Source organism: Python bivittatus, unplaced genomic scaffold, assembly GCF_059951505.1.
Source record: "Python bivittatus isolate LINGU-HERP-01145 unplaced genomic scaffold, Pbiv_v1 ctg000700_np1212, whole genome shotgun sequence".
Classification (NCBI taxonomy): domain Eukaryota; kingdom Metazoa; phylum Chordata; class Lepidosauria; order Squamata; family Pythonidae; genus Python; species Python bivittatus.
Genome location: NW_028277098.1, coordinates 85,891,335 through 86,018,429, shown reverse-complemented (window position 1 = coordinate 86,018,429; position 127,095 = coordinate 85,891,335). Strand labels below are relative to the sequence as shown.

The 127,095-nt window shown below is 38.7% G+C and overlaps 1 protein-coding gene across 1 annotated transcript; it reads left to right on the top strand.

The window, feature by feature from the left end:
* Positions 1-17,228: 17,228 nt before the first annotated feature.
* B4GALT5 (beta-1,4-galactosyltransferase 5) lies at positions 17,229-69,502 on the top strand. Its single transcript, XM_088153675.1, has 9 exons — positions 17,229-17,670; positions 52,476-52,610; positions 56,865-56,978; positions 58,693-58,817; positions 60,263-60,379; positions 61,666-61,853; positions 62,021-62,143; positions 62,842-62,943; positions 66,465-69,502. Exons 1-9 carry the CDS (start codon positions 17,547-17,549, stop codon positions 66,610-66,612), a joined length of 1,176 nt encoding a protein of 391 aa, XP_088009801.1. The 5' UTR covers positions 17,229-17,546; the 3' UTR covers positions 66,613-69,502.
* The last annotated feature ends 57,593 nt before the right edge of the window (positions 69,503-127,095 follow it).

Genomic DNA, 127,095 nt, shown 5'->3' with positions numbered 1-127,095 from the left:
CACTTGAAGGGATGATTTGACTGCATATCCTTCATCAAATCATCCCTTGGAAGCAAAGCCCTGATACTCACCAGCCGAAATAATTTACAATAAGAATATTCTCACATTAGATGTATTGTTATGGCTAGTAAAAGGTAGATGCAGCTGTTTGTACTAGGGTGGTACGGTGCTTCAGATTCAAAGGCAAACCAAAAAAAAGGGAGGGGCTAGTGGCATGGATGTAGGACTGGTCTGCAGCTCCTTAAAGCATAGTATCTTTATCTTATCTTGGGATTGTACATCTGCTCTCCAAAGCTGCAGCACAATCTCAGGAAAATATGTTTGGTGTAAGGAGTTGCCAAAAGGTGCTATATGTGTGCAGGTGTATGATCTAAAGCACATTTTCTCTTCAGATCCAGGGGATTTCACATCCTTATTTTAATTGGGATAAAGAAAGAATATACATGGAGAGGAAGAAACACACAGGTATTTTGCACTCTGTGCTTGTACATTTATGGACAAGAGTCTGGATCAATTCCAGGGAGATAATTAGAAATTTAACCTATATTGACCAAATTGTGAGGGTGGGGAGAAAAGAGAACAGCTCTGCTGTTGGAAAAAGAAAAAAAAAAAACTACTTTGCAGAGTGGTAGTTGAATACACATTTAAAAGGGTAATAAAACTACACACAATAATTCTGTCTTGGTAACATAATGATAGGTAGACTGAATAGTCTTTTGTTTCAGCAACAGTGTTGCTTCTGAAACTAGTAGTGGTTATAAAGTAATGTCTATTTGTAAATGCAAAGGAAGCAGTGTGTAGGAAAGAACAAGCCAGTTTCCTGATGTCTGTTTCACTCTTTCAGCCCTCGTTTGTTCATTTTATATCCTCCTCAAAGGTCCCGTCACTGCTTTCTGCAGGTGCTGCTTATCTTTTTGAAGTTCTGCTTCCTCAGTTCACTTTTCAATCTACTATCAACCCAATGATTTTGCCAATAGAAGCAGCATTCATTCAATGCATAAAACACACATCACAGCCTATGTACTTCATACAGGGCCAATATCTTAAACGTCTTCCTCAAATGTTTTGGTTTTTCTCATCCTGCAAGAAAAAAAAAGTGAAAACTCACTTTTAGAGTCGAGAGAGAGAGGGGAAGTAGTAGATTTAAGGGATGTCCAGAGAAATACTATGTAATCAGCTCTAGAGTTGCCTTCCTGTCAGAGAAAGACATTTCAGGAAATAAACTATGGCTGTATGCAATTCCTCTTTCAGTTAAGAGTGTTGCAAAACTTTAACAGGCGGGTGTCATTAGCCATTGTGAACCCTGCTTCTGGTTCTCATCTGACTTGCTTGAAATAGCCCAGTACCCTCCATATACAGTGACTCCCAGGATATCTAGTGTGCCAGAGTTTCCTGAGTAGGAATTCTGGGAATGTTCATCTTGACACCTCTGGAAAGTATAAATTTGAGAAACACCAAGATTAATCCAAGTATAGCTCAGGCCAGTCTTGAGTCAATCTCAGTAAAACTGGACTCTTGTCACATACTTGTAGAGTTGCAGTACCCATCTAACCCTCTCTCCTGGTAAGCCCCAAACTCCTACTCTTTGTGATCTTGCCCACTGTTTATTCTCACTGACTTTCTTCCTTCACACCTAACGGTGCAGCTACTATTGGGAAGAAAAGAAGGCTGGGTGGTCGAGCATCTAGGGACTGCTAAAAGTGCTAAAAACTACTTTCCCAACAATTCTGCCATAGCATGATTAGAAAAAGAAGAAAGAGTGGTGCTTTCTCCAGTCACCATTGTAGCACCGGTGGCACCAGCTTCTGTGAGCAAGATGCTGGGGAGGAAGGATCTAGCAGGTTAGAAATCTGACTCAAGAGGCACTTACTGATCACAAGAGGCTATGGGCTGTAGATAGATACTCTATGTCCCCTCTGTGCCTGTCATTCTGCGGCCCCCTTTTTTTTCTTTTTTCTTTTTTTAGATTCGTTTTATCCTGCCTTCCTTATTCTTATAAATAACTCAAGGTGATGAACATACAGTACTTAATACTCCTTCCTCCTCCTATTTTCCTCACAACAACAATGCTGTGAGGTGAGTTGGGCTGAGACACAGTGGCTGGTCCAAAGTCATCCAGCCAGTTTTCATGCCTAAGGTGGGACTAGAACTCAGAGTCTCCTGCTTTCTAGCCTGGTGCCTTCACCACCAGACCAAACTGGCTCTTCTAACTCCTCTTTGTTATGAGATTGCCATCTCAGGCCATTTCTGTCTTTGTTTCCAGACACACATGCCCACTTATTTGTCCTTTGGCTCTCCTTCTGCTAGGATCCAGTTAGCTAGGTGTTAGGCTTTGCTATCCTTATCAGGAATTTACTTAAGTACATTTCCTCTCTTTTCTACTAATAAAACCTGCTTCACTAAAAATTGCTTGGGTTAGATTCCCCCTCTCTGAAATGCTCATACATCCATACGATAATGCTTTTCCTGCAGCAAACAGAAAGCTTGACAACTTTATGGGGTATTGGCTTCTGATCTGAATTGCGGGTGATGGGCAACCTATGACTGTTGAGCAGAGTACAGCAATGCTCCCAGAAAAACTTTTGCCCAAGGAAAAAATACACACCATCATGAGAGGTTTGCAAGCTGCAATGTCCATATCTTGTTCTCCAAAGAAACTCAGCCAGAAAATATATACTATCTGATTGTTTATTGATAAAAATGCAAAACTTCATAAAATACAAGATGTATACAAAATATAAGAAAAAACACTTCTTATAATTTCAGCATCCAAGACTTATCTACAAACATAAAGTCTCTAGCCAAAAACTCTCAGAGAAGAGGTACACTACTTGGTTATTAGTACAACTACATAACCCATAACACTACATACCTACATGGTGGCTAGCACTAAAAACAACTGCAACTGCAGGGCTGGGCATACAATGCTCCAGTTATATTATCACTCCATACCCCCCCACTGGGTAACTAGCATACACACGCCAATAGGTGGCAGTATATAGCAGTATACGTGCTAACACGCAAGTCATACGATCTCTCTCTAGTCATAACATTTTCAGTGAAGATAACGAGCTGCATCCTTTCCCATGAGAAAATCCTAACAATGACTGCCAAACAATTTTTTTCTTATGGATCCAGACTGGAGTCATGATTAGCAAAAGTTGGCAGCATCATTCCCAGCCATTTTGAGGCAGGAAACATTTAAACTGGATTCATACATAAGATAGTTTGTTTGTATTTGGACTGATGCATTGTGTTAATACGGACATTATATTTTGGAAATCATAGTTTATGGCTTACCGCAGGGGTAGGCTGGCTGAGGCACCCCAGATATTTCCTGTATTACAACTCCTAGGATTCCCAGGAAGCAATGGTTGTAGTTCAACAGTATGTGGAGCTGGAGTGCCAAAGGTTGCTTAATCTAGACTTAGCATGTTGGGTGATCCCAGCTTGTCATGGATTATGTAACAAATCATGGTTAACAAATCATGGCTTAACATCATGTGAATCATTGAAACAATAGTTCTAAACTTGATGCAGCTTAATTATTTTTAAACTATCAAATCCTGCCCCCCCCAAAAATGCCTCTCATCTTTAATGCCTTATTTCTTTCACTCTAAATGCAAATATGATTCGTTTTTGAAAATGCAGATGTAGGATACTTCTGATGAAATTGTTTGTGCATATTTGAACAGTACTTTATATTAGCCTATAGTATAGTACTTTAATTCTGCATCATGTTTAGCCTGAAACTTGGTCATCCACTTTCAAAAACTTGAGATCGGTACCATCTGCCCAGGTCAATGCATTTTTAATAGAGCACAAGATAAACTTTTGTAGGTTACATCCTGTTTCTCCAGGTATAAAAGTGCAGTACCTGCAGGAAGTGGCAAGAAACAGTTTTTAAAAAATGTTCATTCTGAAACAGGTCTTTAACTGTGTTCCTGAACTAATCACGCTGGTAATATTTGCATAACAAACGGAATCACAAACTGTATAACCACATCTTAGCTTAGTAAATTGTGAAACCCAGCCACCATTTAATATCCATACTTCATTGTGATCTACAGGCTAAGTTTACATGTTAGGCTACGGTATGGTAGGCTTAGCAACTAGACAACTGCATTTTAGCCTAGTGTGTTGTATGACTCTAATCAATGTATTTAGTTCTGGGCTCACTGCATTATGTGAACACAGGTAATGGGGTTAACTAAGTAAACTATGGTTTACTCTTGAGTGGGCATTTCATGAGAACACAAATCTGTGGCAGAGTTGGCTATCTGTACCAAGATAATGGGATTCTACTGAACCACTCAGACATTTAAAACAAAAAAAAAACTGCAAAGAAATTATTGTCATGCACTCCCCAAACACAAACAAACAAATTAAAATATTACAAATAAAAGGAAGACTTTATTAAATGCACAACTGGAAAGTAAACATGTTAATTATATATTTAATTTTAATTAAATGTAAGTACAAAATTAAGTTACATTTAAATTTTTGGAGTGCAACCCTGAACTATCAATTAAAGGCCAAATATAGCTATCCTGGAAAAGATTACATACCCTTAAATTAGCACACATTGTGGACAGCAATAATTTTACTTTTGATTACACAAAGATGGCCATGCTATTTTGAACTACCATTTGAAACAATTTTATTTTAAATTGTCTGGTTTCTTTCCTAGTTCTCCTAAAATTTTTGTCTAATACTATCCAACCAAGGGTAGATTTCCTAGGTGACATATGTGGCCCAAGGTCTGTTTTGATTGTTTCTGTTGAGCGACTAAAGCTATTGCATCCATTCTCCTTCTCCACAAATCTTATCTACAATCAAAAACCTCTCCTTCTCTACCATAATTACAAACTTGGATTTTAAAAATCCTATTCCTACTGTACATAGTCACATAAAGAAGGCAAATTTAAGCCTATATTATATGGGGAATAAATCAGTGTGTTCAATGGTATATATAAGTTGCAGAGTATAACATTTTTATAAATGTCCATTAGAATGAAAACTCTTGTATCCTGGACATTCTAAATACTGACACTTTCATTCTCTTGCATTCATGAGAAAAGCAGAAACAGAAATAATTAAGAGCTTCAGGTACAATTCTATTTTATTACTCTCTTATTTTTTATATAGTCGTTGGTAGTTCAGTAACTTGGGTTTATACATTGCACAAAACCATAATATTACTTAGTATTTTGTGAACTTAGCCAATTGTGGCTTATTCAGTAAATAATTATGAAATAAACTATGGCTTAGTGTGATGTACAATCCAACCAATACTTTTTCCAGGAAAAGCTGACACATATGTTTGCAGAATACACTTACTCATAATTAAATGAATCATGCTAATTTAGCAGAGTTTTGGGGGTTCATGTGGGGTTCACATTGAACTGTAAACCAGTGCACTAAGCTAAAATAGAATGGCCTATTTATGATTAAATATATTATACAAGCATAGTCAAAGTCTGAGATCATGTGTGTTTTAATGCCATTCTCATTCCTCACTGGCATTGCATATAAATTGCCATTTTTTTTACTGCAGAGCTGAAAAGATGCAGGCCAAAGTACAGTTGGTTGCAATATCCTTGAGAAATCGACAGTTACTTCCGAAACACCTTGCCTTGAAAACTGCAAAGGACTCGTCCAAAAGCAGTCACTGCAGAGTCAGTAACGACTGAGTGCAGATAAAAAAAAAATGAATCGTAGGTCATCTGCAGTTCATCCCCATGACTATTTCATAGAAAGCAAAACTGTTTTAAGGCAATATACTTGATGGCCCCCAACCTTCAAAAGCATTTATAGCTAAATGCAGATTGTTATGAAAGAATAAAGTCCTACAGTGCTGCAAACTAGAATTTAATGGGAGGAGGCTCTTGCTATCCTCAAGTCAGGAACAATGCCCTTGATGTGAAAATAAGGACAAGTCATCTTTGAGATTCTTTATGCTTATAATATATTTTACAAGCTAGAGCACTGAACTCAGTATCACTGGCAAATTCCAGTTTCAGTGACTACATCTGTCTGTGAAAAAAGCAATCATGTAAGTCCATGAAAAGAATTCCCAAAGCAAAATAAAGTGTCATAATAACAAGAGAGACAGTAGTCACCAGAAGGAACATATACAGAGCAGGAAGCTGGGCATCCCATGTGTTGGCCATTTATGGACTGGGCAAGATCTAAACCCTCAGGATGATCATTGTGGTGCTGACCGATTTTTTCAACCGTTGCTAAGTTGTGATATTCATCTCATATTTGTTTCATATTTGTCATGTGGGGTTTCCTGGACTTGACTAGTCTTAAATGCAATATTCTTAAGAATTCTGAACTTTCCTCAGAATTTCAGAATTTCACTTAAAATGGTATAGATGTAACTGGATACATTTCTTCTCTCATGAACATGTAAACTGAACATGTAGAAAAGGGGCAGAGCTTACCCTATTCTAGATCAAAATATATTTCAGTTTCTGTACTATATGAAATATTGCCTATACAGAACATGGATTACAGACACTGAAATATATTTTGAGGGGTTGGTAATCTAGTACAGGGTAAGTGTATTCTTCAAGTGTACAGGATCTTTAGCCATGCTACTCTCACAGCTTTCAGATTAGTGGGGGACAGGCTTTCTGGGGCAGTGTAAGCTAATACAAAAAACCACAGGGCAGCAGTATGTAGTGGTTGAGAGGTACAGGCCCATCCAGTGCCGTCCATATGGGGAGTCAGAGGTGATGCAAGATGTGTTGTGACACAAGCTCTGCCCCTTTTCTACATGTATCATGGCATTACCCACATGCCACCAAAGGCTTGTATGTTCCAGCACAATGACTTGAAACTACTCTTGACATTCTGATAAAAGAACCAAGACTTTGCGGATCCTTTCCTTCCAGATGTATTACAATTTAATGCCTGGTGTGACTTTCTATGAGAATTCTGGGAGTTGAAATCTGGCAAACCTGAAGGATACCTTGCTGAGGAGACCTGGTTAATAATTCTTGGCAGGACACAAGGGTATCCACTGGCTCTGGTCAAAAAATTCAAGATGACTTTTTTGTCTCAGTGATGTGATCAAAGCTCCATTTGTTTTTTATGTACAACATGAAAAACAGGTGGAACTTCGATCACACCACTGTAGCTGCCATCTTGACTTTTTTGACCATAGCCTGAGGCCACCCCTGGATAAGTGGCTCATGTATGACCATTTTCTGCTGAGGAATGTTAGAGACTATGTAGTTTGGTCAAAGGTCAAGATGATGCCCCTTCATCATTTCACATGCAAAAACCGGTCATAGTGAGCAGATTAATGTTTTTTCAGTGTAGGCATCTATTCAGCCTAAGAGAAGCAAGTACCTTAGGAGGCACAGAGTAGGTCCTATTCCACATGTCTCAGCATCTGCTGGCTGAAGAGTTATTTCATTGCTCTATCCAATGGTAGGGCCAACTGAAATGTCGTGGAGAAAGGGGAAAATGTTGATTTGCTGCTGAAGTGCAAGAGAACAAAAATGTGTCAGTTGAGTTTGATAGAATTTGGATCAAATTTAGGCTGAAATGGGTTAGGCTGACTAAAGATTTTTTAAAAATATATTTTTCTTATTACATAACATTAAGTATGTATGGAAGTATCAAGTATTACTTAACACTGGAAAAATCAGGTCCAGGAAACTATTATGAATCAAAATATACATGGCTTTAAGGTATGCTGATTTTCTACCAGTTTCTTGACTTGAAGGCAAGGAGTTGATAAAGCTGAACTTAGCATTTTCAGAGAATTTGGCTTTTCTAATTTAATCCATCTCATAAAAGGAATCATCAGATTAAAATGTTTTTAAAGTGAAGGGATTAGTTTGGGACTGAAAAAGGTAAATTAAATGAGGAAGGGCTTCTGTACTTCTAAAAGAACTGTTTGCATTTCTCCTGGGTCAGAGTATAGATCCCTCGGACAGGTTGAGGGATCCCTGAGGAGAAGCATATTATCTCTGTTACAGAAAACACCAGATGGCAGCTGCTATGCTTTCCTGAAATTTCTCAGGGGAGAAAGCTTCTAGAAACTCCTAAGTAAATGATAAATGATAAAAGGCAAATGGCACATCACTATTGATTAACCATTGATTAAGTCTTTCCCAAAGTCTTTTAAGGAAGACCATTTTCTTTTTTCTTGCCTTAGCGTTTCGTCCATGCTCCTTTTGAGGAAGCAATTAAGGAAATGGAATAGAAATAAGGTTAGGAGCACCCTCATAAACTGGGTATTGGGGTTATACTTAAGAAACACAGGAGGCAGGCTAGAAGGCACACTGGGCTAAGTCATGGTTTGCTTAAGTGTTTAAATAAATTGCAGTTGGCTGGGTCCATGAGTATAGATAGAGCTCTCTGGGCCCCAAGGCAGGTGGGACCACCCATCCCTATATTAGTAAAAGGCTTAGTGGCTACATGCAAGGGATCTAACCTGGTGCCTATACATACAAGCTGTACTCAGGAAGGGTTGGAAACAGAAGCTTCCGTTTTTTTCTCAAGCAGAACACCACAGCACATTGCAGTAGTACTGTGGCTACCAGAACTGAGTTGAAAAAGTCCATCCGACCACTAGATGTAGCAAAGAGAACTTTTCTGCATTCCTTTGCAATCTATCATGCTCGCCCAAGGCACCAGGCTAGGAAAACTGTCTTGAGTCTTTTCAATTTGGTGGTCATATAAGATAAATAAATAACTGATTCAGACCAAATCCTTATCTAATTCAGCAATATTGTTATTTTAAAAAGTAATCATTACAGTATGATATAATTATTTGTAAAAGATTAGGTATTACATCAACTGTATTAGTTTTAACACTGTCTTGATTAAAATAAACAATTGGCAATATCCATTACACATTGTTCACATTGTTTACATTGTTCACTAGACCACTACTCAGTGTTTGTGAGTTCAGTGCAATTACACGAGTGCCTGCCTTTTCATTCCACTGGCCCAAGAGCCTGGTGGTCATCTTCTCCCATTATATGTATGCTCTCCCACATTTCAAGGTTGTTTGGCTGCTTGGAACCGTGTAGGGAGAAATAATGATGACAAGAAATATACTCATATTTCTCAAGGTGAGCTGTTTGTAGCCGCTGACCTGGTTTACACATGGTGCTTCAACTGTGTTTTGTTTAATCATGATGTATTGAATGAACGGTTTGGGAATGTACAGTACACTAAGCTATAAATGATTATTTATAAATTCAGTGACTAGGTCCATACAACATGTTGAAAAATGAGCGTGTGTTAACTGTAACAACAACTAGTAAAAAAAATGTGTGAAAGCCTCAATTGACCAAAGCAATGATGGGTGGTAGAGGTTAATATCTGTGGGCTCATCTGGTGGCAATTATGGCACAGAGAAGGTTGCAATTTTGAATGTAAGAGGAGTAAATGTTAATTAACAAAGGAAAGAAAGGAAAGAAAAATAGATTTCTTGCATGCCTGTAAAACCAAGGGACAGGAAGGATGTATTTGATCTGAATGAAAGTTGTGTGATCTTGTGGAGTTGAGTTGATGAATATACGCAGGGAAGTGAGGGTGTCGGATTAAATATGAATGAAAGGGGTGAACTATATGCTCGAAAGTATGAATTGGTGTTATCTTAATTATTGTGGATGCTTTTAACAGACTACACAATAGAGGGGGAGGAACTGCAGAACAATTTTGATGGAAATAAAAAATGGTTTTGGAGTGGGTGAATGGGATGGATCTGAAAATTAATGGTAAGAAAGACCAAGACCAAAGTAGTTGCATTTGTTAGGGAAAGAGCAGTGAATGATTGCAAATTATACATGAACGGTAAAAAATTAGAGCAAGTAGATGAATGTGTGTACTTTGGTAGAATACTTACTAAAGATGGGGAAACTGAGAAATGCTAAGAAGAGTGAATGTTGATAAAAAGGTAGTGGGTAGTATATGGTCTGTTGTGAGGAACGTTTATCAAAAGGAAATAAAAATAGCTATGTATAACATCTGTTATCTGGAAGTGAGAGCTGAATATGTCAGGAAAATCATAACAGTAAGTTGAATGTAATGGAAATGGGTACTTGAGAAACATGTGGGATAAAACACAAAAAGATAAAGTCAGGAATGTATGGGGGCTGAATGAATGTTCAAACAAGTATGCTTTGTAAGGATAGAAAGGAATAAACTAAATTTAGCTATATTTCCTTCTCTTTTCCTTATTTCATGCCCTTGTTCCTTTGGCTTACTACTTCTTACTCCTTTTCTGTGCTTTGAATGATGTTGCTAACTCCAAAATGAAATAGTATGATGTGGGTGTGGGTGTGATATATAATTAAAACACACACACACAATGAATTAACACTGTGTGTGAACCCATATTCTGTTCTATGTTGCAAGAAAAATAAAGTACTGACAATTTGGTCAGTAGTATTGGTACTAATTTTATTCATGTTATTGTTTAATAATAAACACAATTAGTTGCTGTAAGACTTATGCCTTAATAGCAAATGTAAAGTACTTTTATTAGAGGTGTCTGAGCCAAGGATTGGATGGAGCAAATTCCCCTTCAAAGTTTTCTGCAGACTTTGGTATCATTATTGTGGGGCCCAAAGTGTGGAGTAGAGAACCACTTTCTATGATGCCCCTTCTTCCGCATGGACTTTTTTGAGGATTGGGGTATTGCAGTTGTTTCTAATTTTATCCAGCTGATGTCTATCACGTCAGGCTTACTAAGCAGAGGCTGTCTTGAATAAGTTGCAAGACTATTATTTTATTGATTTAAAATATTTATATGTAAATATTTATATTACATTCTTTATTAGAACAGTTTACACAACCAGAATCATGGAAAAATAGAACAGAAACAGTTAACCGTATGACTGAGGAATGTTAATTACAGTACATCAGCGGTACCCTTAATAGAAAGAAAAGGCTGTGTTTTGCTCTTTTGTGTACAGAAAAAGTTGATAAAGTAAAACTCCCAGTTGAGTGAATAGTTATCTTGTCATGTTTTACTTGTGTAATATTGTGGTTGAGTTCACCTGTCTCAAAAAGCCATACTGTAATTTATTTGGCTACAGTTTAGCATCTTATATAAGTTCAGTAACTGAGGTTTCTTAATCATAGTTTAGTATGACAGATAAATCCAGATATTTGTAATTTATTGAACAAACCATGGCTTAGCAAGTATGTGGAACAGATAATGTATGTCTAAGGGTCAAATCATCTGCCTGATTTTGTCTGATATAATTGATGGCTTCACCAATAATGACAAATATCCCATGCTGGGAGGAGAGAAGAAATTTCAAAGTGACAGTAGCATTTTGAAATGGCTGTTTGTAGTAAAGTCACCTGCAAGCGTAATTCTGCCCAATTTTGGCCATCTTGCACCGTCCCATTTCAGAAAAGGCGTAGGGGAGTTCAAGACATAATCATTTTTGCAGGTACTCCTGCTAGGGTGCCTACAAATGTGAAGGAGGATCTGGAGACAGGCAGAATTTTCCAATAGGAGTAATTTATTAAATTAATTTAAATTGTATACCTTCTCATATGAGAGTGAGACTAAGACTACTGATTATCGGATTTTTTCTGAAGCTACACTGCAAGGCTTGCGTAGAACAAAACATGGCACTAGTCCAAATAAGTAAAAGAAAGCAAAATGTCCCCCTCCCCTAGCTGCCTTCCCAGCAACTTGAGAAACAATAAACCTCAGCTCAGCCATAAAACCTTTAGAAGGCCAAGGAATGTTGATATAAGTGGAAGAAGATACTAGGAAACAACAAAGGCTCTGGGGAGCAAGGATAGTAGAAGATAAACCTACAGAAATCTCTAGAAAGAAATGTTAATGAAATACTGCCTCTTTGTTCTCTCTAAATAAACCATTGTCTTTGTAGTAGTGCTGTCATTACCTCATAGTTCTGCCCTAATTACCTGACCTCAATAAACACATGAAGTGCTGCTATATTCAATCAAATACTTTGCTGATTATCCAATCAGATGTATATTCCAATTTGCATAACTCTGTAAAGAAGGACTATATCCCACCCCATTTAGATTAGCCTTGCTGATGCTGGTTCTCAACAAAGTTGAGCCCTCTGAAATTTTCTTCAGGGGCCACTCTGAAGAGCTTTGGGAAGATTGTGTCCTCTTGTTGGACACCCCAATCTATTGGGATGTTGATTGGGCAGTAAAAATATTGATTGAGCAACCTTCACTTATTGATTCTATCAGTTGGGTGTAGTTCTGGTCAGATCTTAAGGTGTTCATTACTGCATTCATTTGTATGTTGTCAAATGCTTTTTTATAGTCAACAAACACAAGGGAGAGGCATGTGGATTGCTTGTGCTCATTCCATTCGCTGGTTGATTTTTATGGAGGTGGTCAGGGGTTGAGTATCGTTTATGAAAGCTGGCCTGCTGTCATCTGGTCAAATTTTTGGTACCACTGGGTATTTACCTGAGTAATGGTATTTGGGGATGGCTACTTTTTTTTATAAGAATTTTATTAAATTATAAAAAGCATAAAGATAAAAGCAAACAAGAACTAATAATCAAGGAGAAAGAGAACAAGAGTTAGAAATAAAGAATACAAAAGTGATGGAAAGTAAAGAAAAGGGAAGAAAAAATTACAAAAATAACTTCTGACTTCTTATTCAGCAGATATAGATAAATTATATAATAACCTCTTACTCTAAAACTACATTTTAACATACATATTTTGTATACCTATCAGTTTAACTAATCATCAAATCCATATATCATTTAATTTTTTTCTGTCTCCCGCAAGAAGCCCAAAAGGGGCTTCCAATTGGCATTAATGTTGTTGTTGTTGTTCAGTCGTTAAGTCATGTCCGACTCTTCGTGACCCCATGAACCATATTGCGCCAGTGTTTTTTCTCTAAGCAAAGCTGTCAATTTTGCCATCTCAGCTAACAGCATCATCTTCACCGTCCATTCTTCCATTGTAGGTAATGTCGAGTCTTTCCATCTCTGAGCATATAAAAGTCTAGCTGCAGTTATCATATATAAAAACAAAGGTCCATGAGCTTTTTCCAGTTGTTTGTCCATCAGTCCCAAAAGGAAAATCTCTGGTTTTGACTGTATATTAACCTTCAAAATCTTCTGAATTAATATATTCGGAGGGAATTGAAGACTTGGCTCTGACAACTTGCATGGGGTAAGGAAAGATACAATCGACCCTGGGAATGGCTGGTGCCTTGATGATGCTCCCTGAGTTTATTAACATCTAATTAACATCAGCCACTTGGAAGTATCATAAAGGAAAATAAAGGAAGTTTGTTTTTAGTACATTTTAATTAATTAATTAATTAATATTTATTTTAATTAATGTTTATTCTGTTTTTACTGTAAACCACCCAGAGTCACCCCACAGTGAGATGGGCAGTGACAAATTTGAAATATAAATAAATAAATATGAATTTGGGTCCAAAATTTTTTAGTCTTATTACATGTCCACCAAAGATGATAAAAATTCCCTTCTTGTTGTTCACATTTCCAACATATGTTTGAAACCTCTTTGTACATTTTTGATAATCTTTCTGGTGACAAATACCATCTATACATCATTTTATAGAAATTCTCCTTCAAATTATAACACAGTGTAAATTTTAACCCCTTCATCCACATATTTTCCCATTGTTCCATTTGTATATTATATCCAAAAATTTTAGCCTATTTTATCATACAGTCTTTAACTTGTTCATCTTCTGTTCCAAATCTCAACAAAAGCTTATACATTTTAGCAATAAAATGTTCATCATTAGTACACAATTCAGTTTCAAAAACAGCTTTGTTTTGTTCATAACCATATATCTTTTTATAAACTTTAAATCTTTCTCCAAGTTGTACATATGAAAACCAGTGGCATGAACGTCCTTGAGATGTCAAATCCTCTCTTGATTTTATTTTAATTTCTCCTTGGTGGATATCAAGAATATTGCCATAAGTTAACTATTTCTGCATAGTTACCATTTCTTTTCTATAAAATGCTTCTTGTGGAGATAACCATAGAGTATCTTCTGACACAATCTAGGTTTATATCTATTCCAAATTCTCAAAATGGGATGTCTAATAAAGTGATTTTTAAAACCTACATTAACGTTAACTTTATCATACCATGAATAGCCATGCCACCCAAATCTCAATTCGTGTCCTTCCAAATTCAATAATCTGCTATTTCTCAGCAACACCCATTCTTTCAACCAAACTAAACAACAAGTGGCAAAGTACAATTTGAAATCAGGCAAGGCTAGCCCTCCTCTTTAGCATCTTGCAACACCTTATATTTAATTTGCGGCTTTTTACCTTGCTAGATAAATTTAGTTATATTCTTCTGTCACTGCTTAAATGGTAAATCAGTCATGATTGGTATTGTCTGAAACAAAAATAGCATCCTAGATTGTCATTCATTTTTAGCACAGAGATTCTTTCCAGCAATGATAGTTGTAATTTCTCCCATTTTAATATATCTTTCTTAATTTCATTCCATGTCTTAACATAATTATTCTGGAACAACATACAATTCATATTTGTCAAATTAACACCCAAATATTTTACCTTCTATTCAGTCTTAAAACTTGTCTTATTCATCAATTCTATTTGGTCTTCTATCTTCATATTTTTTTAACATTTTTGTCTTTTATTAACTTTAAATCTAGCCAGCGCACCAAATTCTTTTAATTTTCTCTTTAGTATTTCTATCCCTTCTAGCACCAACACCAGATCATCTGTAAAGCTCTCAATTTATATGGCTCTAGATTTTTACTCCCATTATCCCCTCAGCATGTCTTGTATCTCTATTTAAAACTTCCAAGACCAAGATAAACAAAAGTGGGGATAGTGCACATTCTCATCTTGTACCTTTTTGTATCTCACGTGGTTTTGTTAACTTTCTATTGATGATAATTTGTGCTTTCTGTGGGGGGATGGCTACTTTTAAGGTAAAGAGAGTGTAAAAATGCTGGCATTCTTCTTCGATTTCTTGTCATTTATGGGTGTGTTGTTCTTTTTGAGGGGATTTAAAGTCCTACTTTTGCATTTCTTCTGGGACATTATGATTCTGCTTCTTGCCTCTGCTGCTTTCCTGAGTTGTTGGTTCAGTAATTTTCAGTTATCTTTTAAGTGTTGCCTTACCTTGTGGCTTAGCTCACAGAACACAATTCAGATCAAATCAAATCTTTATTAGAAGCGATAGACCAGCTTCTTTTCTTTACTAAGAACTCTCTAGTTTTATGTCTAACAGGTGCCTCTTCCAGTTATTTTATGAACTCTTGCTGCTGCAACACACTTTTGTTTTTTTTAATATGAAGTTCATGTTGTTGGGGGAGCGATGCATTTGCAATATACTTCCAATTTTATTTTTTAATTTATTTTTCAAGTAGAGTTGCAGCTACTGTCATAATATTTCTTGAGAATCATGAAGAGTGTTGAGGGAAAGCATTGTTTAGATTGGCCTATGGTCATTCCCAATGTTGAGTCAATGCAGTACTACATCATTTGTGATCATGTCATTGATCTCTGCTTTAGTTTCCCAGCTGGAAATGGAATTTGAATGCCAAATTCAGTGCTTCCCTGCTAGTTTCTCAAAACGGATGTTCATCACATGCCTTTTGTGATTCAAGAATGGTTGCCAATTGTTCAGTATTTTTATTTCACTCATCCTCTGAGAATTTGCCCACAACATTTTAACACACTCATGTTGAGCGTACTTGAGCATTTGGGTCTTTTATTATGATATTTTTGTAGGTCAGCTGAGCTATTTGTTATTCAAGTTCTTTGTAAAAGCATTCAGTTTCATTATTGTCATAACTGTTGTGTGAAACATAGCATTGGAAGGTGAGTTTAGGTTTGTTTCTGCCCTTTGAGGTTTGCAAAATGAGAGAAGTTATCTGTGGTGACTACATTTAGCAAGTGTTAGCTGGCAACTATGAAGCTGGTTCCACAAATGTGTGGGCTTTCCCCTGTGCATATGTGTATTTCATCACCATTATTTTTCCATTTCTGTGTGTTTCAGTTGATGCTCTTGTTTCACTAAGGCTGATGATGTGCTAGTTGATTCGAGTTCTTCCTTGAGATGGTTTTGGCATTTAGCTCTAAATTCCCTCCAAAGGTTCTAGGAGAGAATTTGGAATTTGGTCTGGGCAGCCCATTGAACTTTTGTTTTTGTTTTACAAATCCAGTACAGTGCTTCTCCAAAGATGTGTCTCCTTTGGCTCACCTTTCCAACTACATAGGTAGGTGGTTTCCTTCTTGAGGCTTGCTAGTACTAGAGGAAGTGCAACTCTGAATTTTCCAGCCTTCAGCCTTTTCCCTCTTGACCTTTTCCCTGCCCCTTGCTCAGCCTATTGCAGTGGTCGATTGGCTTTCCTTGCATCTAGACCTTGCCATAGGGTGTTTACCATGGCCACCAGTTGGAGGAATTGACATAGTCATTATAGATTATGCTGATTAGGAAAATGATGGAAATGCATAGGGAGGGTACATAATTAAAAAAAGGCTGCCCTAATAGGATTTTTCACACAACAAATTGGTTTGCCTACCACTGATTGTATAAACCCAAATTGGTATGCAAACTAGTGTCTAAATTCACAAGATGAGGCACAAACATGGCTTGGCATGTTCTATTAACTGCAATCATTTTGTTATTCAGTAAATAATTATTTTAAAATGGTGATTTAACTAAAATGCGTGGACACAATCTATATTTAAAGATTCTCGCTAGGGCTGCTCTCCTTATGCATAGTTCAGACAATTAGGTGAAGTTATTGTAGGAGGAGAGCTGGCAGCTCTATGGCAGTCAAAAATCAGGAGGAGTTTGGAGGCTATTCGATTGCATGTGGTGAAATGAGCCGCATCTCACAGATGCTTATGTTGTTTAAATACACTTTGTTAGTCTGGAAAGCTGCTACCAAACTCCTCCTGATGCTGGGGTTAAGTCAGTAAATCTTGGGCCACTGAAGCCATGCGTTGAAACAGAATGTCGTGTGAAAACAACCTCCGAAATTCGCCAAGCACAGCCTGACCGGTGACCTCACTCGCCAAGGCCACCCCCTCCCAGGCGGCCCGCCAGACCAGGAAGGGCGAAAAGGGGAGTTTGCGGACGGTCCCTGAGAGATGGCCGGCGAGGCCGAAGGAGCGCCTAAAGAGCAGCTCCGCGTTTGGCGCTCCGGAGAGGCGAGTTTGCAGAGAGCCCCTGAAGGCCCCCGATTTCCCCGCCCTCGCCGGCTCCTCCCCCTCCGTTTGCCGGTGCTTCCAGCCTCGGGAGCGGCCAGAAGGAGGGTAGAAGGGAGGCCGGAGAGGCTCGTCGAGCGGCGCTGCTGCCGACTCCTCACTCATGCAGCGCCGTCGCCGTAGTGGAGGAGCCGCGCGGAAGAACCGAGGGGGCAAGTGAGGGGAGGAGGAGCGACCACCGCCGCTACCTCGCCGCCGCCGCCGCCTCAATCAGCAGCTGCGCCGCCGCCGCCGCCTGCCTGCCTCTTCTTTCTCCTCCTGCCCTCTGTTGGATCGCCTGGACGCGAGGCGAGGAGGGGGCGGACCATGCGGTGGAAGCGGAGCCCTCGGAGGGCCTGGCGGCTTCCCCGGCGCTCGCTGCTGGCCGCTCTCTTCCTTTTCTCGCTCTCCTCCTCCTTCCTCTACTTCGTCTATGTGGCGCCCGGCATTGGTAAGGGATCGCGCGGGGGAAGACTCGGCCAGGCGCGGCGGCTCAGTCGTCCCCGGGCTGGCGAGGTGGGGCGACGCGCCTGGCCGGCCTGCTCGCGAAGGAACCGCGGGAGCGGGAGAGAACCTCGGACCGCCGAGGGAGGGGGGGGGTCTTTTGAGGAGAGGGGGCGCGATTTCTGCGCGCCTGCGCGCTCCGTGGGCGGCGGAGAGGAGCCTAACGGTCGCGGAGGAAGGGGGAGGGTATGAGCGCTGCCTGAGGTGGTGAGGGGTATCCCGCCAGGCTGAGGCCGCCGCCGCTGCTGCTACTGCTGCGGCGCGCGGGGGAAAGCGGCCGTGTTACCCACCCCTTCCCTTCCCGCATCTCGCCCGCCCCAGTTGCCGCAGCCAGGGGTGGGGGCTCGGCGCCTTTGCTCTCCTACCGCTCTCCTCCAAAATTTCGCCAAGGGGTGTGTGGGGTGGTGGTCGTAGCGCGCTCTTTCTCTCCCTCCCACACAAAACACATTTTTCTATCCGCCAAATACCGTGGACAACACGGACCCTTGGAGGCTGCCCTCCGGGTCGTGTTTCCTTTTTCCCGCCCACGAGTCCCCACTCCAGTTTCTAAGGCTCAAACGTACTTTGCTCGTTCGCCTCTTAAGCGCTTTTCCTCAGTCCGGTGGTGATTATTTGGGGCATACATGTTTGTAGTCCATCTGTAATACAGTAGTGCTGATTGTTTTAAAAAATAACACGTAGGTAGATGAATTGAAGTTATGTCAGGTTTCTTTTTTAAAAAAAATATATTCTGGTATGTGCTGGATATTTTGTCATTTAGGATATTATTATTGTTGGTTACACAGTCAACCAGATATTTAGACTGGATTTGGCATTTTTATCCACCTATCGAGTCCTTTCCAAGAACCTGGGATAGGCAGATGTTGTTTGATGGTGTTAAAGGTATTGTTGCAGGATATAAGCTGTTGCAGGATATAAGCTGTTCCAAGTAAAGCTGCCTTTTGCAATTGGTGATTTTGTCAATTAGTATTGTTATTGTTATTTTATCCCACCTACTTTTATATGTAACTCAAGGTGGTGAACATACCTAATTCTCCTATTTTCCCCACAACAACCCTGAGAGGGGGTGACTGGCCCAAGTCACCCAGCCAGATCTGTATCAGATACATTTCCCTGACATCAGAACCGTTTTTTCCCCTCTCTCCATAGTACTCTCCTTTCTACATTACTACCCTCTGGTTTATTTCTTTTTGCTCCTGCTCTTTTATCTTTGACCTTGACTAATTCAGCTCTTTATGCTCTTAAATTTTACATACAGAATGGAAGGAAGTGGGGGGCGGGATTCAGGTATTGAGTTTGGGAAAGTGAGTTAAAAAAATAGTATGTGTGTATTCCCCCCCTTTTTTTTAAAAAAAGAAAGAAACCCTTTATGGAAGTAATTGCTTGATATGTTTCTAGCTCATTTTAGTGGGTAGACAGCATGAAAACACAAGAGGTGCAGAAGGCTTTAGATTAACCTGCAGATTGTGATCAGAGTTGGGTCAAGTGATGATAGTTAAAGTGATAAACAAAAAAATCAGTAATGCTGACTGTTGTTTTCTCCCATCCTTCCCCCTCTATTTCATACTATCAAGTGCCAGTATTCTGTCTGTCATTAGCTTTGGTTTAATAGAGATGTTCTGCTGATCTTCGGATATCTTTTGCGAATAAGTTCTGTTCACATAAGCTAAAATGCCTTATATTTTCTTTTAATGAATCATGCTTATAATATTTTCATCTGTGAGACAAATTTTGAGAAGCTTCTCTCTCATTATTGCTCTCTGATGTTCATAAATATTTTTATGTGGCTTGAAATTACAGAATACAGAATATTGGTCATATTTGACTCTAAAAGACAACTTTATTCAGAATTAAATTTGGTCTTGATCTAATTACTGATAGCCCTTTATCTACATGTCCCTATGTTGCATTGTACTCTGTTACTGTAAGGTGGCTTTCCTAGTCTGGGTGCCCTGTAGATGTGGTAGACTAGGTCATACTGACTGGACGAATGAGTAAGTGAACACTTCAACATTAGGGAATCAGAAATTTGGTATAAGGAATACCTGATATGATAACATTGCTTTTACTTCAGGACAATTTTTTTTTAAATGTTTCGTTTTATATTATTGCAGTGCTTTCCCAGGAATATCTAGTTGTCACTTACTCTTTAAAAAGAACTGGATGCAAAATTCCCTTTTATAGAGTTACTAGTTAAAAATAGGAAATACTAGTTTACTAGTAGCATTTTAATTATGCTTTATTAAACAGTGTTTTGTACACATACATACATTACAAATGCTATGATATAAAATAAAGTGTGTGAAGCAGTTTTTAAGGTGTTAGACTGGGACCTAGGGGACTCAGGTTCAAGTCTACACTCAGCCATGAAAATTCATTGGATCACTTTGGGCCAATCATTATCTCTCAACTTAATCTACTACACCAAGTTGTTGGAAAAATTGGAGAAGGGATTGCGATATACATGTGTTGAGCTCCAAAGTGGAATATCAATCTAATAAGTAAAATAAATAACAATTTTCCTGGCATTATGAAGCTTATTTATAACATGCAACATTTTAAATGTAATTTAGTTTTTATTAGTATTTTAGAATAGGGCATCAAATCTAATAAACCTAGCCATTTAAACCTCAAGTCTCTGATATAGTGGACCTTTTCAATGTCACATAAGGTAGCCTGAACATTGATTCATAATATTTGCTTTGTTAATTGATTGCTGTTGATAAACATGTACAGTAGTGTTACACAAAATCAACTGTTGTTCAAGACAGTGGTGTATAACCCATCTACTTTGTATTCTGTGGGACAGAATGTCCAACAAAAGTTTGAAGACAGTGTAGCTTAATAAGCTTGCATGTTATTTTTTCTTTGATCTTTTTTCAGGCTGCATTGACTACATACTAAACTAATGTGTGAGATTAGGTATCTGTGTTAACTATGAATAATTTAGAATTCTTATTTGTTAGATTTATATTTCATCTTTGTGGTAAAAAAGAAAATAATTCTAAAATACAGTTAAAAACAGAACGAAGTAATAACGAGTTCGTAAACAAGTGGAATAAGTGCCATAGAATAACCACACTTAACAAATACACACCTCCTACATCCTTGTTAATCCTCATTAATAAGTTTGTTTCTTCCTGGAGGAAAGGCATAGTCTTGTATTTGAACTACAGTAGCCTCCGAGCCCAATTTTTTATGACTTCGGTGTATGAGAGCTGCTCTAGAGATAAAAGAACAAGTCCTTGATTTGGGCTTACAAAGCAAAGCTTGTTGTTACTATAATGGTAGCATTCCCAACAGAACCTTTACACAATTACTTCTTAAACTTCCTTTTTGTCCTGTATAGGAGATCTTTTAGATGTTTTGCTGCCTATGATTTTAGAGGGGAGGTTTAATAACATGCTATTATGAGATCTTGTGTCCCTGTTTAGACAGAGTGATGAAGGTAGTATTACATGTTCTGATGTGCTGCCTTTTGTATCAGTCCTTTAAATCTGAACTGATAGAGCCTTTATTAATTAACTATTTGGGTCAGCCTGCACAGGAGAACACTTTATTAGATTGGTATATAGAAACATCTCTGTCAAAATTTGACAATTTTGTTTAATTGTGATCGTCATAAGAAGGCTATAAGCTTAATACTGGCAATATCTGTTGGTTAATTTATTGCTGTCTGGAGAGTTTGCAATTCATTCAGTTAATCCCTTGGTTTAGTTTTTAAAATTCTTTTGTTAGTCTCCCATTTTTTTTACTTGACTATATTATATTTAACAGATCATCATTTAATTTATTTATACATACACGCATACATCTTCCCTAAAAGCTTTAACAGCACTGCTAAAATGATCCAGAAGACCAGTGTAAAGGAATATATTCCAAAGGCAATTAACTATGAAAAGGCAGGACTATCAACAAGATCTGTTGCTGGTTGAAACTCATGTCCTTAATATGTTGTTATTTTAATACAAAGTGTGAGAAGGCAGGGAGAAGTGAGGGCCTCAAACGAACCATGTTTGCTAGGGGAGAGCGCTGTGCACCATGGGGCAGCCTTGGGGGGGACGGCAGGAGGGAGGAAATACTGTAGGCAGGAGGCACGTTCGCACCAGAGTGAAGAGGGACGGCAGGGGGCGGCTGTTGGGTCAAGTGGGTATTGCAGTGTGTATTGCGCTGATTGGATTAGGAAAGTGGAATGTCTGCGGTTTTGCGGTTAATTAGCGGCGCTCCGGGGCGGTAAAAAAGGTGAGATTGTGAGCCAAGCCCTCTTAGGAGGGGGAGGACAGATAGGGGGTATAAAAAAACCTGTCAGACCTTGTTTCGGGGTTCCTCCATTGCTGCGGGAGGGACCCACCTTTGCAAACGTGCCCAATAAAAAACTTCTGTCTACTGGACAACTGAACCCATGTCTGTCGTTTTCTGACAAAAGGAACATTAGGGAATAATTAGGGAATGTTCCCTAGAAATATGTTTATAGTTCCTTTTATCTGAGTCTGTGGTAATCTGATAGTTGTCTGGAATATGGGATGTTGTAGAACTGTTGTTCGTCCATTATCATTGATGAAGACCTCAACACTATTAGTCATATTAAAACTAAATGTGGTATGTCTGAAGATGACTCGTCAGGCCAATTCGGGCACAGAATGTCCTGGGATGTGTTGGGCAAACACGTAGTCACCGCAGTTATTGTACTGATGGCTCTAAACTTGTGCAGTTCACGCTTATGTTGTGCTTCTGCATTGCGCTATAATTCGTAAGTTTGACAGCCCTTATGGATGAGGCCACGCCAGGTAGAGCAATTTTGTGCCAGTGTTTCCCAGGTGGTCTTGTCTATATCAAGTGATTTCAGGGAGGCCTTTAATGTATCATGGTAATCTGATAGTTATCTGAAATACAGGATGTCGATGTAGAACTAAACCTGGTCTGATTACCCAGGTGGATGACATAGGATTGTTGGTTCTCTCTGGCCTCTTAATGGCTTCTGTTATCACTGATTGTGATGCTGTTCTGCGAAGTTTTTGCAGGGGGTTTTGGGGCCACTATATCCTAAGTAATATTTCTACATTGTGTCCGGATGGTGGCATTAGAAGACTATTCTTTGGCACCTGTTGTATATGGCAAAATCCCTCAATTTGGAAGACTCAAGATGCACTTTCCATTTGTATCCAGGATTATCACTGGTTGTGCGCATTTGGAATTATGCAAGTTATAGTTTAACACAGTTGGAGGGCTTCATGTTGGAGAAACCTAAGCCATGATGTATTGTAGGTTTTCACCTATGTTACTAAATAACATGCCATCTCTTGAAAAGCTCATCCAAAACTTTGAAATGATACGCCAACACCACCCTGAAGGCATTCTTTATCACCTAACTTCAGGAGAGCCGTGGAAGCTTGGCAGTGTTTTCTGGATTGTTTGCTTGGATATTAGGATTCAATCTGTTTAGGAAGGATATCACATTTTTGCTTACATCTTGGGAACATTGCTTGTTCTTAAGTTGTTCCTGGATGTACAGATAGTGATATTGGCAAGGAGTATATTTGCATAGCTAGGCTTAGTGTTATTAGTTGTGTCCATGCCTGAGCTGGTTGATCTGGCAACAGTTAGTCATGCTTTGGTTACATAACTTTCTAAATTTGCATTCTTTATGATGGTTACTTTTGAAAAATATCTAGAAACTGCAGTTGATTCAAAATTCAGTAGGTAAGGACTATTGTCTATAAGCGAAAGGCCTGCTTATAAGTAGCATTGGTTGCTAGTGTGTTTTTAGATTTAGTTTAAGGTGTTAATTGTGACATTTATAAAAAACATGTGATTCTTTGGAATCCAAAGGCCATTAGCCTAAGCTTGGACAATGGTTGGAAGATCTTTCTGAACTCACTCAGTGCTTCAGAGTCTTGGATATCTTATTACTTTCAGCACTCCATAAAAGAGTATCCATTTCCCAGTCAGCTTATAGACTAGCCTACAACTGCATTGGCTCTTGAAAGCACTCTAGTTAGGTTTCCTGTATTAGAGGAGCAGAGTCAGTGACTATCTAGGATAGCCTAAATTAATGGTCCCTTGGATATTTTATGAAAATAAAAATAAAGTAACTTTTTTTTAGTACTAATACACTGCACATACCAAAACATTCACATTGAATTTGGAGGAATAAACAGTTGTTACATTTTAGTACTGTATCATTATTAACACTTGTGGATCTCCTTTGCCTTGTTATTTCTCTTTTGCACTGAGTGTTGCTTCTTAATCTTCAATATAGCATGAATAAATTTATAGAAAGCACTAGTAAGTGTGATATACTCACTAACCTCTTTATGTAGAGAGAGAGAAATATATTTAAACTTTTGTAATTTTTTAAAAATTTCACTCCATTTTTCTTGAAGTTAATCTTTGGATATTTTAAAAAGATTTTATGTAGTCTGCATTACCTTTTTCATTTAAAAGTGTAAAATCTCATTTTAAGACTGTTTTATGATATTTGCTTCATAACAGTGATTCTTGGTTTATTTGTTTCAGTGCATTAGATCAAACTTGGACCTATTACTATATAAAAGGTACTTTGCAATCAACAAGATAATAAGATATATTTTTATGCACTTGACCTACTATTGTCTGATTACATCTAGACTTATATAAGCACTTCCCTCTATAAATGTGACCCCAGGACACTGCAACCATAGTAAATGTGTGATGGTTGCCAAGCTCTTGAATCACGATCACGTGACCATGGGGATGCTGCAACAGCCATAAGTGCAAGGACCAGTTGCAAGTAACTTTTTTTCAGCGGCATCGTGACTTTGAGTGGTCGCTAAATGAATGGTCGTAAGTCAAGGACTACCAGTAATGTAGGTAAAGTAGTAAGAACAAAGAAACAAAAGTGCAGTGAAGATATGTATGGAATGTATGATTGGTTTGGGTAGAACAGTATATACTTGTTGCGCTTTACCAAGATAAACATATGAATAGGGAACTGTGGAGTTCTTGCGGTTCTCTGAGCTTGGTTCTTTTCTTGCAAATGTTTCATTGCCCGGCTAGGTAACATCTTCAGTGCTAAAATGGGATGGGGTTTGCTCACTATTTATGTACTGTGGCCTGCTTTGCCAGTGCTGGTGGGAGTGGGAGTTTTGTTTTGCTCCTCTGATAGTTCCTTGATTAGCATATGTTTACTGCTTGATTGTGTGCCTGGTGGTAACCTTTGCTTATCTGGGTGATAATTGCTGGTGAGGCGATCTTCTGGTCTTTTGTCTCTTTTGAATAGTATGTAGATGCTGTTTATGTGTCTGTTAACTGCTGCCTTGTCTGAATACCAGGCTTCCAAGAATTCTCTTGCATTTTTGGATTTGGCTTGGTCTAAAATGCTGACAGTTTCCCAGTTAAAACTATGGTTAAGTCTGCCCATGTGTTGTGAGATTAAGGAATTTTCATCATGTCTTCTCACTGCTAGCTGGTACTCGTGGATGCACTCTGCTAGTCTTCTGCCTGTCTGTCCTATATAGTGTTTGTTACAGTCCTTACACTGTATGTTGTAGATGACTCCTGATTTTTCTTCTTGTGTTACTGGGTCTTTTGGTTTACTCAAGATATTTTGGAGGGCTTTAGTTGGTTTGTGTGCTACAGAGATGCCATGTGGTTGTAATTGTCTGTTGGTTGAAAACTATAATCTCACAACACATGGACAGACTTAACCATAGTTTTAACTGGGATACTGTCAGCATTTTAGACCAAGCTAAATCCAAAAATGCAGGAGAATTCTTGGAAGCCTGGTATTCAGACAAGGCAGCAGTTAACAGACACATAGAGATAAACAGCATCTACATACTATTCAAAAGAGACAAAAGACCAGAAGATCGCCTCACCAGCAATCAATCACCAGCAATCATCACCCAGATAAGCAAAGGTTACCACCAGGCACACAATCAAGCAGTAAACATATGCTAATCAAAGAACTACCAGAGGAGCAAAACAAAACCCTCATCCTTACCAGTACTGGCAAGATAGGCCACAGCACATAAACAGAGAGCAAACCCCATCCCATTTTAGCACTGAAGATGTTACCTAGCTGGGTAATGAAACGTTTGCAAGAAAAGAACCAAGCTCAGAGAACCCCAAGGGCTCCACAGTTCAACCCTGAGCTACACATATTTGCCTCTATTGGTACCTAATACAGTCTCTGCTGCTGAACAGAGCTACCTGTCCGATTTTCTAGCTGCACCCACAGAAGGCTGAAAATTATGCTTGCTTTTTTGAGAAATGGAAGACTCCTGCTATTATTAAGAAACAAGAATTGCAAATTAGAGGGCTCCCTAGCAATCTGGATAAAGAGAAACACCTCAGGAAGGAAGAGGAGGATAAGGCTTGTCATTTAAGGAACAGTTTTGTCTGCATGTTCAGAAAGTCTCTTCCTGCATCATGTACCCTACTCTGCCCAAGCCATCTGCCCTGCTGCTGAAGGACTCTGGACTTACACCAGTGGAGGATGATGTTCTCAACCTGTGTGCCATAACTTCCCTTCCACCCCGTCCATCTCAGCAGTGGCTGATGATGGCTGGAAAGCATTAGTGGAGATCAAAGGAAGAGGAGGGAAATGAGATGCTCTTGAAGAAGAGGATGAACCTAGGAACTCCCAATGAAAAACTTCAGGGGTTCCAATTAGGCATTACGTTCCAGATTCTGATGAGTTGCCCGGACCTCCTGGATTACAATTGAAACTCATGCTGCAGGTGCCAGACCCAGGGATTCCAGGAAGAATGTTCATGTCAGATTTGTGTAACATAGCTAATAACTTTCTGTCTAATATATACTGATCCTGGGAAGCTCCAACAAGAATTAGACATTGTTTTCCAGACATATCGCCCTACCTGGGTGGGTGTTAATGAGTTACTGGGCTGTATCACGAATCCTGATCAAGTTAAACATTTATAAAGAGAAGTAGCTTAGCTAGTTCAGTCCCACCACTGAAGCAGAGCTGACCCAAGCAAAGGCTAATCTACTAACAGAGCTGAAGGCTTTGTATTCAATAAAACTGGATTGCTGTAAAATTGCTGCTTGTTTCCAAAGATATGATGAGCCCCCCCCCCGGACACTGTTATGAGAGACTTCTACTAAGTATTCCTGATCTAAGTGGATACTTTTCCCACAACAGGTAAAGGGAAATTGTTTCCATAAAGGTTAATTGTGAAATTACTATATATAAAAAGAGATGGAAAAAAAGTCCACAAAGTGCCAATATTTCTTGTGTTTACTAAATGAAGATACTTATATGATGTGATCATCCATGCCATATAATTAAATTGTTAATTTAAGTTACTCACCTACTGGAAAATATATAAGCTAGTATATCCAGTAGGTTACCAACTATGTTTTTTAAATTCTTGTTAGCCGCCCATTGTCATTTTGTTGAAGTGGTCAGCCATATAAATTGAAGAAAATAAATAAATAAATAGCCCTCTAATTATGACATCTGACAGTAAACTTTTACAAATAAAATGAGAACTTCTTCACAGGATTGTGTGGCTGATGAAGTATGTATATCCTTTCAGCCTCCTACTATTGCTTTTTATGTGATCAAAGCATGCAAAGATATGATCTACTTAAAGCAGGTCTGTGCAACTTATCACTATGAAGCGAAATAGCCAACAAGCTTTATATTGTGGCTGGCTGGGTTAGCCTATCGTTTTTGAAGTCCCAGTTAGGAAAACAGGAAGTTTATAAATGGCTTCTTGGGTTGCAGCTTTCTGTCTGAATATCTACTTCTAGTTAGTAGACAACATAGGACTTGCTACTCGAGTGGTTTTACTCTGCATAAGGTACTCTCAATGTCCTAATGTCAAGATGACTTGAAAAATCCTAATCCAAATGAAGTTACTTATTCTTCCTACCTGTATTATTAAAAATATGTGATCTCCTGGTTTATGGCATGCAACACTGATAATACTTATTTCTTAGCATGAGTGGAAATGTGACATTTCATAGTTCTGTGCACACACAAACACATGTATTGGACAGTACGTGAAAACAGATGCGTTCCTGAACCTGATGCCATTTTCATGCATTTGTATCTGTACATTATTCAAGCTGGCTGAAAACGTCTGTATATCTTGAGTTCATGCATGGTGAACCAATTTATAAATTTAGCAATGATGTTTATACAATATTTCTATGTCTAGAATAGTTGTTTTTTTCATTGCAGGGGATGGATCTCTTTCTAGATTAAGGACAATTAATAATATTTCAGTTAATATAAGCCAAATGCAGGCAGTTTGCCTTCTTTATTCATTCTTGTCATGCCCTAGAGTTACAGCAGAATGTGAAACAAGTGGAAGAAGCCAGCTGAGTCTCTCAGGTAATAACTGCATAGTGCCCAGAGAAATCCACATATTTTTGATAAACAGGAAGTTATCCAATGGAGTACGAAGAAATATAACCATATTTCACCCAAATTAGATATAAGAGTTCTATCTTTAAGCAATCAATTAACTGCAACTTTTTAATGAGATTTTCCTTATAACTTTGAAATCTGCTGGGTAGAAATGAATGGCTTGAATAGGAGCTGTCTAAAAACCATGCAACAAAAGCTTCTTAAGCCATTTTTATTGTTGCTTTTTTCATGCATTTCAGTGTTTGGTAACCATAACAAAATTTATGGTTATTTTACTATTAGTGGATGGGATCCAGACATAATTGTAATTGAGAACAGAACAGATAGATGAATCCTGATTTTAATGATTTTTAAACTTTTTTAAATATTTAAATTGGGTTTTAGCATTTGTTTAAAATATTGCATAAAAATGAACTCAGCATATAATATTAACATCAGTATATGGGAACAAAACATAGCAAGCCTGATTAGTTGTATTTTGCAGATACAGTAGTATACATACACTGCATTGAACACAACCCTTTACATCTCTAAAAATACAAAAATGCAGAAACAAAGTCCAATAAATATAGAATTTGGGAGGGGGTAGAATAGATCAGAACAAGAAAGTGGTGCAAAAGATGGAGAGAAAAATAGAATATGAAACAAAAAGTGAGCAGAAGATATTCATACAGTCAGGTGTATTGTCAGTGTTCTTGGTTGATTGTAGAAGAAAAATATCTACAGTATAATGGCAGCAAGACTCAAGTGAGAATCCATTTGGGAAGAGGATTTAACTGCCTGTCACTTAAGCATTAGAAGTGAGAGGTCTGAAGAAGTAATCCAGTTTCTGACAGCAGTGATGTCTATGGAGTCCTTGGGGTTCCCTGAGCTTGGTTCTTTTCTTGCAAATGTTTCATTACCCGGCTAGGTAACATCTTCAGTGTTAAAATGGGATGGGGTTTGCTCTCTATTTATGTGCTGTGGCCTGTCTTGCCAGTGCTGGTAAGGATGGGGGTTTTGTTTTGCTCCTCTGGTAGTTCTTTGATTAATATATGTTTACTGCTTGATTGTGTGCCTGGTGGTAACCTTTGCTTATCTGGGTGATGATTACTGGAGGTTGATTGCTGGTGAGACGATCTTCTGGTCTTTTGTCTCTTTTGAATAGTATGTAGATGCTGTTTATCTCTATGTGTCTGTTAATTGCTGCCTTGTCTGAATACCAGGCTTCCAAGAATTCTCTTGGATATTTGGATTTACATACTACATATATTTACCTCTATTAGCAATAATGTCTGCATAGATTTTTTTCTTTCCTTTCAATTAATTCATTCGAAACTGAGAAGTAATTTTGTAAATGAAAAAGTAAGAACTTGACATTATTTTCTAGAATATGAATAAACAGAAATATGAAGACTACCTTAAGAATGAAACTTACATTTCTCTGAGAAGTGGTAAAGATGAATTCAGGCAATAACAGACAACAGTCGCGTTGTTCCAAGAGAGGATGATTAAATTGTATTTTTTCTGATGATTTAAAACCTTAAAATGGATTCTTCCTGAGGAGTAGTTTAAATCAGGTCTGGTCTGGAATAGATGCACTAATGCATTGGGAGTTAATTATGATTGGTTAAAGACCCACTGACTTCAGTATATTTACATGATTAAGTCCTGATGCAATCTGTGTGTCTTAATGGAGCTATCTTCATTACTGTGGTTAAAAACTAGTGATTTTCTCACACAACATAATTTAAAAATCCAAGTACAGAACTCATTCACTTTATTTAGAAATAATGTCTGAGTGTATTATGTGCTGCTGTCTCAAAATGAAGGAATCTCATATTTGTTACTGTTGACAGGATAAGATGTGCTTAGCTGCTGAAAGGTGCATGATGCTCTACAGCTTATGGGGGTTGTCTTTAAAAGAATAAACTTTATTTCTGTTTCTATTATTTACACTGACTTGATAGATTTATTCATAAAACAAAAGAACAGTTACAACATGTAATTCTGGTGGATTCTTTCTTGTTGAACTAGCCTTTGGACAAAAGGAATGGCTCATTAACTTTCACCAAGTTAAGCAAGGAAATAGCCATCTTTATTATATAGGAAATTCCCAGTAGTTCTAACTTATTTTTATGTTACTGTAATGCTTAAACAGTAGATTGTTAAAGCTGGGCAAGCAGCTATTGCAGTGATCTGAAAAGTTTCTGTTGAGAAGGCAGGATGCCACACCTTGACTCTTTTATGCCAGCGATTTAGAGAGGAAGAGAGAGATTCTGTGTGTGTGTGTGTGAGAGAGAGAGAGAGAGAAAGAGAGAGAGATTGATTTTGAAAAAGGAAAATGAAAAAGCATTTTGCATATGGGGAAGATATGGGTCCTTGTCAGTGAAAAAAATTCTTATGCTAGCATTTTTGAAGTTCCGTAGTGTGTCTTTGACTTTTTAAAATGAAGAACTATTTATATAATTTCAAATCAAAAAGTAAATATCCAGGTGATTCATCTTCTACCTCATTTGGCTTTCTTCCTCTGTTTTGTATTAAGACTCCTTTCTCATATGTGTTCTTGATTATTTGCCTGCTCTGATTTAAAGTTAGCCTAATTTAAGGATAAGCCTGTTTCCCATGCTCCAGCCAATTTCAGTAATCTAAATTCATGAGTCAAAGGTCTTTCCCTAAAGCTTACTTTCCAACCCTTCACTTAGGCTGAAAATGATTGGAAGGATGAAAAGGCTGTGCTAGAACAAATTCTATAAAGAATATATTGTATAACGTTTTACCTTAGGATCATGGTGATTCTTTAAAGAGCTGGTGTTTGTTATCTTTCAGGCAAAGACAGTTAAAGAATTTAAATTGCAAATTGAAAGGATCTAAGTCATTTCTTTATTTGGGCCTCAGAAATCCTACAGTGTGTTTCATATTGGGACTGAAATAAGAATTTTTCTCTACATGCACAAAATTAATTTCTTGTAGGCTCAGATTAATCTTATATCTATGACTCCACTTTAACTTTCAATCAGAATTTAAAATATTACTGGAAGCCGTTTCCATTCTGTGAAGTCTAAAAGCCTAGTGCTAAAAAGAGAACACGTTTAAACAGTATAGAAATGCACGAGGCTGAGAAGTACACTCCACTATTTTCAACTATGAGCAAAAAAGGGGGAGGGGGAGGGAATATATCTGGATCAAACTGTATAAAGAAGTAAATACCATATATCTGTCTCTCACGCCAAAGCTGTGTTTAAATAAAAATGTGTGCATATACCATAGAGAACCAGACTATTATTTCTCTATACATATTAAAAGCAACAGTGTGCATTTAAATTGATCAAAAATTGTGACTGGTAAGTTTAAAATAAAAATTAATTGCTATAGATAAAAGGAGAAAATAATTAAACTGTAGTGAAGATCTAAGTAATAATTAAAAAGATGTGTGAAGAACAATTAGATCTCTCTCTTCCTTCTTCCTTCATATACTTTGATTTTTAACTTCAAAAGTCTGTCAAAGCAATCTTCTACTTACAGAATTGAGCAAAAATAAACATTTGGGAACTTGGTGCAGGTTCAGGCAACCCTGATTCATATGTATAAATAGCTACATGAATACGACCATGACGGCATATTCATGACAAGGTGAAGTTGCCACAGTTACAGTTATGCCATAGCACCTGGCAACTACTACCATTGCATGCAGAACTACTCTGCAAACAAAATGGAACAATGCAAATATAGCTGAGTGGAACTATGCTTCTGGGAATTCAGTCTGTAATTTTAATATCAGAGATGCAAAAGCTGAGTTTTAAATAATTTTTAAAATTGAACTATACTGAATATGTTTTATTTTATCATGTGATTCTTAGGAAACCTGCCTTTAAGTGCTGAAAGGTTAGGTATCACATAGGTTGTGATACAGTTCTATGCTGGAATGATTTGACATGACTTGTGCATATTGTTGACTTTTTTCCTATCTATATACTGGTTGAAGCAGTAAGTACATAGCCAGTCATTGTCATTAAAGCATGCAGATTTTGATAGATGCATTTTAAATCAAACAACTGGTTCAGTCTTGCTACTGTTGCTTGCATTGGAGGCTGTTACAATGGTAATCTTTACATGTTCTGTAGGCATGCCGTTCTGATGATGCTTGAATGAGACATTAGAACAGTTGTTGAAACAAAAGGTTTGTAAATATTCTTTGAAGTAGAGAGGCTTGAGCTATCATATTGAGCTTCAGCTTAGATATTTCTAAAATAATGGGGGGAGATGATGATGAAGAAGATGAAGATGATGATGGTTGGTCACACAGTCAGCCGGCTCTTTGGACTGGATTTCGCATTTTTATCCATCTATTGAGTCTGTCCCAAGAACCTGGGATAGGCAAATGTTGTTTGATGGTGTTAAAGGTATTGTTGCAGGATATAAGCTGTTCCAAGTAAAGCAGCCTTTTGCAATTGACTGTCAAACACTAGTTTAGCACCTAAACTAGATAAGTGTTTGATGATTTTGTGTTTTTATTTAGGTAGTAGTTTATTAATCTTGCATGATGATTAGAAAAGAAAAAAAAAGTTCTAACCATGGTACTGAATATGATTGAAATCTAAAGATGTCAGAACCTTAGAATAAGAGAATGCAGAAAATAGCTTTAAAATTACAAAATCTGTAATCATTCAGAGTCATAACTGAGATTAAATTGAGAATGTCCAATGCCCAAAGTCAATTTTATTTAATATTAATGCTTTCCATAATCTGCAAAGTCATATAGTTTGTATGGGATTATTATATTTTTTGCAAAATTAGCTCTTTGATTTTCTTTTTCGGGGTAAGCCTGGCAAGAAATGATATGGAAATACTTCCTCTGGGTTGATAGGAATGGCTGCTAACCTGCAGGAAAGTGTTTCATTTCATAACTAGTGGTAGACTCATTCACATTCTAAACCTGTTTTGTGTCATCATTAAAAAAAAAAAATAGAATTTCCAAATCCTTCCTTGGATTTGGCTGTCAAGGCATATTCTATATATTGAAATCAAATATATCTGCATTTGCTCATAACTCTTAATTACATTGAAATCTTAGCCTACAGATGTAGAATGCATGCGAGTTTTTCAGCTGTTTCAAATTTACACTAAAGTTCATCCCCGGAGGGAAAAACTTTTTGGCTGATGTTTTATCCAGACTGCCTCAGCATAACAGCCAACGAGAGCAAATTGTTGCTCCAGTGATTCCTAAAACACAACCAGGCTCAGTAGCACTTACCAGAGCTCAAACAAAAACTCCTAAACCAGTACCAACTAACGAACTGCTTCAAAAAATAAATGCAGCATTGGACTCAGATGAATGGTTCCAGGAACATAAGAATACTTTAACTAATGAACAACAAGCCTGGTGGATGGGAGACAAATTGTATGTACCCTCCTCTCTACGTAAGGATATTTTACAAAGGGGCCATGATGACAAAACATCTGGACATTTTGGATTTATAAAAACTTTACATTTATTACGTAGGGAATTTTGGTGGCCTGCTATGAGAAAGGATATCTGAATATGTGTCTACATGCCCTATATGTGCTATTGCAAAAAAGAGAGGAGAAAACCTTTGGGACTGTTACAACCAGTAGCTACTCCTCAACAACCTTGGAAAGAAATTGCTATGGACTTTATTGTTGATTTACCTGAAAGTAACCACAACACTGTTATTTGGGTAGTCATTGATCTTTTCTCTAAACAAGCACATTTTATTCCATGTGCTTCGATTCCTAATGCCAAAAAACTTGCCAAACTGTTTATTCAAAACATATACCGCCTCCATGGCGCCCCCAAGAGGGTGATTTCAGATCGCGGCCCACAGTTTACCTCCAAATTTTGGAGGGAATTTATTACTTTAATTGGTTCCACACAAGCCCTGAGTTCCAGTTTCCATCCGAAGACGGATGGATCTTCTGAGAAATTGAACTCATTATTGGAGCAATATTTAAGATGTTTTACTAATCACCAACAAGATGATAGGTCAGAACTCTTACCCTTTGCTGAAGTTGCTTACAACAATACTGTACACCAAAGTACTGGATTTACACCTTATAAGATAGCTATAAAAGGGCAAGACTTCTTGCCTTTTCCAGAACTGCCTTTGAAGGATTTTCCTGAACTTTCAGCTGATCAGTGGATCAATAATATCACACAACTATGGCCTCTAATTGTTAAATCACTGCAGAATACCAGAGAACAACATAAGAAATTTGCTGATAGAAAACGTTCTGCGAACCCCCCTTGGAAAGTGGGTGACAAGGTCTGGCTATCTACCAAGAACTTAAAAAGTACTCAACCGTGTAAAAAACTTGGCCCAAAATTCGTTGGGCCTTTCCCAATTGAAAAAATCATCGGTCCTGTTGCTTTTAAATTAACTCTTCCAAAACATTACAGAAACATACATCCAGTGTTTCATGCTAATCTGTTAAAATCTTTCAAAGACTCAAGTACATGGCATCCAACCAAACACCTCCTAACCCTATTATGATTGAAGGGCAAAGCCATTTTGAAATACAAACCATATTAGACTCTAGGAAATATAAAAGCAAACTACAATATTTGGTCCAATGGAAACATTTCCCAAAAATACACCACGAATGGGTTGATAGTGCAAATGTACAAGCACCAAGACTCACTGCTGACTTTCATTCCAGATATCCAAATAAGCCTAAATAATATGTAATATATTTTTCAAAATATCATTGTATATGTATTCAAACTATCATTGTATAAATATTTTCTTTTTCTTTTCAGATTGTCTTTCGAATGTGAAGACATTCGTCCTGTTGGAGGGTGGCATGTCAGGATCTATGCAAGCTAGAAAGCACAGTTTCATTTAATTTAGACTAGCAATGCATACTAAACAGTTAAATAGTTAACAATTGCAGGCCTGCTTGCTTGTTCCTGCCATTGAAGTTAGGAGAAGTGGGGAGGAGGATGCCAAGCCAGGTGCTGCTGTTATCTCTACAGAGGCGCCAACAAGGTCAAGCAACCATGAGACCAGGAGAAAGGCGCGAGGAATTTCAAGCGGGAAAAGAAAGGAGAAGGGGGGGGGGAATGGGCTTAAAGGGGAAGGTTTTGCTTTGTAATGCTTAGACTCAACAAACTATAGATGCTGTGCATTTCTCCTAATAAATCTTTAGTGGAGCTAATTAGACTCCAGAAGATTTACTGAACTTTGGGAATGAGTGTGCAGACTCCGACAATGCAGCCATCACTGCATATACAGCTTCCTTATTCTAGTCATATTTCATGATTAGATTTTGGAGTGCTTTATAATAGGGGGCAAGAAAAAATGTTTTTCTTCCCATGTGAGTTTTGTGCATTTAGTCACACTCTGTAGGAACTTGCCTATTTCTTTTTTCCTTTTGTGGTGACAACAGAAAAGTTGTATTGACTGCCAGAACCAAGATGTACTGTTAGAACCTTAGTCAGTGTCTTCCCCCATTACCATAAATGGGAACTCATGGACATTACAGAAAATTCCAGTAAGTTCTTATATGACTCTCCAACCAGGAGCTTTCTGAATGTGTATAATTATAAATACTAAAGCTGAGGATGATGGAAACTGTACTATAGTCCAATAATACTAGAAGGCATGAATTTGTGGATTACTGCTCTAGAATATGCATTCAGCTTATGTGGGATGCAGGCCAAGCCTGAAGGGAATGGAGAGTATATCCTAGAACATGGTCAGTATTCTTCCTGGGGAGAGGAAGGGATAGCCTTGGGAAGATTTGGGGTAGGTAGGCTGGTGGGATATGCTGTGTTGGGACATCAATGGTGTGGCTGAGGGGAGAGAGAGAAGCAAAGGTGCTGAGAAGATTGGGGGGAGGGAGGCCAGTGGGATATTGGCTACAACAGCTAAGGAGATGGGTGAAAAGGAAGGTGCTGAGAAGATTGGGAGGCAAGTGGGATATGCTGTGCTGGTAGCTGCTATGGGTAGGAGGGAAAGGGTGTTAAAGATACCAAACTTGTTCTTCTTTCCCTGCCTAGGTTTTATTTTATCTGAAACCTCAAATAACCCAAATATTCCAGGTTTTGTTGTTGCTGAACTGTGATTGTGGCTGACCTGAAACAGTTTGGCAGAACTTCTAGAATTCAGTGGTTTGTTCTAGGTTCAAAACAATTTTTCAATTTCATGCACAATTTTAATTAGTATGACTCTGAATCAGTCATTGTATGTTAAGGACACATATGGGCTTATTGTCTGTACCTTCAATATTTAGAATCTATCAAGATATCAAGTAGCTTTCAGGTGTGGGGGTTATCAAAAAGAATAATTATATAATGCTACTAAGGGGAAATCTATACCTGGTTTACACAGTGGATTTATATGTCTTAGATGTCAACATTTGCTTTTTTTTTTAATAAAAGGACAAGGAAATGATTTCAAAAAATATAATCAATGTTTTTGAGGTGGTGTGGTTTATAATTTATGGTTATTTCTCTTTATTTTCCGTTTTTCTTGCTAGTATTATTAATTTTCTGGTTATGTTGATCCTTTAATGCTGCTTTATGCATTTGTACTTTTTTTTTAGTTTGCAGAATGTAAAAAAAACAGTTTTCTGGCATACTAGCCAACAAGTGCAAAAAATAGACATATTGTATCCTTAGCATTAGCAGGGAATTTTACGCATGGCATGGTTGTGACTAAGGCTGGTAACATATTCTGCTCCCCACTGCAGAAAACTACAAACTGCAATAAAGTCTCAGACATTTTGTTCCCATCTATCAATCTCTTGTACAAAAACCTTGTGTCTTGCCGAAGAGGCCCTACTTATCACGTCCCTAAAAGTGCATTTACTAGATTGCAGTTGAATTGCAATGTCCATTGTTCAAAAGATATGTTGTTTTCTTTAAATCACCTCCCTATTGATTTTTCCTGTTGATGAGCCACATGGTTTTAGTATCTCCCAAAGTTCATTCAACTCTTCAGTTTTATTCTGTTCACCATATATCAGTTCATGAGGGAATATAATTCATTTTGTATGAATTTTCTTATCTTTGTCAGTTTTAACAGTGCTGCTGAAGTTATCAAAATGTACCTTCTTTCTTCCCTGAGGTCACAAATAAAATACCTGAAAACAAAAGATCACAAAGGCCATATAGAAAGACTGTTAACTGCTTCAGCTCTGAAAGTTTTCCCATAATCTTTTACTATCTCCTCTATTTCTAAGTCTTTTTACATAAACATTTTGCATAATTTGTCATTTTCTATATGATATTGAATAGTAATGACCTGGATATAGATTTTAGTCCTCTAATTAATACTATTTCAGAAAAGAATTAACAGCCATGATTTTTTTTTTTTTTTTGCCATGTTTTCTCCACTATGTTAAAGAGACTAACAAACATATCAAGGTTGGTGGTAATTCTAATTTCCCTCTTTTCTCCAACACCATTTGGATGTTAGTATGTTTTCTGTTTTCTTGGCCTAATATATTAGTGTACTTGGAGTAAATGCTGATTTAATTTGCAGCTATTCTCTCTGTTGGTCAGAGACACCAGCCTGTTTTTCTAAATTAAACAATTTGTGTGCTGTGTAAACTAGTTTCAAGTTATGGAAACCAAGAATCAAGCCAGAAAGAATAAGACTGCATATGTCATCTTCAAGCTCATGAAAATACTTTCCCTTGCTAACTACCTTCAGAAATTGGATATTAACAACTTTAATGAAGTTAGACACCTTCAAAGGGACAAGGCTGAAAACATCTTCAAACCTTAATGCAAGAAAATGAAGATTTATTTTTTATAACTTTGTAAGAATTTGAAATAAATAGCAAAAAGCAAGACGAGGCTTTGGCTACAGAAAGTTTTAAAAAGATTAAGGGCTCAGAAAACGGTTGAACTTTGAATATGAAGACTTTGAAATTATTTCTAAATAATAAATGAATGTTTGTGGGAAATAAATTGTCATGGTGTTTAGAGATATCTTCGAGGAACTCCATCTAGGACTGTGTCGAGACTTTGAATCAATTATGGCAGCTATGTTGTGTCTTTTTGGGAACAGTCTGTCTTCAGAACAAGATGTTATAGAACAAGATATACAACAAATTCCATTTGAGAATAACATGAATGAAACTTTGAATAAGCACCTGCCATCAGTTGCAAAGAAACTGTATGAGGTTTTAAAAATTAAGAAGGAAATAAAAAAGATAATCCTAGAGAGTAATGTGAATAATTATGTTTTGTTGGATTTTCAAAAGAGACTGCTTAAAAAATGGAAGAAATTCATAATAAGGATCAATAACTACTGGAATGGATTACAGAGAAAGATTGTTCTGTATAAAAAAAGGGGGGGATATAAAATTGGCCTATTTGACCAGTGTTAAAATGGGGCATGTTGTTACTCTGTGTGGTTCTTTTTGGATTTACTGATATTTTGACTGGAAAAATGTGGTATACTGGATTTGCTTATTTGGTGCTTAAATACTTTTCTTTATAGCTATTTTCTGTACCCTAATTGCTTAGTATCTAAATGTTTAGTATCTAGTTGTATGATTTTTTTTTTTTTTTTAAGGAGGAATTGGCTCTTTTTGTTAGATTAAATTTTAGTCTTTTTTTTGGTATTAGGATGCTGGGCTTACTTTATATTTGTGAATACTATAGAGTTGAGATATGGAATGTTTATTTGAATGGGATAGATTGTTGTTTGAGGTGGTTATATTTGGAATGGTTGGCATTTGGAATGGGTTGTGTATTGGAGGTTTTTTTTTTTAAAGGAAGAATTGTCTCTTAAACTTTTGGTTTGCTTATACTTTTTTATGCCTTTTAAATCGGGTTTTGCTTACAGTCGAGGCATGGAAATTTGAGTTTTATATTTGTTGATTAATTTTAATATTTTAGAGCTCTGGACTTTTTGCTGACAATTGGATAAGGAGAAGATATAACTTATTTCTTTATTATTAAGAGATGGGTTATGGGATTAAGAGTTTTATATTTCTTAATTAAGAGGGGTGAAAAAATTATGAAATTGTTTATTGTCATGATAAGGGTGGGAAGTCGCTCTTAAAAGGGGGGAATTTCTTTGTATTTTTCCCCTTTTTTCTTTTACTTTGTGTTATCTTTTATTGTTCTTTTTAAAATCTTAATAAAATTATTGAAAAGCTCATGAAAACATATGGGCTGATAATTTGTGAGTACTTATTTGCAGGAGAGATTAACTGATTTGTGGGGAGAAAATCCTTAATGTCTTGCTTTTCATGATGATGATCTGCTTGGGAATGCAAAGCAGCAAATTTAGTATTGATATGCAGCATTTTTATTGATTAAATCTTAGATTCTATGGGATAACAGTTTTATCTAACTTTTAAATAATTCTTCATTGATTTTGTTGTTGCTGTTTGAAAAAAGCTATATCATACTTCTCTGTTTAAACTTACTTTCCCCGCCAGTGTATCTCTGGAGAAATGTAGATGTGAACATTTTTATTAGCATATTCCCCAGAGCAATTAAAGGATTTTTTCTATATGAGATTCCCAACGGGGAGACCTCTAGAGAAGAGAAACTGCAGATTAGCAGGTTTAAAAATAACACATCTACTTGGAAGTAGACAAAAATAATAAGGCTGCCAATCTGTGTGGCAGATTCTGAAGCCCATCTAGACAAAGCTGCAAAATGTTTTTCAATTTATTCTGAATGAAAATTAACATGAGAAAAGGTATGGAAAAAATTACCCTATGTCACTTGACTGTTCTGTCAGGAATTTTCATGCCTTTTGGAAAGATTAAACCTTCAGAATTTGCCATGACTATCATGCACAATTTTCCCAATACTTTTGAGAAATACATATATTATGAAAAAATTGACTGTTGAAATACATAAACATCATTAATTCCCACCACCACCATTGACTTCATTTGCTCCTTTCATTCTGTGTATCAATTGGGATCCTATTCTTCAGTAGTAAAAGCAACACTCATTGTGGTTCATGTAATTGAAAATGAAAAAAACTATCAAAAACAAAATTTAAGCAATAAGACAGCAGCAGAAAATGACCAACTAAAATATTGAGCCTAGCCCTTGAAATCTAATTTAAATGAATTTTTAACAAGCTTTTAACAAAGTAGTAGAAAATGGCTAAAACATTAAATGGACCTTCTGAAGGATCATCTAGAATTCTTACAGAATGTTGATGGATTATGCTGAAACTATTTTAGGAGTCTCAAAGTTAAGGTCCTCTAAATAATTTTCTGTGAACTGTAACAATACTTTGGAAAGAATAAGCCATGCATCAGCTGGCAAGGATCATCCCAAAGAAAGATGACATTGATCCCTACTGATTTTGGTGGGTGTAACAAGTGAGCAGAAAAGAAACTAGATAGACTAATGGAGTGAAGGAGGAAAAAAGGAGGGTGCTAGTTTGCTAGTGGCCCTGAGCAGTAAGAAAATCCCTCACGCTTACAAGGAGAAAGACTGTGTATCTTGTCATTTTTGGCCAGCATCATGACTCTTTTTTTTAGGCTGAATAGAAATAGCTTTGTGCCCAGACAGAGTAGGTTATGGTGTGGCTCGCTTCTAGCCCTGCATTGAGCACTGTCGTGGTTAGGGCCTGCTCTTCCCCATTTGTCTGCTCCTTCTACAGCCACCCCACCATAATTCCTGTTTGCTACCATAATGGCTGTCTGTGGCTGGCCCCACGTGACCAGCCATGCTGCTTTCTCAGGGTGCCTCAAGTAGTCAGAAGGCCCCACATGGGGGGCAGTGGCAGGATCTGTGAATTTGGCACAGGGCAATAACAGAGTTATTCTGAATCCTGAGTTCATTGTTTCTGTATTAAAAGTTAGTTATAAATACACCAAGTTATGGTATGACTACAGCCGTCAAAAGGCTGTAGCATGGCTTAATAGGTTACTAAACAGATATATAAAGCAAGCTATACCGAATTACAAAGTAGCAGTGCATAAGGGTGTTTTAATTTACATCAGGTGCTTCTATTTTCAAAATGAATTGTTTCAATCATTCTGGAAGTGATTTGAGCTTGAAACAGCTTTGTTTTGATTTTGAAACAGATGTTTTGATTTCTGGGATAGATTTGAGTTCAGTACACTTCTGGAATTGTTGGAACAGTGTTTTGAAATTGAAATAATCTGTCTTGAATTTGAAACCAAGTGTTTCAAATTTGAAATGTTTTTAATGTGAAACATTTTGCATATCCCTACAAAGTATGGATTTCTCATTATCTAAAACAAACTTCCTACAGAGAAAAAAAAATAAGGACATGTTTTTTCAGTCTTTGTTCAGGAGAGCTCTTTCATTCTGTGGAACTTATCTGGATTTCTGTGTTGTGCTTTTATTTGCAGGCAGGTAATCATTAGGCAAATGCAGTAGTCTGGGTTTTGCAATATCTTTTTGTGTATCTTTTACACAATATACGTAGCAATATTACATATGCTAATGTTGTTGAAGTTTTCATGTTGTAAGTTTAAAATGCAAAAACTATATTGTTTGGGTTTCTTGACCTTTACGTGGAGTTACTCCTTACTGGGCTTTAATACAGGCAAGTTGGGGGAAAAAGCATGCTTAAATTGTTATTTCCTTTGTTTCCTGTTGGAATTCTAGAAAATATTTTTTCAAAGCATGTTTAAAAATCACTCACCAGTTTTTTCTGTGAGTCATATTCAAAGTTTCTATAGTGTTTTTATGGCATTAGGCTAAAAGCCATAAGTGTAAGGGACTTGTTTTGATCTCCCATTGTGCCCTGTGGCATAACAGTTTTGCTCTTTACAGAATATAGCCATCTGTCAGAACTTAAATGAGGCTCTTTTGTCCTATGCTTGACATATCTTGCTTTCTCCATATTCCTGATGGTTTGGTTTAGTTGGTTTGTCTATGTTAGAGACCAAAATGCTATTTGTGCTAGAAAAGATTTTGCATGATTTCTGTTTCCACTGTCCTGATTTCCTTTTTTACCAGGTTCTTTAGCTTATATGTGTGTCAAAGTACTACTGTAGAGATCTCATACTAGTATATTTTATTTTAAGGTAATTTAATGTTGTTGTTAAACTATTGTAATATGGATGTTTTCTTTGCAAACTGCCCAAGGTCTTATGATAGTATGGTTTTAAAATAAATACTAAATAGACAAGCCTCCATTTAATCAAGAAGGTGCTGCCTTTTGTCAAGGCAATCAAGCTCTTCCCTCCCCTGAAATACCTCACTCAGAAAAACAACATCTTTGCTTCCCAAGTAAAATATGAGTGAAATGTATAAGCCAAGAAAGGAGCGACCCAAAGTTTCTCCCTTTTGGTTAGAGTGAACATAAGTTTAATTGTCTTGGAATCCTAGTCAAAAAGGGAAGGTAAAAAAAAAAAAAAAGATTTTTCCGGACAGGCCCAAAAGGAGATTCCCCTGTCCCAGCTTTGCTGGTTAATAATCCTTCTCCTTAAAGCAGATAAAAGAGAGATTGGGAGAGATTTAAAGGAGCAGGAGAGGATCAGCTTCAGTATGGGAGGATGGATAAGCCTCAGAGAGAGCTGATCTCGAGAGAAAGATTGGACAAAAGCAAAACTTGGAAAAACTGAAGGTGGTATTCAAGATTTATGAAGAAGTAAAATGTCTGAGTCATAGTAAAGAGAAGTTTCTCTGGGGAATGGAGATGAACAAGGGGGCTCTAGTTCAAAAGCCCCGAAGCCTCCAGGAAGTCAAAGGGGTAAGAGCCAGTGCTCCTAAGCTCTAATTAACAACTGGAAATCTGTGGGAAGCCAGATTTATCCAGGTAATCATTGAATCCCACAGAGTAATAGGGAACAGTAAACTGGAATACCTCATCAGAATTGTGTGCTTTATTTCCTCTGAGTATGTCTGCTTGATTGTTTCTCATAACTTTTGTATACAACTTTTTATTGTATCTTGTGAAACTCAGTTCTTGTGGGGTTTCTTCATCATAGGCCCTTTGAGCCACAGATCCCATCCATCATTAATCTGCATCCAGTCTCTCAATTACCATTTTATGGGAGGTGGATTTGAAATGCTGTTTGATTTTATCAGTGCTGTAGCTGTCATCAATCTGTAATTGGTTCTGCAGACATCATCATCATCATTTGTATGCCATTCAACTCTGAAAAACTCTGGGTGGCTCACAACAATGAAAGAAATTACAATAAAACATTTAAAAGAAAAAAAAAGATGGCAAACATGATGAAGTGAGGGGTCTCACTCTCCTGCACCAAAGGTCTGGGTAAAGAGGCAGATCTTCACAGCTGTTCTAAACAGCAGAGTGGGGGCCATCTGGATCTCGGGGGGAACCTCATTCCAATGGGTAGGCACTGCTGCAGGGAAGGTGTGCTTCTGGGGTCCTGAGAGATGACATTGTGGAAGGAACCCGGAGCGCATTAACACTGCAGGATCACATCGGCTGGCAGATGTTACGGGAGACGGGCAATCCCTCAAGTTACCAGGCCCTATGCAATGTAGGGCTTTATAGGCAACCAGTGTAGCTCGCGAAGCAGCGGTGTTCTAGAGGCATACTGAGGCATGCCCGTTACTGTTCCTACTGTTGCATTCTGGACCAGTTGAAGCTTCCAGGTAGTCTTCAGGGGCAGACCCATGTAGAGAGCATTGCAGTAGTCACGTTGCAAGATGTCTAGGGCATGGGTGACTGTTTGATGGGCCCCCGATCTAGGAAAGGGTGCAACTTGTGCACCAAATTGAGTTGCCAGTTCCAATTATTAAGCAAGGACGACCTGTATGTCGATGTATCATTTCAATGGGATACTTGAACTTTCCTGCCTTGTGCTAAAGAGGTTATTTTTTAAGTTAAGTGTTGAGATACTTGAGCTTTTCTGCATTGTGCTAAAGGGTTTTTTTGGGGGGAGGGCAGGGATATTTTTGCAATTTTCTACTGCTAGCAGGCAACTTAAAGACAATCTAAACACTAAATACCAGCCTAAACCATATTCCGTTCATAACATGAAGCAGTCCATAATATGAAACATGTTATCGTGCCTGCATTCTATGAGAAACAAAATGTGATTTCTTAGCAACTTAGAGAGAAGTGAAATGGAAGTTGCTTTGACTGTCAAGGAAATAAAATTATATCTCCAGTCATAGTAGAAGGCTAAGCCATTAAAAAATATATCAGCATATTGCCTGCAAGAAGAAAAGTCCAGAGGCAGTGACATATACAGTGTAAGAAGTGGTAAGTTTAATCATTTTCTGGAAATATTCATTGTGTATAGTTTTTCCTCTGTATCTCACATTTTTAATACATCAAACAAAAATGTGAAATGCTACCTAAATCTGAATGGGCAATTAAATAAAAAAGCACGAAAACTTAACTGGGCAAAGGCCTGGCTTCTTCATCCAAAGCTCTATTTTTCACAGTGTTTTTCCAGCTCCTTGGCTTGCTGCCAGAGTTTACATTACTAGTGTATGGCTTTTTTATGGTCCTCCCTTCCCAGCATCCCTGTCAGTTGCTGAATCAGAGAATGTAGTTCTAACAGCAGCCTCTAAAGTAGCAGAAAGCAGTAAAATCCCCCAGCAATACTTTATTATACATGTTTGCTCAATAGGAAAATCCTTGCTTAGATAAGGATTTTGTTAGTCAGCCCCCAAAGGTTCTGATTTTTTTTTTCACCAATTGTACGAACAGTTCTTTAGTTATATGGTATCTGGCTTTTAAGACAAGAGTGAGCATGTCTACAGATTTTGCCCTTCTTCAGAAATCTTTTGATTATATTTCTACAATATATCATAACAAAGTTTCATATTTCAAGCTTTTAAAAGAAAGACGGGGGGGGGGCTTTGCTTGGTTATAAAATATAGCACTATTGGCTACATGATCCCTCCTAGGGAGAGCACTGTAGCAAAAAGACACCACAAAGAAGCCCTTTACCCAACCACCACCACCTGTTTACATCTCAGTCTGGGGGGGATATTATTTTGAAAAGCTTTTAGAGATGATACTGTGAATAAGCATGCACAAGGAGAGATTTTTAGATGCCCTTAGTAATTGGCAAAAGGAAGAGGATACTTAATGATAATCTAAAGCAAAAATACTATTTTTATGTTATGACTGTTTAGAAACAAAACTACTGTCTTTGTACAAGTGTAATCTAATAGAATTAAACTTCTTTTTGTTTGAATTTAAATGCTAAGATGTATGGGAGGGATGTCAAACTTCTATATTAAATAATTCCAATATTTCTGTTCCCTTGTCCAAGCTACATGACAATATAGGACACATTATACAAACTTTTTGAAAAGTAGCTTGAAGACACTCAGTTACAGATCTATTTAGATTTTTTTTACAAAAATTATGTGCTAGTGCAGTCTGATGATGATTAAGTTTGCTGTTCTGTAGTTTTTGGATGTGTTTTGAAATGATTGTTTTCTCATTTAGAGAACAAAAATATAACACAACTTCATGTGAATTCATATAGTCTTTGAAATTGCCCATCTCTTCTTTTTGGAGTTAGAGAAATTCAGTATTGATTTATTTGACAGAATATTATGAAGCAGAAAGTTCCTGTGTGTGATTTTGGTTATGTGTAATTTCATTATTTGACTCTTCCAAACTACCCTTGATCTGTTTTCTTGGCCTCATGTAAACTAGCCAATGAAACTATACCTGGGCGGGTGGGGGGTAGTGGCAGAGGTCCTTAGAAGGTAGTTTGTAAAGAACTTATTTTAGCCCATGTCATATTTCTTCCTGTAATATTTTGTGTGAATCTACCTGACGAATATTGATAAATAGATAGTGTTTATTTATTTAGATTATTTATATGGCTACTCAACTTGCTAATAGAAATTCTGCAAAGCTTTTTAACTATATTTGTTAAAAACATATAAACCAAACACACACACACACACACAATGCAGGATAACCTGCATAATCTGGTGGGCAGTTCAGCCAAAGCCTTGGTTGCAACTTGGAATAGGCAGGTAACTAAGACCTTAGATTGGATTGCTCCTGTGCAGCTTCTCTCTGTGCACCAATCCTGGAGTGCACCTTGGTTGTTTGAAGAGGTGCCTAAAGTGCTATTGGAGGAAGACAAAGAGTAAATCAGACCAGATATGAATAAGAGCCCATATTCGAGCCTTCACTGTAGTGGTAAGGGTGGCAAAGTGTTGCTATTTCTCCACCCTAATTGTGTCCACTGATAGCCATCTGGTGGTCCTGTTAAGGATGACCATTGTCTGCTGGGGAAGGATGGGTCCTGGGAACATCTACAGGCCTGCAGTGGGAAGTATTCATGCTGTCTGGAAGACTAAAATCACTTAGATTTGCTCAGAGTTGGACTGATTGGGCAGGTCCAAGTGAGTTGTCTGGTACACAGTCTTGTTATGTTATCTGGACTGAGTTTGATTCTGTGACTCCCAAGGAAATGGAAATAGTTGTCTGAACTGAGTTTTGCCACCTGTGTGTTAGGCTTAGGCCCTCCTGGGTTGTCAGGGTGACCTATGAGGTGACCTTTGATTAGATCCATGTGATGGTGTAGTCTCTTTGAGGAGGCAGTGGTCCCACCAGCCTTGAAGGAGGGAGTGGTATACACCCTTCTGCAGAGGCCATCGCTGGACCTTTCTCCTCTGGACAGTTATTGCCCAGTCTCCAACTTTCCCTTAATAGAGAAAGTTGTTGAGAAGGTGGTCAGACATCAGTTGCAGAGGCTCTTGGAGGAAATGGATTATCGGGCTTCAGGCCAGGGTACAGTAAGGAGGCAGCATTGGTCAGGCTTGTTGATGACCTTTGGTGGAGCTGGGATGGGGATGGTGCATCCATCCTTGTGCTCCCTGATCTCCCAGTGGCCTTCAATACTGATGTCTACAGTTTCCTTCTGGACCAGTTGTGGGGGTTGGGAGTGGGGGGAGAGGTACTGTGATGTGATGGAATGGAATCATGAAGGCCAGACTCAGGGAGAAAAACATTTTCTTTCATCTCCTGAGTCGCGGGGGAGAGATAAGAGGATGAGGCTGGAACCTCCCTGAGGAATTCACAGTGTTGTGGCTGGCATTGCTTGGGAGCTGGGGTTTCAGTCTGGGAGGATTGATGTCAGGCCTAGCCCAAGGAACTCCAAGAGACCATGTAAATTCAGTCCAGTAATGTTTATTAGCTACAACCTCTAGGAAGAATCCTCCCAGACTGAAACCCCAGCTCCCAAGCAATGCCAGCCTCAACATTGTGAATTCCTCAGGGAGGTGCCAGTCTCATCCTCTTATCTCTCCCCCACGACTCAGGAGATGAAAGAAAATGTTTTTCTCCCTGAGTCTGGCCTTCATGATTCCATTCCATCACATGTGATGTAGTGGTTCCAGTCAACATTGATGGGCAGTAGGGTTATGGTTGTGCCTGCAATCCCTCATTTGTGGAGTTCCTTAGGGCACAACACTCTTGCTCCTCCTGTTTAACATTTATATGAAACCAAAAGGTGAGGTTATCTGTCAGTTCTGGTCCCATACTGGTGTGCTGATGATACCCAATTGCACATCTAAATACCAGGCTGCACAGGTGAAGCTGTCAATGTGCTAATCCAGTGTCTGGAGACTGTTTGGGCCTGGATGGGGAGGAACAAATTCAGGCTCAATCCTGACAAGACTGAGTAGTTGTCACTATTTGGGCCCCCGGGTCTTGGATGTTTTCACTTTTGGTCTTGGAAGGGGTTGTACCTCCCCATTCAAGACTACTGTTCAGTTTGGGGGTCCTCTTGGACTTGCAGCTGTTGCTCAAAGATCAGGTGGCAGCTATGGCCAGGAGGGTCTTTGCACAAGTCTTCTTTGTACTCCAATTGCACCCTTTCTTCAACTAGGGGCCCTTCAGGTGGTCACTCATGCCCTAATTACCTCACAATTGAACTATTGCAATATGATGTATATGGGGCTGCCCTTGAAGACCACCTGGAAGCTACAGCTGTTTCAAAGTGCAGTGGTACACTTCTTTTTATTTTATTTTATTATTTTATTTTATTTTATTTTATTTATTTATTAAATTTCTCCCCCGCCCATCTCCCCCCAGTGGGGGACTCTGGGCGACTCACACAAAACATTAAAACCATAAATACATATAAATACATAAAACATCAAAATTTAAAAGCATTACTAAAAAAGAAGAAATATCTATGCCCATGTGTCATCACTGCTTCACAAGCTGCATTGGTTACCACTGGATGAATTGCTTCTGAGTATAATTCAGAGTGCTGGTTGTCATGTATAAAGCCCTTCATGGCATAGGACCTAAGAAACACCTAGCTTCAATTGTTTCTACCTGTCTGTCTTGATCCAGCAGAGTGAGTACACTCTGGGTTCCATCAATTAAATGCAAGACTGAGGAAATGTGTCTTCTGTGTTATGGCTCCTACCTCTGGGACAGCATCCCCCTGGGGATACATACAGCTCCTTCCCTTCAAATGTTCTAGACGCCTCTTAAAACTTGGTTCTGTTCTCAGATCTGGGGTTAGGATGTTTGTGGAGCCCCTGACAGTTTTTGTCTGTGTGTGGGGGGGTGTTATTTATGTGGTTTTATCCAGGAAGTCATGTTCCTTTTAAATTATGTATTCTTTTAAATATCGTAAGCCACCAAGAGTCTTTTTAGAGTTGGGCAGCCTCAAAACCCAATAAATAAATAAATGTAAGGCCAAAACCACAATATACTCCAATTCAAAATCAATATTAGGTCTTGTCCCTTATCTGCATTATTAAATATCTGTGCTGTTGCTAAGTGAATAATAAAATTATCTTAGCCTCTTTCTGCTTTTCATGGTAACTTATTTCTTTTACTGGGTAGCAAACTGCTTTGGCACTTTGTAGTTCAAACAAATTTTTGGAGAAGCAGAGAACCTATGTTCTGTCAGTTTGCAACATATTCTGTGTACCCTCTGTTTCAGGGTATTCAAAATATCAACTAGTTAGGAATATGAGCTTATCTTTCTAGGTTTTTAAAAAAAATTTCACTACATCATATAACTAATTGAATAATTAAGCTAACATAGAAGCCAAGAATCTGATACAGGGTGGAAACCAGTGCTGTAATTCCATCCATACAACAGCTTTTCATCCACCAGATGGATGATAAAATGAAATAGTGAAGGAGATTTTCTGTTTTTCCTCTTCTCTGAAGTCAACATCATGTCTTAATCTATTTTAAAGGGCCCTCCCTCCAGAATTTTTGGAACAGATTTTCAGAGGTACAGCAAGCTGAGTCTGAAAGGGAGGATTTCTATTCTGTTAATAAAATGGCAACTTTGGATTTTGTTGTTGTTGTTCTATTTTATGATATAAATCTCCTGAAGCAGATAGAATAAAAATATTTGTTCAGAACAAACCAGCACACTGGGCATACAGATGCTGATTTGGTTTCACTACATCAGGGGTGGGTAACTTTCAAACTTGTGAGGTCTACTACATTTTAATAAGACAAGGAGATCTTCAAAATGTAGCTTGTGAAAGAATCCAGAGCCCACATAGTGTTTCCACATATGTGTTTCCTTGTTACTCCATGTTTTTGCTATTTTAGTATCATTTAGTTTTGGAAAGAAGTAATGTTGTAAAATGATTTGAAATCCAAATTCTTGATAGCCTCTTGTAAATCATCCTACATCCTACATCCTATTCTCTGGCTTTTATTGTCTAACACAATAGGCACATTTCATTAGCATAAGAGTCTGCTGCTCTGTACTTTTTTCTCAAATATATATCCAGCCACTACTGAAATAGTAAGGATGTTGCAGGTTTTTGGTGGTAGTTGACCTTTTGTGCATCTAAGATCACATTTTAGCATTGTTCACATGTTCTACCCATCCCTAGCAAACATATTTTTTTCAGTTTGAAAGTCTGTAATAAGTAACTTTCACGTGTGTGGTTTCAACAGCAATCCTAATTAAATGATTTTTAACATACTAACATTATACAGGTGGAATTAATTCCACCAACTAGAGAGTTAGCAGACTTAGTGTAAGTGGATTGTCCTGCACACATAGTCCAAATATGAGTTCACTGTCTTGCTTGAAAATTTTTTACAGATCTCATTATTCAAACATAATAGCTTTCAAGTACTTAACATATGATGAGATGATTGTTTTAACAAACAATAGGAGGGGAAAGAACGCTGATAATTAAAACAGACAAAACATCATTAAAAATATATGAAAGGTCCATTTAATTTTATGTTCAACATGTATGTATATTAATTTCCTGCTTTAAAAAAAGTGACTGCAAACTGCTGTACCTATCAAGGAGAATAATTTTTAAATAGGCTTTAATCATTCAGTGGTTTCTGTATCATACTAACACTATACTTAACAATCTGAAAGATCTAGTAACTCTTCCTAAGACTTTCCCCCCAAAATATAGACATTCAGAAGGCAACTGAACATAGTTTTGGAAATGTATTTATTTAATCAATTTATATAACCACCCATCTCAGCCAGTGACTCTGGGTAGTGACAATGTTAAAAGTAAAACTAAAAACAATGACAAAAATTAAAATGCATAGCAGCCAAGAAATATAACAATTAACACAGCCAGGAGAAAGGTCCCCTCACATAGTCATAGTATTATTACTAGTATTTTGTGATGGTACCAGTCATTAACTGCACAGAATAGCTGAAGTATATATGCAGGAATATTTTTTCAGTGTATCATCCTGTGAAATTTACTAATTTAAAAAATAAGAATCCTAAATCCTTTCTTGCAATACTACATAGCAGAAATGTGGGAGCTCTCTCATGTTAACTTCAACTTAATTTGAAAATAATCCCAATTTTTTTGTTAAAGGAGAACTCAAATTATTTTCCAAGCCAGAATTTATCTTGTGAACATACACCCATCTGTCTTGTGAAAAAATGATAAAATGTCTCACTTAATTTGCCTAGGAGGCCTAGGAAAGGGGTGGGGGGATCCATCTGGCATTAAGGATTTAGGTTAAGACAGTCTTTTATAAGGGATGGCTTGTTCATAGCTCCATTTTTCTTGAAGTCAATTATTTTCTTAAAGAAAAGAACAGGTAGAAAGAATGTCCATGTTTGTAATATGAGCTAGATTATACTTTAGAGCTTCTAATTATAATATTTGAAGTGACCTTTTGCTGAACTGTCAAAGCTCAAAATATCACTGGGATCTCTGTAGTCATGGATCTCATGCATAGAATTGTCCTTTTGTTTTGTTTGATGTAATTACTGTTTACACAATATGAGTATAAGAATTGAAATATTTCATCCATTTTTTTTTACTTGTGTTTTCTGTAGTTTAGAAAATGTAATTTAATATAAGGGCAGTAGCTATGTGAGGGGACATAGCCTAACTTTTGTTCTGTCTGTACAAATAAGTTTATAAATATTTAGGTTTAGAGCTTTCTGATACCAGCATATGTCAGTCTTTATTCCCAGGCATAACACGAACAAATTCTTCCTTCACTACACTCTTATCTCTTTTCAGTATTTTGATCTTGTTTAAGTTCCCATTTTTCTGGCTCTTTAATTGGTAGCACTTTTTACCATTTTACCCTCTTTCATGCTCAATAATCAGTTTCCAGAACTTCAATGATAAGTTTCCAGAAAGAGTTCCAACTTCAAAATGGGCCTCTTTCAAGATCAGGATGGCTATTTCTGATTTAAGTTTGAAACATTTCCAGGAAGATTTAAACTCTGTGCATTTTGAGTTCAAAAGAGTTCAAATTCAAAATGCTTTGTACATGTTCATAGTAATCAAGATAATACTAATATGTTCACCCCCCACCCCATCTGCCTGCTTTTTACACTTGCTCTTGCACTTTTTAAATAAATCCAAACTGGAAGCTGGTAATGAAGATTGCTTTTGTAAAATTTCAGTTAGCTTATTAAAGGTGTTGTCTCTCAGAAGTAATACATGGGAATTTAAGGTATAGGATCGAAGCAGCAGTATCAGTTGTATTAAGTAGGGAAAGAATGGACTTCATGTGCAAGGAAGGCGGTAACCATTGCTGTTAAAAAATAATCTGTACAGTCCTCTAACATTCAAAACAATTTACCAGCTGTAATGATTGGGATGCTTGAGGGAAGCTTAAGTTCATGTCCTCAGCTATGGAAAGTCACTTGGTAACTTTAGGTTAATTAGTGCACATCAGCCCAAACTATGGAGTTCTGTTAACCCAAACTATCAGGTTCTGGTTATAAGATTTAAAAAATTGGAGGAGAAAAGATGGGATCTAAATATAACAAAATAATGTGTATGTTTCTTGGTATCCTTTTGTTCTGGAATGTTTTGGGATATAGATTTCTGGAATTGTATTTCTAGAACATAACTAAATATATTTAAATTTATTTTAAAATATTTACATTGCACAATAAGAATTTTCTGAAATATTGGTAAAAAAAGGGAGGAGTGGTTTCTGAACTACTTCAGAATTAATTCTCTTTTTCAGAAGGCTAAGTCTAGTCTGATCTTTGTTTTCCTGCAGTGAACACCTACCTCTTCATGATGCAAGCCCAAGGTATCATGATTCGTGAAAATATGAGAACGATAGGAGCACAGGTTTATGAGCAGGTGGTCCGCAGTGCCTATGCCAAGAGGAACAGCACTGGAAATTACTCTGGTATGTTTTATGGGGACTGGGGTAATTTTCATAAAATGTTAGGAAAGATTTCTTTTTGTCTGACTTAATAAACAGAAGAAATGTGAAGCTTTCAGAGATTGCTGAATGGAATGAATTGATTTATAAGCTGTGTAAAATTCAGATAGTATTTGTTAAGCTCCAGAAGTATTTATTTTTTCTTTGAAGATGCAAGACAAAATCCTGCCTCTTAAATACTGTCTCTCCTCAAGTAGTGACCAGCCCATGTCTGGCTTTGGTTCGGCTTGGGAAGAATTTACATAAGTGTAGGTATATGTCCACTATGTTAGCATGAGACAATAAGCCTACAGATACTGAAATGAATGGACTTAAACCTAAGCTACTTACCTGAGAGATAGTTTGTCTTTTTGCTTATGAAAATTACTGGATATTTAGAAAGCATATAAAGGCCAAAGATTCATCAAAATTGAGTATTTGAACTATATGTACATGTCTTTTCAAAATGCAAGGAAAGGATCCAGAAATAGATAAGACCTCTTCTGGATGAATATATAAATAATTGTAACGATAGCCCAATTGACATTTTATGGTCTTAGATACATAGCCAAATGCCTTTGGTAATTGCTTTAGAAGTAGTGGTGCAGCTGACAAATCAAAATAGAAGACACCAATTCTTTGAAAATTAAAATTGGCTTCATTATTCCTCAGCTATTTAAGAGGAAGAGCAAAAGTCCTGGTTTGTTCATTCCAGAAGTGGGAATAATCCTAATCCAAATGCTCAGGCTGGAGCAGGGTCTCACTCTTAAACTGGCTTAGGTAGTGTGACCAAGTGGTCACTGATGCGCAAAGCAAGAAATGTTCTGTTGCAGCAACCAACTTTAGTAATCACTATCAACATAGATCTGTTTATACTTATTACAACCAAATTCTAGATATGCATGGTATCTTATTCTAGCCTTTAGTGACATACAAGTGGATCATAATCAGAGTCACTGCTGTGAGATGGGCAGCCATATAAATTATATAAATAAATAATTGTGGGTTTTAAAAAGAGTATTCTGTTTTAATTTTTGAATTCTATTTTAAACACCACTTGAGCACTGAGCTTTTACTTCTAACCCACCCAGTGGCCAAATTCACTGGGTGGATTCCATAGTTACTAACATAAAAAAGAAAAAGAGAAATGGTAAAACAATAATATACAGGAAAGATATAAAGCACATAAAAACTACTATTCTACCATGAAGCAGGGACTTCAAAATCAAACTGAATATAAAAGTATAAAAATAACTCGTTATACTTATAATACTACTAATAAATAATATAAGGGCTTGACTAAAGAGAATGATGCATCAGAAAAGGTTAAAGTAGTAAATATGCTAGAGGCCCATTTGTACTGTAGGGGCAATTTTCTGCTCTCTTTTCCTGCTCTAGCTTCTACTAAAACGTAATATGTAGTCAAACTAATTTCTGTACAAAAATATAATCCTTCTCTCCTTGGAGCATGCATTGATTATGCTTGGCTGTGGAAATGCTATTAGCTGGAATGTGAGTGTTGCACTGCTGTCTCTGTCCATGATATTACACCCTAAAATGAGTAAGCATGCTTTCACAGAAGCTGTCTGTTCTCTGTGATGATGTGTGTTTCTTGAGTTGCTACTAATAGTGAAATGCACTTGTTCTCATTTGCCCTGTACTGTTCCACAATAATGTCATTTAGTTTCCCTTACATCTACCACACCCAGGAAAAGGAAACCATTGCTAATTCCTGTTTTGCAAAATCTCAAGCTTCTGTAGACATCCAAGTATAGAACACTGCCTTTCAAATCTCAGTTTTTTTCCAAATTTCCCAGCCAACCTTATCTTCTTTGAAAATCACAATTGTCTCAATTTCTTAAAGCACTTTTCTGAGATAGTTGGAAAAAAAAGACTCTGCAAGCTGATATGCAGCAAAACAGCTGCCAAATGTATTGCTAGGATACACTATCCACATTGCATCATAGGATAATCTTTCATCTGTTTGATCCAACTCCCTTCAGTAGTTTCCTTGTTCCATCTGAGATTTAAAAAAATGATAAAAACTTACATGAAGGGTGCAGTCACAATTTCTAGACAAAAGTAAATTCAAGATACCTATGGAAAGAACATCATAATTTACCTGCTTTTGCTGCTTCTACTGCTGATACAATAGTAGCAGCAAAATAATTTTATTCTCCATCCTTTCCTCCCTAATAATTTTCCAATATATGAAGAATTTTACAGTTCTTAACTATTTTATTTTTATCTTAGAGCAACTTTGAAATTAAGTTAAGATCCCATAGCAGTTCACAAAAAGAAAACAAACCCTTGGTGGTTGGAGATTTGAATTTAAGGATCCCATATATTTACTCTGGACATATCATTGTGTTTAGAGGGTTATGCTGCCTCTGAACTCAACAACCTTCTTATTTGTTTTTGTAAATTCTTATATAATTTTCTCATCAAAATCAGCATATTCTCATATGGACACTCATGGGCCCGTTTATAAGAAAGCCACAGTAGTATCATTAGAAGTGAAATAGTAAAATTTAAAAATGAGCATTCTGAGTAATTTATTCTATATAAATAAACTGTTGTATCAAGAGGAAATTCATGAGTAGAAATTTTGATTGTCTAAGTATGCATTATTCAGATCTGCACAAAGAGTAGCCATCATGAAAATGATTAAGATAAAAAACAGCAGAAAAAAAAAGTAGGAATTACTGGCTTGTTCTTGATAAGAATGTATGTATTGCTATGACAGTAACATGTAAACACAGTAACCTGGATAATCCAGATACTAATGGAGTGCCTTGTATTGTGGTCTAATTTCAGTTTCATGTTGGCCTCCTTCACAGTAGAATATGAGCATGCTGCTGCAATTATTATACATTCTGATGGCCGAGCTCTTTAACACTATGACCTTGAAAGGATGGAGGATAATCTCAATTTTGGACAAAACAATTAGAATTTTTATCTTGTACTTTAGTCTGTGTGTCTTCATAGATTTGGTATGTTAGTTTAGGACTAGTGAAATATTCATCATCGATGCTAGGAAACATAACTTGTCACACAAGGCATTTTAAAATTGATGATTATGTAAATATGTGCAGCCAGCTGGAAAATTTGTTCACATTTGTCATAGACAACAGCAGAGGCAGGTTTTCCCTATGGCTATCCTGGACTTTTGGAATTCTCTTTCTTCTGAAGTGAAGATGATTTTCTGTTTTGGAAGCAGGTGAAGACCATTTTGTTTTGTTTGGCCTTCAGCAGATAGGTTGAAGAAGTTGAAAAGCTAGACATCCCTGTGGATATTAGAAATGGGAAAATAATGTAATGTGTTACTGATCCCAAGGATCAACCTGTTCCTCTGAAATCAGTGTTTAAGTACTTAACAGAGGACTGTAGTTAACAGAGAGTGGATAGATTATTTGTATGGGCTTCATTTGTGTTGGTGCATTACAAACATTACAGACTCTTTAAAATTGCAGTCAGAAACATTGAGAAAGTGTCTTGCATTATATTAGATAGTTCTGTTCAGTTCAGAATACTATACAGTACCTATCCAGGATTTTAGATGGATTTTTTTTCAGCCCTATATGGAAACACCAGGGATTAAACTTTAAATTCAGTGTGCAGATGCTATATTAATAAACTTGCATCTTTTTTGTCAACAAAAATCTGGTTTGAAACAAGGATGGCTTCCTTTGTCAAAAGAGATAGATCAGCTAATTTTTTTTATAGCCAGTACCATATATTTTGCTTGAATTAAGTCTCCATAATTCTATCTCCTTCTGCTTTCTATGTTTCATAATAAAAATACATGTGTTGCTTTCATGGCACTGTTGATGTATAAAATATGAGTACAGCATGGGAACGTCCTAAAATAAGTCTTAGGAATTTCTCAAATGGATAAAATAAAGAAAATAATGTATTGATCCAATTGTCAGTATCACTTACTGGCTTGTCAGTATCTCTTATAGGCTTTATAGATGTTTAATGCATTAATTCTGGAATTCCTTTTCTTTTCTTTTTTTCTTTTCTTTTCTTCGGGAGGGAATTTCATTTCTTAATGAGGAAATAAATAATATGTACATATAATATACATATATGTATATAATATACATATAATATGTACATATAATACATCTGTACTATAATAATACAGATGTTAAGAAATAAACCTAATGACTTGGCTAGCAATAGAAAATATTGAAAAAAATAATTTAAATAGCAATCTTTTCTCTCTTCCATCAGATTATCCTCTTGATTTGAATCACACTGAAAACTTCCTGCAAACAACAACTTTCCTTCCTGAAGATTTTACTTACTTTCCAAATCATACTTGCCCTGAGAGGCTCCCTTCTATGAGTGAGTTTTGTTATGATTTACATAATCACTCTCTTCCCTTTCCAGCTATATGCTCGCATGTGTAAAGTCATGTTCCAACCAGAGAGAAATTCTCTGAAATCCTATTAATTTCAATGTTGCTCCATATGTTTTAATAGTTTTTAATGGAATCTGAATTCAATTTGTTTAACATAGAATTAATTATTCATCTAATATGTTAAGTAGATTTCTGGGATAACTTTACACAATGGAGGAAACTGCAGCTTACCTCCTTGAGTTGCTTCATACTACTTCAAGGCTTCATCCAACACTTTCAGTATGTACAGAAGCCACTTCTGGAACTGCTGGATAAGGCATTGAAGTGGCACCAAGTGAAGAAACATAATTGTTTTGTTTATAGAAAGGGGCAGAGGGTATTGCTTAGTTAAACAGATTCAAAAGGGTGCTCCATTGAATATTCCTTGAAGTGAAGCATTCCTTCAAGGCTTTACATGGTCCAGAAATTAGTTTATTTATTAAAAAAAAACAAGTTATTAATAAAATCTGCTTATTTCATGTGTGGGTTTTCCCAAGTATGGAATGGGAGAGAAATAGAGACCTTTTACCTCATTATTTGTCTTATGTAGATTGGAACTACTTTCACATTTAAAGGTAGTTTGTAGTCATCAAGAACGTCTCATTATTTCCCTTTGGCACGTGGAGACTCTTCTTAGATATCCATAGAGGCCATGGAGAAACACATAAAAGAATACAGGTGGTCCTCACTTAATGACCACTCATTCAGTTCAAACTTAGAATGGCACTGAACAATTGGTACTTATGACTGGCCCTCATATTTACAATGGTCACAGCGTCCCTACAGTTGCATGATCGCCATTTGCGACCTTCTTTGTTTTCTACAAGCAAAGTCAGTGGGAAAGCCTACAGGAGCCACAAATGGCAACCATGTGATGTCATATTTAATGACAATACAGGATTCACTTAACGATGGCAACCAAAAGTGCTGGAATTTCCATCGCTAAGCGGCATAGTTACATGATGTCGCTCTTTACGACCGCATTCACCTAGCGATGGAAATTTCAGTCCCAGTTACTGTTGTTAAGTAAGGAGTACCTGTAATGCCTGAAATGCATGGCCTGAACCTTAAAAGGATTATGCTAGAATCTTGAATTGTGCCTGCTGTTTCTAAAGGCTGGTATATCTGATGAGGCATTATAAGCGCGCATATTTTAAATCTTCATGCTTCAACACAGTGTTTGTTAAGTTGCTGCTGTCTTATTTGGTTCATTACATGATTATATCAATGCAGGGTAATGAGGCCTAGTAAAATTAATTGTTTTGTCACCCATAGTGAGTAGCAATTGCCCTTCAGCAAGTTTGGCAAACCCAAGCACACAAGTTTGTTTTATGTGGCACCTGTGTGTTTCCTTTCTTCATTGTTCAGCAGTACAGTAAGAGTATGATACTGTAAATATACTGTAAATACCAGTATATATTGGTTTTGTACTGTAAATACCAGTAAATATATTGGTTTTGTACTATTGCTAAGAAAGTAATGATTAAAATAGTAAAGGGGTGAATTGATCCTGGAAATTACAGTTGATGACAAAATAGCAATAACAGTGGTATAACTTACAGAATGCATAATATGATAAGGAAATTCAGGTATTGCAAAACATGTTCACAGACAGGGCTGTGCTTGCTGCATCTCATTTTCTGCTATTTATGTTCACAGAGGGCCCAACTGATGTAAATATGAGTGAAATCAGTATGGATGAGATCCACCAGTTCTTCTCCCAAGACCCTACTATCAAATTAGGAGGCCATTGGAAGCCTAATGACTGCTTGCCTCGCTGGAAAGTAAGCTAGTGAAAGGGAATGCTGAAAATAATAGTCCTATACTATCTTGAATCATGAGTTTGTTGTGTGCAGTAAAGGACTTAGATTTTTTTTTTGAAATGTTTTTTGTAGAAGCTGTTGGTCTTATAATTCAGGGTTTGTTTGTTTTTTGTTTTGTTTTTGTTGTTTGTTTTGTTTTGTTTTTTGGTAGCTCTTACATTCTATCCAATAGAAGAGAATATCTGTAACTCCGGGTTGAACTGTGGAGTTCTTGGTGCTTGCAGACATTTCATTACCCAGCTAGGTAACATTGTCAGTGCGACTCGCATGTAAGTGGCAAGCAGAGTTTCTAGCACTACTCATTTCTCCACTTTTGAAATCTCATTTCAAGTACAGACCCTAGGAATCTGTAAAATTAGGAATCTGTCTTGAAAAACTGGAGTGCTTCCCATTTTATCTTACATTTTCTCTATCTGTGCAAATGATGGATCTTTAGCCCAGTTTTCTAAGGCTCCTATATATGTCAAAGGATGCAACAGAGCGGATTTATGATCAAAACTAGTATCTGGGTGAAAACCTAATCCAACATTGTGTACCTTTCTAAAAAAAAATTTTTTTTTTTGGTGGATTAATCTCAAAATTTTCATGCAGAATAGTTTGAATATCAGTCTTGAGTTGTTCATAATTGTATTGTTTTTATTGTGGTGTTTTTATTACTTCCGTTAGCCACCCAGAGTTATGTCTCACAAGATGGGCAGCCATATAAATCTTTTAAAATAAACAAATTAAATAAATAATTTTCATGGATCTTTCCCGTATTCACAGCTCTTCATTTTTGTGAATATGAATCACACCAAGTAAGATCTGTCTCCAAAAAGCAAATAGGGCTTTATGGCAACAGTATTGCAATAACTGTTTCTTCAGATGGGAAAAAGTGAAGCAGAAGTCAACATTTCAAAACAGAAGCATCTGATGTTATAAGCAGTGCTGGTAAACTTGTTTATGAAATCTGGTACATCTTAATATTAATCTTAAATATTTCCAATATGGTATGTTAATGTAATGAAAGCTCAAGAATCAAGCCTGAACCACTGCTTTAAATTGTATTAATTATAATCTGGCCTCTTGATGTATGTCAGGAATTAGTAGGCTATAAGGTTTGTTGGTGTTTACACGGACTGAAATGGTGAGCCCATCTTAACTTCTAAGTCAGAACTGTTGGGACATGTTCTTGGTGTCTGGAATCTTATTAAGCTAAAATAGTTGGATTTGAATTTTGTTAGCTCTGATGTACTGGAATAGAATTTGGAAGAGCAGGATATTTGGACTAGCTAGTTGCCTACTGTTAAGGATTTTACTTATAAAAATAATGTCCGTGTGAGGTTTACATCTTTGTTTATCTGGTACTGGCAGCTTAGGTTGCTTGCAAGATCTTGGAGGAACTAATGGTCTTTCTCTCTCCGTAGGTGGCTATTCTTATTCCATTCCGCAATCGTTTTGAACATCTTCCAGTTCTCTTTAGACATCTTATTCCAATGCTGCAACGTCAACGTTTACAATTTGCATTTTATGTTATTGAGCAAGTGAGTTTGCATGTACTATTTTTGTTTTCAAGGTTAATTTCTAGATTTGTGAACACCAGTTTGTTTTTATAACATTTTCTCATCAAGTCAAATACTGAATTTATTCCTTTAATAAGGCAACTCATGTCATCCTGAAGCGTTGGTTGATTGTTCCCCTAGCCAGAAACTTCTACCTATGTAATATGCAAATACAAAATATTCTTCCAGTTACTGGAACTGCTGGAGGAGGCCTTAGGAGAGAGGTGAAATGCACTTCATTTTTAGAAGTAACGAGGCCACTTTGCTTTACAAAACATCTTCAAGGAAATGTTTCACTTGAACTTTCAAAGTAAAACATTTATTTGAGGATTTGCACAGCTCTGCTGATTTCCTCGCTAGTGATGGAGAAATGCTGATCTGTTTTATAAGAAAGAGATACTCATAGGGCATTTGCACAACAATGTTATATCTCCAATTCTCAGAATGTTGTTAGAGCTAACAGTTGGCAATTTTCAAATGATTCAAGTCTTCCAAGAGACTGCATGTTTCGTTTGTTGATTTGTAGTTAAAACCTGAGTATATCTAAAGCAAAAATTTTGGTACTTCCTAAGACATATTGTTTTAATTGACTCGGTATACTTTGATTATTCAACTTTTTATGAAGCTGAAGAGAGGTTAGCAGCTTTCCAAATATATACCAGTATATTTAAATTGCTATACTTCTCTGATGAAACTCTCACAGTCTTTCCATGTTGCTTGTTTTTCTGTACAATTGCCCATAATTATCTGTGTAAGATCTGCTTAAGAGGTGGGATCTTCATACTTGTATCAAAAAGTGTTATAGCTCCTTCTACAGACTAGGCTGAGATATCATGGAAGAAAAGTGATATATAAATTTTGCATTGCATTTATATTGTAAGTGTTAATTAAATTTGGTCTATATATCCAGATGGGTATGGCATCACTGTGTTTACAGGCATCTGTTAAGCTCCTATCTGTCAAGAGTTAGCCTGGCAACATTCATTTTTGGTATTTGTAATTAGGCTTTAGGGTGGTCCTGCAAGCCCTCGTCAGTCTGTCTATAGGCCTTAATCTGCTGATATGCTAGAAATATCAATCTAAGGAAACACAAAATTTTGTTAGGCAAAACACAAAAGAAAAATCTTTGCCCCTTTGAAAAAGGGAGTTCACCATACTATAAGATATGAAGCAACTAAATGCACACATTCATCCACCTCAAGTTTGTAACTCAGATTATCTTGTGAATGAAAGTAAATGTAATTTTTTATATTGGGCTTCTCTCCTAGGCTGGTAATCAGCCCTTTAATCGTGCTATGCTTTTCAATGTTGGCTTTCGGGAAGCTATGAAGGACTTGGACTGGGATTGTTTGATCTTTCATGATGTGGACCATATACCTGAGAATGACCGTAACTATTATGGATGTGGACAGATGCCAAGACATTTTGCTGCAAAGCTGGATAAGTACATGTATATGTAAGTAACTGCAATTCCCTAGTGAGTAATGCTAAAAGTAGAAAATTAAATAGAAGCAGATATTACTGTAGCTAAAACTGAGACAAGCTACAACATCGTATTTGTTGTGACCACTAAAAAAACTATTCATTTCACACTTGACTAACATTATTTTCATGTCTCTATAGCCTTCCTTACACTGAATTTTTTGGAGGAGTGAGTGGCCTGACAGTGGAACAATTCAAAAAAATCAACGGCTTTGCAAATGGATTCTGGGGCTGGGGTGGAGAGGATGACGACCTTTGGAACAGGTACCTTGCGTTGCAGGGGATGGAGGGGATAGATTGCATGTACATTCCAACTGATGTGGCTCCATGATATAGTGTCAAATTCTACAAGACCATATGAACAAAAAGAATTGTAATAGAAAATGATAAAGGGGTGGTTTTGGCAGTCTTTTCTTCAGAAAGTTCATGTCCTTGGTTACATCTTCCATTATATGCTCATCTTGGCAGTACCAATTGGCTGAAAGCCTTCCCTGTTTTCTTTTTATGCTATTCAGCCCTGTTTTGGCAGCTGCTAGTCTTGCAAGATAACATCTAGAGAGTGCCCACCTCCACAACCATGTTATTATCACTGATGTAATGTTAATCTAGTTCATCTTCCACCTCTGTAATTTAAGTTGACCCAGAAAATACTGTTTATTTCCTGGTACAGATTTTTATGCCCTTAGAAAAGCTGTTTCACATGGACATAACAACAATACTAGTTATAGCTGTACCCCATAGCTTCATAGCTGTCAGTTTATAAACAGCTTATTCCATTTTCTAAATGAAATATAATCAACAGGCTGCCACAAAACTGGTTCAAATGAAAAAGGGTACACATATGCTAATTAAGGAGATATGGTGGAATGCTTATGAATAATGTTGGCATGATGTTTGCTCAAATGATTAGTCTTGGCAAATACTGAATTCAAAGCAGCTTAACGACTCCCTTTCTCCTCCAGGGTTCACTATGCAGGCTACTTGGTTACTCGGCCAGAAGGAGATACAGGGAAATACAAGTCAATTCCCCATCATCACAGAGGGGAAGTGCAGTTCTTAGGAAGGTAAGTAAAATGTTGTTATTCATATTTTGTACATGCAGATTTCCTCATCTGTTAGATGTATGTGGATGTCATTCTACCTGCTAAAACTCTGCTTCCTTAAAAGTTATGGTGAAATCTAACAGCTCTAAAATCCAGTGTATATCTTAAACAATGTAGGCAAACTATTGTCTGCGTTCTCCAATTAGATAGTTGAACCCATTAAGCTTTTCATCTTAAAAAAAATCCTGTGGATCTTTATTTTGTAACCCAAAATTGTTGCATTGCTTTTCTTTATGATTTCTGATAATCTGAAACCGTATTTCAGTTTGAGTTGAAGATGATTCTAAGAGAGCTAACTTGCTATCTCTGCAGGAAAAATAGGTGTGTGTGTGTGGGTTAGGTAATTATGATGGTTCAGATTATCTTACATCACTGAACCTATCTGTTAAGGGTGGATGGTTGAATGCCCTTTGTCCTTCCAGTCAAGACATACTTGTCCCCAGCCCTTTCCTAAGTGTTGAAAATTTAGCTAAATGTTCAGATGTTTCTTCTGGAAAAGTACAAATGTGGGTTATTTTCAGACTGATTTAAGCAAATTTTTAGGATCTCCCTGCTCTTTAGCTGGTAAACGTAATGTCTTTGTGACTTCCACTTTCAAGGATATAGTCCATCAGATATTTTCCCATGCCACCTACAATTATGGCTTGATTTGTAGTCTTGACCATTCGGAGGATACTATTTACTTCCCACTGAAATAGGCTGCAAAATGATGCCATAGTTCTGTCTTTATTACATGTGGTTGGATTATAACTCCATCTATGCTGAAGGGGTGACATTCATGTCATATCCTAATGGAGTCTACTAGGGTCTCTGGTATGAGATTATGCCATATATTGTAACTTTTAGGATTTGGAACAAGAACCAGGGGAATTTGAGTGTGTGTGTGTGCACGTGCCCGCACGCACACACACTAAAACACTCCCAGTTGTATGTTTGAGAAGAGATTTCTTAACTTTAGCACCCTAAACTTCAACAACAGTAAATTTATAAAAAGGTCATTGTGAATGTATATAAAAGCTGCAAATGTTATGGGATAAAGAGGATCATATCAGCATATCAGAAATTCTGTTGTAACATCATACATGTACATATGGAAGACCATTCAGTGTTGTATCATTTCACCAATTATATGTGTGGTTTCTATATTTCATTGTAAGATTTCTTATAAATTTTGGTCTGTTTTTCAAAATGCCTTTAAATTTCTTTAAACTGGCAGTACATCTTTTATCTTGCTTTCTTCATTGCTGTTGAATTGGAGCGCTGATAACTACATGCCCACAGAAAGCCTACTGCTTATATTGCTGTTGCTTAATAATGTTTTGAACTAAGATTTCTGTCCAGCAGTCTAGTGCTATTGTAACTCATTTGTGTGGACATGTTCATTGTAGGAAATGTAAATGAGAGAAAAGATTAATTCAGAACCATGCAGCAGAAAACAGAAGGGTTAATTTTGCCAAAAAATCAGAGGCACACCCATGGGATCGCCACTGTCAGGACTCATAGCAGAGATTGTGGTGCAACGCCTAGAAGCTATAGCACTGCCACACATACAGCCTAGAGTATGGATCCGGTATGTAGATGACACATTTGTTATGATGAAAGAGAGGCAGCTAGAGAGGACACATGAAACCATTAACAACATCTTCAAAGGAATAAAATTCACCAGAGAAGAAGAAAACAACAACACACTACCCTTCCTGGATATCCTCATCAGCAGAGGAAATAACAGGGAATTAGAGGTCCAGGTTTATCGGAGGACAACCCAACCAATCAAGTACTCCACTACCAAGGCAGCAACCTGACCTCCCAAAAGAGGAGCTGTGTAAGAACATTATTCAGGCGAGCTCAAACGCATTGCAGCAACCCAGAACAGCAGAAAAAGGAAGAGGACCACCTATACAACATCTTCCAACAAAATGGATACCCACATAATTTTATCAAAAAGTGCCTGACCACTCAACCTACCACAACACAGCCCACACAAGCGATGGGAAGGATCACGCTGCCATGCATCAGAGACATCTCAGAAACCACCAACAGATTATTACAACCATATGGCATCTCTGTAGCACACAAACCAACAAAATCACTCCAAAATATCCTGGGTAAACCAGGGGACCCAGTTGCCCAAGAAGGAGAAACAGGAGTCATCTACAACATACAGTGTAAGGACTGTAACAAACACTGCATAGGACAGACAGGCAGAAGACTAGCAGAACGCATCCATGAGCACCAGCTGGCAGTCAGAAGACATGATGAAAATTCCTTAATTGCACAACACATGGACAGACTCAACCACAGTTTTAACTGGGAAACTGTCAGCATTTTAGACCAAGCCAAATCCAAATATTGAAGAGAATTCTTGGAAGCCTGGTATTCAGACAAGGCAGCAATTAACAGACACATAGAGATAAACAGCATCTATGTACTATTCAAAAGAGACAAAAGACCAGAAGATCGCCTCACCAGCATTCAATCACCAACAATCATCTCCAGCAATCATCACCCAGATAAGCAAAGGTTACCACCAGGCACACAATCAAGTAAACATATGCTAATCAAAGAACTACCAGAGGAGCAAAACAAAAACCCCATCCTTACCAGCACTGGCAAGACAGGCCACAGCACATAAATAGAAAGCAAACAATACAAATACAATACAAATACAAAATACTTTAATGACCAAGTATAAAATATATACAAGGAATTTCTCTTCGGTGACGAACAGCAAGATCAACGGTGCGTTTGGATAGCAACAGGAAATTAATAAATAGTAACAATAACACTGCCCCAGTAAAATAACTTTTCCAAAGGGAGAAGCCACTGTCCAGTACATATCAGGTCATATAGTAATTTATATATTACATATAAAAATTTATTTTTAATAAATTTACAGACACTTCTAAAATTCTGTTTTCACTTTGTCATTATGGGGTACTGACTGTAGATTAATGAGAAAAAAATGAATTTGAATGATTGTAGTATCAGACTGCAACATAACAAAATTGGAAAAAGTGAAGGGGGTCTGAATACTTTGCGAATGCACTGTATATATGTGAACTTCTGAAGAAATTGTGACTTAACAAAATGTGAGAATCAGGCTATGTCTTTGCTCCTTGGTAAATCCCAGATGAGATTTTTAAATCAGAAATTGTCAGATATTCTTAGGTAAGCAGAGCATATGACAGTTTACTCAGTTAACTCAATTGCCTGTGTCCATACAATACTGTGTACATTAACTAATATAAATACAAAATGAAGTTAAGAGTGGGATGTAAAGTTTTGGAAACCAGTGAGCCTGTCCTCTGCCTACAAGTCGTATCTCTTAAAGTGGCCATGAGTGAGTTTTTGATGTCTGCAGGCTACATTTGGATATTTCTAATAAATTAAGAAACTATTCAAAATGTGTAGTCCTATTAATAGTCTTTTATGTTGAATGTGGGAACAATATTGGTTTTAATGTCTTCTTTTTGTTTTAATAGGTATGCACTGCTGAGGAAGTCCAAAGAGAGGCAAGAATTGGATGGCCTCAACAATTTGAACTATTTTCCAAATATTACATATGATAATTTGTATAAAAACATAACTGTCAGTTTAACACCAGAGCTGGCTCTGGTGAGTGAATACTAAGAGAATATGAGAAGAGAACAGCAAGAGATTGTTGTATAGATGTCTCCTGGACAAGAATAATCTTGTGTCTAATGAAGGATCACAGTATTTTGAAGAATAATTTTCAAAAGCACGCACACAGATCATCAGACTATAGACATATTCACACTGTCAGTGAGTTCGGACTTGACTTGCTTTTTGATTTCTTTTTAAAAAGAACTATGGTGTGACCTGCTGCTTTAGTCCCAGCATTCCATTTCCTTAAGCAATCTCCAGGAACAAATAGAGATTGGATGTGCTTTTCTGCTCATAAAACCAGTTTGGCTAAAAAGAAAACTGTTGGTTTCTTGACTTAGGGTGCTGGAAGCTACCCTGTAAGCTATGGCCATTATTGGAGATGAACTGCTACCTAACAATGACACCATTCTTCTGCATTTGTGTTTGCATTGGTTTTCTAATTGACTTGCTTGAAGAAAAAAGATATATATATCTATATATACACACAATCACTTCTTAAAGAAGTATAGATGTAAATAAGCTGTATAAATTGCTTTCCTTTATTTTTTAAAAAAAATACAGTTCAAAACAGAAGCTGAAGGTTTACAACTTAACATAACTCAAGTAAGCCCTCAACTGTGCAAGCACTTCAGCACATCAGGATGACACTCATGCAAGTAATTCTCTTCAGGGCTATTTGTTAGTGGGATTGAGACTTTGTCAGTTCATTGGTTATTTTGAAAGTCAGAGCAATGTTTATTGGAGGAGGAGGAATCTGGCTTTGGGAGAGTGTATTCTATTCATAAAAGTGCAAAGACCAATCACATACATTTTTGGAGATGCACAGTCTTTCTAATGTCTTTTTGTGATCTACTGCATTTTGTCCCCATATTCCGTAATGACAGCAAAATATCAGAGAAAATATCTCCCAGTTTCATCTTTGTAAGGGACAAGAAGTTTCCAGAAAGTTACTGAAGTTTCCACTTTACGCTGTTACCCTCATATTTTTTGTTTGGTTTGTTTGCAAATCATTCAGTCTGTGTTGGAAAAGTCTGTAGTGATTCCTGTAACTTTAATTTTGGGGGGAGGGATTATGAATAGTATTTTGATATATTTATTGTGTAAATGAAACTGAACTAATATAGACTAAGACTGTAGGGTTGAAGTTCTTGGGTATGATTATTAACTAGAGAAAACATTGCACAAATACTGGGATAAATATATCCAGACTCCAACTCTTAATTAAAAGAATGAAGGGCATTGAGATTAGTTTTAAAAAAATGTGAACATCAGACAGAAGTGGTTGGTCCATAATCTCTTAAGTTTTTGTTTTAAGCTGTCATAATGGGTTTGTGCCTTTGTTTTGTTTTGCTTTTCTGGTTTAAAACCAGTCCATCTGTTTATATAGCATGTACAGACTTTTTTAAACTGGGGTGTATTACTCTGGTAGAACAAATTGTTCTTTAATATATATTTATAGACAAATTTGTGAGTACTTAATGTGAAAAGTACTTTAATCTTTTTGATTGCATTGTTGCCTTCAGTTGCTTTAACTTGTATAAGTTTTTTTTTTTTTTTTAAGGTTTTGGGTTTGGTGGATATATGAACCCCATATACAAATGTTGTGGGTGTGATTAACCAGGCCTATTTTCTTGAATCTCAAGAGTTATGAAGGGGTGAGTGTGTGTGTGAGCACATGTATGCATCTTACCAGCTGATATGAAAGGGCAGGAAGTCTGTTCTTGAGTTTGCTGATAAGTACGCTTCGAAATGTTTCATAAGAGAACCTTTATGGTTGCTGCAGAGGTAATAACTTAGCTTTTTTTTCTCTTTTAATGGCACATGAAGCAATAAAGACTTCTGCATTTTGATAATTTTCAGTTGTGAATAATTCATATATATATTTCTTTTTTTCTTTTTTTTATCTGGAAGGCTAGTAGAAATCAACATTTTATTTAATGGTGCTTCAGTTGAGAATGTGTTTCAATCTGTCTTAATTCACCATGACATTTCCAAACAGCCATTAGGCAGTGCAGCCCCCCCCCGCACACACACACTTTAAAAATAGATTGTCCACCCTTCTACTATACCCTCTGAATTACCTCTGCTAAGAAATGCACTTGTTGAAGATTGGTGTGAAAGAGTCAGTTTCACTACTTAGTCAATAGTTCTGGATTGATTTTTTCCCCAAATTATTTTCTTGCCCTTTCTTTAAAAGCGTGGAATATCTTTTAAATGTGCACTGTTACTCTTATCAGATAAGTCAGTTATTGTATGGTAAATGTAATTGTTGGAAACATAACTGTCAAACGCATGTGTTGTTACGGTGTTTTTAAAAATCATTTAAAATGTGTACATTAATAGCTGAAATTTCAACAGAGTGCTCCCCATTTCCATCAGCACTGTCAGCTAATATTGCTAAGGGACAGAACATTATGAATATAAAAATGTATGTTTTATATGAGCCATGTGGGTCTTTATTTGCTAAAACATTGATTTAGAACCTCTTTTTTTTTTGTAAAAACTCTTTTGTAATGAGTTTACCAGCTGAGCAACCACTGTGCATTGCCAAACATCTACTGTCAAAGATAGAATTGAATCATATAATTTCCTTCTTTCTATTGTTTTGAGTTTGCTGTGTTTTCTGTGAGACTCCAAGGGTATATTTTTGCACTGAAATCTAGTGTTAAAACCCACAATTTTCAGCAAAGCAATCCGTTGTATCATTGCATTTATTCACCTGTGTGTTTGTACATTTTTGTATTTGTTAATTTATGAGTGATTTTTTTCAGTAAAAAGAATACATATTCAAGAACCAAGAAATGGTAATGATGTTGCTTTATTTATGAGTGAATTACTAACATGCAATTCACTGTAGTAAAGAGACAGATTTACAGACAAGTCTTAATGCACAATTGGATTAAATTTACAATTTAATAAAAAAGTTATGCTTTTAAAAAGTTAATTATTTCACTCATTTTCCTTTCATTACAGAAGTCAGCACATGAACTTCCAAATTTCAGATTTATAAATCAAAAACTGATTTGTGTTTCAAAAAAAAATATGCATATAAGCAAAGCAAATCACTCATTGTTTGGACAAGCCCCAAGATAATTTTAGTAGAATATATGAAACAGAAAAGGCTTGCTATCCTTTGAAGTTTGATTTTTCAGTGAGTGATTATTGTCTTTGTCAATCTGTTGTGTACCCACATTTTAAATTGGGCTAACCAGATATTTGAGAGGAATCTACTTTATTCCCAACATTTTCATAAATACCCCTTTTAGAAAGTTTCTAGGATTTGAGGGGTAGTACAGTGCCATGTTTCCTTTTGTAAAGAGGAGGAGGAGGATGATTTTAGAATGATAATGTAATGGTTAGAAGGTCTTACAAATTATCTAGCCCAACCCTCTGTTTTATACAGGAATCTGCTTTTTTTTTTTTTTAATCCACACTCAATCGTGACCGATTCTGTGGCGACTGCCTGGACAAGTCCCTGCAGTTTTCAAGGCAAGGTGTTTCGGAAGTGGTTTGCCATTGCCTCCTTCCTAGAGCAGAGCTCAGCTGGCGAGCGCAGGAGGCGGGGTTTCCGTTGCTTCATGCCTTTTTCGAGTGTACGTGGCTCCCGGGTTACCGGCAACTGGTCCTTCTCCCGTGCAAGGCGCCGCCAGCATTTTTCCTCCCACCGGGGTGAGAGTACCCATTTATCTACTCACGGATGCTTTCGAGCTGCTGGGTTGACACAAGCTGGGGAGGAGACAGGAGCTCACTCTGCTGCACAGAGCTGGGCTCAAACCGCTGAAGTGTCAACCATTTCTGGCCGGCAACTTTCAGCGTCATTGAGCCGCTGCGCCACCGCGTCCCCAGGAATCCACTACTACAATTTATATGATATACAGCTATCCAGTGAACATTTCAGTGAAGGAGAATTCTCCTGAGACAGGGCAGAATATTTACCATTAGGAAATGTTTCTTGATATCCAAGTGCAATATATTTATTTCTATTTGTTTCTTGTCCCTGTCTTTCAGAATACATCTTAATATTCATTTAACTTGTGTACTGTCAAATCTCATAAGATGTCTCCTCATAGTCTTCCCCAGATTAGTTGGTCACCTCCCATTTGGACTATTGCAATGTGTTCTACATGAGGCCACCCTGAAGATACCACTCAAGAATTACAGTAATGTGGGTAGTTAAGGGTATATCCTGATTCATCCACATGACTCTTCCATGAGCTACACTGGGTGCAATGCAAGGTGCGCTCTACCTATAGAGCTCTTTATGGGATAGGGTCAGGTTATTGTGGGACCACCTGTTGCCAATTATTTCTGCTCCTCTCACTTGATCTGGGTGTGCTCTGGGTTTCCTCTATTACAGGGTTCCTCAACCTTGGCGACTTGAAGATGTGTGAACTTCAACTCCCAGAATTCCCCAGCCAGCCATGCTGGCTGGGGAATTCTGGGAGTTGAAGTCCACACATCTTCAAGTCATCAAGGTTGAAGAACTCTGCTCTGTTAAATAGTGCCATCTAATGGGACCCTAGGGAACAGCATACCCCCTGAGATTTGGATGCCCCCAAACTTGCCAGCCTTTTGTAATGCTCTTCCCTTGAGCATTGTTCTGGTATTGAGTGGTATTTTGTTGAGTTTATCCATGCATGATAGGTTGTTGTTATTTTTTTTTCTAATTATTGCTCTTTTTTATTGATTGTTGGCCACCCAGAGTTGCATGTTGATTGGGCAGCCATATAAATCTTTACAATTAATAAATAAACTATTCCCATAAGAGTTTCCTTTCAGGCCCTTTATCATGACTGCTCTCCTCTGGGAACTTTCCAGTTTGGCAGCTTCCCTCCTAAAATGTGGTACAAAGAAGTGGATATAATACTCTAGGTGTGGTCTGACCAGTACTGAATAGAGAGGAATGATCATTTATTTTGATCTTGACACTGTACTTCTGTTGGTGCAGCGTAAAACCCTAGTTGCTTTTTTTGCAACGTACTGTTGGCTCATATTCAGCCATGTCCACAATTCAGTAATCTTGTTTTTTTAACACCCTCATCCAGGACTTTTAGAAATATGTTGACCTCAGCAAAAGACCTAGAACAGAGCCTTGCAGAACATAATTTGACATTTCTTTCTAGCTCGTTGCAGAGCCTACTTAAACTCATTATGTGCAATTTTTCAGTCAGCTCTATATCCATTTAAAGATAGCATACTTCATCCCATATTTTGTTATCTTGTATGCTAGAATCTTACAGGAGACTTTGTTGAATGCTTTGCTCTGTCCATTGCATTCTTGTGATTAATCAAGTAGGAGGTCACTGTCTCAAGGGAAGGAGATCAGGTTAGTTTGGCCTTATCTTGTCTTGATAAGCCTTATTTTTATGCTACCTTCTGCCAAGCAGTGCATTTTTTTCTGATTGCTCACAAATCAACTGCTTATTTTCCAGAGGTTTGCTCAATACTGATATCAAGCTAACCAGATCACTTGACCTACTTGACTGCCACTCCCTCGTTTTGTGAATTGTTTTGTTTAGTTCCATTTGAACATAGTTCACCTTTGAGTAGAAGACCAAAGAGCAGCTCTGCCCTCTCCCCATCACTATGCTGCCATCATCATGCTGAGTGAACAGCCTACACATTCCTTTCGTTTTCCTTTTAATGCTGAGATAGCAAAACTAGCCCTTTGGGTTGCCTTGCAAGCTGAAGGTTGTGGGTTTTTTTCTTCTGCTTTAGCCTTCCTGACTTTTTCCACCTGAAAGTATTAGCTACTTGGTAGCACACCTCCATAATAATTATATTATACCCATCATTTCCTATATGTGCCCCTTTTAACATGCTCAGTGGAAAGCTTTCTATTCATCCACAAGAGTTTCCTAAGCTGTTGTGGATGAATGTATTTGTGATTGTATTCAAGGTATCTTATTTTTGGGAAGTCACAACCCTCCTGTTCTCCATTAGACCTGAGGATTTCTGTGCATGGTGTCCTATCTAGTACTTCTCTAAGCTTGTTGAAATTGACTCTCCCGAAATCTAGTGTGCATGTATGACTATGCTTCAGTTTCCTTTTCTATAGTATCTTTCACCCCAAGGTGAAGTTGTCATTTTCTCCATTTCTTTTACCTTTTCCACTACTTTTACCTTTTACCTTTTCTGTTGGGTAGGATCAGATCTAGGAAAACCCTACCCTTCTGGAAAACAAAAGAAACCACAACAAGACTACTAAAGAATTTTAAGGACTTTGCAATCTGGGTAGAGTTGACTTTCCAACAGATAGCATTATTCTTATTATAATACTGTACATTGCATACAATCACCTATACATTACACAGTCCTATATCAGGCCAATTAATTTTCCATACACCTAATGAGTAGTCACTTTGTCATTTATAACACCTAAAATCCTGCCAAGCCTGACAGTTTTTTTAAACGTGAGTTTTATTGGAGACCTTGTCAAGCAGGTCAATCAACCAAATCTTAAACCATTTTTCAAGTGAAAAGAATATGTGTACATTTCTATTGGTGGGCATTGCTGCTAAAAGCAGGTAAACAATACATTTCTGGCTTGCTTTCTTCTATGTTTTTCCTCCTTGAAAGGTAATCTGGTCCAAGAGGGCGTTATCCATATGTTCCACCTGGTTAGATGGCCTGTAACACCCACCCACCCATAATAACTTTGTTGTCTCCCTTTTCCTTCTTCTTGTATTTCTACCAAAATGCTCCCAACTGGGCTCTAGCTTTCCGATTACTGGGTTTCTACATGTGCATTTCCTTCACACAATGCCATTCCTACTCCCCTTTTCTCTATTTCTTTCAAATCCTTGAATCCCTGGATTCCACTCATGAGTTTCATCCCACCAGATCTCAATAATGCCTTCCAGATCTTACTTGCCTTCCTGCATTAAGCTTTTCATTTTTTCTGTCCGTACCTCACACTCTGTATTTGTATAAAAGGCACTTGGAATCCTTGTGACTTGGTGTAGTCCTTCCTGTATTTCTGTCATTATTATTGGGGGCCAACACATCCTGCATACTCCTTTTAGCCCCATTCCCAGTACATGTACCTGGTCTTGCACTATTTTCTGAGTTCCCTTCTCCCACTTGAAACATTTCAGTTTAAAGTCCTCTGGATCAGATTGGCAAAGCACTTTCTAAGCACATAGATAACAAAATGTTTGCAAGAAAACAAGCTCAGAGAAGACCAAGGACTCTATAAGCATGTTCTTCCTAATTCTTGTGAGGTGTAGCCTATCCCCTGCCAGGAGTCTCCTGTCTTGGAAACATGTTTTCTTATTAAAATCTAAACCATTCCTGTTGGCCCCATCTGTGTAGCCAGATGTTCATTTCCAATCTCTTCTTGGCCCACGTTCTATGACAGGTAGGTAGGAAGTGACCCAGCTCCTTCACCCTTCTGCCGTTGTCCCTTATAGTATCTTCAAGGCTATGTCTGGCTGTGTCATGTAGAGCAGGGTATATTTATCAATGGACTTAAAGAGTTCTTGAAGTCTTTATCACACTTTCTGTTGCCTTATTAATCACCAAAGGAAAGGCCGCATCTGTTGTTCTCAATAGGGGGTTTCCAATCATCACCACTGTCACTTTCTCCTCTTCAGGCAGAGGCAGAAATCCTCCCCATTTGTTTTTTAAATTTGATTTGATTTGGAGTCTGCCTACTGCAGAATGACTGGGTGGCTTACAATTTAAGAACGGGGGGGGGGGGCAAAATCTGAAGTGTCTGGACAATAATATCCCATAAGGGGAAAAAATAGGAGGAAGGAGTATTATAAAAAATAATAAAGGCAGGATAAAAAAAAAATCTTAAAAAAAACCCCACAATATTAACAGAGTTTCACAGCCACCCTACCCCAAGGCCTAGGAGAACAGCTGTCTTTTTAAGGACTTGTGGAAATGTGATTTGGATGGAGCTACATGGAACTCTAAGGGGATATAATTCCAGAATGCAGGTGCCATAACAAAAAAGGTACAATTCCTGGGTCCTGGTAGAAAGTATTGTTTAACTGAAGTTGATGTGGAGCACACCAATTCTGCCCAATCTTACTGGACAGGCAGAAACCAAGGGAGATAGGCCATCCTTCAAATCACCTGGCTCTTAGAGACTTGTGGTGGCTGCTCTTCATCCAGGAATTCAGAAAATTAATCAGTGGTGAGGCTCCAGAATCAATTCTGAAGCCACTGGGGTAGTAGAAGGGACTTGGATGTTCTCATCGTTCCTCTGTTGGGCTTTCTTTTACTTCTGGAAAGCGTCTTACTGCTGTTGTCCCTTTGCAAGCACCTCCTATATCTAATTTAAGAATTTTCCATCTTCCTTCATAAGCATAAGTTCCTTCACCTTCTCTTCCAGGAGGCACATCCTGCACTTGCAGCAGTCATTTCAGGGTATGCACTTGTCATTTTCAGGGTAGAAAACAAACGGCACATCCCCTGCAGTCACAAGAGACTTTTCCTTCATCTCCATGTTCCTCTAGTGAACAAGAAATAACAAAAAAGTACTTTCTCTTTCACCTTCACCTTCCAAAGACCTATTTGCACTCCTTATCCCATTTTCTCACTTGGTGATAATTTTGGTTGCTGCTTACCAATGTAGTACACTCAGTTTGTTGCTTGATTTCTGGTGATTCCATGGATAAGCCCATGGAGGTTTATTGACAACAGTATGGGAAAAAAATGTCTATGTTCTTCCAAATTTTCAGTTTAGCCTACAGCTCTAGTGTAGTGTTTCCAGATGGACTCCCATTCTAATATTAATCAAGTCTGATTTAGTTAACTTTTGAGACAGCAGCCAAGGGATTCAAAACATACATATCTCAAAAATAACATGAATAATAATCTAAGCTCACCAAAGTTTCCTTGTCATGAGAGTTAATTAGCCATATGTCACAGTGTCCAAGAAATCTCAGAGACATTTTTTATTTCTCTTCTCCCTTCCCATGCATATGGTTATCTTATTTTTATTATTTGAGGAACAATGCTGGTGGTTATGCCAAGTTTTCCCTGGTTCTCATTGTTCACAGTGCTTTTTTTCTAGTCTCCATGAAAAGGGATTTGGGAGCAGATTAACATTGAGTTGAAATGTAGAATTACTCTTTACACCACCTTGATTGAAGAGGGCTTTTATTAAAATCACTAACCTATTAAAACTTTTTTTTAGAATATGGCAAAAATATTGTCAAACTGGAAAAACGTATGACATGTTGTAGAACAGCAGAGAATGAAGTTTCATGATTGTGTCAGGATTTTCTTTCTCATGGGAAAGGATTCATCCCGTTATCTTTACAAAAATAACAAATAATATTTTGACTACAGAGATCATGTGAAAAACACCTGTTATTGTGTGTTGTGTATTGTGCTATTTACTGCCACCTATTGGCGTATGTATGCTAGTTACCCAGTGGAGGTGGCATAAAGCTATAATACAAGGAGAGGAAAATGTTCAGCCTCTCAGAGTAGTTGTTAGTTGTTTTAGTGTTAGCCACTATGTAGGTTTTATGGGCTACGTAGTTGTAACAAATTACCAAGTAGTGTACCTCTTCTCTAAGAGTTGTAGCTAGAGATTTTGTTAAGCTTAATGTCAAGTCCACGATGTCCAACTCTCAGTTCTGAAGCATTCTCATGCAACCAGGCTTGGGTCAGATAAATACTTCTTTATTAAGAGGTACATGTAGCTTGTAAACAGAACATTGCTAAAACTAACACCTTGGGTAAACCTCCCTCTATTTATCCCCCCTCCCCTTATTGCCTGGCCTTATTGCCTGGACTCCTCTTCACCTGTTGTTGACCTCTCTCCTTCCTCCCCGAGCTTCTTCCGGGCTCTTTGGGCCCCAGCTGCCTGGCCGGCAATCAAGCCAGTCTAAATTGCCCATATATGGTTAAGCTGCTTCCCAACTCCCATTACAACCATTAACAGCCCCCCCCCCCGCCCCCAAGGTACAAGTGGCAGAAACAAATCAATCCAACTCCCAACGAATGCAATACAATGGAAAACAACAACAGTTGGGTGATGCAGGTTCTGACACTTGTGTTGCTAATAAGTCTTGGATGCTACAATATAATGAGAAGATGTATTTTTCTTTATATTTTGTATGTTATTTGCATTTTATGGAGTTTTTGCATTTTTATCAATAAACACCAGTTAGTATATATTTTTTGACTGGATTTCTTTGGGAATCAAGAAATGGACATTGCATTGTGTTTGCTTTCATGGCTAATATTTTCCTGGAGTTTTTGCTGCGCTCTGCACAAACAGGAGTGTTTGTGATTATCACTCTGCACGACAGGTTATGGGCCCAGGTTATGGCCAGTGGTGCTGTGCCGGCCCAGGTGTAGAGTGTTGTCCCAGCATTATGGTTCCAGGAGTGCTAGTCCCAGGACTGTGGTCCCAGGCGTGTGCTAGCCCAGGTGTGAAATTCCAGGTGTGTTTTGCTGTGGATGCCGTGCTGGAAGCCAGGACTGAAATTCCTAAGTGACGGGAGATTTATGGATTTATCACCCTGCTTGTGAGCATCTGGTCAACGTTTCATTTGAAGTTTGGATTCTTTCTGTATCAAGTGCCTGTTATAAAGAATAAAACATGGCGACGACAACGGTGAGTTTTCCGTTTGAAAGATTGAATTCAAAGAACTACCAGACATGGAGTATAAAGATGAAATCTTTCTTCATGAAAGAAGGGCTCTGGCAAGTTGTAAGCAATCCTGCGCCAGCAGCTCCTACAGATGCTGAACGGGTTTTGCTTGACCGTGCGTATGGTAATCTTATATTGGGACTTGAGTCTTCATAACTAGTGCATGTTCGTAATTTGGAGACTGCTAATGGATGCTGGGTGGCATTGCGTGAAATCTATGCAAGACAGACTTCAACTACCATCGTACGTTTGTCAAAGCAGTTGTATAACCTTAAATTGGAGCAAGGTGCTAATGTGATTGAGCATCTGAACAAGATGAAAACTTTGTTTGCTGAGTTGGCAGATCAGAATATGCAGCTTCCCGAGAATCAAAAAGCATGTATAATACTTTCGAGTCTAGATGATTCGTTTGATATGCTTGTAGAAGCTGTGACTGCCTTACCACCTTCAGATCTTACCGTTGATTACCTGACAAACAGATTGCAAGAAATTCAGGGTTCGAGGGATTTACAATTACCATCAAAGAAGAGGCTTGATAACGTAAAGCAGCGCTCTTCTACTGGCACAGAGACTGCGTGCATGGTGAGGAAATGCTTTCGTTGTCAGTCTACCAAACATCTTCTAAAAGACTGTCCTATGAAAAATCAGCCTACTGAGAGTTCCAGAAAGGCTCCTCGTCGTGGAAAAGGACAATTTGTTAAAAAGCAACCAAGCACTAGAATGGTGTCTGCCTTGATGTCTAACAGAAACAAACGTACTGATAAGTGGTTGTTGGACTCTGCTTGTAATGAAATCATTGTAAACAATGAGTAGTTGTTACTGACCAAATGCAAGCCTAAAATTCAGCAAGTTAACTTGGCTGATGGTTCTATAGCTAAGGTAACCATGCAAGGTAAAGTGTTCATTCCTTGTTTGGGGGAAGTGGTTTCTGATGTATTTTGTGTGCCTACACTTGATTATTCTCTTCTCAGTGTCCCTGTATTAACTAAACTTGGGTATACTGTTGTATTCCAAGGTTCTGAGTGTTATGTAAGTAAAGAGGGAATTGAATGCGCTAGAGGGAAATTGGTTAATCAATTGTATGAAATGCTTCCTAAACAAGATGTGTTAATTGGAAGTTGCACTGGCAATGTGTCTTTGCATGATGATTGCATTATTATCACAGAGTGCTTGGTCACCCTGGATGGAAATGTTTGTCAAAAATGGCAAAAGTATATCCAGATTTGAGATTCAAGAAGTGTGAAAAATTTCTTGATTGTACTGTGTGTAAGCAATCTAAGATAAAATCTGCACCTATTGCTAGGAAAAGTAGCAGAATTGCTAAAAAACCATTTGATCTTGTGCATGCAGATCTGGCTGGTCCGTTTCCTTTAAGTGAAGGTGGAGCAAGATTTATGTTTGTGTTAGTGGATGATAAAACACGTTTCACGTTTTGTTATTTGCTTAAACAGAAATCTGAAGCTTTCTCTCGTTTCAAAGAGTTTGTGGCTTTTGTTGAGAGAAAACATGGGCACAAAGTAGGGAGTTTGCAAACAGACAGAGGGGGTGAGTTTGTAAGCAATGAGTTTCAAAACTGGCTACGTAGAAAAGGCATTTTCCACAGATTAACAAATGTTGGTGTGTCTGCAGAAAATGGCGTAGCTGAGCGCAAGGTTGGCGTTCTGAAGGTTTTGAAGGATAGCCTACTGCAGGATGCTAATGTGCCATCCCATTTCTGGGGTGAAGCAATGTTAACAGCAGTGTTTCTCACTAATAGACACTGGAATTCAGCTGTGAATGAAGTTCCTTATTTTTTTGCTGTATGGGAGATATCCTTCCTTAAAGCACTTGCGTACGTTTGGAACGTTTGCCTACGTACAGATTCCTCAGGCTCAAAGGAGGAAAAACCAACCAAAAACACAGCGTTTGAAATTTGTTGGTTATTCAGGAGAATCTAAAGGTTATAGATTTTCCTTGGGAAATGGAAGAGTAGTGATTTCCAGAAATTGTAACTTTGAAGAGCCTTCTAATTGGCAAAGGCTGCATGCAAATTCAGAAGTCATTTTGCCTTCATACACAGACTTAGCTAGAGAGCAAGCAGCCCATGCACCCCCTTCTCCGCAGATTAAGCAAGAAGACGCGGGGGAGGTGCTGGCTTTAGCTGAAGCTGAGGAATTACAGGCACAGGAGAAAAGTGAAGAACAGGAAAAAAGCATTTTTGAGATTCCACGTAAGTCAACCCGTATAACAAAAGGGGTTCCACCTGAAAGGTTTGTTGTTCAACAAGTGAGAGTATGTCACATCACTTGCGAACCAAAAGACTTCAAGAAATGTTAGTTTTACCTGTTAATGAGCAAGATAAGTGGAACATTGCTATGGACACAGAATTTAATTCATTGGTAGAACAAAATGTTTTTGAAATTGTTGATTTACCTGTATCAGAAAAAGCCATAGGTTCCAGATGGGTATTTAGAAAGAAGCTTTTACCTGATGATACTGTACAGTATAAAGCTAGGTTGGTGGCGCAAGGTTATTCACAAGAGCAGTTTGTGAATTACAACCTGACATATGCACCCACAGTTAGGCCTGAATCATTGCGTGTAATGTTGGCCCTAGCTGCACAAAGAAACATGGTTGTTCATCATTTTGATGTGGATACAGCTTATTTAAATGCTGAACTTCCTGAAGTTGTTTACATGAAACAAGCGCCAGGATATTCATGTGGAGATTCCCAGAAAGTTTACAGGTTGCGTAAAGCACTGTATGGATTGAAGCAAGCTGGGAGATGTTGGCATCAATGTTTAGATAAAGCTTTGTTAGAAATTGGTTTCAAGAAATCATTAGTTGATTCATGTGTGTACACCAGAGGAACTGGAGAAAGTTATACAGCCCTTATCACTTATGTTGATGATTTTTGTCTTGTCACTGGTTCTTTAAACCTGGTAAAAGAATTTGCAAACCAAATGGAGAAATATTTTAAAATGAAGGATTTGGGTATGTTGAGATACTACCTTGGTATTGAAGTGCATAGAACTGAAAATGGAGAAATCTATCTAAGTCAGAAGAAAAAGATAGAACAGTTGTTAGCACAGATGGGGATGTCAGATGCAAAACCTGTAAAGACCCCAATGACATGTGATTTTTTAAAACATGAGACATGTGAAAAGTTGTGTGAAAAACCTGAAGCGTACCATTCTGTGATAGGTTCAATCCTTCACCTACCACAATGGAAACGTCCTGATTTATCCTATGCTGTTGGAGTTTTGAGCTGTAAAGTGGCTAAACCAACTGAGCATGATTGGCAAGGATTAAAAAGAGTAATGAGATATTTAAAAGGTACAGTAGATTTTTGTCTCAAAATGTCAACCAAAGGGCCTGAAAAGCCAGTAATTTTTGTTGATAGTTCATTTGCAGAAGAAGGTGACAGAAAGTCAATAACTGGGTTTGTTTGTAAATTTGGTGAATCCACAATTGCGTGGAAAGCAAAGAAACAAACATCAATTGCCTTATCTACTGCAGAAGCAGAATTCGTAGCTTTGTCAGAAACAATCTGTGAGTTAAGATGGTTTCATCAATTATTCATTGATTTAGGCATCAAAGTGTCATTGCCTCATACAGTGCACGAAGATTCCCAGGCCTGTATAGGGTTAGCTAAAACAGAAAACTTAAAAGCTCGTACTAAGTATGTGGATGTAAAGTACAAAAATGTAAGACAAGCCATGTTAGAAAATTTCATTGATCTTGTGTATTGTGTATCTGAAGCAAATCTTGCAGATGTATTTACCAAATCATTGCCTATTGTACAACATGAAACAATGTTAACCAGACTTGGATTTGAACAAATGTAATTGTTTCTGTATTGTTGTAATCAATTGTCTGTATTATTTTTGTAACGTGTATTGTTGTGTCGAAAACGGGCTGAGAGGGGTGTCAGGATTTTCTTTCTCATGGGAAAGGATTCATCCCATTATCTTTACAACAATAACAAATAATATTTTGACTACAGAGATCATGTGAAAAACACCTGTTATTGTGTGTTGTGTATTGTGCTATTTACTGCCACCTATTGGCGTATGTATGCTAGTTACCCAGTGGGGGTGGCATAAAGCTATAATACAAGGAGAGGAAAATGTTCAGCCTCTCAGAGTAGTTGTTAGTTGTTTTAGTGTTAGCCACTATGTAAGTTTTATGGGCTACGTAGTTGTAACAAATTACCAAGTAGTGTACCTCTTCTCTAAGAGTTGTAGCTAGAGATTTTGTTAAGCTTAATGTCAAGTCCACGATGTCCAACTCTCAGTTCTGAAGCATTCTCACGCAACCAGGCTTGGGTCAGATAAATACTTCTTTATTAAGAGGTACATGTAGCTTGTAAACAGAACATTGCTAAAACTAATGCCTTGGGTAAACCTCCCTCTATTTATCCCCCCTCCCCTTATTGCCTGGCCTTATTGCCTGGACTCCTCTTCACCTGTTGTTGACCTCTCTCCTTCCTCCCCGAGCTTCTTCCGGGCTCTTTGGGCCCCAGCTGCCTGGCCGGCAATCAAGCCAGTCTAAATTGCCCATATATGGTTAAGCTGCTTCCCAACTCCCATTACAACCATTAACAGCCCCCACCCCCAAGGTACAAGTGGCAGAAACAAATCAATCCAACTCCCAACGAATGCAATACAATGGAAAACAACAACAGTTGGGTGATGCAGGTTCTGACACTTGTGTTGCTAATAAGTCTTGGATGCTACAATATAATGAGAAGATGTATTTTTCTTTATATTTTGTATGTTATTTGCATTTTATGGAGTTTTTGCATTTTTATCAATAAACACCAGTTAGTATATATTTTTTGACTGGATTTCTTTGGGAATCAAGAAATGGACATTGCATTGTGTTTGCTTTCATGGCTAATATTTTCCTGGAGTTTTTGCTGTGCTCTGCACAAACAGGAGTGTTTGTGATTATCACTCTGCACGACAGGTTATGGGCCCAGGTTATGGCCAGTGGTGCTGTGCCAGCCCAGGTATGGAGTGTCGTCCCAGCATTATGGTTCCAGGAGTGCTAGTCCCAGGACTGTGGTCCCAGGTGTGTGCTTGGGAATCAAGAAATGGACATTGCATTGTGTTTGTTTTCATGGCTAATATTTTCCTGGAGTTTTTGCTGTGCTCTGCACAAACAGGAGTGTTTGTGATTATCACTCTGCACAACAGATTGCCTAACACCACCTAATGGAATAAGCCTTATCAATTGTTTTACACTTGACAAGTATGATGATGATGATGAAAAAAGGTGAATGAATTCAGGGGGGCATAAAGCAAACCACATCCTCAAACATTAAGTTAGAAGTGAGCTGGGCTATTTGCATACACAATTTCTTGTCCTTAAGCTCTCTTCTGACTCCAGAGACTGGTATGACAAGGGATTAGCCTGTCTCTGTTTAATACTTTGGGGGCTTAACTAATCAGATTATCTAGCAATATGGATGTAATTAAAAAGGATCTATTAGCTTATGGAGCAGTGTGCATTTTTATCATGTCTTTTCTCAGCTGGTGAACTTGTGATGTTTTGCACGAGTTATTTAAGGAAAAAAAAGCTTGTGATTTTCAAATCGTGAACAATTCTGTTTTATCTTATTCATGCCTATTCCTTTGCTTCCTGCATCCTCCATTCACACACTAAAATGCTTTATGCTGCATTTAAGTTGTAATCAAGGAATATATATGTACAATACTAATGATCAGCTAATATCTGTGACTTCAGAAAATAGAATAAACCAAAGAGCTACACAAACCCTATGTACCGTAGTTGTGATTCACCACAATGTCAAGCCAGAGATTAACAGCATAGGTAACAATGTCAAAGTATCTATTAGAGAGAGAGAAAAAAAGCTTACTTCAGAAAACAAGCCTTGGCCAAACAGGGATAATAAAAACTTTGCACAAAGAAGAAAATAAAATATTTTGATAAGTTGCATAAGGAAGACCAACAGCAGTTAAAAAGAAATCAGTATATCCCAAGCAGAAAAGGGGGTGATAACAGGCAATAATGAGATTGCTAGAAGGTAGATGATACACACACACACACACACACATATATATATATATACACACACACACACACACACACACACACATACATACATACCTCTCTGCTGCAAAAGAGGCTCATTAAGATGAGAGATGAAATTTTAGTTCACACATGGGCACCTGGGGCCAACATTAGATAATTACTAGGCATTCAGAGCACTTTGGCATACACTGTTATTAACACTGAGCACACACTGAAAATGTTTAGGAAGAAGTCACTACAGACCTCATGCAAGCAGAACACCTTTCTATTATTTATCAAAGCAGCTTGTCTTATTTCAGGCATCCACACCACCCTAAAAAAAGTTGCTGCTGCTTTAAGGACTCATAGTGCAACTCTTTAAGCAGCCATAACTTTTTCCAAGCTCTTGTGGGAAAAAAAGGATGGGTTGCTTTAATAAATAGCAGAGAAGCATAATGTTTACACAAGGTCTAAAGCCCTTCTTCGAAATCATCTTAGCCTGATTGTAATATGGGTGATTGAAGTAATCCTGTAAGTTTGGCTATTATCATATGCAGATGACATTTGGATGCGGAACTGAGAAGTGATGGCTTAAGGACATCCCACTGAACTTACACTGGTCACAAGATATGTGCTGGGAATTTCCAAGCTCTAGCTTTTTCTTGTAAATAATCTGTCTACTACACCAGTAAGGTTCATCTTCCAGGATGTGGTCTGAAGAGCTGACAGTGTTCTCTGTCAACCTGTTACTCATTTCCGGTCTGCTCTCTGTATTCTAAGGTCTGCAGGAATGCAAAAGATTTTACTACAAGCTTCAGTGTAGTTGGGAGGAATTGGGAAGTATGTAAAAGCGGTTTATGTGTGTCATCTGTTATCATGGCTGTATAAGAAAGTGACTTTAAAATGGGCTTGAGGAGACTCAAGCTAGATCCCTCAGAAGCTACCAGATTGCCTAATGAAGCACGCTATGTACTGTCATAGTGAATTCTACAGAATGACTACAGTAATACTAAATACCAATATAGTTAGATTTGGTTTAGTATGAAATGTAAACTCACCCATTATTATTTAATAAGTATAAAACAGGACGCCATGGCTTGCAAACCCACCCACCTACCCATAAACTAGTTTGGCATTGTATGTGAATACTGGCATAGTTCACACTTTGAGCTAAGCCATAATACAGTTTGGTGTGTGAACCCAGTCATTAGGCTTTGTGAACCATAATGTATGGTTATGCAAACCTAGCCAAGTGTGGTTTGATTAATAAACTATAGTTAAACCATGGATATGTGTAATGAGTGAACTCGATAGGTATGAAAACATACTTTCTTATATCTGTCTTTAATCTTCCACCATTTATCTTTTCCATACAGGAGAGGAATAACAAGTCTACTTATCTATCATACATATTCTTATCCTCTTTGAATAGGTCACAGTCTAACCTCAATGAAGGACTATCTGTTTGCTATCTTTCATTTCCTGATGACTACTGGAATAGTCTAGGGTGGAAAAGGCTCATCTCTAGAACTGTATCTAGGCCTAATATTGGGGTGCCTGGCTATTGATAGCTTCAACAATGGATAGTTAGCCAGAGGCAAGGTACCAGTTGTTGTTGTTATTGCCCACTAGGCATCATGAAGGTATAAATGGATCATGCTTCATTTTTTATTGATCAGTTGTCCTCACTCCAAAACTTTTTGCCTTGCTGCAGAGTTGGGCTGGACCTGCCAGATACACCTGTCCTTTAGTATACATTATAAAAATACGCTATATAGTCTCAGGTGCATTTAGTTACTGTTAGAGGGCCAATCCCCTTCATGGATCACTGCCTTGTCATGGCGAAGGGGCTTGCGTAACTCAGTGAAGCCATGAGCTATACCGTGCAGGGCCACCCAAGACGGACAGGTCATGACAGAGAGTTCTGACAAAATGTGGTCCACTGGAGAAGGAAATGGCAACCCACTCCAGTATCCTTGCCAAGAAAACCCCATGGACAATGTTAAAAGGCTAAAAGATATGACGCCGGAAGATGAGCCCCTCAGGTCGGAAGGTGTCCAATATGCTACTGGGGAAGAGCAGAGGGAAATTCCAAGTAACTCCAGAAAGAGTGAAGCGGCTGGGCCAAAGCCGAAAGGACGTTCAGCTGTGGATGTATCTGGAAGCGAAAAGAAGGTCCGATGCTGTAAAGAACAATATTGTATAGGTACCTGGAATGTAAGAACTATGAACCAAGGCAAGCTGGATGTGGTCAAACATGAGATGACAAGATTGAACATCGACATCTTGGGAATCAGCGAACTGAAATGGACGGGAATGGGTGAATTTAATTTGGGTGACCATTATATCTACTACTGTGGGCAAGAAACCCTTAGAAGAAATGAAGTTGCATTCATAGTCAATAAGAGAGTGGGAAAGGCAGTAATGGGGTACAACTTCAAAAACGACAGAATGATCTCAGTGCGTATCCAAGGCAAACCATTCAACATCACAGTCATCCAAGTCTATGCCCCAACCACTGATGCTGAAGAAGCTGAAGTTGACCGCTTCTATGAAGACCTACAACACCTTCTAGAACTACCACCAAAAAAAGATGTCCTTTTCATCATAGGGGATTGGAATGCTAAAGTAGGAAGTCAAGGAGTAATCGGAATAACAGGCAAGTTTGGCCTTGGAGTACAGAATGAAGCAGGGCAAAGGCTAATAGAGTTCTGTCAAGAGAACAAGCTAGTCATAGCAAACACTCTTTTCCAACAACACAAGAGACGACTCTACACATGGACATTACCAGATGGTCAATACCGAAACCAGATTGATTATATACTTTGCAGCCAAAGATGGAGAAGCTCTATACAGACAGCAAAAACAAGACCAGGAGCTGACTGTGGCTCAGATCATGAGCTTCTTACTGCAAAATTTAGGGTTAAATTGAAGAATGTAGGGAAAACCACTAGACCACTCAGGTATGACTTAGATCATATTCCTTGTGAGTACACAGTGAAGGTGATGAATAGATTTAGAGGATTAGATTTGGTAGACAGAGTGCCTGAAGAACTATGGACGGAGGTCCGTAACATTGTACAGGAGGCAGCAACTAAAACCATCCCAAAGAAAAAGAAATGCAAGAAAGCAAAATGGCTATCTGATGAGGCTTTACAAATAGCTGTGGAAAGAAGGAATGTGAAAAGCAAGGGTGAAAGGGAAAGATATAAACAACCGAATGCAGATTTCCAGAGAATAGCAAGGAGAGATAAGAAGGCCTTCTTAAATGAACAATGCAAAGAAATCGAGGAAAACAATAGAATGGGGAAGACTAGAGATCTCTACAAGAAAATTGGAGATATGAAAGGAACGTTTAGTGCAAAGATGGGCATGATAAAGGACAAAAAAGGCAGGGACCTAACAGAAGCAGAAGAGATTAAGAAGAGGTGGCAAGAATACACAGAAGAACTATACAAGAAAGATCTTAATGTCCCTGATGTCCACGCTGGTGTGATCACTGACCTTGAGCCAGACATCCTAGAGAGTGAAGTCAAGTGGGCCTTAGGAAGCATTGCTAACAACAAAGCTAGTGGAGATGACAGTATTCCAGCTGAGTTATTTAAAATACTAAAAGACGATGGTGTTAAAGTGCTGCACTCAATATGCCAGCAAGTTTGGAAAACGCAACAGTGGCCACGGGATTGGAAAAGGTCAGTTTATGTTCCAATTCCAAAGAAGGGCAATGCCAAAGAATGCTCAAACTATCGCACAATTGCACTCATTTCACATGCTAGCAAGGTTATGCTCAAAATCCTACAAGCTAGACTTCAGCAATACATGAACCGAGAACTACCGGATGTACAAGCTGGGTTTCGAAGAGGCAGAGGAACTAGAGATCAAATCGCCAACATTCGCTGGATCATGGAGAAAGCACGAGAGTTCCAGAAAAATATCTACTACTGCTTCATTGACTATGCAAAAGCCTTTGATTGTGTGGATCACAACAAACTGTGGCAAATTCTTAAAGAGATGGGAGTACCAGACCACCTTACCTGTCTCCTGAGAAATCTGTATGCGGGCCAAGAAGCAACAGTTAGAACCGGTCATGGAACAACCGATTGGTTCAAAATAGGGAAAGGAGTACGACAAGGCTGTATACTGTCACCCTGCTTATTTAACCTATATGCAGAGTACATCATGAGAAATGCCAGGCTGGAAGAATCACAAGCCGGAATTAAGATTGCAGGGAGAATCATCAACAACCTCAGATATGCAGACGATACCACCCTAATGGCAGAAAGTGAAGAAGAACTAAAGAGCCTCTTGATGAGGGTGAAAGAGGAGAGTGCAAAAGCTGGCTTGAAACTCAACATTAAAAAAACTAAGATCACGGCATCTGGACCCATCAATTCCTGGCAAATAGAAGGGGTAGAAATGGAAGCAGTGACAGACTTCATTTATTTGGGCTCCAAGATCACTGCAGACGGAGACTGCAGCCATGAAATTAAAAGACGCTTGCTCCTTGGGAGGAAAGCTATGGCAAGCCTAGATAGCATATTAAAAAGCAGAGACGTCACCTCGCCGACAAAGATCCGCATAGTCAAAGCTATGGTTTTTCCAGTAGTAATGTATGGCTGTGAGACCTGGACCATAAAGAAGGCTGAGCGCCGAAGAATTGATGCCTTTGAACTGTGGTGCTGGAGAAGACTCTTGAGAGTCCCCTGGACTGCTAGGAGGTCAAACCAGTCAATCTTAAAGGAAATCAACCCTGATTGCTCATTGGAAGGATCAATAATGAAGCTCAAGCTCAGATACTTTGGTCACCTAATGCGAAGAGAGATCTCTTTGGAGAAGACCCTGATGCTGGGAAAGATTGAAGGCAAAAGGAGAAGAGGACGGCAGAGGATGAGATGGTTAGATAGCATCACTGAAGCAATGAGCATGAAACTGAGCAAACTCAGGGAGGCAGTGAAGGACAGGAAGGCCTGGTGCAATATGGTTCATGGGGTCACGAAGAGTTGGACACGACTTAACAACTAAACAACAACAACAAGAGGGCCAATGGCAGAAGTAGTGTAGAATGCTCTCTACCAAATTGGAAAAAGGAAAAAACTTGATTTCATGGTCTTTCAAGACACCTTCGAAGACATTGTTCAAGGCAGGAGGCAGTTACTATACCCAGTGTCCACAGGTTGCCCTCCCTTAGTCATACAATCAAAGCAGAAAGAATGGAACATCTTGTTCCTATCTTTTGTCATCATCATTGATTCTCTCAACAATAGAAGCATTCCTATTTTGAATAGCAATTTGCAATTGTTATTTTTAACCCAAAAAACTTACAGTATTTGTTGTCAACTTCCTGGTTCATCACAGAACCAATGTAAAATTGCTTTCTGGATGCCTTTTGGGCCATACTGTAGGGATACTCCTAATTCAAAACTAGTTTCATAGTCATTCTGTTTCACACGGGAACTAAACTGGGCTGGAGCCACCTCCCAGGGTAAGGCTTCAAAGAAATGAGCGGGAAAATATGAACTGTTCATTGCCAACAGAAACTTTTTGAACTTCTCTGCCAAGCCCAAGCATCTCTATTATTTTACTCAGTATCTATAGTTTGGTAGCCCCAGGAATTTTTAAGCCAATTGTTCTTAACTTTCAGGAATTTGTAAGTCTGAGCCGCCCAGAGTCACCATCCGGGGAAGATGGGTGGCATACAAATTTAATAAATAAATAAATAAAATAAACTCTTTATAATGGATACTTTCCTTAAATAATTCCTTAAATTCAGTGGGATTTCCACCTGAATTAACCTGAATTCACTGTTAGTTCCCTCTTAGCCATTTTAATCATCCTGTTTTAATCATCCGTACAAAGAATGGTCTTGCTTGAACATAATAACAAAAGTGGACTGAAATATATACCCTGAGTTTTGTGTAAAACAAGGTGGGTCAGATTAATTGAGGAATCACAAAACTATGAGGATATTTGACATTGGAATGGCAAGATTCCAGAGAACGAGGATCATATGTATTCAATAGTTGTCTAGTTAGCTCTGGAAACATTAGATTTTATTTCCAGTTCTTATGCCACTTCCCTACCTTTATGGAAGAGATCTAATTTACAAGGTTGCAAGGGGATGTAGAAAGAAGAGGAAATTAGGGAAAATTACTTCCACACCTTTCCGGTGACATTCCTACTATTTCATTGTCTAGAACATTGGTTCTCAACGGGGGCGATACCGCCCTCCGGGGGGTGGTGGGAGGATGCTGAGGGGCAGTGAACTTGTTTTGGGCGGTAGGGGCGCGGTGGGTATGTTTTGGGCGGTAGAGGGGCGATGAGCATGTTTTGGCATTCGAACTTAATTTTAAAACTCCCCCAAAAATTTATTAAATCGATTATCCAGTTTACACCATTTGTACCAGCAATAAAACAAACTTACGCGACAGCTGCCCTCACGCACTTCTAAGAATGGTGAGACAAATTTGTATTCTAGGTAGGATGACCTTGAAGAACTCGACACTATGATTCTTCTCCGATCCCAACCAGCACAGCACATGCATCAGCTGTTTTCCCGTGCGATTAATCGCAGCGCGTGCGTCAGCTGTCTTCCCGCACGATTAATCGCAGTGCGTGCGTTGAGCGTCCTTTCAATATGAATGTTTGATTTGACCCGTGTTTCTTGAGTTGCTTTTCGTTCACTTCATTTCTGTTTTTTCCCCTCAGTTTCAATTTACTTTCATTGTTTATTTGGCCAGTCGGCTAGGTAAGTGCGCTCCTTAGGGGGCGGCACTAAATTTTCCGCTCCTTAGGGGGGTGGCAGCTTCAAAAAGGTTGAGAATCTAAACCTGGACCAGAGAATCTGGTCTAGAATAAGAATAAAAGACAATTTATTTGAAGGATTTCTATAGTCCTTCTTAGGCATCTATATCATTTCTGTCCAGATACACATGGTGCTGGTCCAATCCAGGCTTGCTTAATTTCAGGCATTTTAATCCACCTAGTGCCCTTCACTCATGGCTCTTTTTAACCCTATGGCACCCCTGGTGCTCTTCTAAGCCCTTATTCATATAGGATCTCTGGAACAGTTATCTGTTCTTCTCAGGACTTTCCAAGTCATACTCTGACTTCAGTCCAGAGCAGGAAATGCTATGTCTTGTGGGCATGGATGTTCTTTTTCTTTGAAGTTGGGATTACATGAAAAATGCCAGGGTCTTTCTGAATTTCCACTTCTTATTCTGATTATCACAAACTCTGGAAAGTATTCCAGTGGATATTGGCACAATTCAGGGCACAGTCTATTTCTCCTTGAGTGTTTAATCTTTCTGCTAATGCTTTCTTCCAGTATCTGATTTTTTTTTCTTTTCATGAGATATCATAGGGCCTGATTCTCTACCATAGAAAAGGAGATCAGTAAGTGGCAAAAGACAACCCTTCCCCATCACAATTATGATTTTTTGAAAATATTTCATTTTCATTTTATTTTATTATTTTTTTTGTCTGCGCTCAGTCATTGCTGACCCTGCAGTGACTGCTTGGACGAGTCCTTTGCAGTTTTCAAGGCGATTGTTTTTCGGAAGTGGTTTGCCAGAGCCTCCTTCCTAGGGCAGAGCCCAGCTGGCGAGCGCAGGAGGCGGGGTTTCCGTTGCTTCGGGCGAGTGCGGTTTCGCGCTTACTGGCAACTGCTCCCAACTCCTTTTTTGCAAGCCGCCGCCAGCATTTTTCCTCCCACCGGAGTGAGAGTCCCCATTTATCTACTCACGTGTAAGTTTTCGACCTGTTGGGTTGACAGGAACTGGGGAGGAAACAGGAGCTCACCCTGTTTAACGCGAAGGCTGGACTCGAACCGTTGAAGCGTCGACCATTTCTGGCCGGCAACTTTCAGCGTCATTAAGCCGCTGCGCCATCTCCCCCATTCATTTTATTATATCAAACTAATTAACAAAATACACACATACATACATGCATATGCATGCTTTAATATAAAGCTATATTAAAATTTATAATAATGAGAGCAGATTTAAGGAATGTGCAGGTCCAAGTGGAACTCCACACCAGGAGCCACCCCACAACCCTCATTAACATTTTAGATGGATTCTTGTAAAATGAGTTCTTAAAACACAGCATTCAGAACAGAATGCCCCAAAACTAAAAAATTAAAGACACATCAACAAGAAATATATTGGCTACAAAATCAAATGCTTCCTATTTTTTATTTTCATTCTAATTGAATTGTTATTCTGCTGTAGAGAGAAACTGCTTTTATTTTTAAAATGCTGTTTTCCTTTATTTCTGTTTTCTGTACAAAACTATTGTAGCCATTTCCTCCCTTTTGGCTGCACAAAGAAAAGAGATCATCAAAAAATTCATCACCATAAGAACCTTTCTACTCCTAAAACTACTATATTAATATCCATTTATTTCTGCTGTTTCCTGCCCTTTAACCAGTAACCTATCTATTAGTAGACCTGTCCTCTTCATCCAGAATTACTAAATTTATGCAAAGCAAACATATGTTTCCCTTTAGCCCAGATTTCATGATATTTTACATTTTTTTCTTCCTAATTTGAGACTTTCATACATTATTTAATATTTGATATGACGGCGCTATGCCTAGGTTTATTCATATTTTTCCCTTTTTTCTGTTTTCCTTATTTGTTATTTATTATGTTCTGTTTTTGTTTTTGTTCTTTTACTTTTGTTTCATTTGTTTTTCTATTTTTTGTAGTTGGGGTGGGGTTTTTTTGCCTTTTTGTATATATATTTTTAAAAAGTAACAAAAATAGGTTTCAAAATTAAATATACACAAGAGTCAGATGAGCAATTTTGTCCAAACATTTTTCAAGTCCAGCTACACCGGGTCAGCTGGATCACCTCTACTGGCATAACTCCTTGGACTCTCCTTTCCTTTCCAGGGATGCCAGGCAGCTTAGGGGATGGGAGATGGGGAAGGTCTGGCCTGCTATGGTTGGATTCCCAAGGGGGCCTAGGGTGGAAAGGCCATACCCTTCCCAGTCCCTCCTTGCAGTCCAACCAGATGGTGGGGAGGGGTTTGTCTGGGCTGTGAGATAGGCTGACCATGGGCTAAGCAATGGCCGGGTTGCTTGCAGAGAACAGGGCTAGGTGGCCATTAAAATACCATAAGAAAGGAGGACAAGACAAAAGAAAGGGAAATAGTGATGAGTATCTAAAAACTAAATGTACAGGTAGTCCTCATTTAGTGACCACAATTGGGACCAGCAATTCAGATATTAAATGAAGTGGTTGCTAAGTGAAACATCGTGATTTCACAATCTTACTTCAGCTTTCCTTTGCTCTACAGACCTCCAAAGGTCATAAATGCAAAGACTGGTTGCAAAGTTACTTTTTCATTGTATTGTCGAAGGCTTTCACGGCCAGCATACGATGGCTGGTGTGGGTCTTCCGGGCTGTGTGGCCGTGGTCTTGAAGTTTTGTTTCCTAACGTTTCGCCAGCACCTGTGACCGGCATCTTCAGAGTGCAGGAGCACAGACAGGAGCAGTTCTCTCTGTGCCCAGGGTGAAGTGACCCTTCTGTGGGTATTTATAGAGATCTGGGGGGGGGAAGGGGGGATTGGTGTGTGTGGGTGGGGTTGGGTTACTGAGTGGCTGCTTGTTTTGGTGTCAGAATCTCTGTGTATCTTCCTGGGGATTACGCAGGGTTTTTTCTTCTACTGAATTGTTAACGAGGGGCTGCTGGGGGTGATTAGCAAGTTCATTGTGTGAACTGTTCACATGTCCTGGTGGTTGAGCTGAGTTCGTTGACCTTTTGCAGGCTGTATTTTTCAGGATTGGTAGCCAGGTTTTGTTGATTTTTAGACTCTCCTCTTTTTTATTGAAACTGTGCTGGTGTTTGTGAATCTCAATGGCTTCCCGGTATAGCCTGGTATAGTGGCTGTTGGTGTTGTCCAGTATCTCTGTGTTTTCAAATAGGATTTTGTGTCCAGTGTGCTTGAGAGCATGTTCAGCTACTGCAGATTTTTCTGGTTGCTGTAGTCTGCAGTGTCTTTCATGTTCTTTTATCCTGGTATGGATGCTGCGTTTTGTGGTCCCGATGTATACTTGCCCGCAACTGCATGGTATGCGGTATACTCCTGCAGCGGTCTTTTTGTCTTTTGCTGATTTTAGCACTTCTTGTACTTTTCTGGTGGGTCTGAAGATTGTTTGGAAATTGTGTTTTTCCATCAGTTTTCCCATGTGGTCTGTGACCCCTTTGATATAGGGCAGAAATACTTTATTGGTGGGTGGCTGTTTTTCTTCTTCAGTCGCATGTTGCTTTCTTGGTTTGATGGCTCTTTTTATTTCATTCTTGGAGTAGCCATTCGCTTGTAGGACCCAATTAAGGTGGTTAAGTTCAGAGTTTAGGAACTGGGTTTCGCAGATCCGATTGGCACGATCCATGAGGGTTTTGATAATGCCTCTTTTCTGACGTGGGTGGTGGTTGGAGGTTTTGTGTAGGTACCGGTCTGTGTGGGTGGGTTTTCTGTAGACTTTGTGTCCTAATTTGAGGTCTGGTTTGCGTATGACCAAGGTGTCTAGAAATGAAAGTTGGCCATCCACTTCTTTTTCCATGGTGAATTGTATATTGGGGTGGTTACTTTTTCATTACCATCATAACTGCAAACGGTTTCTAAACGAGGCAGTCACTGAACGAGGACTACCTGTATTTCCAGATCAAAATTACCCTAACAATAAAAAATAGTATTAGATGTCCACCTCACCTAACCCATTGGAGACTAGTACTAATGTTTCTGTGCTTTCCTGGCCCTCTTTAGCAGCTTTTTGTTATACTGCAAAATTCTGAAGAGCACTCCTTCCCTTGCCAATATCTACTTTGCAGTGAAACAGGGGGTAGAATACATCATGGCCATCCTTTCTACTCTTCCTTATAAAGGTGTGTTCTTGGACCATTCTAAATAAAGCCTTTTATTTTGACTTGTGTTAGACTGGGAGTGGGAGATCCAGATTCTAATCCATCCTCAGCAACAGGAGCTCACTGGGTGACTTTGGGTGAGTCACTCTCTCTCAGCCCAACCTATCTCACAGGATTGTTGTTGTGGGAAAAAAATAGGAACAAGCATTATGTACACCACCTTCAACTCTCAGATGAAAGGAAGGATATAAATCTCACAAATAAATACAGTTGGACTTGGATCTCAGGGCAAAATAGATTTCTCCCCCTTACCTTCAAAATCTAAGTAAGCATCACACTTTTCTCTGATGCACACAACTTTCTCGGTTTCTTTTCTCTACCCTTTCACGTTCACTCCCACACACATTTCCTCTCATACTACATTTTCTATTTATTTTCTCCACCATCTATCAGTCACACCCACACACCCACATACACACACCAGGATTTGGGGCTTTTTTACTGGGGCCACCAGATCTGAGCTGCAAAACCCAGACAAGTTTGAGATGTCTTGATCTTTTTGCTTCTGTCTAGTGCCCATCCAGAATGCATTGACTCCAAGCCACATCCCATATACACTGTTGGAGTACTACTTCCCAAAATACACAAACAAGGCAACCCGGGCTGACCCATTGTCTCAAAGATCAGAACCATCACAGCTGAAATACCAGGTCTCACAGACTCTGTATTCAGACCCCTTGCCACCAGCACTCCAGCTACCTAAGAGACTCCACAGATTCCCTAAGACTGAAATCCATGGGAAATCATCTCCCTAACATGGCTTCCCACCTACAGTGTGTCAGATTCAGCCAGCACGGCACGGCATGGCACGGCGAAGCCTAGTCAATTTCACCGCCCAGGCGCTAGCCGAGAAAAAGGGGAATTGAAACCTCGAGCTGATTACGGCCAGGTGGCGACGCTTAACTCAAAACCGCAAGTGGATACTTTGTATCAGTGCAGTTTCCCCTTGGGAGCTGCAAACAAAGGAAAGTGCAGAAGCTCAGAAGCGAAGCAATCAACAAACGATCGAGAACTCCTGGCTTTGCGAGCAAACAGGCAACCCAACAAAGGCAACAACAGCACAACCCATAGACTATAATCAGAAAGACAAAAGCACCGGACTGAATCTGCCATTTGGGGGAGGGGGGATTACTGCGGGTAATCTGTAACTAAGCAACAGGTAAAGCATGGGAACGGGGAAGCTATAAAATACCATGTAAGCTATGCCAAGCCAACCCTGGCTTTGTTTGTACTTACTTACGTTGCGCTTGAGTAAACTTCTTTGCTGAACACACGTGTCATGAGAGTTTCTCTGAGACGAACGGGGTAAACCTTACACAGTGTCTATAATGTTGTGCATCAGTGGGTGGACCCAACTCATCTCTTTATTAGGGCTCATTCTTCCATCTTGCTAACCACCTCACAAACTGTTTTCGGGGACCTGTTGTCATGACAGAATCTTTGTCTTGTCCCTAGCCCATTCTAGAGACAGCTTGAATTTGTCCTAACTGCTCTAGTTTTAAAGTAGTATTTTCAATCTTCTCCCAAGTCAGGTCTTGGCATACAAAGGTTTTCAGGATGACATAGTCAGAACTGGAACTTGCTGAATTCCTATTGGGCCGTTGAGGCTGCTGTGGGCCCATCACTTCCCTCTACTGTAGTCACTTATCCATTCCTTCCATGTGCATTTTGGCTTAATTATAATTTTATTGGTTTTCTTAAAGCTACTGATAAAGTAGAACAAAAACAGAAAAACTAGACTTAAAAATACAGATTAAGACAGTTCAACCAAAACTACCTATTAAGGGGAGAAATCCTAAATAATATAGATTAAGCACTAATATAGGTATTAAAAATCAGTTTAAACATCATAAGAATCAATATAATGTTATTAAACCTTCTACTGCTTTACCAAGATAGGACATCAGAATTCTGATAATAGGATGGCAGGAGATAAAGTTAGGGTAGCTCTGAATTTATAGACTCTAATCAACTCATCTGCCAGCTTGTTCCATAGCAAACACTCTGTCTCTCTCTCCCCCCCCCCACCTAAAGCTTTTTTTCTTAATGTACCAAAAAGAAGAAAGAAAAGCCATTGTCCCCACCTACTAAGTAGTTGATGAGACTGGCAGATGATGGATGTGGTATTGTTCTAGCACAGATTCACCCCTCCGTCCATGGCAGGAGGGGACTTTAATGGCAGATTTATTTATATTTATTTATTTAAGCAATTTATATGGCCGCCCAACTCACTCACAGTGACTCTGGGTGGATTACAGGAATAAAATGATTAATTATGTCACCCTGATATGAATAGTTTCTGAAGCCTCTGTCCACAAATTCTAAAGTGATTGCATGAATTGGAATGTGAGAATGAAACCACTATTTCACTCCAAAACAATTCAGCCAAGGAACGACTTCTGCTGTAGATTCCGTGCAAGAGAGAAACTCACCATCCACACCAAGAAAAAGAGATTCTGATTTATCACCCTAAGCCTTGCAAGACAGACACAACTTCACATGATTGCATAAGTGTAGCACTTGGTTTGTTGCTGGCCTACTCCTCCCAACATCCCTCAGTGCAGGGAATGTAGGCTGAGGCCACTGGGCGTATCCGAACATTGTGTGCCCATTATGGGCATGACCTAAGATGGTACTACATCTTACTTCTCTTTGAAACCAAATAAAAACAAAACTCTGTTGCAGTTGTAAGGCTCTCTGGGGCCTTCTATTGGAATTTGGACTTTTGTCCCAGCATCTTCTCTCCAACAGTACAGTAAAGCTGGATTCCAATACAGGACTATCAGCTTAAAATATTCATCCATGGTAAAAGAAGGTCAACAGCAGTAACTGGCTGGCATAAGGATCTGCTTGGGTTCAGGCGTTGCCTTAAACATGTCATGAGACAGCTAGCTATTTGTGCATAGTTACTGACACTCATGCTATTATTTGATGTAATGTATGGGTGTCCTTTTCTACTTCAAAATTATATTTAATTCAGCACTGTGGCACTAGAAATAAATTCCATTTTGTTATGGTTGTCATGAAAGTGTAACGTAAAGAAATTTAAAGTCTGAAATTGCAAGATGCATTTATTTTGTTGGCCAATAGCTGTTTGAAGATTGTTGTGCAGTTTTGCTCTAATCAAGCAGGAATATAGAAGCAAAAGTAATTGTATAGATGGCCATGTAAAGCCCCACTCCACCCCCTTTCCTTAATACCAATAAGTTCAGAGACTAAAATGTCTCTTTTGATGGTACCTCTACTTCCTTGCAAGAGAAAGAAAGGGAAGTTGTGACAGCAATCCAGGGTTGGGAGAAATAACCATCCTTTTGCATATTTTCCTGTTCTCCGTAGTAGATGAAAGAAGCTTCCTGATTCCCACTTCAGTGCGATGTGGACAAGGCATTTATGACCAGCTGGAAAAATAAACTTTAGGTGTTAGAGAGTAATAAACCTTTGTAACTAGATAAGATCGAGGGAAAGAACCCCAATTTGTATCCTGCATTGTAACCTTTACAAACTATGTTAAGTAATTCTAAGTGGGGCTCTAAATTGTTAACACCAGTGGAGAGGGGTGGGGGCCAATCTGGGGAAGGTATTTAAGATTAGCCCTGGAGGAGTGAAGAGGAGGATGGGGGGGGGGGTGTTGGTGAAGTGAACTACCTTGAATTGTTGCTGGTCTACCTTAAAACAGGTCACCTGAGAAAGCTGCGGTCTCAAGCCTCTCCTCAGCCGTGCGAAGGGAAGTTGCCTTGTCCGCTCCTCTCGCCAACAAAGCACATCTACTTAAGGCTACTTAGGCGAAGAGGGTTCATAACCCTGCTTTTACTTCTATATGTTGACTGTCTGCTCCTATGGAGTGATTTTTAATTTGCAGCTTGCTTTGTCATAATCCTTCTGAGCATTAAGTAAAGCCTTGGTCGAATAATTTTCTACTTGCTTCCTGAGTATTCTGTCATCACGATCGCACACAACCAGAATTGAAAGAACCCAGAGAGAGAGAGAGAACGGACTAAGGATATTTCACCCTGTGGGTCTACGTCACATGGTGGCTAGCTGTGCAGGATAAACCTGGTTTGTGCATCGCAAGAAAGATGGCACATAAAAAGGAAACGAAGCAGGAGCTGTTACTAACACAGTTTTCACAAAGAGATAAAACGGATGCTGAGATGGAGAAACAAATGGAAAATATCGCGGTCAGCGAGAAGCTGGTAAGGCAGAGTAAACCCCTTATGGTGGAAGGAGGAAAGAAGTCCATGGGGAGTATGGACTCCAGGGAAGACAGAGACAAAGACCAGGAGGAAGAGAGGGGAGTGGAAAGAAGGTCGATAATGGGGAGAGGCAGGATGTTAAATCCGGAGATGAGGGCCATGCAGAAACCCAAGTTCCCCGTGTATCAGGATGATCAAGATATTAACATGTATTTTAGGGTATTTGAAGTCTCATGTCTTGATTATGATGTACCAGATTGGGAAAAGATGAAACACCTGCGAAGTGTGGCATCGGGAAAGCTGCTAGGATTTAGGAAAACACTTGCAAAGGTGCAAAGGGAGTTCTATTGGCCAGACATGGCAAAGGGTGTAAAAGCTTATTGCCAATTGTGTGACACGTGTCAGTTTAACGGTTACCCACAGGATAAGACCAGGGTGCGGTTAAACCCAATTCCTGCCTTGGAGAATGAGATCCTGCAAGAATGGGCCGTGGATATTCTCGGCCCTGTGAGTAGGACTGCTTTTGGGAAACAGTATGTGTTGATAGCAGTGGATATAGCATCTAGATACCCTATGGCAGTGGCTTTAAGCAGTATTACTGCAGAGAAAGTAGCTAATGCTCTAACAGAACTCGCCCTTACGTATGGTTGGCCTAAAAGGCTAATATCGGACCAGGGGACGAACTTTATGAGTCAGTTAGTAGAACGTATGTGCAAGCTGGCAGGGGTGCAACGAACACCTATTTTGGCACATCACCAATCTGCCAATATCTCAGAGCGTTATGTGCAGACGCTGGGGAAAATGTTGTGGAGTCTTATCCATGATAACAAGGGTAGCTGGGATAAGCTCCTCCCTTTTTGTTTGGCTGCTTTTTGCGAAGTTCCGCATGAGTCAACTGAATTTTCGCCCAACGAGTTGATTTTTGGGAAACAAACCAATAGTATGTTGCAACTCATGAGGGCAGATTGGGAGGGAATTCAACAGGAGGTGTCTGCGAAGGGAGTAGCTGAATATTTGGTCAATTTGCAAAGTAAACTAGAAGAGATACGTAAGTCGGCTTGGAACCACTTGCAAAAGGCGCAGGCAAGGCAGAAGGCTAATTATGATCGCCACGCTAGTCATAGAGAATTTAAGGAAGGGCAGGAGGTCCTGTTGCTGAAAACTGACTATACAAGGAAGTTTGAAGTGGCATGGGAGGGACCCAGGAAGATCTTGAAAGAAAAGGGGCTGAATAACTATGTTATTACTGGTGCAGAACCGGGAGGTAAGCCTCAGGTGGTGCATGCGAATAGGCTAAAACCCTATTATTCCAGGGAGGGGTTAATGTTACAGATTCAAGCTAGTGGAGAAGGGGGGATTGAGAACTCCTCCCATGTAGAAATTAACCCTGACTTGTTAGAAGATAGGAAAAAGGAGCTAAGGGAATTAGTAGGAGAATATCAAGATATATTTAGCTCAGTTCCGGGGATTATGGGTAGATTGTTCCATGATATCCCCACGGGTGATCAGCCACCCATTCATTCCAGGTCGTATGCATTGAACCCCAAAATGCTCCAGGTAGTGAAAGAAGAAATAGAACAGCTGGAGAGGTGGGGAGTTATACAGAAGTCAAATAGTAAGTGGACTTCTCCCATTGTGATGGTTAGGAAGAAGGAGCTGGCAGAAGGAGACCCAGCTGAATACCGCATGTGTGTGGACTTTAGAAAGTTAATTCCATGGCGCCTTTGGATAGGATCCCTATCCGTTGCCTAGGATTGAACATCTTGTGGAGAGGTTGGTTGCTGCTAGGTTTATTACTACCTTGGATTGTAGTAAAGGGTACTATCAAATACCATTGACAGAAGAGGCTAGGCAAAAGACAGCTTTTTCATGTGAGGTTGGACATTATGAATTCTTGAGACTTCCATTTGGGTTGAATTCAGTGGGTAAAAGTTTCCAGAGACTCATGGATGGAGTCCTGGAGGGGCTGAATCACTCTTTTGCTTACCAAGACAATGTGGCTGTAACGTCAGAGAGTTGGCCCGAGCACTTGGCCCATTTGAGGGAGACACTCAATAGGTTAAGGGATGCCGGTGTTAAACAGGCTGCTCCCAGGTTCAGCTTATGGTCACTCACTCACACACTCACAGCCTGTTGAGGCACGCGGATCTTGTCAGCCCCCTTTGCTTTCTACCTGGGTTTCCAGATAGGTGCGGCTGGAGCAGACAGACACACAGTCCTGGTCAACAGCGGGGAAATAATTAGGGATACACACAAATCACTTCCAACTGAACACTGGGGCACAAGAGGCTCTTTGTAATACAAAGAGACCCAGTGAATTTAAAGTAACAGCAAAACTTTACTGGTTGCAAGGTACATTTGCTCTTTCTCATACACACACACACACAGACTTACTCACGTCCTTCCCAACCAGGCTGCCAGGCACTAGCTAGAGGGATGGAAGCCGCCAAGTCTGGATGACTCAGATGACTAAGACGACTCAGGGAACTCAGAGTGGGCGGGCTTTGGGACCTCTTTTATCCCCAAAAATACAAGTTGATGGGATTGGGGCGAGGGCCTCCATGTGCTCAGGCCCAACCTCCTCTTTCTGGTTCAGGTCATGTGCTCAGGCCCAACTTCCTCTTTCTGGTTCAGGTCCTTTGTTTTTTCCTTAATTTTCCTTAAGGACTTGCTTCCTTCTTATCTACCCCCCTGAAGGGATCTCATAGATAAGATTCCTGGCTTTTGTCCTCTCTGCTTACGTGCCTGCTTCATCTTTAGGTTATGGCAGCTTCAGCCTAGTCTCACAAGTCACAAACTCTGAATTTCTGACATTGACTAGGAGGCTAGATTAGATGTTCTGCTCAGTAATTCTCAGTAAGCTTCTATTTCTTCTATAGGGGGCTTATGCTAATGAAGTCCCAGTGCCCCCAAATTAGTGTACATTTCTATTTCACGTGCTCTATCTTATTAATTCAGTTTAATTGAAAAACAGAACCTTTAAAGAAGTGCGAAGTGGATAAACTACCAGTTCATTGTTTGATGGCAATGAGAGCATATCATGAGCAGAAAAGGGCCTTGAGATATTTATTGACCTGGTGATTATGTATTTACCTGGTGATTAGATAAGTACCATTGTTTTGGATCTTCACTGCTATAGCAGCAGCCACTCAACTTTCCTGTATGTATGGAATAAAATACCTCTGTCAATGTGTGTGGGGGTGGTTCTGCATGCAAAAGTATCTCTGGCAAACACATATATCCAGCATGCCTCTGCAAGGGCAAAGCCAGAATGGAATGCTGTGAAGAAATATACAAAACCATCTCTCTTTCCTTCTCTCTGTGGGTTCAATGGGGAAAGACTCAGCCTTGCATTTGGATGCCATTAAATGACTATCTAGAGCAGTGCTTCTCAACCCTGACAACTTTAAGATGCGTGGACTTCAACTCTTAAATAGGTAGTCAGGCAATGGTTGATGAGGTCCATGATTCTGGATATTTTGATCTTGGTGTATTTGGTTAGGTTGGGTGTGTTGTGTCATACTGCTGACATGGGTTCTTTTGCTAGTTCTGGATTTATGGATGTACCTATTTTTAGTTTAATGGACAAATATACCAACAAATCAGAGGCACACCCATGGGATCACCACTGTCAGGACTCATAGCAGAGATTGTAATGCAACACCTAGAAGCTATAGCACTTCCACACATACAACCTAAAGTATGGATCTGGTATGTAGATGACACCTTTGTTATAATAAAAAAGGAACAACTAGAGAAGACACATGAAACAATCAACAACATCTTCAAAGGAGGCGGAGCTGGCGTCGCGGCGGTACGGTGTGCGATCTGGAGCTCCCAAGATCGCAGCTGATATCTCCGATGCTGGACGGTCCCGAAGGACCTAAGCCATCCCGTAGAGACGGCGACCAGATAGGGCACGTCCTGTTGATCCCAGGGATATCGCAAAATCTCTGGTTGATCCGGGAGAAGTCCCTGAAACCAGCGACGGAGCGGCAGCCATTGAGACTGCAAAAGCCGGGACAGCTCCAAACGGAAGAAGAAAGTGTGTCAACCGGGTGAGATGGACCTTTATTAATGTTAATTTACTCATCTCTGCACATTCCATAATTTTCTTAATGACTTCCTCCTGCATAGGTACTTTTTCATTTTTCCAATTTTTAGCAAACACAATTCTAGCCGCTGTCAGAACATTTACAATCAAAAAAAGAGGATACATCATTACAGAATCTTTGGGATACAATGAAGGCTTATACAAGAGGTTTAATAATAGATTATACAAGGAAAAGAAACATAACGCAGAAAAAGACTTTTAAACTACTGGAGGATGATCATAAAAAATTGGAAGAAGAGTTACAGAAATCCCCGCAAAAAAAAGATATTAAAGCTAAAATGGATCTAATTAAACATAAAATGGGATTAATGGAAAAGGAGGAACTGGCACAAAAAATTAGAAGTGCTAAACAGAATTACTTTGAAGATGCAAATAAACCAGGTAGATGGCTAGCCTATAAACTGAGAAAAGAGAGAGAATCAAAAAGGATTAATCAATTAATAAATGAAGAAGGACATATCTGCTTTGGTAATGAGGACAAGAAAAAAATTATACAAGACTACTATGGAAAATTGTATTATCAAGAGAATGTACAAGAAGAAGAAGTAAGACAATATTTACAGAAAGCGAAATTGCCTCAGATACCTAAAGACATTGAAATAATGTTAGAGGGGAATATAACTATGATGGAATTAACAGAAGCTCTAAAAAAGCAGAATGTCGGGAAAGCCCCGGGTCCAGATGGACTGCCAGTGGAATTTTACAAAACCTTCCAGGACATATTGAGCCTTCAACTATTGGAAGTTATGAATGAGGTTATGATAAAGAAGAGGATACCCCAAACATGGACTGAAGCATATATTACACTTATACCAAAGGAGGACACTGACCCACAACAGGTTAAAAATTATAGACCTATATCCTTATTAAATTCAGATTATAAAATTTTTGCTTCAATATTGGCAGAAAGACTAAAAAGATATTTAAATAACTTTATCCATGCTGATCAAAACAGATTTTTGCCAAAGAGACAAATTAAAGACAACATGAGAGTAATTCTCGACACATTGGAATACTATGAGGCACACCCTGAAAAGCAAATGGCCTTGATATTCTTAGACGCACAAAAAGCCTTTGACAACGTGAATTGGCGATTTATGCTACTGCAATTGGAACAAATGGGCTTTGGTAGAAAATTTACCCAAGCCATTGAAACAATATATCATAAGCAGACTGCAAAAATCATGATAAATGGAGATTTAACAGAACAGATAGACATAACAAAAGGGACGAGACAAGGTTGTCCACTATCGCCCTTGTTGTTTGTCTTAACATTAGAAGTGTTGAACAGGAATATAAGAGAAGAGAAAGAAATAAAAGGAATGAAGATCAAAAAGGAAGAGTACAAATTGCAAGCCTTCGCAGATGACCTAGTATTTATACTAGAGGACCCATTGGAAACAGCACCTAAATTAATTGAAAAGATAGAAGAATATGGAAAAGTAGCAGGATTAAAAATAAACAAAGATAAAACAAAGATATTAATAAAGAATATGCTAGCAAGGCAAAAGAAAGAATTGGAAGAAGTCTTGGAAATACAGGTCACAAACAGGGTTAAATACCTAGGGATATATATTACACCAAGATGTAGTACATTGAAGGAGGATAATTATGTTAAACTTAAACGACAGATTGCAATAGATCTGACAAAATGGGAGAATTTACAATTATCAATGATTGGGAGAATATCCACTATTAAGATGAATATATTGCCTAGGATGTTATATCTATTCCAGACAATTCCAATTCGTTTAGGGAAAGAGTTTTTTGATGATTTAAATAAAATTGTATTGAAATACATCTGGCAGGGTAAAAAGGCAAGAATAAAGCTTAAATTACTACAAGATGCAAGAGTAAGAGGTGGGTTTGCCTTGCCTAACTGGGAATTATACTACCAGGTGACAAATCTGATGTGGGTAAAGGACTGGATAACTTTAAGAAATAATAGACTATTGACCTTAGAGGGACATGACCTGCTGTTGGGTTGGCATGCTTTCTTATGGTATAAGGGAACGAAAACACAGGGCTACTTTAGAAGGCACTATATTCGAGAGGCATTGTTTTTAAACTGGGAGAAGACAAGAAGACAATATTATTTAAAAGTTCCACGATGGATATCCACTATTGAAGCCTTTTCTTATTCAATAACATATAAAAAGGAACAAACAGTTAGATATACTGAGATATTGAATGAAAAGGGTGAACTTAAAACTATGCAAGCGTTGGAAGAACAAGGTATAAAAATGAACTGGTTCTCATATTTGCAAATACAATCTAGATTCGATAAAGATTTTAAAGCAGAAGGTATTTATGATGAGCTGACTGTTTTAGACAAAAATTTGATGGGTACTGATGAAAAGGTGATTAAAAAACTTTATGGACATTTACTAGAATTTAAGATGGAGGGAGAACAGGTTAAAGATACAATGATCGCATGGGGGAAAAATTTTGGATACGGAATTGATTTAGAGAAGTGGCAAAAATTATGGTCTCAAAACTATAAAATGACAATGTCAACTGCATATAAAGAAAACTTGTATAAGATGTTTTACAGGTGGCATTTACCTCCAGCAAGGGTTGTGAGAATGTACAAGAACAAGTCTGATAAATGTTGGAAGTGTCATCAGAAGCCCGGTACATACTACCATATGTGGTGGACATGCCCAGAAGCTAAAAGATATTGGATTAAAATCCACACATGGTTGGAAAAAATGATAAAACAACATATAGACTTTAAACCAGAGACATTCCTATTAGGAATTATACCTGAAACATATAGTAAAGAACTGAAATATTTGATTGTAAATGTTCTGACAGCGGCTAGAATTGTATTTGCTAAAAATTGGAAAAATGAAAAAGTACCTATGCAGGAGGAAGTCATTAAGAAAATTATGGAATGTGCAGAGATGAGTAAATTAACATTTGAAATTAGAGAGCAAGAAGATAAACAATTCTATATGATATGGGATTTGTTTTATCAATGGTTGGATGAAAAGATATAGTAATGTAATAGATCAGCAAATTATATAATAGAAACTTGACAAACTGATATAAATTATTATATATATATATATATATATATATATATATATATAAATATAATCACTGGATAAAAATGATATAAATCCTATTATGAAAGCTGGTGTTATAGACTAGTAACAAATGAATAATAATTGATAATTGATAAATATATAAATATGTGTTGGATAGATGACATGAGATTCTATATAAATGATGAGTGAAGATTATGAAAGGATGGCACAAATGATTGGTAACTGGCTGACACACAGTTTAAAATGGAAGATGGTTTTTTTTATGCTTTTTATGTTATTGTTTGTGTTTGTTGTAAAAAATAAAAAAAAAAAAAAAAAACATCTTCAAAGGAATAAAATTCACCAGAGAGGAAGGAAACAACAACACGCTACCCTTCCTGGATATCCTCAGCAGCAGAGGAAACAACAGCAAATTAGAAACTCAAGTCTATCAGAAAACAACCCCCACTAACCAAGTACTCCATTACCAATGTGACAACCCAATCTCCCACAAGAGGAGCTGTGTAAGAACATTATTCAAGTGAGCGCAAACGCATTGCAGCAACCCAGAACAGCAGAAAAAGGAAACAGACCACCTATACAACATCTTCCAACAAAATGGGTATCCGCGCAACTTTATCAAAAAGTGCCTGACCACTCAACCTACTACAACGCAACCAACACAAGCCATGAAAAGGATAACACTGCTGTACATCAGAAACATCTCAGAAACAACCAACGGACTATTACAACCGCACAGCAACTCTAAAGCACATAAACCAACTAAAGCCCTCCAGAACATCTTAAGTAAACCAAAAGACCCAGTAGCCCAAGAAGAAAAAACAGGAGTCATCTACAACATACAGTGTAAGGACTGTAACAACCACTACGTAGGACAGATGGGCAGAAGGATAGATTAATGATTAACTCCTTAATTTCACAACACATGGACAGACATAATCATTGTTTCAATTGGGAAACTGTCAGCATCTTAGACCAAGCTAAATCCAAACATGTGAGGGAATTCCTGGAAGCTTGGTATTCAGACAAGGTAGCCATCAACAGGCACATAGAGATAAACAACATCTACACACAGTTCAAAAGAGACCATAAAAAGGAAACAAAAGACCAGAACATCTCCTCACCAGCAATCATCACCCAGATAAACAGAGATTAACACCAAGAGTATCACCAGATATACAATCAAGCAGTAAACAATACCCTAATCAAGGAACTACCAGTAAAAAAAAAAAAAAAAAACAGGTAGGGCAAGTCACTGTATATAAACAGAGAGCAAACTCCACTCCATTCTAGCACTGAAGATGTTACCTAGCCAGGTAACGAAACGTTTGCAAGAAAACAACCAAGCTCAGAGAACCCCAAGGACTCCACAGTTCAACCCTGAGCTACACATATTCTCTTCTATTGGTAACACAACTTCATGAGGCACTTTGCCATGTCAAAGCAGAATGCCTCACTGAGGCAGACCCCATAAGATCCACACACACAAACTTGGTTGTGTATGGGAAGTTGAGCCATGACAGTTGGTATTGGATTCTTTATTTGGATTTGGCTTAGGACTATTAGCCATTATAACACAGCTATTATGGTCTGAAAATGTGTAGTATTTGGAGGGAATGAGGCAACTCTGGCTTCTTCAAACAGCCATAGTTAAAACAAACCATGACTAAATGCAATGTGCAAACCCAGCAAGTGGGAGATAATTATTAAACCAGCCTTCCTCAGATGGTTTGGCTTACATCTCCAATTATTCTACCTAGCAGGTCCAATGGTTAAAGATAATGGATGTTGTAAACCAAGGTTGGACAGAATAAGATTGGACTACAGCAACTTTCCCTAGCTTGGTGTTACCCAATATGAAAGGGCCATGATTACCAGAGTTCTCTGTTTTATATTGGGTAAGAATATACGCAAGGGGGATTGACATGACTCTTGGTCATGCTGGCTGGGGAATTCTGGGAGTTGAAGTCTACCCATCTTAAACTTGCCAAGGTTGAGAAATACTGACTTAAACAATAAAGGGAAGCCTGTTACAACAGACAAAGGGAGAGCAAACTCATAAACAGTTAATGTAGGCAAACTGAGTTGTGGGTACTTCACTTTCAATAAGAGCTCAAAACTGGCAGAACAAACTATGGTGCTCCATTCCTGTTTCTGCTCAAGATACCTAATACTCAAAGCATCAAAGTTATTTTGGCACACACGGCTGGAAATCTTACAAACCCTCTCTCCATCCCTGATGGTACAAATCGCAACAATAAAAACAAATTAAATAAATGACCATTTGCTTCCTTTTCAGAAACACTCCAAATCTACTGCTTGGTCTGCCTCATTGAATAGCCAGCTGTCTTCACCCTTGTCCATGCTGGGTGGTGTTATTAAGCCAAAAGCTGTACTGAAACCTGTAAGGATAATTGAGCAATACAAATACATGTGAATCACATACTGTATTCAAATATGTATTTCCTTATGTGCAGCCAGACTCTCCACGCTCTAGATTGCGCAACATCTTTTCAAAACATTTAGAGCAGCAGAACAGGAACTTACTTCCATGTAAGTACAGGCACACCACCTACTGGTAAGTGTGAGCTATGTAAGAGCAGGCAAGCATAAGAGAGCTGGACTAGCATACTGTACAGTAACAGAGAGTAAGCCATCTGCAACCTTGTGGGACAGGTAGAGATGACCATGGTGAGGAGACCCTGCAACCAACCCAGTCTGCCTCTTTTCCTATACCCTATTCTGTCATAACCTGAGTTATGAGTTTCCTTCTCTTGGCCTAGGACAAATTCTGCTGCAGATCTGTATTAAGAGCTCTGTCATAGAGCTGCATATAATCTGGTGATAATCCATCAGAATTGCTAATAGTCCCACGGAATCTGAATTTGGTGGTCAGGGTGCCATTAAAAACAGGACCAAAGGTTGCACGACTCACTAGATGATTACTGTTCTTTTTTGTTTTGCAAAATGCAAATGGAGAGGACAATGCTCAATCGCTTTGTTTTCTTTGTATATTAAATATGAATATAATTGCAGGTATTAGCCTTTCCAGTTGCCCCATGCATTGGCCAGGGGCCCAAGGCCAACTGTGAGGTTGTGCACTTGCTTCCCAGGAGGAACATAATGAAGAGGCCTTTACGTGAGCCAGAGAAGGAGCAGTTGGAGGGAATTTACTTTCCTCTCCCCCACCAGATGGAACCCTCTTGCTACTGACAGCTATTCAGCCAAAGGAACAAGAGCTGCCAATTGCTGGTTAAGCAAGAGCAAGGGATGACTCACTTGGCCTGAACAAGATATAAATGCGGTTTTATAAATGCTGTCTTGAAAAACTGATATCCCTTCTCTCTTTGTCCCTTTTGTAGCTTGTCTTTCTCAACTGTGAACTAGAAAGGAGGGACCATCTCTCAGTTCTAACTGAAGTGAGCTGCGTTGGGCCACAGCTGTTGTCCAATAAGCAGGATAAAAATACAGGAAGTAAATAAACAGTCAGTAGAATGACCCAGACACTACAAGTGATGGATGGTAGGGAGGGCAGTCTTATTGGAGGGCAGAGCAGTATGTGCTACACAGTCTGAATGGAGGAACTTATGTTACACCCAGTGTGAAAGTAAGAAACATCCTCCATTCTAGTATGTTTCTAGGGAGTATCTTTGGCTGTTGTAATAATATTGTTAGTCACATATCAGGTTCGAACTAGAATCTTGAGGAGCATTAACAATGACCATTTTTAGCATTTCATAAACCTTCATGGGTCTCAGTCTACTTCATTAGCAAACCCAGGTCACAAAAGCTTATGTGATAATAAACATCCCTGTCAATAAAATACACAGGATTACTACTTTTTGCTGCAAAAGACTATCACTTTCTCATGTGGGAAATAAGAAACTTTCCCGTAGCTTCTTGCCATTAGAGATAGCAGCAGAAGTTATTTCTTGTTCTATGTTTGTTTTCCTACTAAAATAAATGATAAAAGCAGAAATTGTGATGGTGTGCTGGCCACTGTTTATATCCTCCAAAATTTAGCATTATTTTGGAATATTGCAGGGGGAGGGGCAGAAAAGAATCCCTTTCTGGAAACTGTCACTAGGCTGATGATCTTTGAGAGTCAATGTCATGGGATAAAGTCTAAAACAGGGAGGCGGGGGAGAAACTGACCTATCCTACTCAATTACCCCCATTACAACTTAATGTTGTAAAACTGGTTACAAATGTAACAACAGTTCACAACAAAGGTATTCAAAATATGGGAAATGAACCAAAGAGCTTCCTCATCTGGAATCATATCTATCATCGATCTATCGATCTATCATCTCTATCTCATCTATCTATCATCTATCTATCAATCATCTATCATATCAATATATATAGCTGCCCATTTGACAAGTGCAATTCTGGGCAGTACACCTGGGGTTAAAACAAACAGACACAATAAGAAAAATAATAGTGACCAAAGGCAAATTCACCTCCAATTATAAAAAAGACAAACTCGAAACCCTAACCTCCAGACTCCATGCCCAAGGGAACATCCAAATCTTCAAGGACTCTGAAATGCTAGCAGGGTCCAGGCTCCACAAATCTCAGGGGAAACAGTGTTCCAGGGGGCAGGTACTGCAACACAGATGGCCCACTTCCTGAGTCCTGCCAGCTGGCACTGTTTAATAGATGGCACCTGGAGCATGCCACCCTGCTAAAACTAGCGGGACAGGCAGAAACAACCGGATAGAAGTGGTCCCATGCCTTGTAAGGCTTTATGGATGACAACCAGCATCTTGAATTCCATTTGAATGTGCACTGGGAGGCAGTTCAACTCACCTTTAAACTAAGTTTGGCTAAGAACACTTGATGAGAAGGACTGAGTGCAATTCCTCTTGTGGAGATCAAGCGACATTTTCTAATATGTGTTTACAGCATTTGAAGGAATAGGAGTTTCAAACTCTTTTACTGTATAGGCTTAGATGTGTTTCACTTTCGGTTTCATTCTAGTATAAGTTCTGTCCCCTTTTGGTGTAGGTTTCATTCTGGGAGGGGGAATCCATTTAAAAAATGAATGCTTATCGTCTTGTGCATTTCAGACTCCCAAAACTTTGTACTGTATTCGTTTTTCTTAGTACTTTAAAGTCCACAAGCAACCCTGAGTCTATCTGTATTCAATTTCCCCTAATGTCTACATTTTCAGGAATATACATTTCTCTGTGCAAATCAGAGGAATACATTACAAAAAATTAGAAGAATACAAAAATGGAAGGATAACTGTGTTCCAGTCTGCATCTTAGTTCTATGTTTGGGAAGTGCAAATGAGATTTCAAACCAACGAACTTCCACATCCAGTTTTGTAGCTGCGGGGTATCATTGTTAGTGATATATGCTATGAAACTGTAGTTGGAGGCACAGAATCTTACGAGCAGCTTTCTCACAGCCCTTGTATAGTATTTACTGTCAGTATGAATATGACAGAAGTGGTTGACTTATTAAATCTGTGTAACGTTACTACAAACTCAAAACTGGAGTGTGGATCTCAGTCTGGAAAAGATTGCCCCTTGCTGCAGAGCAGTGTTTCTCAATGCTGGCAACTTTAAGATGTGTGGACTTCAACTCTCAGAATTCCCCAGCCAATATGCTCTAGAACACTGTTTCTTAAAATGTGATCCAAGGACCCCGGGGTCTACAAAAAACAAGATTATTTGCAAGTTATTGAAGAAATTTGCAAAAACTTAAAACAATGTCACTCTACTCATTATTTTTTATTTGTGAAAAAGACATTGTTTTTTCCATGAAAATTTTTTATCTATGTTAATATCTAATGGGTTTAGTATTGTTATTTTTATATGATTCAATAAGTAAATATTCTATGAATGCGTCAATTTTAATTTTTAATATGGTAAATATTTTTTATAACATATAAATTTTATTAAAAGCTTTAAAGAGAACATAAAAACAAGCTAATACAGAAATAAAGAATCTAAAGAAAGAAAATAGGAAAGAAAAGTGCAGAAATAAAAGATAAAAAGAAATAGAAAGAAGCTTCTGATTTCCTTTGCAGCAAATATGATTACAAAATTATCTGTTACTCTATAATTATTTTAAAAACTCACTTTTTTCTATTACCATTTTTTTTTCCTAATCGTTGAAATCACAAATCATAAATGCACTTTTTTCTATTTCATGCAACAAGTCTATAAGGGGTTTCCAGTCAGCCACAAATGTAGATATAGTCTTTTCTCGAATCAAAGAAGTCAATTTAGCCATCTGCAAATTCCATCATCTTCAGCAACCATTCCTCTATTGTGGGTAGTGTCAAACTTTTCCACTTTTGAGCATATAATAATCTCACTGCAGTTGTCATATAGAAGAACAAAGTTCCATGTTTTTTTTCTAGTTGCCTGTCTATTAATCCCAAAAGAAAAGTCTCTGGTTTCAACTGTACATTACTTTTTAAAATCCTCTGAAGTAATGTATTTATTTCTATCCAAAGGTTTTTGGCTTTTTTACACATCCACCATACATGATAAAACGTCCCTTCATGTTATTCACATTACCAGTGAAGATTTGAAGTGCCTTTATACATTCTAGACAATTTCTCTGGTGACAAATACAATGATACATCATTTTATAAAAATTCTCTTTAAGTCGAGAATATAATGTAAATTTTAATCCTTTTGTTAGAAAGAAATCTTAATCAGGATCATTTACAAGCCGGGAATAAAGTACCCAGGCAGATGCTTGAACCAGAAGTGAGGTTTATTTCCGAGAGTGCAACGTACAGTCAGCCCTTGGAGACAGCTGTGCCAAGTCTTCTCCAGAAGCCCTTTATATAGAGAAACCTTGCCTTTTGTTCCTCCAAAGTGTGTGAAAGTGCACCATTTAGGAATTCTGAGAAAATGCACTTAGCCGGCATTCCGAGAAGGAGCGCTCTGCAGCCAGGCACCTTGCTGAGTTGTGGTTTCCGCTTGTTTAGCACTGCTGATTGAAACGGTAATCTCTTTGGGGAAAGGATCTTTTCTTATTTGATCAAGGAGACCTCCAGCTAAACTCAGCCTGAAAGGAAAATTCACCCAATTAGATTGGTCTTTCCCACTGCATTTTAATATTTGTGTTGAGCCCATTCTAACTGTAATTTTTAACCTTTTGCCCTGATTAAGGGGGAAGACTGTATGGTGGGAGAACTTGATTTCTTTCCCACACTTTCAACCACATATTTTCCCATTGATCCATTTGTATATTGTAACCAAAAAATTTAGCTCATTTTATCATATATTCTTTACTTCTTCTTCTGTCTCATATTTCAAGAAAAGTTTATACATTTTAGCAATAACATGTTCATCATTTATACATAGTTCTATTTCAGACTCAGTCTTAAATTGTTCAAAACCATAAAATCTTTTATCCACTTTAAACCTTTCTGATAATTGTACATAAGAAAACCATTGACAAAACCAAGTATATCCTTCTGTTATCAAATCCTGATTTTAGTTTACAATCGCCCTGAGAAAATTCTAGTACATCATAAGTTAACCATTTAAATTTTTAATGTGGTAAATATTGATAAATATACAAAGAAAAGCTTTGGGGGGGGGTCTTTCATAATTTTTAAAAGTGGGAAGGGGTCCTGAGAGCAAAAACTTTAACAAACGCTGCTCTAGATCTACTGTATACCTTACAACAGCTAGTATTTGGACAATGACTAGGAACTTTTCAATAACGGCATCAGCCACTAGGGGGGGGCAGAGGCTGAGAAACATTCAGTGAGTTGTTGAAGTTCAGAATGTAGTATCTGTCTGAAAATGGGTAAAGGAAGAGCCCTTCTCTGTTACGATAATCAACAATTACTTTCACACAACAAATCATATCTTGAAGTATACTTTATGTCAAGTCACGGATTATATGGGAATCTTGCTTACACTCTGAAAAATCCCAATGTGAGATGGTAATGACTTGGGGTCTTTTCAGGGTCGTAAAGACATCTGTCTGTCACTGACTCTGCTACCATATTCATCCCTCAGGCTTTTGGTAGATAATATCTGTCCTGTTTGAGTATGGATTGCTTTTTTCATTTCTGTTTTGATGGCTTTTTATTTTATCATCTTAATGGTTTTGGAAGTTTCCATTGAAAGGCAACCTAATATCTATAAAATAAAATATACTACTACTGTACTGAAGACTGACTGAAACATTGCAAGATGGGGAGGGCGACCAGAGCTACATGTAGCCTCTAAACTCTTTTTCATTGCCCCAATCTCTCTCCAATTATAATTGCTGAAAAAAATGTGACACAATTTTTCTCCTGGCTGGGGCAGAAAGCAAATGGAAATTCTAGTATATTCCTTAAATAAGGGAAAGGAAGGAAGGAGGGAGGGAGGGAGGGAAAAGAAAACCCACAGTTTCTTATCCCAAACAAGAAAACATCAAAAATCTTGGGTTCATCCCCCTGGCATTGTCATCCCACTCACTTTAGTCTTTCCTGTTTCCCAAAAGTTAAGTGCAGCTGTTGCTCGCCCACAAGATATACACAGGCACAGCTGCTGCTGAAACAGCTGCTTTGAATCTTCTTCCCCATAAAAATTTATTATGTGATGCCAGCGTCTTCTTTCTCTCCATGCTCCATTGGCAACTCCTTGCAGAGGGCAGGAGAATTAAATGTTCAAATAGAAGAGAATATCTGTAGCTCAGGGCTGAACTGTGGTGTCCAGACCTAGCTCTCTGGAAAAGGCTCTAATGCTGGGAAAGGTGGAAGGAAAAAGACCACCAGCAGCAAGGTGGATGGACTCAGTTATGATGGCGATGAGTGCACTGTTGGGAGACTTGAAAGAACAGGTTAGGGATAGATTGTCATGGAGAAAATCTATGTGGTGCTAGGAATAAAAAAAACACGACTTGATGGCACATAATCAGACACATAGAGATAAACCACATTTACACACCATTCAAAAGAGACAATAAAACTTATAGGAAGGAAACAAAAAGACTATAACACATCCCCTCCAGCAGCCCACATTCAGATAAGCAGGGATCAGCACTAGATAAACAATCAGGCAGAAAACAATACTCTAATTAAGGAACCACCAAGGAGAGAACTACACTCCCACCAGAACTGGCACAAAATTAAATGTGTAATGCTTTCATGTGCTTTTACACATTAAATGAAATTAGTTTTCCCAATCTTCCAAAAGACTGATGATTTCCAGGATGGCAAGGAATTCTGGCAGCTGCTGTCCAATGTTTATATACCTGGGTGGGGAAGGCTATGTTGGACATATGGAAGAGGAGAGGAGAGGAGAGGAGAGGAGAGGAGAGGAGAGGAGAGGTTTTCAGCAGCAGCCTTGGTATCTTTATATACCTACTACTGTACTAGTTGAAATAGTTGGAAATTCCATACTATGAGGAACAGAAACTAGTATTTGTTGATCAGACATGCTGGCTCATGAAGTGGACCAACTTCTGGAAGCATGGATCAGGGTGTGATGGAGTAACTGCTAAGATTCATCAATTCCACTTCCAGGAAAATGACACTTACTTCCTGGTGACTGGTGTGCTTTTAGAGCAGTGTTTCTCAACCTCAGCAACATGACTGGCTGGGGAATTCTGGAGTTGAAGTCCACCCATCTTCAAGTTGTTGAGGTTGAGAAACACTTTTAGAGCATAACTTTACCTCCCAATCGTAAACATCTCTGTCAGAAGTAAGTCCCTTTGAACTCCATTGCCAAAGAGAAAATCTAATTAAAGTCATTGGGACTTAACAAATGTAGTTTTATTGTTCATTTACTGGGTTTATACTAGCCAACTATTTTAAAATTCCCTGCTACTGCATTTTGAAAAAGCTCCACTTTCTGTTTTCTAAGGATCAAGCAGTTTTCCAAGCAACCAGTTACCTGCTTCCTACTGAGTTTTCCCTCTTTTTCTTTTGGTCAGTCTGTCTGGATCATATGATTAACTTGATTCACACAGTATGCTAAGCTAAGTCATTGTTAATGCATTCAATAAGGTGGTTAAATAAGCTGTGGCTTAGCCTGCGGTATTAAACCAGACTATGGTGAAATTGATAGCCTGCTTTTTGAGATTCCATATATGGGTTTAGATGCTAATATATTTTCAGAAAGCAAATATAGCTTTTAAAACATGGGGCGGTGCTGTCAAAATCGGGGCAGGTGGCCTGCTTGATGAACCACGTTTAGATGTATTTGCACAGCACGCTAAGTTCAAAGTGCAGAACTTCTGGCCTGGCCTGTGACTGGAAGCCGCGTTCTAAAAACAAAGAGAGTAGGCCCAGGCTAAAAACTATGATTGATTTCACGTGGATTCTTTGACAACTATGATGGCTAAATTCAGACAATACACAAAGCCAAGAACAAATAAACCACATTATGACGCAGTGCTATCCCAGGATGTTACTCCTTCATTCTCTAATGCATGTAGATCATATGTCAGTGGCTTCTGATGAGGTGCTAAGGGTGTATCAGGAATCGTAGCAAGCAGTGCTTCCAAGAGACCCCCAGAATTATTCCAAAACCATTCTTTACACTTCTGAAAGAGAAAAATTGGAGAAACCCAGCAGGTTTATAAATAGTGCTACTGAAAAATTGCAGCACACTTCAGCAAATTTGCATGTTGAATTTCTGCAGAGTGAAGGCTAGGATGCCCTCCTTTTTCTAATACTGTAAACCAGCTTTTCTTTCTCCTTTGCCACTGGAAGCCCTGAATGCCATTTTAAGACATGGAGTAAGAGCTGATGCTGTGAGCAGATAACGTGTGATGGAAGTTTGCTTATCAACATCATCTGATGGATTTCAAAATTCAGCCAATGCAGCTAAGTGTTCCTCTGTGTCTGGGTCCAAGTTTGGCTTCGTCCACTGCAGAAAGTTTAAAAGGGCAGTCCAGACCATAAACTTTAGTAGGTACAAGGTTGCCAACAACCAAGCAGTCAGTAAATCTCCCTAGTTAAAAAGTAGAAGGTAACGAAAAACTTTCCACTGTAAAACCTAAAGGCTATTTAAGGCCCATTTGTTTTTCTCCTGGCAGACTTCTTATCCTCGCATGCCTTGGTCTCCTTCTTGTAATTGTCCTCTGGCTCTCTTTGATGGCAATCAGATCCGCCATCAGGAAGAAACGGTTTTCCAGCTTGCCACAATCAAATTAGTTCAGCACTGGAATCCAGTAAATCCCTTGGTGCAGAGTGCCACCCGTTTCAAACGGAGTTGGGCTGAATTTTTCTTTTGTGTGGTTTTCAACCACAGCCCTTCAGTTTGATGGAAAAGAAGTGAGTCTCAATTTCTGTTTCCAAAAAAGAAAATGTTTTCAGTGAAATTTTCATGGGTGGGGTTCTATCACATCTTGCAATGATAAAGTAAGCCCAGACCCAAAGGAAATTCCAGAGAAATTCTAAAGCATCCCCAAAATGGGATGGAAAAATAGAAGCCCTTTTCCCAGAGGGAAAATCTTTCAGGAACTTGGGAGGCAGATTTTGATCTAGTGTTATCTAAATCTAGGGGGGGGGGGAGGCCCACCTCAGTTTTATAAAGGCAAGGAAAAGGGATTTTGAAACCAATGCTATTGCTCTTATGGATGGGATGATACACTGAAACGTATAGCTCTCGGAAGCCACAAATGGGACTGAAGTAGATTTCCAGTAACAACTGTTATTGGATGCTGGATAGCTGTTTCCATTTATCTGAATCATTTCTTGTACCTCTCAAAGATTAGATAAAAAATATATTGGAAAATATAATTACTTATGTATATTAAGTTAGTGTATGAAATCTGTTCATATGGTGTGTTTTATTGCACACTTTCCTATTATTCCTAGGAGGGAGTTCATGTACATGCTTCTTAGTTGCACTTATATGTGGCTATGCTAAATGAACCCCAGAAGCTCTTTTTATGATTTGTTTACTCCAGCATCCCTTGCTTGACCTTCTTAAGCCAGGAACTAGAAATTAAACAATGCATCAAAACTCCCAGGTCAGATCTGAACTGTCTGACCTGGGATGATTTAGCCCAAGTTCCCGGTTTATACATAATGGTAAACAAAGATATAATCGTAGAGTCGGAAAGAGCCACTGAGGCCACCAATTTCATCCTTCTGCTCAGTGAAATAATCTAAACTGAAGCATCCCTGACAGATGTAGCACCTATCATCCATCCATCCATCCATCCATCCATCCATCCATCCATCCATCCATCCATCTATCTTCAGAGGAAGGCAATGGTATTCCCCATGATACTCTATGAGAGCAAAAGTTGGACTTTGAAGAAGCAGGAAGAGTAGCGATGCTTTTGAGTCTTGAGGACAAGAGCCAAACTCTTTCTTGCCCTATAGTAGTTGCTAAGGCACCAGGTTGAAAGTCCTTCAGGAAAAAAAAAATAGAGGAAAAAAAGATTGGATGGAGTGCAGGTCTATACAGGCACCATTCTGGCACACATTTTGTCTAGTGATTGGTGATGGCTTTTCCCAAAATTCAGTTTGTGAATTTTGAATTTCAGTCAGGGGATCCACCAATCACTGCCTTTACAGCACCATATGAACAACAGCAGAGCACAGTCCTGTTATGGATGTGCCATAGGGGCATTTTGTGGGCCCAGCAAGATTTAGGACAGTGTTTTTCAAACTTGGCAACTTTAAGATGTGTAGACTTCAACTTCCAGAATTCCCCAGCCAGCATGTTGGCTGGGGAATTCTGGGAGTTGAAGTCCATACATCTTAAAGTTGCCAAGTTTGAAAAAACACTGATTTAGGTAACAGGAGCCTTTCCCAGCTCTGGTACACGAGGAAAGCATAGCAAAAGTGGTAGGCGAGCCCTGGAAATTGCAAAAACAAAGAATCCTCTGTACCTTTTGCAGGTTGTTATTGAAATTACTGAGTGTAATGTAGCGGAAACATCTCACAGGCCTTGCTAAGTCATTTTGACATTTTCTTGGCAAGTCCATAGTTTTCTTATGTTCTTGACACATTAATATTATGTATTAATATCAGCAGCATTTAGGTATTGGAACAATGTCATATTTCACTCTGTTTCCAGCCAATCTTGTATAAAGGGGTTTTAGGCGTAAAAGTCATCTGTGTGTCTGAGCTGCCCATGGTTGCTAAGTGAGACAGACATGTCTCCAAATTACATAAGGAAGTTGCTGACTTAGGCAGAACAACTTGCTGAGACTCAAGCATTTTTGAGGAAGTGGGAGACCTTGGAAGGATCAGTCCTTATACGGATAAGAGGAGCTGTTAAGAGTCTGGTATGTTTAAAAAGTATAACTGTCTTTTATTGATTGGCTAAAGCAGTGTTTCTCAACCTTGGCAACTTGAAGATGTGTGGATGCTGCTAGCTTGGGAATTCTGGGATTTGAAGTCCACAAATCTTAAGTTGCTAAGGTTGAGAAACACTGGGCTAAAGGATGCTGATCTGCATCTTTGCTGATTGCTGATATACAGGTAGTCCTCACTTAACAACCACAGTTGGGATTGGAATTTCTGTCACTAAGCAATGCAATTGTAAAGCGAAACATCCTGTGACCGCTTCTGTTAGTGACTGAAATCCCGGCACTCCCAGTTGCCTTCATTAACCAAAAATCACAGGTCGTTAAGCGGAGAGAGTCCCAGGTAGCCCATTCCTTCTCCAAATCGCATGCCCGTTCTAGTGAGACCTGGGGAAGACCAGAAGAATGGCCCGCATGATTAGGAGAAGGAATGGGGCATGCGATTTGGAGAAGGAATGGGGTGAGTGGCTTGGAGAATGCGTGAGCAGCCTTGGGAAGAAGGCCTGGTGCGGCCAGCAGCTGCCTGGTAGGATCAGGCTGGGTGCACCTCATCAGCAGCAGGAGGAAAACAGTGAAGATCAGCTGGGTGCGGCAGAGCCTGTGGAGCGCAGGGCGGCGGGGGCAACTAGGGCTTTGCGCAATGGTGCTGGATGTGGGGCTTGAGGCAGCATTTCTCGGTGGCAGCACCAGGGCTGGGGCTGAAGTAGAGGCCTGGGGTGTGGTGGCAGCTGGCTAAGACTACTGAAGGCCCCAGACCTCTACTTCAGCTCCAGCCCTGGCACTGCCGCTGAGTGCCACTGTGCAGGGTGGCCAAAAGGGGCTAGATGCGGGAAGGAGATAGATGGATGGGGGGAGTTGCAGCGCCCCTGTGGTCATAAGTGCGGGCGGGCTGCCAAGTGCCCAAATTTTGATCACATGACTGTGAGGGCGCTGCAACAACTATAACTTCAGGCATGGGTCATAAGTCCATTTTTTCTGCAATTACATAATTTTGAACAGTTGCTGAACGAATGGTCATTAAGCAAGGACTACCTGTATATTGTTTCAGGAACATATATAACTTACTGTCAATTGATAATTAGGAGGAATAAGGATAGAGAGCATTTCCCTCTCTTGCAAACTAAACCATAAAAGCCTTCATACTGAAAATATACTGTACAGGTAGTTCTCTTTTAGCAACCACAATTTGGACTGGCAACTTGGTCATTAAGGGAAGCAGTCACTAAGTGAAACATCACAATTTTACGATTTTACTTCAGCTTTCCTTTGCTTTACAGACTTGCGAAGGTCATAAATGTGGGCATTGATCACAAAGTTACTTTTTCATCACTGTCGTAACTGCGAATGATCGCTAAATGAGGCAGTCACTAAATGAGGACTATCTGTATTAGACTTATTCCTTGATACTTATAAACCAACCAATAACTGGGATAGGAGCCTTGCTTTGAACAAATTGCTCTTTCTCATATATTGTGTTAACCATGATTTATTGAATTGGCTGGTTTATACTAAACTAGAAATGATGCATTGCAAACCACACTGGCAGTGTAATATGAAGCTAAAATCCCACAAACCACATTGTGGCTTACTGCTAAATGTGAACCAAGTCATAACTTTTCAGTTATAGAAAAGGAGCAATCTTCTGCAAGTTGAGCAGCACTAAATTCAAATCATGCATTTAAAATGTATCAAAGTATTTTCTACCTTCTTAAGATGATCTAAGGATTTCTGACAGTCTTGCTGATCTCATAATAAATTCAGATTTTGATCTTAGTATTTGTTTCTCCAAATTAAAATTAGCTTGGCAGTGATGCATTGATAATATTGGGGGGAAATTCTTGGTCAGTACAGTGAAGAAGAAGAAGAGGAAGAGGAAGAGGAAGAGGAAGAGGAAGAGGAAGAGGAAGAAGAAGAAGAAGAAGAAGAAGAAGAAGAAGAAGAAGAAGAAGAAGAAGAAGAAGAAGAAGAAGAAGAAGAAGAAGAAGAAGAAGAAACTTAATCAGACATGTAGGTTGGAAGTTCATGAATTCTGGGCAATCTTTACGCTCTATCTTAATGAGAGTTTTATTCTGAATATAATCAGACACAGATGGTAATAGCCACTGCTGCCAGAAAAATGCAAACTATGGAAAATAAAATGGCAATGAAAGATCTGAAGCCTTTCATAAGAGTAACTCAGTGACTTCTCTTGGGGCCTTGTAGAAGGAGAGCCATGTTAGTCTATGGTGGCAAAAATCAGGGATCTGATAGCACCTTTTCAGCTAATATGTTTTATTAAAAGGCGTACGCTTTCAATGCATCGTATGAATTGACCTGCAATTCATTAAAGTGTTTGCCTCTTAATCAAATTTGTTAGTCTGAAAAGATGCTCCCAGCCTCCTTCTGATTCTCTTGGGCAGTGGCTCTTCTCTTGATGCAAAGGGTGTAGAAATAGTAGTAGCCTTATTTATTATTATTATTATTATTTATTATGCACTCATTATGGCTGGCTGGGGTATTCTGGGAGCTGAAGTCCACAGGTCTTAAGTGCCCAAGGTTGAGAAACACTGATTTAGGGCATCCGTTTTGTTTCTCAAATAGGATGGGGATTTAGCTAGTAAGTATTAGTGCTTTGCAAATAACATTGGGTCTCCCCCCCTCCCCTTCTTTTTCAAAGCCACATGGTTTAGGTTTGCTTCTTGCCTAGGTTAATGGATGTATCTGGATCCAAAAAAGTTGCAGAATTGGAAAATGTTTCATTTTGAAGACCAACTAGTTTTAATAATTAGCTATAAAAACTTGCCCTAAAGCTAACCCTCACACCAAGTTGAACCACAGACTTCAAGGATTCCTAACTCTACTGTAAGTCATCTTTGTTCAAAAAGGTGTTTTGCTGCCAGAGCATCAAGTCACATCACGTGGCAACTGTGGCTTCCCAATGCTTTGTTCTCCCTTTCTTTCTGCACCACATGCTCAGACACATGGAGCCCACTGGATGGGCTTCTTCCTCCAACCTGGCACCCTGCAATGTGGCACTGGGTTACTACCATTCCCATCCCCCTATGCCATGCCACTTTTGTGCAGTGCACAACGTGCACACCTACTTGTGGTGGCCCTGTTCACAACCATAACCCTAAAAGCCCTAAAGCTAACCTTCATTCCATACTGAACCACGGAGCTCAAGAAGAACGTAATGGTAGATGAGGAAGCCCACGGATTCTACAATGCTCAGCTTCTGTCCAGAATTTTTCACTTCTCTTGACAGAATATTTATAATAATGTGATTCAAAAAGGATCAACTTTCTGTAACTGTAGAAAGTGTATAGCATTTTGGAACACATTTATAGCGGCTGGGATGCATATTTATTTATTTATTTATTTATTTATTCATTCATTCATTCATTCATTCATTTAATGTCAGCGTTTTTCAAACTTGGCAACTTTAAGATGTGTGGACTTCATGCTGGCGGGAGAATTCTGGGAGTTGAAGTTCACACGTCTTACAGTTGCCAAGTATGAAAAATACTGATTTAAAACATTTGTGGAGCTGCCCTTCTTAAAACCAACACTGGGTGGCAATAATAAACAAATGTATCACTTTACCTCCCATAGATGAAAACAAAACCTGAGTTCCCTGCACCTTGAGATGTTAGCTTGCATTTTCTCTTCATCTTCTGTGAAGGCAGAGTGGTTGGATTAAGACTGGGCCTTTCTCTAGATGTCCTATTCATATCTGATACTTATCAATCAAGGAATTTAATCTTAACATACACTTCTTCCTGCTTGGAAGGAAGGGAAACAGGGAAAGAGATCACTACTTTACCTACTGATGAGTAATTCATCAGTAATTCAGTGGCTTGTGGTGGCATTTCCTAAAAATGTTCTCCCGGCAATTGTGGGAGGAACTGCAGGAATTATGGAAACTCTTCTTGTGAGAGTTAGAGGGCCAAACCACTATACATCAGGCATGTATATATTCCCGTCCCCATTCTTCCTTTGTTATACAAGCATGCCATTCATTTATTCATTCAGTCAATTTATATAGTCAGCATACTCAACACTCAACTCATCACAATGTACATCATCAAGAAATAGTAATAAGTCAGTAAAAAAGTATAATAAAACAAAACATCATAATCCAAAATAATCCATAATCCAAAATAATATACCACAAATAAATGCTTGGTGACACCGTCCCAGACCTAATTCTTTTAGGATTAAAAAGAGATCTTTAATGCTCTGTACATGCAGTGCACATAAAAAATGGGTGGAGCTTCAATTGCACCATTGTAGCCACCATCTTGATTTTTTTGACCACAATCTGCAGACATCCAGATTTTGAAAGGCAGGCACGCTCAGGGGCTACTGAATATCAGAGGGGATGCTATTCCAAAGGGCAGAAGGAGCAACAGAGAAGGTATGTTCCTGGATCCCACCAGATGACATTGCTGAAGCGAAGGGACCAAAGCATGTCACCTCTATCAGATCTTACTGGATGGGCAGACATAATCAGAAACAGATAGCCCTGCAGGTAGCCTGGCCCTATGCCATGAAGGGCTTTATAGTAAAAAGCAGCACCTTAAATTGCACCTGGAAATACACTGGTAACCAATGCAGATTACAGAGCAGACGTATTACATGGGGAACTATCTATGCTACTGCATTTGGGACCACCTGGAGCTTCCAAGTGGTCACCAAGGGCAGCCCCCTGTAGAACAGTAATCCAATCGCAAGGTGCCTAAGGTGTGAGTGACCATGCCAATCCAAGAGTCTGCCCAATTGGTGCACAAGATGGAGCTGTGCATAGGGCCTCTGAGCCATGGCTGCCCCCTGCTCTTTGAGCAGGGGCTCTAAGTCTAGGAGGAACCCCAAATTTTGCATTGGGCGTATTTGTTGTTGTTGTTCAGTCGTTAAGTCGTGTCCGACTCTTCATGACCCCATGAACCATATCGCGCCAAGCCTTCCTGTCCTTCACTGCCTCCCTGAGTTTGCTCAGTTTCATGCTCATTGCTTCAGTGATGCTATCTAACCATCTCATCCTCTGCCGTCTCCTTCTCCTTTTGCCTTCCATCTTTCCCAGCATCAGGGTCTTTTCCAAAGACTCCTCTCTTCGCATTAGGTGGCCAAAGTATCTGAGCTTGAGCTTCATTATCAATCCTTCCAATGAGCAATCAGGGTTGATTTCCTTTAAGATTGACTGGTTTGACCTCCTAGCAGTCCAGGGGACTCTTAAGAGTCTTCTCCAGCACCACAGTTCAAAGGCATCACAGTTCAAAGGCATATTTGGGGCAGTGCAAATCCATCCAGCACCAAAGATGGAAAATTCCCAGATCCAGAGCTTGTTTGCTTGCTTGCTTCCATTTGTACAGCTACCCATCTCACATTTGTGACTCTAGGTGGCTCACATAATTAAAAACAACCAAACAACACAACCGATAAACAAAATACAAAAACCGGTTAAAAACAATCCTTTGAAACCCAATTAAAATCAAAATCAAAACCAGAAAACATTAAAAAAGCAGGCAAGTGCAAATCATGCATCAATCAACACAGCCATCTAGCAGGCTCCAAACCATAACCGGATCTCCAGCCGTGTCTTTAGAGCTTTCTAGAAGGTAAGCAGGGTTGGGGCAAATCTAATCCACCCTTTCAAAGGGTGGGTGCTGCCACAGAAAAGGCTCATGATCTACAGCCACTTGGTTTTACAAAGGTTATGTCTAAGTCTGTTCTGCTCTATCCAGAGCCCTATAGCCTCCAGACACTGAGACAGAATCTTGGCAGCATCACTTGGAGGGACCAGGGTTAAGAGGTACAACTGAGTATCATCAGCAAACTGACAATATCTAGCCCTGTGCTGATGGATGACCTCACCCAGATATTTCATGTAGATGTTAAATAAGAGCAGGGACCTGAGATATTCCACAAAACAAGGGCCTTGGGCCAGATCTCTCCTCCTGTAACACTGACTGGAACCAGCAGTGGAGGAAGGAGGAGAACCACTGCGACACTGGGCCTCCCAGCCCCATGAACAAATCCAGAAGGATACCAGGACTGTAGTAAACTCAGACATCTGATCTCAGATTTACAGCATTATTCTTATAGGTTGGTTTTTTCTGCTGTACTATCCCAAAGTATGGTTCAGTTTGAAGGGAACAATATCTAAAGGGGCAATGAAGCAATATCTAAATTGGCAATGTTAACTTCATAGCTTTAGAGCATGCACAGAGTTCTCTATAGCCAAGCTTCAGTACTAACAGCACTTAGTGAAATTGCAAGAGGAAGCAACTAACCACAGACGAGCTAGCTCAGATAATAGGGAAAACTCCTCCCGAAGAGACTAAGTCTGAGGCCTGATAAGGAGGGAGGACCCAGCACAAGGGTCTGTAGGGACTGACAAGGTATAAGAGTTAGGGGGAACTCCTTTAAATTAATGTAAGCAAACAAGGGCGGGAAATAATGTATTCTGCTAAAGTTTCTTTGGCTGGCTGTAAAACTCATCTTTATTATAATGGTACTAAGATCTGCCTTTTTAAAAATACTATAAAAGGCTGTGGTTTTGTCTCCAAGGGTGTGGCACCCCGCTCTCTCTTGGTGCATGGTGTGGGCACCCAGACTTTTGCTTGGCCAAATAAAACGCTGCTTAGAGAAGTCCCTGCTTGAAGTCTCTTATTTTGCGCTGTTGATTGATTTCAAGTTTTCTGGGCAGCCATGAACCTTACAAGTTGGTTTTGGCTCAGCTTGTGGTATAATTTGTAGCTTGATTTGTAGTACAACATGCATAACAAAGGCAGTCAGTTGTGGCTTAGTCAGTAAGCCACAGTTAAGCAAACCATGGCTTAATACAATGTATGACAGCTAGCTGTGAGTGGAAGCAGCTTAGGGAGCAGGAGATCTCAAAGACAGCTGATCTTCTCAGACTAAGCTTTAAGCATGCATATGAGAGATGGATATGCCAGGAGAAACATAAAGTAGAATGCAGTGGGAATGGGGTTCTTGTGAAGCGAGTGGGTAACACAAGGAGAGAGAGAGCCAAGAACAAATGAATGATGAATGAGTGTGATTGAATATTCTTTTGAATAACTAGTACAAAAGAAGCATTCAGTATTGAGGTGGTTTGGTTACTGAATTTGAAAGTGAGTGACAAGTATGAAAGAATTATGTGGGGTGCTTTGGTTATATAGGAGCAATAAATAAGAATCAGGTTGCAAAACAAAGGGTCAGGAGGAAAAGTAATGGTTGGATGGAGGTGGTGAGTTCCTCAAAAAGAAAGATGAGAAATTTAAAGAACAAAAGGCAATGAAGGACGTGGTCTATGGTTGTGGTAGAAGCAAGGATGGAAACATATGAAATGGTACTGTGCACGGTGTTTGTGTAAACTATGTATGTTTGTGTAAATGTATGTTTATACAGGTAATCCTCGCTTAGTGACCACAATTGGGTCTGGCAGTTCTGTCGTTAAGTGAAGTGGTTGCTTAGTGGGAAATCATATGACTGTGCTTTCCTTTTTCCCTTCCTCACCCTTTGGAATGCTTACCCCAGCACTGGGATAATTAGCAAGAAGGGAATTGATGTTTGTATTTATATTCGCTGGAGAGGAAGGATTACAAGAGAGTAAGCAGGCACACAATGGGGAATACTCATCAAAAAGAATGTGGGGGAAAAAAAGAAAAAAAACAAGCAATTTCTGTAGACAATCTCTCCTGTGCCTGACCCATCCCCCTCCCTTCCCACTGAGCGGAGAGATGGGAGAGGAAGGGATTACAAGAGAGTAAGCAGGCATACAATGCGGAATACACTAGGCTGTTTGCTCGGGGCTGCCAGTGCCACCACATTCCTTTTGATGCGTGTTCCCCATCATGTGCCTGCTTACTCTTTTGTAATCCGTTCCTCTCCAATCTCTCCACTCTGCAGGGAAGGAAAAAGGAAAACAGCAGGTCAGGCACAGGACAACACATACTGCCTGTAATGGCAATCACATGACTGAGGAATGCTGTGAAGGTTATAAATGTGGGCATTGGTCATAAAGTTATTTTTCAGCACCATCATAACTTTGAATGGTCACTGAGCAAGGCAGTCGCTAAGCAAGGGCTAGCTGTACGGTAATGCCGATTCTTTTTTGGGGGGGGGGAGAAAAAAATGCCATTTGCTTTCATGGACCAACCTGATTTAGATGAATGAATGTGGTTGAATAATTATCAAATACTCCATCTTCTCAAAATATTTAATGAAAATGCGTCATTTTTTCACTAAGTGGAAAAGGAAAAGGAGATGGGAACAGGAAGATCGGTTGGTCTTTTTTCCTGTTTCCTGGACTCCTCCATGAATCCAATTGTGTC

Excerpts from the sequence above, each read along its gene's own strand:
- B4GALT5 (XM_088153675.1), top strand. The coding sequence starts at position 17,547 with ATGCGGTGGAAGCGGAGCCCTCGGAGGGCCTGGCGGCTTCCCCGGCGC. Across the intron at positions 62,144-62,841 it reads GATGACGACCTTTGGAACAG|GGTTCACTATGCAGGCTACT; the intron begins GTACCTTGCGTT and ends TTTCTCCTCCAG. Across the intron at positions 62,944-66,464 it reads GAAGTGCAGTTCTTAGGAAG|GTATGCACTGCTGAGGAAGT; the intron begins GTAAGTAAAATG and ends TTGTTTTAATAG.